Source organism: Oncorhynchus mykiss, chromosome 9 (genome assembly GCF_057628025.1).
Source record: "Oncorhynchus mykiss isolate SJ-2025 chromosome 9, ASM5762802v1, whole genome shotgun sequence".
Taxonomy (NCBI): domain Eukaryota; kingdom Metazoa; phylum Chordata; class Actinopteri; order Salmoniformes; family Salmonidae; genus Oncorhynchus; species Oncorhynchus mykiss.
The window spans coordinates 53,305,237-53,415,424 of record NC_143030.1 but is presented as its reverse complement, the minus strand read 5'-3'; the positions used below and the strand labels follow the sequence as shown (position 1 = coordinate 53,415,424).

The 110,188-nt window shown below is 42.3% G+C and overlaps 4 protein-coding genes across 6 annotated transcripts; 3 read left to right on the top strand and 1 right to left on the bottom strand.

Moving 5' to 3' along the window:
* Window positions 1-23,040: 23,040 nt before the first annotated feature.
* LOC110532253 (NSFL1 cofactor p47) lies at window positions 23,041-31,940 on the top strand. 2 transcript variants are annotated; one of them, XM_021615982.3, is made up of 9 exons: window positions 23,041-23,282; window positions 24,002-24,108; window positions 24,296-24,373; window positions 29,227-29,392; window positions 29,523-29,618; window positions 29,741-29,850; window positions 30,061-30,198; window positions 30,822-30,992; window positions 31,083-31,940. In XM_021615982.3, the coding sequence occupies exons 1-9, from the start codon at window positions 23,181-23,183 to the stop codon at window positions 31,243-31,245; spliced, it is 1,131 nt and encodes a 376-aa protein (XP_021471657.2). In that variant the 5' UTR covers window positions 23,041-23,180; the 3' UTR covers window positions 31,246-31,940. The 2 variants fall into 2 exon arrangements, with proteins under 2 accessions (XP_021471657.2, XP_021471656.2); XM_021615981.3 differs by having other exon boundaries at window positions 29,738-29,850.
* A 5,201-nt stretch (window positions 31,941-37,141) lies between these two features.
* LOC110532252 (peptidyl-prolyl cis-trans isomerase FKBP1A) lies at window positions 37,142-45,285 on the top strand. Its single transcript, XM_021615980.3, has 5 exons — window positions 37,142-37,338; window positions 37,461-37,508; window positions 39,065-39,177; window positions 42,577-42,743; window positions 42,894-45,285. Exons 1-4 carry the CDS (start codon window positions 37,302-37,304, stop codon window positions 42,703-42,705), a joined length of 327 nt encoding a protein of 108 aa, XP_021471655.1. The 5' UTR covers window positions 37,142-37,301; the 3' UTR covers window positions 42,706-42,743; window positions 42,894-45,285.
* Window positions 45,286-46,798: 1,513 nt separating this feature from the next.
* On the top strand, window positions 46,799-59,886 carry sdcbp2 (syndecan binding protein (syntenin) 2). The gene is made up of 9 exons (XM_021615979.3): window positions 46,799-47,135; window positions 51,629-51,680; window positions 52,194-52,287; window positions 53,906-54,006; window positions 55,779-55,943; window positions 57,306-57,481; window positions 58,598-58,769; window positions 58,865-58,956; window positions 59,074-59,886. The coding sequence occupies exons 2-9, from the start codon at window positions 51,630-51,632 to the stop codon at window positions 59,126-59,128; spliced, it is 906 nt and encodes a 301-aa protein (XP_021471654.2). The 5' UTR covers window positions 46,799-47,135; window position 51,629; the 3' UTR covers window positions 59,129-59,886.
* Window positions 59,887-60,480: 594 nt separating this feature from the next.
* On the bottom strand, window positions 60,481-100,763 carry snphb (syntaphilin b). 2 transcript variants are annotated; one of them, XM_090184469.1, is made up of 7 exons: window positions 100,576-100,719; window positions 86,852-87,014; window positions 75,824-75,946; window positions 72,655-72,774; window positions 70,400-70,510; window positions 67,697-67,849; window positions 60,481-67,316 (listed from the first exon to the last, which is right to left on the bottom strand). In XM_090184469.1, exons 3-7 carry the CDS (start codon window positions 75,871-75,873, stop codon window positions 65,567-65,569), a joined length of 2,184 nt encoding a protein of 727 aa, XP_090040595.1. In that variant the 5' UTR covers window positions 75,874-75,946; window positions 86,852-87,014; window positions 100,576-100,719; the 3' UTR covers window positions 60,481-65,566. The 2 variants fall into 2 exon arrangements, with proteins under 2 accessions (XP_090040595.1, XP_021471653.1); XM_021615978.3 differs by lacking the exon at window positions 86,852-87,014 and having other exon boundaries at window positions 100,576-100,763.
* Between the last annotated feature and the right edge of the window lie 9,425 nt (window positions 100,764-110,188).

Genomic DNA, 110,188 nt, shown 5'->3' with positions numbered 1-110,188 from the left:
AGGGAGGATACTTTGAAGAATCTCAAATATAAAATATATATTGATTTGTTTTAAAAAATTGTGTGTTACATATGTGTTATTTCATAGTATTGATTTCTTCACTATTCTTCTACAATCAAGAAAATAGTAAAAATAAAGAAAAACCCTTGAATGAGTAGTTGTGTCCAAACTTTTGACTGGTACTGTATATACTCTAGGCTCACAGTGTTCAATGTAAAGAGTCACCAAGGAAATGGGAAGAGGACAACATTTAATTGGTTTACATTTGAATTATACTGTCCTTATCATGGCTGACTATCAGGTATGTAATGCCTTGAATGTTGAGGAAAAGAAATCAAAATGCACCCGAGGCTTCTGGATCTGGAGGGTAATAACATGGCTTTGTTAATGTCCCTTTTAATGAAGGTGTCACACCATTAAGCGTCCCCCAGCCTGTCTGAGAGTTATGGGCTTTCTCTAACATGTGAACATAACAGCATGCAATAATAGCCTAAATCCAATGCTCAAGCTACTGATTGATATTTATATATATATATATATATATATATATATATAAAATATCAGAGAGAGAGAGAAATATGAAATATGTAAGGTTTATGTAAGGTAAGGAAGCAGTGGAGATCTGAGGAGGCGAGGAGAGAAACAGACTAGGGGATCTGAGGAGGGGAGGAGAGAAACAGACTATGGTTCATATGGGCATGGTAAAGGCCAGTCCCTAAGAACATTATTTTTAAACAAATCAAAACGGAATTAAAAAGAAAAAGAAAGCTACTACAAACTTCCAAGGACACTATTAAATATGTAACTCTTGTTTAGTAGCCTAATAATGAAGCCATGTATTGATGTGAAAACAGATTTGTATTTGCATTAATTAATTTATTATGTTGTAAAATGTGGAAAAAAAAGTGTTTATTTTTTTAATTCAAATGTAAAGGCGACTGACTACACAATGGGGGTAGATTATATGGGGTGAGAGCTAGAGCACGTGATAAAATCTGTCTTCTCATGCATGTGTGTGTTGGGGGAAGGGCATAACTTGTGAGTAGCGTTTGAAAACTGGAGACGGGGAAATGCTGTGAATGCATTGTTTCTGCATGCATATGGTTGGCTGATGTGATGGAACCAGGTCAGGTGAACTGGGATCCTGTGAATGAGTCTTCCCAGCTAACATCAAACATTCCCACAACTTTAGAGAACATTCCTTTTATTAAGAGTCTTAAAAAAAACTACCGTTTTCATAGGAATGATGTGCAAGGACAAGTTCCAAGAGACTTCACTTATTGTCAAATAGAACTTACCCAGAACATTACCCTGTTCTTAGAACTTAAGATATACATGTTCTAGACACGTTTCATGGGAACGTTCCAAGAATATTCATGTGCCCAGTTTTTTGCGGGTTAGGAGAATATTCTATCAACGTCCCCCCAAACATACATAGAACATGGTTGCCATGTTCTCAGAACCTAAGATATTAATGTTCTAGAACAATTTTATGGGAACGTTGCAAGAACATTCATGTGTCCAGTTGTCTGAGGTCAGGAGAATATTCCAACAACATCCTACCAGACACACACACACACACACAGAACACAGTTGCCATGTTCTCAGAATATAGATATTAATGTTCTAGACACGTTTCATGAGAATGTTGCGGGAACATTTCTGTGTATCAGTTGTCAGGACATTGCCTGATGGTCCGAAAGAAATGTTTTCCCACCTGTTGCCAAGCCAATCAAGGCCCTGATTGGTGAACCACTGATCCATTCATAGCTCTTTGTCTAGTGGCAAAGGTTAGGGACACACACACAGTGCTTTTAACTTAGACATTTGACATAGAGCTTACAATGTGCATGTTCACTTAAACAGTAATTATTATTCAACATAATCACCTGTGATTTGAACTCATAACCTCTTGGTTCAGGATACTCTGATCTTCCCGCTGCACCACCATGTCCGTGTCAGGTATCGATTCAACTGACTACTCTCATCATTGATTTTATTAACTTATAGTACCAGTCAAAAGTTTGGACACACCTACTAATTCAAGGTTTTTTTTCTATATTCTTTAAAACTATTTTCTATATTGTAGAAGAATAGTAAAGACATCAAAACTATGAAATAACACATATGGAATCATGTAGTAATCATAAAAGTGTTACAGTGCCTTGCGAAAGTATTCGGCCCCCTTGAACTTTGCGACCTTTTGCCACATTTCAGGCTTCAAACATAAAGATATAAAACTGTATTTTTTTGTGAAGAATCAACAACAAGTGGGACACAATCATGAAGTGGAACGACATTTATTGGATATTTCAAACTTTTTTAACAAATCAAAAACTGAAAAATTGGGCGTGCAAAATTATTCAGCCCCCTTAAGTTAATACTTTGTAGCGCCACCTTTTGCTGCGATTACAGCTGTAAGTCGCTTGGGGTATGTCTCTATCAGTTTTGCACATCGAGAGACTGAAATTTTTTCCCATTCCTCCTTGCAAAACAGCTCGAGCTAGGTGAGGTTGGATGGAGAGCATTTGTGAACAGCAGTTTTCAGTTCTTTCCACAGATTCTCGATTGGATTCAGGTCTGGACTTTGACTTGGCCATTCTAACACCTGGATATGTTTATTTTTGAACCATTCCATTGTAGATTTTGCTTTATGTTTTGGATCATTGTCTTGTTGGAAGACAAATCTCCGTCCCAGTCTCAGGTCTTTTGCAGACTCCATCAGGTTTTCTTCCAGAATGGTCCTGTATTTGGCTCCATCCATCTTCCCATCAATTTTAACCATCTTCCCTGTCCCTGCTGAAGAAAAGCAGGCCCAAACCATGATGCTGCCACCACCATGTTTGACAGTGGGGATGGTGTGTTCAGCTGTGTTGCTTTTACGCCAAACATAACGTTTTGCATTGTTGCCAAAAAGTTCAATTTTGGTTTCATCTGACCAGAGCACCTTCTTCCACATATTTGGTGTGTCTCCCAGGTGGCTTGTGGCAAACTTTAAACAACACTTTTTATGGATATCTTTAAGAAATGGCTTTCTTGCCACTCTTCCATAAAGGCCAGATTTGTGCAATATACGACTGATTGTTGTCCTATGGACAGAATCTCCCACCTCAGCTGTAGATCTCCGCATTTCATCCAGAGTGATCATGGGCCTCTTGGCTGCATCTCTGATCAGTCTTCTCCTTGTATGAGCTGAAAGTTTAGAGGGACGGCCAGGTCTTGGTAGATTTGCAGTGGTCTGATACTCCTTCCATTTCAATATTATCGCTTGCACAGTGCTCCTTGGGATGTTTAAAGCTTGGGAAATCTTTTTGTATCCAAATCCGGCTTTAAACTTCTTCACAACAGTATCTCAGACCTGCCTGGTGTGTTCCTTGTTCTTCATGATGCTCTCTGCGCTTTTAACGGACCTCTGAGACTATCACAGTGCAGGTGCATTTATACGGAGACTTGATTACACACAGGTGGATTGTATTTATCATCATTAGTCATTTAGGTCAACATTGGATCATTCAGAGATCCTCACTGAACTTCTGGAGAGAGTTTGCTGCACTGAAAGTAAAGGGGCTGAATAATTTTGCTCGCCCAATTTTTCAGTTTTTGATTTGTTAAAAAAGTTTGAAATATCCAATAAATGTCGTTCCACTTCATGATTGTGTCCCACTTGTTGTTGATTCTTCACAAAAAAATACAGTTTTATATCTTTATGTTTGAAGCCTGAAATGTGGCAAAAGGTCGCAAAGTTCAAGGGGGCCGAATACTTTCGCAAGGCACTGTATATATATATTACATTTTTTTGATTCTTCAAAGTAGTCACCCTTTGCCTTGATTACAGCTTTGCACTGTCTTGGCATTCTCTCAACCAGCTTCATGAGGTAGTCACCCCAGGGAACTACTTCGTAGGGTAAACCTTTAGTCATGATTGTGCTGTTGCTATGATTGACTTTAAATGCAGTATAACTTAAGCCAACTAACTTTGCTAGTAACAGCATTGGCAACAATGCCATTTGACGACATCCTAAAATGTCAAAGTTGTTTCCTACTAATTATTTCCCTACTTTAGCAATGTCATCGTATTTCCATGCCACTGTAAGTTAGTGTCATTTAGACGAAACAGTCACATTAGCCTCTGAGGTGCAACCCATGTCTAGGGCACAAATACATATTAGATGCAGCAATGGTGGTACTAGTTAACTCATGTCTGACTACAACAGTGTACTAACTAGCAGCAACAAACTCAAACCAACCCAGGGCCATAGAAAAACATGTCACAGTTGGTTGCATACTGTAATGGCGTCACTTGCCTGAATCTAATCCATTCTGGAGTCAGTCAGTCTACATCTGTAAAGCATCAAGTTAACTTCCAAACAAGATTATGTTATTTCTCAAGCTATGTTTATAATTGTGGGATGATGACAATTGTTGACCCTGTTTTACTGTTAAACAAAGTGCACAGTTGGGTGCCAGACTGATCCCCTGGTCATGAATGGATGTCAGGACCTACCAGAAGAAGCAAAGGTGGGTATCATGTCCAGCAATATGATTGCAATGGTTTAGCGACCTCCAAAAATAATTTGATTCACTGTTCACTTGCTATTTTCACATCTTCTCAGGCAAGACCTTAGAATAAAAGGTACCCTTGTGACACCTCCTCCGTTGTTGGCAGTCTCCCTCAACTCCTATGAAAAGGACATGCCATTATGAGGCCTCTGATAGTGACTCGAGTTACTGCCCTGATGATACAGATGGCTTTATCAACAAAGCTGCAAAGCTGTCATCAAGGCAAAGGGTGGCTACGTTGAAGAATCTAAAATCTAAAATATATTTTGAATTGTTATATTATATATTTTTTCATTTGTTTAACACTTGTTTGGTTACTACAATGTAGAATATCTTGGAATGAGTAGGTGTGTCCAAACTTTTGACTTTTACTTGAGTAAAATTCTAAAAGTATTTGGTTTTAAATATACTTAAGTATCAATAGTAAATATAATTGTTAAGATATACTTAAGTCTAAAAAGTTAAAGTGTAAATTATTTCAAATTCCTTATATTAAGCAAACCAGAATGTGCCATTTTCATGTTTTTTTATTTACAGATAGCCAGGGACACTCTCCAACACAGACTTAATTTTCAATTGAAGCATGTGTTTAGTGAGTCCACCTAATCAGAGGCCGTAGAGATGACCAGGGGTGTTCTCTTGATAATTGTGTGAATTGGACAATGTTCCTGTCCTACTAAGCATTCAAAATGTAATGAGTACTTTTGGCTGTCAGGGAAATGTATGCAGTAAAAAGTATATACTTTTCTTCAGGAATGTAGTGAAGTAAAAGTAAAAGTTGTCAAAAAGATTAATAGTAAAGTAAAGTACAGATACCCACCAAAAAACTACTTAAGTAGTACATTCAAGTATTTTCACTTTAGTACTTTACACCACTGTCTATTTTGTATACGTGTTAGCAAAGGGTGTGGCTGAAGAAGCTGAATCCACTCATTTGAAGGGGTGTCTTTTATATATATAGTGTATTATAGTTAAAAAAAACAAGGCCGTTCAGTAATTTCAAGAAAGGCCGGTAACAGCTGCTATGGGTACTAATGGGATAAAGTCACCAATGGTCTCATGGTGAAATCCCTTTACTTTCTCTCTGGCAATGGAGGTAGGAAGGACATATGTATCTTTGTAGTGACTAGGTGTATTGATACAACAATCAAAGTGTAATGAATAACTTCACCATGATCAAAGGGATATTCAATGTCTACTTTGTATTTTACCCATCTACCAATAGGTGCCTTTTTTTGCGAGGCAATGGAGATGGTCTATTTTTCTTGTGCTGCCGCTCCTGAAGATATTCTGAAATACTGTTGGGCCTCTGCTATTTCAAACTGCACCAGAGGCTGAGTTAGTTATGAAAACAGTTACATGAATTAGACATAAACATCCGTTCCCCCTCATTGATTCATACATCATAAGCAATCAGTGACAGCATAGGGCGAGTCATTGAATTACTAATACGCCTCAAACAACAATGATTCAGCTATTATTGATTAAAATGAGCCTATGTAAAAAAACAAAAATTCAAAAAAGAAATCCCCGTTTGTGAATCACTGGAGTTTTGTAGACTATGTACAACCCCACAGTCACGTGGTCAGAGCACTAACCAAACCATGAGTGTTCCTGATGGAAATGTAGGCATTTCACCAGAGCTGACTAAGTACTATGGTTTTTCTGGAGGTGTTCATGCTCCAGTTTTGGTTGCTGTTGTTGTTGTGTGCTGTGCTGGGTGGTGAGTATTACATAGGGTTGCCAGTAAGAGGATTGGTACAGCGGGGTTAGCACCCCTTATTAGCCAGAAGGACAAACAGGCGGCTGCACAGTCAACCAATACCATAATCTCTCCTTCTCTTCTCCCACCAGTAATCTCAGCTGTTCTTCCACATAAGAACCACGACAATTCGCATATCTCCCCAACAGATCCACGGACCACATAATTGCCATTCCACTGCACACTGCCCTGTCCCACCAGGAAAATAGAAATGCAGTGCCTTCAGAAAGTATAACAGCCTGAATTTGAAATAGATTCAACAGTGATTTTGTGTCACTGGCCTACACACTACCTCATAATGTCAAAGTGGAATTTTTTTTGATTTTGTTTTAACAAATTAACAAAAAATGAAAAGCTGAAATGTCTTGAGTCAATAAGTATCCAACACCTTTGTTATGGCAAGCCTAAATTAAGTAAACATTTCCCTAACAAGTCACATAATAAGTTGCATGGACTCGCTCTGTGTGCAATTATAGTGATTAACAAGATTTTAGAATGACTACCTCATCTCTGTACCCCACACATACAATTATCTGTAAAGTCCCTCAGTCGAGCAGTGAACTTCAAATACAAATTCAACCACAAAGATCAGGGAGGCTTTCCATCTCATCCTCTATAGAAATCTTTCAGTTGGTGTTGCATATTTCTTAATGTTGGTCCTTGATATGACAGAAGATACTGTAAAGAGACTTACATACTGTTCCCGTCTCAGGGTCGAACATCAGAATAGAATTAATACCCTCCCCATCTCATAATGTCACAGGGAAATTTAAGCTGTGGGTCAGATGGACTCCTTTTGGGCTCTAATCCATGAAGCAGGAAGCTGGCTGTGGGGTCAGGGGTCATGTGGTCAGGTGTTGACAGAGAGACAGAAAGAGGCTGAAATAATAGTCCAGCGATACCAGTCCCGTGTGTATATGCGCCTCCTGTGTGTGTTTGTATGTCTGCTGCTGGTGCAGTCCCAGTAAGCACTCCTCTCTGGTCACAACACAGATCATGTTGAGTCTACACAACAATAATGAAGAAACGATGGATAAAGTGCTCAATCATTATTGTGGAATACATTTAGTATGTTTCCTCTTGTAGATTAGTCAGACATTGAGCTGTACTATGTTGTCAGACTATATCCACATGACAAGTTATGAAATGTTTATTGCTTATTGGCGAAGTGAGGGCAATTTAATGTGCACATTTAATTAGTTTTTGTCGTCAGCTTTTACTGGAAAGACTATTCATATGCTGCAGTGTAACCTGAGGCAGAAAAAGAGGGAAGGTGTGGAATTTCACCAGGTAGGGTGTGTGTGTGTGTGTTAGCGGGACAGAATGAAAGGATTGTGCTACAGTAATCATTTTCATCTCCCAAGGCAAAGGAGGACTACCAAATGTCATTTTAATCACTGTGGGATTTTTTTTTCCTGGTCGGAACTTATTTGACTACATCACAGGCAACTCATCTCTTCTTCTCTCTCTTAGTCCAACGTCACTTTAGCCAGGTGATAGATTTGATCTATATCCTGCTTAGTCACCATTTACCATAACTGCCCCCCCCCCACACACTCCTTAGACTCATCCTGACATGGGTCACCTGACTCACCTGTTGGCCAGCGTCACTCTGACGTAAGAATAGCTGGAAGGAAAGACGAATCCCAATTGCATTAGATATGGGCTGACTTTGTTTTGTTCCTTGGCATGACTAGCCTTCTGTCTCCAACTATCTCCACCTGATGAAGGAGGTCTGGTTTCTGTCTCTGTTCCTCCTTATCAACCACAGTCCTCCTCCCACACAACCCTTTTTACTTTCTGCACTCCTCTTAGGCACAAAATACCATGCATGTTGAATCAGCAGCGAACCACTACATTTTTTCTGCTCCCTTATTTTTGCTTTTCACAATGTCTCTGTTTTCTGTCTGTGTACTTATAGGTGTACTCTCTCCTAATTTCTGTTTTGTTTGTCTCTCTATCTCCTCACTCTTTATTTCCTGCTGCCAGAGTGTGTTGATTGGGCTTGATTCAGCCTGTAGCTGGTCTGTGCGTGCCTGTGTGGTCCCAGCATTTGACAAATATTGGTTTATGGGAACAGAGATGGAATTGATAATGGGCAAAGTAATTACCTCTTGTTGAATGGTACATCTGTCTGATTTCACGCAGCAGCACAGAGAATAGTTCCCTGATCAATCCACATTTTTCCCATAAGGTCATGTCATGTTGTCTTTGTTGAATTTTCAGCTATTGAATTTTAAAACACGTCATGACCTATCAAAAATCTATAAAACATTCAAACTTGGGTCAGCCACAACAGAGTAGTATAAACAGACAATATTTGTAGAGTTGTGCAACTCTGTGATGTGCATTACTTTAAAAAATTGTAACACATGGCTCTTAAATATTGAATCCGTGTTAGAGTGAGCTCTTGGCAGTGTCCGCTGAATATTTCATAAATAGTTGTCAACCTTTTTTCTTGAGTATTATCATGCCTGGTGTATGTGGGACAGGATGCCACTTTGAGCCACTTCCTGTTTGATAAAGGAGAGAAAAATAGAGCTATAAGAGCCGTGAGGAAACCCCACCAGAGGAGAGGAAAAAGACAGATTAGGAGAGGTACAGAGAGAGAGAGAGAGATAGAAAAGAGAACAAAAAAAGAAAGTTAGGAAGATGCAGAGAAAAAGGATTAAAAGCTGAGACTGACTGGGTGAGAAAAGGGAAAGTAGACATCTGAGAGCTAGAGGGCAGAGGAGATAATGAAACTGGGGGAATTGTTAGAGCAATAGCAGAAAATCAGAAACGGAAGGAAACGGAGGCTAAGAAGGAGCAGAAGAAGACACTGCCTTACGGAATTGATGAAATTACATCAAAACATGTATTTCCTGTCGTTGAAATAGGTCAGGGGAGCCTAGAGACAGTACCTGCCAAAGATGTGCCCAATCAGTCACAGAGGGGAAGAGAGGGATGGGGGAGAAAGATGATAGAGATTATAAAGGTTGGCAGATTGAGAAAAAAAAAGCCCAAACAAGACAGAAAAACAGAGATAGCGTAGAGATAGCATTAGATCCAAGGCCTTGTTTTGTCTGGAAGAGAATCAAAAGCTGATGAGAGGGGGTGGGCCCATGGGAACAAGCCGGAACCACAGTCTCAAAAACACCTTTCATCTGCATGTGCTACCTACAAGAATTAGGTTGTTATCCCTTTGAGATGGGGAGTACCTTGTACAGAGGGTGGATCTCATTCTCAACCACAAACCTCATTTGAATGAAACCCTGCACTTGCTGATGTATTGATCAGGGATTGATTAAGTTGCTGGGTTGACTCAGTGATCTACATGACAGTGATGGGGAAAGCTACACTTTTGGTCACGTAGCTGCTGTTCCACTCCTTCCCCCCCCCCCCCTCTCTTTCTTTATCTTTCTCTGTTCATTCTCAACCACCCCTCCCTAAGAGATGAAACAGTTCCTCACCACTCATTGCCAGTTCTACAATCGTTGTAAGAACCTGTGACAATCAAAAGTTTTATTTTGGGCGGCAGGTAACCCAGGGGTTAGAGCATTGGGCCAGTAACTGAAGGTCGCTGGTTAAAATACCTGGGCTGACAAGGTGAAACATTTGTGAATGTGCCCTTGAGCAAAGCACTTACCTCTAATTTGCTCCAGGGGTGCCGTACTACTATGGCTGACCCTGTAAAACAACATATTTCATTGCACCTATCCGGTATATACACACATATATATATACATACATACACACACACACACACATACAGTGCATTGGGAAAGTATTCAGACCCATTGACTTTTTCCACATTTTGTTACATTACAGCCTTATTCTAAAATTGATTACATTGTGTTTTCCCCCCTCATCAATCTACACACAATAGCCCATAATGACAAAGCAAAAACTGGTTTATAGACAATTTTGCTAAAAATGTGATATTTCAAAACTTAAATATCACATTTACATAAGCATTCAGACCTTTTACTCAGTACTTTGCTGAAGCAACTTTGACAGTGATTACAGCAAAGAGTCTTCTTAGGTATGACACTACAAGCTTGGTACATCTGCATTTGGGGAGTTTCTCCCATTCTTCTCTGTAGATCCTCTCAAGCTCTGTCAGGTTGGATGGGGAGCGTCGCTGCACAGCTATTTTCAGGTCTCTCCAGAGATGTTTGATTGGGTTCAGGTTGGGGCTCTGGCTGTGCCACTCAAGGACATTCAGAGACTTGTCCCGAAGCCACTCCTGCGTTGTCTTTGCTGTGTGCTTATGGACGTTGTCCTGTTGGAAGGTGAACCTTCGTTCCAGTCTGAGGTCCTGAGCACTCTGGAACAGGTTTTCATCAAGGATCTCGCTGTACTTCGATCCGTTCATCTTTGCCTCGATCCTGACTAGTCTCCCAATCCCTGCCGCTGAAAAACATCCCCACAGTATGATGTTGCCACCACCATGTTTCACCGTAGGGATGGTGCCAGGTTTCCCCCAGACATGACAATTGGCATTCAGGCCAAAGAGTTCAATCTAGGTTTTATCAGACTAGAGAATCTTGTTAATCATGGTCTGAGACTTTAGGTGCCTTTTGGCAAACTCCAAGCGGGCTGTCATGTGCCTTTTACTGAGGAGTGGCTTCCGTCTGGCCACTCTACTGTCATGACGTTGGCCTGGGGATTGGTTTATGACAGTCATAAATACCTCTTCCCCCCTTTTTCCTCTCTCTACCCTACTGATGTTACATTTGCAAACCCCTTGGTTAACATAGAGATTCTGGGAACATCAGAAGGTGGGGGGGGGGGGAATGAACTATATTCTGGTAATCCGACCAATTGAACATATGTGGTGGTACTTAATGAATATGATGTAAGTTTGGTTGTCATCTGAGACATTCTCATCAATGATAAGATGACAAACTCTACAGTGTAAAGTCTACACATCAGTTATCTGTTTGAATATGAAATTATTCGTGATGGGATGAAATGTGATTTTAGCTTCTAAAATGTAAGATTTGGGTTTTCATAAGGTAGGGCTCTGCTCAATCAGTGGCCCTCCCCTGTGAAGGGACATGGGCTATAAAACCTTTTCAAACACGCCCTCATCTACCTTCCTATATAAAGCCTTGACGACAACATAACCATCTGCTCCGACGATGTGAGGACGATGGTCCGATGTCAGAATGGTTCAGATAATAACTACAGAACAAAGCCAACATCAGCGTGAGCTTTGGTTGCGAATGGTATGAACTTTTAACTCTTATTCACCACAGAAGTGAAGTCACTACTAGCCGTTGAGTTTGCAACAGCAGCTGCAAACGCAGGTTAGGAAGGAACAGACAAAGTAAATATTTATTGCATTTTCCTTTTGCAAATGGGCGGTAATTTAGAATGCACAAGATACTGTATTTACGATAGCACAGCTTCGCCCTTTGTTCCTCAGTCTTCCCGCTCTTTCACTCAAACCCAGCCCTTTTCTTTTGTGTAACAAGCTGTCATATCTGTTCCGCCCGCTAGGGACGTTTTCCTATGACGTAATTTGTTATCAAGTTATGAATAATGATGTGTATGTGTAATTCTGTGTGATTAGTTTGGTATTTAGTAAATAAATAATTAAACCCAATTTTGTATTGCTGATTCAACTTGTTAGCCAGGGTTCGTGAAGATAACCAAGAATTTATAACTTTCAGATGAGACTGAATTAAGGTGACGATTAATATTGACTGCTATTGATGTAAAATATTACTAGGTCTTTAAGAGTTTATTCGGAAGATAACAGCTCTATAAATATTATTTTGTGGTGCCCCGACTCTCCAGCTAATTACATTTACATGATTAGCTCAATCAGGTAATATTAATTACGGATAAATTATTTTATAGAATAGCATGTCATATCACTTAATCCGGCATAGCCAAAGACACGATACTACCATAAATGCGTGATTGGTGGAGTGCTGCAGAGATGGTTGTTCTTCTGGAAGGTTCCATCTCCACAGAGGAACTCAGGAACTCTGTCAGAGTGACCATCGGGTTCTTGCTCACCTCCCTGACCAAGGCCCTTTGGCTCAGTTTGGCCGGGCGGCCTCCTCCAGGAAGAGTTTGTGGTTCCAAACTTCTTCCATTTAATAATGATGGAGACCACTGTGTTTCTTGGGATCTTCAATGCTGCAGAAATGTTTTGGTACCTTTGCCCAAATCTGTGCCTCAACACAATCTTGTCCCAGAGCCCTAGGGACAATTCCTTTGACCTCATGGCTTGGTTTTTACTCTGACATGCACTGTCAACTGTGGGTCCTTATATAGACAGGTGTGTGCCCAAATAATGTCCAATCAATTGAATTTACCACAGGTGGACTCCAATCAAGTTGTAGAAACGTCTCAAGGATGATCAATGGAAACAGGATGCACCTGCACTCAATTTCGAGTTTCACACAAAGTTTGCTGCTTCAGTGTCTTTAGATATTTTTGTCAGATGTTACTATGGAATACTGAACTATATTTACAAGCATTTCATACTGTATACAGTGGGGCAAAAAAGTATTTAGTCAGCCACCAATTGTGCAAGTTCTCCCACTTAAAAAGATGAGAGAGGCCTGTAATTTTCATCATAGGTACACTTCAACTATGACAGACAAAATTAGAAGAAAAAAAAAATCCAGAAAATCACATTGTAGATTTTTAATGAATTTATTTGCAAATTATGGTGGAAAATAAGTATTTGGTCACCTACAAACAAGCAAGATTTCTGGCTCTCACAGACCTGTAACTTCTTCTTTCAGAGGCTCCTCTGTCCTCCACTCGTTACCTGTATTAATGGCACCGGTTTGAACTTGTTATCAGTATAAAAGACACCTGTCCACAACCTCAAACAGTCACACTCCAAACTCCACTATGGCCAAGACCAAAAAGCTGTCAAAGGACACCAGAAACAAAATTGTAGACCTGCACCAGGTTGGGAAGACTGAATCTGCAATAGGTAAGCAGCTTGGTTTGAAGAAATCAACTGTGGGAGCAATTATTAGGAAATGGAAGACATACAAGACCACTGATAATCTCCCTCGATCTGGGACTCCACGCAAGATCTCACCCCGTGGGGTCAAAATTATCACAAGAACGGTGAGCAAAAATCCCAGAACCACACGGGGGGGACCTAGTGAATGACCTGCAGAGAGCTGGGACCAAAGTAACAAAGCCTACCATCAGTAACACACTACGCCGCCAGGGACTCAAGTCCTGCAGTGCCAGACGTGTCCCCCTGCTTAAGCCAGTAAAGTCCAGGCTCGTCTGAAGTTTGCTAGAGAGCATTTGGATGATCCAGAAGAAGATTGGGAGAATGTCATATGGTCAGATGAAACCAAAATATAACTTTTTGGTAAAAACTCAACTCGTCGTGTTTGGAGGACAAAGAATGCTGAGTTGCATCCAAAGAACACCATACCTACTGTGAAGCATGTGGATGGAAACATCATGCTTTGGGGCTGTTTTTCTGCAAAGGGACCAGGACGACTGATCCATGTAAAGGAAAGAATGAATGGGGCCATGTATCGTGAGATTTTGAGTGAAAACCTCCTTCCATCAGCAAGGGCATTGAAGATGAAACGTGGCTGGTTCTTTCAGCATGACAATGATCCCAAACACACCGCCCGGGCAACGAAGGAGTGGCTTCGTAAGAAGCATTTCAAGGTCCTGGAGTGGCCTAGCCAGTCTCCAGATCTCAATCCCATAGAAAATCTTTGGAGGGAGTTGAAAGTCTGTGTTGCCCAGCAACAGCCCCAAAACATCACTGCTCTAGAGGAGATCTGCATGGAGGAATGGGCCAAAATACCAGCAACAGTGTGTGAAAACCTTGTGAAGACTTACAGAAAACGTTTGACCTCTGTCATTGCCAACAAAGAGTATATAACAAAGTATTGAGATAAACTTTTGTTATTGACCAAATACTTATTTTGCACCATAATTTGCAAATAAATTCATTACAAATCCTACAATGTGATTTTCTGGATTTTTTTTCTCATTTTGTCTGTCATAGTTGAAGTGTACCTATGATAAATTACAGGCCTCTCTCATCTTTTTAAGTGGGAGAACTTGCACAATTGGTGGCTGACTAAATACTTTTTTTGCCCCACTGTGTGGGTGTGTGTGTGTGTGTGTGTATATATATATATATATACACACACACACACACTACATTACCAAACGTTTATGGACACCTGCTCGTCGAACATCTCATTCCAGAATCATTGGCATTAATATGGAGTTGGTCCCGCCTTTGCTGCTACAATAGCCTCCACTCTTCTGAGAAGGATTTCCATTAGATGTTGGAAAATTACTGCGGGGACTTCTCTTCCATACAGTCACAAGAGCTTTAGTGAGTTTTGGGCGATTAAGCCTGGCTCTCAGTTGGCGTTCCAATTCATCCCAAAGGTGTTGAGGGGATGAGGTCAAGGTTCTGGGCAGACCAGTCATGTTATTCCACACCGATCTCAAAAAACAATTTCTGCATGGACATCGCTTCATGCACCGCGGTATTGCAATGCTGAAACAAGAAAGGGCCTTGCCCAAACTGTTGACACAAAATTGGAAGCACAGAATTGTCTAGGATGACCTGAAATATTCTGCTTTTACAAAATGTTATGCTGTTTTCAAGTGAAACACAATACCTTGCTCTTGTTAAAGCTTTTAGAATTGATTTGTTTTAGTCTTACGATTTCCCTTCAACTGGAACCTCGGCTCAAACCATGAAAAGCAGCCCCAGACCATTATTCCTCCTCCACCAAACTTTACAGTCAGCACTATGCATTCAGGCAAGTAGCAGTCTTGTATGGGGCTGCTCGGCCATGGAAACCCATTTCATGAAGCTCCTGACGAACAGTTCTTGTGCTGACGTTGCTTCCAGAGGCGGTTTGGAACTCTGTAGTGAATGTTACAAACGAGGAGTCAATTCTTACGCGTTATGCGCCTAAGCACTCGCCGGTGCCTTTCTGTGAAGTTGTGTGGCCTATCCCTTCACGGCTGAGCCGTTGTTGCTCCTAGATTTTTCCACTTCACAAAAACAGCACTTACAGTTGACCGGGGCAGCTCTAGCAGGGAACAAAATTGACAAACTGACTTGTTCTAAAGGTGGCATCCTATGATGGTGCCATGTCGAAAGCCACTGAGCTCTTCAGTAAGGCCATTCTACTGCCAATGTTTGTCTATGGAGATTGCATGGCTGTGTGGTCGATTTTATGCACCTGTCAGCAACGGGTGTGGCTGAAATAGCCGAATCCACTAAATTGATACTTCTCCTGTCCCCATAGGATAATCTTTTTGTGTTCCTGGTAGAACTCTTTTGAGTTCCATGTAGTACCCTCTGTGGAACGTGTTCTATATGGAACCTAAAAGGGTTCTACCTGGAACCAAAAAAGTTTTTTCAAATGGTTCTCCTATGGAGCACCGTTTCTAGGAGGGACATTAATATTTAATTAGCCTCCGTATTTCCAGCATCAACAAGCCAACAGGACCAAATCCGTTTCTCAGATATCGATCCAAGAAAATCATTATCCCAAAACAGAGCTATCAGAGAGTAGCAGGAGGACACAGACACAGGTGAGCCTTGGGCCACACCATCATCTGCTCTATATTCATTAGTTCAGCTCAATTATGTATTTTTTTTGCCAGGGAAACAAAACAAAAACGCAAGACAGACATCATTGCTATGTGGCCCAGGTGAACTATCATCACTGCTTTGCCATTCAGACCCCTTCCCCAAACGCATATCAGCACACAGACAGTTAGACAATAAAGACAGCCAAATGTCAGCTGAGATCTAGGGCATTGGCTTGTGCAAGGGAGAGCTCGAGGCTTTATAGCACCAATTGACTCCCTTTGTTTCCGAACATGGTTAAATAATTATATTATTCTGAGATGCCACGAGCGGCTATGAATCCAGATGAGCATATTAGGCGATTATTTTGAGGGGGGAGGGTGTGTAAATTATAATGCATTTTAAATACAGAACAATTGAACCAGAAATGCACATGAACCAATTAAGGGCAGCAGACTAGATATTGTACATGGAAACTGCTCTTTATACAGTTTAATTGGTCCAATAACACCGTTCATACAATTCTGAATGATTAAAAGGAAATTCAATTCGAGGATAATATGTTTTTTAGAACAGAATTAATTTTCTGTTTCTAACATATCATTGTGGTTTTTCGTCCATCTCTTTCACCGTAAATCACCATGTTTAATTAAACTTTACAGGGCAGTGATGGAAGGCCAGTGTGTCCTTCAGGAACAATGGTGTGTGCCTAGTGCTTGACCTTCCCTGCTGTTGGAGGGAGCAGAATGTGAAATGAACACTGTGACTTGTGTTAAATCTGGGCTGAGTGTCTCAGATTTATGGCTGTCTGACTGGAATTGAATGGATCCTCCTATCCCCTCAAACACTTGAAACCTCCCAGAGGGCCTGGATCGGCTGTTTCTCATTGTCTGTTAATCAAATCATGAGGAGACATAGAACTAGCTAAAGTCAAGGGGTACATTGTCCTTATGGCCCTATAACCTTAGAACAAGAGGTGATATGGTTGGAATCTCTATAAAGAGCCATTCTATGTGGTCTAGTTCTGCTAACCAGGATGTACAAGAGGACATGTTATATCCTGCTGCCATGGAGATGAGAATAGAACAGACCTCCTCTCAGGTGTGAGATTGTGTTGGTGATGTCGTGTTTGGTGTGAAGATAGACTGTTGTGCATCTCTGCTATCCGAGAGGTGGGGAGACGCATGGACGGAAGGAAGGAAGAACAGACGGGTAGGTTAGTTAATTAGACTTTGGTGGTTTCGAAAGGGTTCTTCAGCTGTCCCCAAAAATAGAACCCTTTGGGGTTTCATGTAGAACCCTGTGTTGAAGGGGTTTTACATGGACCGAAAACGGTTCTAGCTGGAACCAAATGGGTTCTTGTACCTTGAACCCCAAAAAGTTTTTCAAAGGGTTCTCCTATGGGGACAGCCAAATAACCCTTTTAGGTTCTAGATAGCGCCTTTTTTTTCTACGGGTGTAGAGTAGTTCGGTGGGAAGGTAGATAGGTAGATAGGGAGGTGGGTAGATATAGAGGGAGTTAGGGAGGAAGGTAGGTAGATAGATAGGAGAGGGAGTGAGGGAGGAAGGTAGGTAGATAGATAGGAGAGGGAGTGAGGGAGGAAGGTAGGAAGATAGATAGGAGAGGGAGTGAGGGAGGAAGGTAGGTAGGTAGATAAAAGATAGGTAGATAGGGAGGTAGATAGATATAGAGGGAGTGAGTGAGGAAGGGAGGTAGATAAAAGATAGGTAGATAGGGAGGTAGATATATAGGAGAGGGAGTGAGGGAGGAAGATAAGAAAGAGACTGCGTGTGGATGGAGGGGTGCCATTGCATGCAGTTTTGACTTACTGATTAAAATGTCAGAGTTACAAATGAGCAAGGTCAGTGTGTGTGTGTGTGTGTGTGTGTGTGTGTGTGTGTGGGGGGGGGGGGGGGCATGGGGGGGTCTAAACTAGAGTGGAAGGGACACTCAAAACAGGGAGATAAGTTCATCTCCTGTGTCTCCAGCACATCTCCAGCCCCTTAGTTGACTCCTTCCTGTTGATACCACACCATCTCTATGTCTGAGCCCGTGCAGCAGCACAATAAAATGTTAAAACCCAGGGAATAACTTGGGGGACAAGCCCTTCCGTATTTAGGTCATTAGGGCTGAAGATTTACATCACAGTAATTTCAGAGGATGCTACTGTTTTTGCTTTCCCTACCACAGATCTTTCCTCACTCAGTGCCAAACCAGGGAGATATATAATGACCTTATCTGCATACAGCCACACACATGGGGAATGCACAACAAGGATGGAGATTCAGAATGAGAGATGAAAATGATTAAACACAAATTCAAGCACAGTGGATAAATTGTTCTGGGCAGACAGTTCAATCTCTTTCAAATGTTTAAATCATACTCGAACGTCTGTAAAAATATTCAGTGGTGGAAAAAGTATCCAATTAGTCAAGCTTGATTAAAAGTAAAGATACCTTAATAGAAAATGTCTCAAGTAAAAGTGAACGTCACCCAGTAAAATTACTACTTGAGCAAAAGTCTAAAAGTATTTGGTTTTAAATACTGTATACTTAAGTATCAAAAGTAAATGTAATTGATAAAATGTACTTAAGTATCAAAAGTAAAAGTATAAATAATTTCAAATTCCTTATATTAAGCAGACCAAGACGGCATGATTTGATTGTTTTTATAATTTATGGATAGCCAGGGGAACACTCTAACACTCAGACATCATTTACAAACAAAGCATGTGTCTTTAGTGAGTCTGCCAGATCAGAGGCCGTAGTAGGGATGACCAGGGGATGTTCTCTTGTGCGTGAATTGGACCATTTTCCTGTCCTGCTAAGCATTCAAAATGTACTTTTGGGTGTCAGAGAAAATGTATGGAGTAAAAAGTACATTATTTTCATTAGGAATCTAGTGAAGTAAAATTAAAAGTTGTCCCCCCCCAAAAAAATAGTAAAGTAAAGTACAAATACCCCAAAAAACTACTTAATTAGTACTTCAAAGTATTTTTACTTAAGTACTTTACGCCACTGGCAATGTTTTTATGTTTCTGAAACAAATCCTATGTGCCCCGCAGGTCATAAGGTCACCCCTTTTCCATCAACTGACAAGTAGGGTGTGGAAGGAAGAGAGAGGGAGGAAGGGAGGAAAGAGGACCCACCCGTCTTAAACTATCAGGAGTCATAAAGGACGCAACGGTTATTTTACGACATGGTGCTATTGCCTGAGGTGGGAATTGAGAGCAGGGTAAATTCACCACTCCTGTGAGTGTTTTACCACTTTTGTGAGTGTTGTCTCTTTTTTCTCTGGTTTATGGTGCTTGGCAGATGCCCGTATCAACTCCCACAAGCCACTCATGCTGTTTTTAACGTTACTTAATTACATTATACTACCAAAATCAAAGGTTGTACAATCGCCTTACTGTTAATCAGGAATATAAACCCAACCACTGATAATGGTATTTGCTTCCATGTCTGCCTTTGCTACAGTCTCACTCATCATAAGCTCTCCTCTCTCAAGGCGATCTTCTAAATAAACCAATTTATTAAATGAAAAATTCTACAGTGCACATTGTTGTCTTATTCTTGAATCATAGGTCTATGAATCCTTATGTCTCAGGGGTCTGGCGCTCACTCTCTTGCTCTGTATCTATGCACTGTTGCCTCATTGTTCAGACCCTGGGCAATAAGAAAAACTGAGGCGGGAAAAACAAAAAAATGTCGTCACTGATACCACTCCTGAAATGTTAAATAGTTATTTCTGTATGCAAAACAACTTAATCAGTCTCTCTGTGTGTGTGTGTGTGTGTGTGTGTGTGTGTGTGTGTGTGTGTGTGTGTACACGTGCGTGTGTGTGTTTGTGCATAAAGGATGTTGAGGGACGGGGGCTGAGAGTTACTTGGTGACAGCAAGGATTTTTTACATTTAATTAGCCTTGAAGATCAAACGGCTACGAGCACATTAAAAATCCATCTTTTTATTTCCCTCCAGAAACAATTAAGAAGCTCCCCATCTAAAGCCTGCTTTTAAGAAGCTCCCTATCTAAAGCCTGCTTAGCTGTCTGGCTCCCTGTGGGTGCTCTGTGATGTTACACATTTGTCATTTAGCAGACACTCTTATTCAGTGACTTACAGGAGCAATTAGGGTTAAGTGCTGTGCTCAAGGACACATCAACAGATTTTCATTACACTACATTTGCATTACACAGGTCACGTATTACATGTCTGGAACATAGATGTTTGGGAACAAAGGTGAGCTATATCACAAATTAGATATTTTTTCTTTAGAATGTTGGTTTAGGATAATCGTTTTCAGAAACGGGGATCTGTGGTGACGTGATAGATTTTCTTTGTGTACATTTCATTTCACACAGAGGAGTTTCAGTCCAGAGCTAACTTATGGCTGCTGGAGTAGGTAAGCAACATGACAGGTGTAATCAGTGTGACCTTGTGAGGAGTCACAGAGCATCTCCCTTAGAAAGAGAGTATGGATGTACAATACCTTTTAAAAATATTTTTATGAAGACCAGCAATTGAAGCTGCAAGCGGTATTTCCAATGTGAGGTAGCAGGTGCTCCCGGTCTAAACCAATTTTTATATTTTGTTGCCATCTAGTGGCGCAATATGACAATGAATTAGTCTACTTATGTGCGGCACATCAGTTTGATTCTAGGTGAACTGGAGGCATAACTCCAGGAATCAAGGAACCAGAATGTATTATATTTATTTATTAGTGAAAACATTGATATATTGACTATGCTAATAGTTTTGATAAGCTAGTCTTAATTAAATTGTTAAAATGCTCTTTGAAATCTTAACATAAACAAAAATGCCCTGGCCAAGCTGTTTTCACACCTGAGCAAAAGAAAACAGGAAAATTAGTGTTTTTTATGGCCACACACTATGGTCAATTCATGAATCTACACTGATAATACAAAACATTAAGAACACCTGCTTTCCATGACATAGCTTTCAACTGGATTCACCTGGTCAGTCTATGATCCCTTATTAATGTCACTAGTTAAATCCACTTCAATCACTGTACAGTAGCAAGAATAATAAATTCTGCACAAATTAGTCATAAAATTTTATCTGATCTTCATCTTAGTCACAACAGTAGACAAACAGTGTGCGTAAACTAATTAACACATACAGTTGAAGTCGGAAGTTTACATACACCTTAGCAAAATACATTTAAAAACTCAGTTTTTCACAATTCCTGACATTTAATCAGAGTAAAAATTCCCTGTCTTAGGTCAGTTAGGATCACCACTTTATTTTAAGAATGTGAAATGTCAGAATAATAGTAGCGAGAATGATTTATTTCAGCTTTTACTTCTTTCATCACATTCCCAGTGGGTCAGACGTTTACATACACTCAATTAGTATTTGGTAGCAATGCCTTTAAATTTAACTTGGGTTAAATGATTCAGGTAGCCTTCCACAAGTGAATGTTGGCCCATTCCTCCTGACAGAACTGGTGTAACTGAGTCAGGTTTGTAGGCCTCCTTGCTCACACACGCTTTTTCAGTTCTGCCCACAAATTTTCTATAGGATTGAGGTCAGGGCTTTGTGATGGCCACTCCAATACCTTGACTTTGTTGTCCTTTAGCCATTTTGCCACAACTTTAGAAGTATGCTTGGGGTCATTGTCCATTTGGAAGACCTATTCGCGACCAAGCTTTAACTTCCTGACTGATGTCTTGAGATGTTGCTTCAACATATCCACATCATTTTCCTTCCTCGTGTTGCCATCTATTTCGTGAAGTGCACCAGTCCCTCCTGCAGCAAAGCACAACGACAACATGATGCTGTCACCCCCGTGCTTCATGGTTGGGATGGTGTTCTTCTTGCAAGTCTCCTAATTTTTCCTCCAAACATAACATTGGTCATTATGGCCAAACAGTTCTATTTTTGTTTCATCAGACCAGAGGACATTTCTACAAAAAGTACGATCTTTGTCCCCATGTGCAGTTGCAAACCGTAGTCTGGCTTTTTTTATGGCTGCTTTGTAGCAGTGGCTTCATCCTTGCTGAGTGGCCTTTCAGGTTATGTTGATATAGGACTCATTGTACTGTGGATATAGATAATTTTGTACCTGTTTCCTCTAGCATCTTCACAAGGTCCTGTTGCAACTCAATATTAGGAAGACGTTCCTAATGTTTGGCATACTCAGTGCATTTATTAGATGGTTAGTGTTTAAATGCCCTCTTTATAGAGAGCAATAGTGAAGGCTTATTTTTGTACGGACTAACTCTGCCATGGTTCTTTGGACAAAGCCTATGGGAAAGTAAATGGAGTTTTGTAGAGTTTTTGGATAAATGCTAAAAATAAGGTCTGTGGTAAAAACAGGCTTAGGAGATCCGATACAGTTTCATCTATGAGAATCTTCATCAGCTAACGTCACTTGTGAATTTTGATGCATTTCCGTAATAAAATGAAACACAAAGCACATAAAAGGCTTCATAATTCATAAAGGTCATGCTAACTGACTGATATTATCTTATAAAACAAAACATATAAGATCTCCTAAGCCTGTGTTAAACTCTGACCTTATTTTCGCCGTTTATCCCCATTCATTTCCCGCATAGGAATGACTAAACAAAACAAAGGTAACTAATTTCTGTTTTTTAGGACTATAAACTGGCGAGCTCTATTAGCGACGAAGAAACAATTCAAATAGAAATCTTATCAGATAGTCCAGGGGAATTCTTGAAGAATATAACTTATAAATGCCCAAAAAGTATTTAATAGTAGAACTGATATACCCATCAGAACCCAAAATATAAGCCTGCTTTGATTGTAAACAAACACCAATATAGACTTAAAAAACGTGGTTAAAACTAAAATGTTGATCCCATTCATGGTCTGTCAATGAATTTGAGAGTAGTTAGTGCTCCAGTCCAACCCCTCAGCTGTTTAGAAAAACAAGCGGCAGTGACTGCTTTGTTGATTATTCAAATCCCAGATTGCCCCTTTGTTATGGCAGAAAATACTGCTATATTTGTTATGGTAATAGTAGCCTCTACTAGGCTTTATTCACCTCATCTTTGTGAGGCCTGGAAGCAGTAACTATGGTAATAGCCTACAGATAATACAATTTTAGATATAAATGTCAAATCTATGTGAAATATTATTCCTCCAAATAAAATGTATTAACTTTGTCAGGAAAATACAACACGTCATAAACATTGTTCACATGTAGGCCTGTTTGCCTTACCCTCCTGTAGCCTACTGCATTTAGCTGAGATAGGAACCAAGTTGGTAGGTGATTCCTCAACTGGAGTCGGAACAGTCATTGAATGGGCATATCAAAATGGCGGACCAAGAATCCTCGGTGAGGGAGTTCGTTGCTGTTACTGATGTTGATGAAGAGAGGGCCCGTTTTTTCTTGGAGTCTGCCGGTTGGGATTTGCAGGTACATGCTGGTCACATCGACCTACCAGTTGTACTACATGTGATATTTGAAGTTCACTCACAACAACATATGAATGACAGTATCTAGTTAGCTAGCTAACACTTACTAGCAGGCTAGCTACTGTACTAGTTTCTGCAAGTCACTCTTTCTCACAACAATAGATCGAGTGACCATTGCGGTCATATTCCCTGGTATCTAGTTATCTACCAATCCGTTTCACACAGATACCAATGTTTTACTACCACTGCCTAGTAGCGAGTTTAATGTTAACTTGCTAACAAATCCGTTTCATTTATGAATGGCTCACTGCGTTCTAGCTAACTAATGTTATCTGGCTAACAAGCTAGCTAGCAGATTAGCTAGGGGGGCTAATTTAGCTAACTATTGTAACTAACGCGTTAGCTAACTATCAGATCATATATTATGGTCCAGCAGTAAGCCAACCTCACAACTACCTAACAACATATTCCAACTAGTCACTGAGATGATGGCTAATGTATCAGATGTTTCCCATCCTAACGTTAATTGCTAGCAAGTATAATATGTATAAGAACATCCCTCTCAGCTAACTACTAGTAGGTAGTTACTTCTTAATTCGGCAAGTTCACAATTAAGCTCTAACTAGCCAACTTTAGATAGCTAGTAATCAGCTTTAGACTCTGACTAGACCTTGAGATCTTGACGTTTGAATGACATGGAATCTTGGTCTCTTTCCTTAGCTTGCCCTGGCCAGTTTCTTTGAAGATGGTGCTGAGGATGACATAGTGACATTACCTCAGCCAGAGAGTGGTGGATCCTCTGTGCCTCGTTCCACAGGGCCTGGCAGGTACATAGCTAACTGACCTATGTAAATCTATTGTTACACTGTCATTCTATGTACCATTAAAACAGGATGCCCATATCCTTTCAGTGTTGCCTTTGTCATTTTTTAAATTATTATTCTATGAAACATTTCATGTTACATGATTAATGTTTCACCCTATTGTCATTCATTGTTTTTTGTGTGTGTAAAGGAGTGAAAATAGAGTGACCTCCTTCAGGGATATGATGCACGAGGAAGAAGATGACAGTGACGAGGAGGAAGGGGAAAGGTAAGTCTGTCTTTACTTCAATGACTTTAGCGTGTATGCATTTCACATTGCATGTAGGCCTAGGCTGTGTGTATTTTGGACAGTATAGGGTGCCTCCAGAATGTACCAAAACTATTTTGGTTTCTCTATTCAGTTCTCTCTAGGCTGGTATTGCTTTCTGCCACAACAGATTCTGCTGGGTGTCAACAGTAGCTGTATATTTACCATCACAAACCGATGCTGGCACTAAGACCGCACTCAATGAGCTGTATAGGGCCATAAGCAAACGAGAGAGTGCACATCCAGAGGCGCCGCTTCTAGTGGCTAGTGAATTTAATGCAGGGAAACTGAAATTCATCTTACCTCATTTTTACCAGCATGTCACTGTGCAGCTAGAGGTGAAACACTCTAGATCATCTTTACTCCACACACAAACGCATACAAAGGTCTCCCCACCCTCCCGTTGCCAAATCTGACCATAACTCTATCATCCTGATCTCGGCTTACAAGCCAAAACTCAAACAGGAAGTACCAGTGACGTGCTCAATATGGAGGTGATCCGATCGAAGTGATCCGATGAAGTGGATGCTAAGTCAAGGACTGTTTCAGGACACATCAGTCACCGCCTTCATTAACCTGTTTGGCGCAGGTGTGCCGCTAGCGACCCACCGCGACAACATCCGGTGAAATTGCAGAGCGCCAATTTCAAATGACAGAAATAGTAATAATAAACAAATGAAAATACAAGTGTTATACATCGGTTGAAAGATTAACTTCTTGTTAATCCAGCCGCTTTGTCAGATTTCAAAAGGCTTTACGGTGAAAGCAAACATGCGATTATCTGACAGTGCCCCACACACAAGCATACAAACATTTTCCAACCAAGCAGAGGAGTCACGCAAGTCAGAAATAGCAATAAAATAAATCACTTACCTTTGAAGAGCTTCATCTGGTTGCAATCACATTTATTGTGTTCCCAGGAAAACAATAAATGGCTGTTTTGTTTGATAAAGTCCTTTTTATATCCCGAAAACTCTTTTGTTGGTGCGTTTTGTTCAGTAATCCACTGGCTCAAAGGCGGTCAAAACGTGCAGACGAGTACATCCTAATAGTACCGGTAAAGTTCGTTGAAACATGTCAAACGATGTTTATAACTAATCCTCAGGGTGTCTTATCTAAATAATTGATAATATTTCAACCGGACAATAGCATATTCAATAGAAAGGGGAAAAAAACAAGGGCGTGCAAACCAGTACTGCATGCTTCCCCAGTCCCCTGACCAAAGGTATTTTTCTTTGTCGTTTTTCAGAAAACAAGCCTGAAACCATGTCTAAAGACTGACATCTAGTGGAAGCCACAGGAACTGCAATCTGGGCCCTAACCAATTACATAGTCAATAGGCATTCAATGGAAAACCACTCACATTAAAAAAAATCCCACTTCCTGGATGGATTTTCCTCGGGTTTTCGCCTGACGTTTTTTAGAAAGTGTTTTCTATCCAATGCTACCAAGTATATGCATATCCTAGCTTCTGGGCCTGAGTAACAGGCTGTTTACTTTGTGCACGTCATTCATCCAAATTTCCGAATACTGCCCCGTCACTAAAAAGTTAAGTGCATCAACAAAGTCATCCCCACAGTGACCGCATGTACATATCCCATCCAGAAGCCATGGATTACAGGCAACACCCACACTGAGCTGAAAGGCTAGAGCTGCCGCTTTCAAGGAGCAGGACACTACTCCGGACACGTATAAAATAAATCTCGCTACGACTTCCAAGCCATCAATACATGACTAAGCTTGAATCCTACTACACGGGCTCTGATGCTTGTCGGATGGGGCAGGGCTGGCAAACAATCACGGATTACAAAGGGAAACCCAGCCGATAGCTGCCCAGTGACGCGAGCATACTAGACGAGCTAAGTTTCTTCTATGCTCGCTTCGAGGAAAGCAACACTGAACCATTCATGAAAGCACCAGCTGTTCCGGATGACTGATCTCGCTCTCTATAGCTGATGTAAGTAAGGCCTTTAAACAGTTTAACATTCACAAGGCCGCGGGGGCAGACGGATTACCAGGACGTGTATTCGGACCATGCGCTGACCTGCAAGTGTCTAAACTGACATTATGAACCTCTCCCTGGCCCAGTATGTAATACTTACATGTTTCAAGCAGACCACCATAGTCCCTGTGCCAAAGTTCGCCAAGGTAACCTGTCTAAATGACTCGGCACGTAGCACTCACATCTGTAGCCATGAAATGCTTTAAAAGGCTGATAATGGCTCACATCAACAACGACATCCCAGAAACCCTGGACCCACTCCAATTCGCATACCGCCCCAACAGATCCACAGATGATGCATTCTCTTATGCACATGCACTCCACACTTCCCTCTCACACCTGGCCAAGAGGAACACCTACAGTGCATTCTGAAAGTATTCAGACCCCTTGACGTTTTACACATCGTTACGTTACAACCTTATTCTAAACTAAACTAAATATTTTTCCTCATCAATCTACACACTATCCCATAATGACAAAGCAAACACAGGTTTCAATATTTTAGCAAATCTTTTAAAACCTCTTGGAACTCGGTATTTCATTTTTGGATAAACGTTCCCGTTGTAAACGGGATATTTTGTCACGACAAGATGCTCGACTATGCATATAATTGACAGCTTTGGATAGAAAACACTGACGTTTCCAAAACTGCAAAGATATTGTCTGTGAGTGCAACAGAACTGATGTTACAGGCAAAACCCAGATAAAAATCAAATTAGGAAGTGCCCCATATCTTGAAAGCACTGCATGCCAATGACTCCTTATATGGCTGTGAATGGGCTACGAATGAGCTTACTTTTTCTACATATTCCCCAAGGTGTCTACAGCATTGTGGTGTCTTTTTACGCATTTATGTTGAAGAATAGCCGTAAGGGACCACATTGAGCAAGTGGTCACATGATGGCTCCGGCAGAAAATCTTGCGTAAAGTACTGAGGTAGCCATTATTCCAATCGCTTCTAATGAGAAACCAATTGTCCTGACGGATATATTATCGAATAGATATGTGAAAAACACCTTGAGGATTGATTCTAAACAACGTTTGCCATGTTTCTATCGATTATTATGGAGCTAATTTGGAAAAGAGTTTGCGTTGTAGTGACTGCATTTTCCGGTCGATTTCTCAGCCAAACGTGAAGAACAAACGGGAGCTATTTCGCCTACAAAGATAATATTTTTGGAAAAAATGAACATTTTCTATCTAACTGGGAGTCTCCTGAGTGAAAACATCCGAAGTTCTTCAAAGGTAAACGATTTAATTTGATTGCTTTTCTTATTTTCGTGAAAATGTTGCCTGCTGCTAGCAGGGCATAATGCTATGCTAGGCTATGATAAACTTACATAAATGCTTGTCTAGCGTTGGCTGTAAAGCATATTTTGAAAATCTGAGATGACAGTGTGATTAACAAAAGGCTAAGCTGTGTCTCAATATTTCATTTGTGATTTTCATGAATAAGAAGATTTTCTAGGGATATTTATGTCCGCTGCGTTATGCTAATTAGTTTGAGGCGATGATTACGCTCCAGGATCCGGGTTTGAGAGTCGCAAGAAGTTAAAACTAAAACATATCTTATTAACAAATATTCAGACCATCCTTGAGATGTTTCTACAACTTGATTGGAGTCCACCTGTGGTAAATTCATTTGATTGGACATGATTTGGAAAGGCACACACCTGTCTATATAAGGACCCACAGTTGACAGTGCATGTCAGAGCAAAAACCGAGCCACGAGGTCGAAGGAATTGTCCCTAGAGCTCCGAGACAGGATTGTGTCGAGGCACAGATCTGAGGAAGGGAACCAAAACATTTCTGCAGCATTGAAGATCCCCAAGAACACAGGGGTCTCCATCATTCTTAAATGGAAGAAGTTTGGAACCAACAAGACTCTTCCTAGAGCTGGCCACCCGGCCAAACTGCGCAATCGGGCGAGAAGGGCCGTGGTCAGGGAGGTGACCAAGAAACGAGGGGCTGTAGTGGAGTGTGTCGAGCATAAAGTTCCTCACTAAGGAATTATCATGGTCCACACACACACACCAACACAGTTGACAATGCCGCTTTCCCCTCAGGAGGCTGAAAAGATTAGGCATATGCCCTCAGATCCTCAAAGTTATACAGCTGTACCATTTGAGAGCATCTTGACTGGCTGCATCACCACTTGAAATGGCAACTGCTCGGCATCCAACCGCAAGGTGCTACAGAGTCTAGTGCGTATGGCCCAGTACGTCACTGGGGCTGAGCTACCTGCCAGGCAGCGTCAGAGGAAGGCTCTAAAAACTGTCAGACTCCAGACACCCAAGTCATAGACTGTTCTCTCTGCGACTGCATGGTAAGTGGTACCGATGCACCAAGTCTGGAACCAACAGGATCCTGAGCAGCTTCTACCCCCAAGCCATAAGACTGCTAGTTAGTCTGGGTTAACTAACTATTTATTATTGGTTAACTATCTGCATTGACCCTATTTGCACTAACTCTTGACTCATCACATACGCTGCTGCTATTGTTTGTTTATACTGTTGCCTTGTCACTTTATCCCTATGAATATGTACCTCAATTACCTTGTATCCCTGCACTTTAACTTGGTTCAGGTACCCCGTGTACCCAAGTTATCATTACTCATTCACTCCTCATCTTATTATTTTTTATTTATCTGGTTTGTTGGGAAGGCCCATAAGTAAGCCTTTCACTGTTAGCCTACATCTGTTGCTTTTGAAGCATGTGACAAATAAGATTAGATTTATTTGAATCACAGCATTGATGTTGATCCAAAATTCTGATTGTGTTGTATCCACATTCTTCCTTTGCTACCCTCTAGGTTCTTTGCTGGGGGTTCTGAACGCAGTGGGCAGCAGATTGTGGGCCCCCCCAAGAAGAAGAGCTCTAATGAGGTGGTGGAGGACCTCTTCAAGGGGGCTAAGGAGCATGGGGCCGTACCTGTGGAGAAGGCTGGGAGAGGCCCAGGAGAGCCTAGTCGAGCCAGGGTAAGAAAAGCTTCTCAGTAATTGTGTCCTGCACCTATGTGTTGTTATCCCTGTGTTTTGGAATTGACCTTAAATCATCAAGGTATACAATGTTTTACTTACTCTTTTTCTCTTCTAACCCTCCCTCTAGCCGTTCATTGGCGGTGGCTACCGGCTTGGTGCAGCGCCTGAGGAGGAGCCTGTTTATGTGGCTGGAGAGAGAAGAGCTGCTAACAGCCAGCAGGATGTTAGTGTTTGACAGTGAATTTATTTTAGATATTTTGTATTGCTAGTATAAATTTGATCTCGGAAGAGTACATTTACATTAGTATACTTGATGTAGCCTATTTTTTTTACTACGTGCTGAAGGTGCATGTAGTCCTGAAGCTGTGGAAGACAGGTTTCAGCCTGGGCGACGGTGAACTCAGAAACTACAGTGATCCTGGCAATGCCATTTTCCTGGAGTCGATCCGTAGGGGGTGAGTACACTGTCCATACGGTCTGCTTGTCATACGGTTTATATGCTTGGCTGCTCATGTCACATGTTCCTAAATCCATTTACTAAGTTAGAAATGAATTTATGGCATACACATTCTGATCAGCACTGGACAGCTGGGGGACACGTTTCCCTCTGAAGTATGTTTCCTCATTGCTAAAGCATTGTCATAAGAAGTCATTCATCCTTTCAGGGAAATTCCTTTGGAGTTGAGACAGCGCTCCCGGGGGGGTCAGGTCAACTTGGATATGGAGGACCATCGGGATGAGGACTTCTCCAAACCCAAGGTTACCTTCAAGGCTTTCGGCGGGGAAGGACAGAAACTGGGCAGGTGAGCTCGTTCTATTCTGAAAGAATGCATCACCTAGAACAGTGTTTCCTAACTCAGGTCCTCCAGTACCCCCAACAGTACATATAACTTGTTGTGGCCCCTGACAAGCACACCTGATTCTACTTGTCAATTTATCATCAAGCCCTTGGCAAGTTGAATCAGGTGTTTTTGTCCAGGGCTACAACAAAAGTGTGTGCTGTTGGGGGTACTGGAAGACCAAAGTTGGGAAATACTGTTCTAGAAGGGTAATGTAAATTGTATTAACTCGCCTGTCTGTCCACCTGCCATGGAAGAAATAACCTGCTTTTCATCACTGGTTTTTAGATTTGGGTACAGACCAAAGATTCTCAGATTAAATGCTTTTACATCTGCATTGCTTGCCGTTTGGGGTTTTAGGCTGGGTTTCTGTGCAGCACTTTGACATCAGCTGATGTAAGAAGGGCTTTATAAATAAGTGTGATTGATTGAATAGGGTGGCTGTTACACCTTATTACCACAAGGGGGTAGAAAAGGAAGTTATGGCACAATGTGATTAAGTATTTGATTACGTTTTTTTGTTGTGTTTTCTAGATATGTAACTGTAAAACACAGTAATCACAATAAATGTCTCTTTCCCGCCTCAGTGCCACCCCTGAACTGGTGTCTGCTCCGCGTATGGGGGACCTGGACCAGGTAACCAGTGAGGCCCAGGCCATCGCCTCTGTGAACCTGGACGCCTCCCAGCCCGTGACCAACATCCAGATCAGACTGGCCGACGGGGGGAGACTGGTGCAGAAGTTCAACCACACTCACAGGTCAGTTTGAACCATTAAGCTCTACAGCGCCTTACTCCCACCATTACAAACAACATTAAATATTCTATCCATTATTTCTCTTGTCCACAGGGTGTCGGACGTGCGTCAGTTTGTGGTGGGAGCTCGACCTTTAATGGCCGCGACAGAGTTTGTGCTCATAACAACCTTCCCCAACAAGGAGCTGACTGACGAGAGCCAGACGCTGCGGGATGCCAACCTGCTCAACGCAGTCATTGTGCAGCGGCTAAAGTGATGGAGCCTCCTGGTGGCCTGGCTGGTTCACAGCTCTTTGATCCCCCCGAGGGATGAGACACCATGGACTTATGGACTTCTAATTCCTTTTTTTTTTGTTCTATAGTGATACGTTTTCCCTCTTCAGCAGTTGAGGGGCAAATGTGGGGAACGGATAGGGCTTCAAAGAAAGGCAGAAGAAACAGTGGATTTGGTGGTAAAAGCTGTTTAGAAAGTATTAGGTGAACACGCACAGTAACAATAAAGCTTTCTTAAGTTTGAGATTGCTTTAGATGTTCATAATACTGTCATTTGTTTTGTTCATCACTTTCTATCTTCCACTTATCTCTCTGGCTCAACTCTTGCCTGTTAGTTTGGCTTTTTCCACAAGTTACCATCAGGTCAACCCAACCGCAAATGTACCCAATGTATGCCAGTAGCCTTATGCTCCCATCATATTCAGAATCTCAACAAAGCGTCAAAACAGTCCCAACACTAAGGAAGTGGGATTTAGATGCGTAACATGTAATAGCTAGATTGCTTTACTATCAAACTAATGATTGAACAGAAACTCACTTTATAACTTGTAGACAATGGGTTTTAGTGGCAGGTTGATCTCACTGATCGCTTCGCAGCCTTGGACAAAAACAGGACAGTTGGAATGATTGTTTGGACCTCTGGAAGGTAATTCAATAAATTTGTTTGATGTATATGGAATTCCTAGTCTTGCTATTTTCTATTATGAAGAGTTACAGAACATATGATTTCAAATTGATATTAAATCCATTCTTGAAAAAAATGTGTGCTTTGTTTTTCAGCAAGGCAGTCTGATGATATGCTAATGTGTTGGAGATGGTTCATTGACCCGTGACTGCGAAATTGGTAACTAAATTGCATTAGCTCCCCAAGCAAATGACTTTTGCTCAGCGGGCTAACGGTCTTGGTATGCTTGAGACCTAGGTTTGAACCATAGCCTAGTCGGTCAAACCAATCTGCTGGAATATGGAATGCTGTTTGTCTATCACTATATTGTAGTGCTTTAATAGAGTAGACCCATTAAAACGTTTTTATTTTTTGAAATCTCAGAATTCAGTGAGTTCCAAGAAAACTGGGAACTCTTGAGAATTTTTTTTAGCTTCGACTGGGAAAATACGTTTTGAACGGTCATCCAACTCGGAATTCCAAGTCAGGAACCCTGGCCTCTTTCTGGAGCTTCGACCTGAAGAACTTAAACGTCATGATTCGACCCAGTTGTCTTGAAAGCACCATAAACTTAGAATGCCACACTTTGATGGCAAAGTTTGCCCACGATGGACCCCCGCTCCACCTTCCTGTTCAAGTGAGCACAGCCCAACAAGGTGAGTCCAAAAATGTATTGTATGCTGCAATATGCCAGGTATATATGTATACTGTAGCTAAGACAGTAATACTAAGTGTATGTTGTAGAGGTCGACCGATTAATCGGCATGGCCGATTTCAAGTTTTCGTAATCGGCATTTTTGGACGCGATTATGGCCAATTACAATGCATTCCACGAGGAAACTGCGTGGCAGGCTGACCACCTGTAAAGCGAGTGCAGCAAGGAGCCAAGGTAAGTTGCTAGCTAGCATTAAACTTATCTTGTAAAAAACAATATTCACAATCACTAGTTAACTACATATGGTTGATGATATTAATAGGTTAACTAGCTTGTCCTGCATTGCATATTATCCATGCAGTGCCTTTTAATTTATCTTCGAATCACAGCCTTCTCCAAACGGGGGATGATTTAACAAAAGCGCATTTGCGGGAAAACACCTACCATTGCACGAATGTACCTAACCATAAACATCAATGCCTTTCTTTTAAAATCAATACACAGAAGTATATTGTTTTTAAACCTGCATATTTAGTTAAAATAAATTAATGTTAGCAGGCAATATTAACTAGGGAAATTGTGTGCGTTCACTGCATGCAGATTCAGGGTATATGCAACAGTTTGGGCCGCCTGGCTCGTTGCGAACTATTTTGCCAGAATTTTAGATAATTATGACAACATTGAAGGTTGTGCAATGTAACAGCAATATTTAGACTTAGGGTTGCCACCCGTTCGATAAAATACGGAACGGTTCCGTATTTCACTGAAAGAATAAACGTCTTGTTTTCGAAATGATAGTTTCTGGATTTGATCATATTAATGACCAATGGCTTGTACTTCTGTGTTTTATTATATTATGATTTGATAGAGCAGTCTGACTGAGCTGCAGTAGGCGGCAGCAGGCTCGTAAGCATTCTTTCAAACTTTACTGCGTTTGCCAGCAGCTCTTAGCAATGCTTGCTTCACAGCACTGTTTATGACTTCAAGCCTATCAACTCCTGAGATTAGGCTGGCAATACTAAAGTGCCTATTAGATCATCCAATAGTCAAAGGTATATGAAATACAAATGGTATTGAGAGAAATAGCCGACCTGTCATAATAACACAACCTAAAACTTCTTAACTGGGAATATTGAACCACCAGCTTTCATATGTTCTCATGTTCTGAGCAAGGAACTTAAACGTTAGCTTTTTATATGGCACATATTGCACTTTTACTTCTCCACCACTGCGTTTTTGCATTGTTTAAACCAAATTGAGCATGTTTCATTATTTATGTATTACATTAAGTTAAAATAAAACTGTTCATTGTTCATTCAGTGTTGTAATTGTCAGTATTACAAATATATACACTGCTCAAAAAAATAAAGGGAACACTAAAATAACACATCCTAGATCTGAATGAATTAAATATTCTTATGACATACTTTTTTCTTTACATAGTTGAATGTTCTGACAACAAAATCACACAAATGATCAATGGAAATCAAATTTATCAACCCATGGAGGTCTGGATTTGGAGTCACACTCAAAATTAAAGTGGAAAACCACACTACAGGCTGATCCAACTTTGATGTAATGTCCTTAAAACAAGTCAAAATGAGGCTCAGTATTGTGTGTGTGGCCTCCACGTGCCTGTATGACCTCCCTACAATGCCTGGGCATGCTCCTGATGACAGTCTGTGGTGCAACGTTGGTGGATGGAGCGAGATATGATGTCCCAGATGTGCTCAATTGGATTCAGGTCTGGGGAACGGGCGGGCCAGTCCATAGCATCAATGCCTTCCTCTTGCAGGAACTGCTGACACACTCCAGCCACATGAGGTCTAGCATTGTCTTTTATTAGGAGGAACCCAGGGCCAACCGCACCAGCATATGGTCTCACAAGGGCTCTGAGGATCTCATCTCGGTACCTAATGGCAGTCACGCTACCTCTGGCGAGCACATGGAGGGCTGTGCGGCCCCCCAAAGAAATGCCACCCCACACCATGACTGACCCACCGCAAACCGGTCATGCTGGAGGATGTTGCAGGCAGCAGAACGTTCTCCACGGCGTCTCCAGACTCTGTCACGTCTGTCGCATGTGCTCAGTGTGAACCTGCTTTCATCTGTGAAGAGCACAGGTCGCCAGTGGCGAATTTGCCAATCTTGGTGTTCTCTGGCAAATGCCAAATGTCCTGCATGGTGTTGGGCTGTAAGCACAACCCCCACCTGTGGACGTCGGGCCCTCATACCAGCCTCATTGATTCTGTTTCTGACCGTTTGAGCAGACACATGCACATTTGTGGCCTGCTGGAGGTCATTTTGCAGGGCTCTGGCAGTGCTCCTCCTGCTCCTCCTTGCACAAAAGCGGCGGTATCAGTCCTGCTGCTGGGTTGTTGCCCTCCTACGGCCTCCTCCACGTCTCCTGATGTACTGGCCTGTCTCCTGGTAGCGCCTCCATGCTCTGGACACTATGCTGACAGACACAGCAAACCTTCTTGCCACAGCTCGCATTGATGTGCCATCCTGGATGAGCTGCACTACCTGAGCCAGTTGTGTGGGTTGTAGACTCCGTCTCATGTTACCACTAGAGTGAAAGCCCCGCCAGCATTCAATAGTGACCAAAACATCAGCCAGGAAGCATAGGAACTGAGAAGTGGTCTGTGGTCACCACCTGCAGAACCACTCCTTTATTGGGGGTGTCTTGCTAATTGCCTATAATTTCCACCTGTTGTCTTCCATTTGCACAACAGCATGTGAAATGTATTGTCAATCAGTGTTGCTTCCTAAGTGGACAGTTTGATTTCACAGAAGTGTGATTGACTTGGAGTTACATTGTGTTTAAGTGTTCCCTTTTTTTTTTTGAGCAGAGTATATAAAAATCGGCCCGATTATCTGCTATTTTTGGTCCTCCAATAATTGGTATCGGCGTTAGTCATAATCGGTCGACCTCTAGTATATTGTGTAGTATAACTGTTAGTAGCTCATGTGCCTCACCCTAATAATTTGGTCCCTTTTCTCCTTATTTATCCTATTGTTCTGACTTGGTGGTGCACATGTAGCCTATAGCCTGTTCTAGAGAAATGTCATCAAATATTGTAAGAGCTTTCATTGTCTGCTTATATGCCGCCTTTTTATTCTACGGTTCTGACTTGGTTAACAGGGAGAATATTGTAAGAACGGCCCATTTTCTGAATTCTGTCGTACATTTCAAAAGTGCTGAACAAATAGTTATATTGACTACTGCTTTCCTAGCTCGCTTCTTATCCATTCGTCATCCCCTAATGCCATAGTTTGTACATCTCAATTGTCAGTAGAAGCACATTTGTTTAACAAGTCAGCCATAGATGTTTTTTTTTTTAACGCGAGGCTTAATGAACTATTTTGCTGCCAAACAAGACTCTGCTGATTGCCAGGTGTGACAGTGGTAAGGTGTTGGGACTCTGCTGTTGGGACAGCTTTATGTAGGCCCTAACAGTTTGTGTGTACAGTTTGTCACTTATAGTAAAATGTGTGTATTGTTTAGTGTTGTGAAGTGCAGTGACTTTGCTGGCATGCATCTAAAACATTTTTTTTTAGTTTGCCCCACCAAGATGTACATGCTACAGTCGCCACTGACAATATGAAATGGACATGCCCTGTTTTAACTTTCGGGACTGTTAGCATACTCAGAATTTTTTTTCTGGACACCAATATTTAATCATTTTACAAAGGACAATTTGAGTCAATCATTATAAAACGATTGGTGACGAGAATCCCCACTTTTTCCGCCGTAACGGCTACGTGCACATACATGGTAGACTCAGTGTTGCCAACTTGGCGACTTCGTTGCTATATTTAGCGAGTATTCAAACCCCTCTAGCGACATATTTTCAAAAAAGCGACTAGCGACAAATCTAGCTACTTTTTCTGGTGTTATTGGAGACTGACGTGAAAGTAGGTATCGTTCTTACTCTTCTCAACGAGCAGCGAGTGCTGCCGTGGGCCCCGTCCCAAAGCACAAACAGGCAGCCCAGTCCTCGCGCTGCAGTCAGAGCAGGAGATGCTCACGCCTCCAGACTACAAATGAATCGCGCATGCTGGAAACCGCCGCTGGCTGATCCCGCCCTGGTTTACATTAAAAAAAAATATTTTAAAAAATTAACCTGAATTAGGGCCAGACTAGTTAGCATAATTGTCTCACATTGCAATTGACAGTTTTTTCTATTATCTCTTTTTGGTCCATTTAGATTGTTTTTGTATACATTCTACATTAACAATGTTATGGTTAAAAATGTTCATGTTTTTACTGTGACTTGTTGTAGGCTCCTAAATGAACCATAAGGTTAAAAACCAAACCAAATTAAGAAAACTAAGTAACTCCGCCAGAGTGTCTCTTTTGGGTCACGTTTGCCGAACCCAAGCCCAGATAAAGGGTTGGAATTGTGACAAAAAAACAACAAGAATCGACAGAAGAAAGTTTATTTGTAGTTCTAAAAATATTTAAGGTGTTTTTTACTAACTTTTTTTGTCTCTCCCACGACTTTACTCCTCTCTCCTACAACATGCATCACAATTATACGCAAAATATGCAAATTAGGCGATGACGCCATTCAGCGACTTTTGGGACTGCCAATAGCTACTTTCCTTACTGAGGAGTTGGCATCACTGGGTCACGCCGCTGCACCGAGACAGTTATGAACAGCAACTGAAGTACCATATTGCGGGAGGCGAGTTTCTTGACAGGGTGTAACGAACAAATGGGAGTCGAAATTGAGACAATAACCCCTGGCGATGGTAAAATGTTTTTATGCATATCTTCGCTTCAGATTTATGGTGGATTTCCGTTCTTTCAAATGAATTAATCATCGTCTTCTCAACCGTTATCCTGTTTTTCTATGCGCCTTTTTTTTCCACAGGAAGGACTTTCCCTAAAAAAGGACAGACGTGTGTCGTGCATTATGTTGGTGAGTTTGGATATTTTCTGAGACATGAATGCACCACTGCAAATTCCAATCGTTTCTTTGATTCATTCATAATTTTGATAGGCCGCATGTTGTATCAGTAGTCTTGGCAGATGGATGCATTTTTGGCTCAGCCTCTATTGGCTGTGTAGGAATACTATATTTTGTTAATTCAAGGGAATTCCATTAGGATGCAATTGCAAGTAGAACTGTAGCTGGCCACCCATCCATTCATGTGTTGCATTACAGCTTTCTGTACATGGAGGCTGCTTTCTTGTATAGGAACATTGTAACATCGCGTACAAGAAGTCTCGACTACTTTGTTACGTTGTTGCCACCTGTCGCCATCGGTGGTTATAGTATGGTAAAAGCAATTTAATGTGTCTGTCTTGAATGCCTTCAGACGTCAGCCACCACAGAGTTAAGTCCGACACAGACAAGACGTTGAGCGATTTTAACCTTGTCAGATTTCCTGCTTTTGTTGAAGTTGGATAGAACTGATTATCGCTGTCTGGAGTGACTCGTTTCGTTTTAATTGTTTACTAATTAGTTTAATGGAACAATTTAACAAACCCAATAGGATAATAGCTACAGGGGTTGGATTATTTTTTTCAGTTAGATTGACATTGCTACTTGACATGTTCTCATACGATTGAGACTATTCAATTGGCAGCTGATATTGTAACACAAATGGGATTATGTAATTTTGACATTATACTCGGATTCATGCCAATGCAAAATGTGTAAGCAATCGTCAAGAGTACACCTGTTCTACTTTGCTATAGCAACAATAGTAAATTTGAGTTCCCATTTTATTGAATCATCGTTTATTTTTCATAAATTGTACCCTCATGTTATGTTAATGGTAGACTCATCTGATACTCATCTGCTGTGGCAACCTAAGTCAAAATACAACTGAAAATGTTGTTGAATTCCATTCCTAATAGATCATTAAATAGAGAGAGATGTGCAGGTCTTTTTTTCTGCCCACCTCAGACAGCTGCAGGGGCTATTTCTGAAATACTTGGAATCTCTTCTACTGACCTGATTAGATTGTCAGTCGCAGATTTGTTTTTATTTATTTAACTAGGCAAGTCACTTAAGAACAAACTCTTATTTACAATGACGGCCTACCCTGGCCAAACCTGGAGGACGCTGGGGCAATTGTGCACTGCCCTATGGGACTCCCAGATACAGCCTGGATTTGAACCAGGGACTGTAGTGATGCCTCTTGCACTGAGATGCAGTGCCTTAGACTGCTGCGCCACTCAGGAGCATGTGATTGCAGGGTGCGGTGACATTTGTAAGTGCTGAACTCCAACAGAGAAATTAATTTAAAAAAAAAAACATTTACAACTGTAACAATGATAGATCTCCATTGGGGGACAGTATTTGTCTGTCTGCTTAAGCTCAAGTTCATTTTGGTTTTAGTACAGGAATTGCACCCCCAGTGCAGTCCTGAAGTTATTGCTTTAAAACGTAATAGACAGACCTCTGTTACTGACTGTCAAAATAAATCCTTTCTGCTCTGTTCTCATTTCCTCCTCCTTCCTGTTCAGGCTCCCTGACAGATGGACGCAAGTTTGACTCATCCCGTGACAGTGACAAGCCCTTTAGGTTTAAAATAGGAAAACAGGAAGTGATCCGTGGCTGGGACGAGGGAGTCGTGCAGGTGGGTGTACTGTGCAGATGTCTCTGGTGTCTGTCTGCCTCTAATTCTAGGAAGTACATGAGAAGGGTTTTGTGTTGAAATGACTACATCTCCTTGTAACTGAGAGGTTTCCATTTAGACATACTGTAACACAGAAAATCCCATATGTATTTGCAATGCAGTCACTTGGTGCCTTCAGAAAGTATTCACACCCCTTAGCTTTTTCCACATTTTATGTTACAAGGTGGGATTAAAATTGATTTAATGGTCTTTGTCTGTACACACTACTCTGTCAAAGTGAAAAATGTAGCATTTTGTAAAAAAAAAATCATAAAAAATAAAACAATAATCTTTATTTTACATAAGTATTCAACCCCCTGATATACATATTAGATTCACCTTTGGCAGCGATTACAGTGGTCAGTCTTTCTGGGTAAGTCTAAGAGTTTTGCACACCTGGATTGTACAATATTTGCACATTTTAATTATTTTTTAAATGTCAAGATCTGTCAAATTGGTTGTTGGTTGTTGATCATTGCTCCCTAGCAGAGGGGGTGACCTTGATAATTTATTGTTAAAACGAGAGGCTGCCTGGATCTTCAACTTAAAGACCCTTGCTCCCTTCGGTCTCAATGTAGAATTTGATCTGAAGTCATTCTGCCAGGGCGGCAGCCTAGTGGTTGGAACGTTGGACTAGTAACCGGAAGGTTCCAAGTTCAAACCCCCGGGATGACAAGGTACAAATCTGTCGTTCTGCCACTGTTCCTAGGCCGTCATTGAAAATAAGAATTTGTTCTTAACTGACTTGCCTAGTAAAATAAAAATAAAAGATTATTGTGCCATTGTAATTGTTTGTAAGCTTTTGTAGTCAAATTAATTTATGATCGTATGCTATCCATTTGTTGTTTGCATGCTATTCTTTGTATGCCATTTTAATATTTGATAATTAACCAATGATATTAGGCCACTCTTGGCCATGATTACAGACTACTGTGTCTTTTGACACTACATTAACGAGTCATCCCGCAGTGTTTGTGATTATACCCTGATGAAGACAGCTTGGCTGTCGAAACGTTGGTAATTACATTTTTGCATCTGAGCTCCTAGAGTGTGCGGCTCTCTTTAATTTTCAAGATCATTGCTAGACAACCAGTTTCAGTTCTTGCCATAGGTTTTCAATCAAAACTGTAACTCCGCCACTCAGGAACATTCACTGTCTTGGTAAGCAACTCCAGTGTAGATTTGGCCTTGTGTTTTAGGTTATTGTCTTGCTGAAAAGTGAATTAATCTCCCAGTGTCTGGTGGAAAACGGACCGAACCAGGTTTTCCTCTAGGATTTTGCCTTAGCCCCATTCCATATATATATTTTTTATCCTGAAAAAACTCCCCAGTCCATAACGATTACAATCATACCCATAACATGATGCGGCCACTACTATCCTTGAAAATATGGAGAGTGATAGTAATGTATTGGATTTGCCGCAAACATAACACTTTGTATTCAGGACAAAAAGTGAATTGCTTTACCAAATCTTTTTTGTAGTTTTACTTGTAGTTTTACTTTAGTGCCTTGTTGCAAACAGGATGCATGTTTTGGAATATTTGTTTTGTACAGGCTTCATTATTTTTACTCTGTCATTGTAGGATAGTAGTTTGGAGTAACTACAATGTTGATCCATCCTCAGGAGAACTATCACAGCCATTAAACTCTAACTGTTTGTTTTAAAGTCCCAATTTGCCACATTGTGAAATCCCTGAGGTGTTCCTCTCCGGCCACTGAGTTAGGAAGGACGCCTGTATATTTGTAGTGACTGGGTGTACGTCCAAAGTGTAATTAATAACTTAACTATGCTCAAAGGGATATTTGTTAGCTTTTTTTTAACCATCTACCAATAGGTGCTCTTTGCGATGCATTGGAAAACCTCCCTGGTCTTTGTTTGAAATTCACTGCTTGACTGAGGGACCTTAGAGATATGTGTGGGGTACAGAGATGATAAACACTTTCACACAGCGACTCCATGCACATTTTGTGACTTGTTTATAAGCAAGTTTTTACTCCTGAACTTATTTAGGCTTGTCATAACAAAGGGGTTGAATACTTATTTCAGGTTTTCATTTTTAATACATTTGTAAACATTTCTATAAACAACTCCACTTTGACATTATGGGGTATTCTGTCTGTGTGTGTGTGTGTGTGTTGGGGCTCAGTAACAAAAAAAAATTGTCATCAATTTTAAATTCAGGCTGCAACGCAATGTGGAAAAGGGGTGTGAATAGATTATCCAGAAGAAACACATTTGAAATTGCTTGATGAATTTCTCTGTTCCAGGTACAGCCTTCCATTTCTGTAGGAAGATGGTTTTCATGCATAGCAGTGGCGTAAACATACTTGATAGTACTACTTAAGTCGTTTTTTTGGGGGGTATCTTTGTTACTATTTATATTTTTGACAACTTCACTTTCTTCATTACATTCCTAAAATAAAATCACTTTTTTCCCTCCATACTTGTTACATTTTGAATGCTTAGCAGGATAGGAAAATGGTCAAATTCACGCACTCATCAAGAGAACATCCCTCTGATCTGATGGACTCAAACACACATGCTTCGTTTTGTAAATTATATTGGAGTGTGCCCCTGGCTATTTGTAAATAAAATGGTGCTGCCTGGTTTGCTTAATATAAGGAATTTGAAATTCTTTATGTTTTTATACTCAAGTACAGTATATTTTAGCAATTACATTTACTTTTGATACTTAATTATATTTAACAACAAATACTTTTACTGGGACACTAACTTTTACTTGATTCACTTCTATGAAAGTACTTTTACTCAAGTATGACAATTGGGTAATCTTTCCACCACTGATACATAGTGTAATCTGAACAAATGACATGCTTGGTGGGGTCTATAAAACACTGAAGTAGTTTCATGCACCATGGGGCAGTGCACACAGTCTGCCCTCTGTTTTACAGCCATGTGATGTATAGCTGCAACAGATTTAAAAGGGAGATATGTGCAACAGGAGGGAGAGACTGAGACCTTGCGTACCTCAAAGCATTTCGTCTGGGCTTTTGACAGGAAGTTGATTAGGGAAACAGATTCAGACGTACCCATATTAGTCTTCGTTGTGAGGGATAGGTATTCTCCCAGCAATGGCACTCTTCCACAAGAGCCTTTGGCATTTTCACCAGAGTCACCACACTTACAGCATGACAAACACCTCCCACACAAAATCCTCTGTTTAGTATTCAAACAGTGAGCATCTGGGCTTGGGTGAATTGCTGCTTAAGTCCAACCAAAAAGTGATGCATAATTAATAAGATTTGAGCAAAAAGTTGTCAACAGTGTCAATGAATGTTTCTCACGCAAATGAACCAAAGCTTATCTCTGCCTATGTCCTCTCTCCCTTGTCCTGAAGATGAGTGTCGGTCAGAGGGCCAGGCTGACCTGCTCGCCTGACTTTGCTTACGGGGCGAAGGGCCACCCGGGGATCATCCCACCCAACGCCACCCTCCTCTTTGATGTTGAGCTACTAAGCATTGAATGAAGCATCCCCACTACCTATTTTCTTTATTTAAAAATATTGTAAGTACTTGAAGATTTTGTAATTGTTATGTTATTCTCAGTTGAGGTAATAGTACAAATGCATCTAGTATACAGGACTGAACCACGCAAACATCTGGTATGGTTTTAGCAATGGTTTCAATCTCATTCCTTTCTCCTCTGCCTTTGCAGGTCACTTCCTACCTTGGAAACATATAGAGAAGATAGGAGAGTCTACACTTGATTCTATAAGAGGCTTGAGTCTATAGTTCCAACACTTTGGTCAATGTTTTATCCATGTATACAAAATCTGTGTTTTTGTCAGTAGCTAGGTTTCCATCCAATTGGTGACAGATTTTCATGCGAATATTCTAAAATCTAGATTTACTCACCAGAGATGCGTGATGACGTAGTGCACATAATTACTGTTGCAGCTAATTTCCCATATACCAATCTTTTTTTTTTTAAGAAAAAAATGGGTTTCCATGCATTTGTAACTCTATGTTTTTTTCCACAAATGTTGCATTATAGTAAATGTGCCCACTCTGGTATTGGCACATGTGCTCTAGCCAACAGTTTACAGATACAATGTGGGTATAGCCTACAAAAGAGCTAGATTATATGTATATATTTTTCAAACAGCAGCCAAGCATCGATCATCATGTCACCAGAATTAGACCATCAATATTTATTGAAAGGAGCATCAAGAGAATCACCGTGCACTTTCACCACCCTGTGAAGTTCATTATAACTGATTTTATTTGTAGCCTAATAAACTGCATGCTTTCCCGAGTCGTAGTGGGAGGACCACGCAACATATCATCACGTGACTTTGAGATGATAGTTATCAATATTTGCGCATAAAAGCAATTCCATTGCCATTTCTCGCATAATACATTTTACTGACACATAAAGATCCCACCTTGTGTAGTGTATTTTGTTTTGTCGACATTTGGAAAGTTCACAGAAAAATGTACTGTTTCCACCAGGCCTGTGACATTTTCTAACCAACATAAAAAGGTTGGATGGAAACCTTGTTACTCAGTTATTTTTTTCTTTCAATTCACCCTCTTAAACACCTATGAGCCATAACCTTAAAAATCTTGATGTTCTTATTCTTGAATTTTTGAATTGTGCTTTACTTTTCTTTGTTTCTCAAATTACTGGTTGTGCATGGTTATGAGTAATACAAAATACCAATGAAATATTAGCAGTGACATTCATCTGTTTGTAAGAGTACCTATTACTAACATGGAGGGCTGGTGCTTGAGTAAATCTTAAAGGGGAAAATGCACTTAAACGATCTTTTGGTATTTATTTTTTTAGTCCATTGTTGATTCAGTCCCAAAAATGTTTTGGACGTCAAGTTTCAAGATATTGGACTTTCAAGAAACAAAGTGTCACTGGGCATATCATGATTATGAAAATGCTTAGATTTGTTTTTGAGTGGATTTTCTCTTTTTTTTGACTGAGGAACAAAATTAAAAGAATATGAAAAGCACATATTTGCATCCACACCTCTCCCAGCTGAAAGTATAACAAATATTAATTGATTTGGTTTAGTGTAATGTTGAGTGGGATAAGTGTAGTAAAATATTGAGTTGTGGGATACCTAAAATAAGAACTTTGTTTGATACGTAATTTATCCAGACCTTTCACAGTGATTCTTTGATTTTGATTGTTAATTTTATTAGGAGCTAGTGAGCATTCTGCACAGGGGAACTAGTACAGTAGACAATTATTGTATCCTATGTGTGCCTCTCTTTACCAGACACACAACCACAAACTAGCCTGGTCTGCATGTTAATAATATCCTGATCTATAGGTGTTAATGCCTTGCATTTGAATCACTTTTTCTTTCCAAGTCAAATCTTTAAACCCACTGAGAGCTTTAAACATATTAGTGCAAAGATGGGGGAACTGTATTGATCCAGTTCTCGGGCGTGCGCAGTTCGAAGAGAAACCTCTTAGTTTACTTAGCAGTGGATATGATCAAATGCAGCTAGTGCAAGTTAACATGTAACTAGATGGTTATCATCTACAACATTGCTTGGAGGCAAGAATACTGAGTCAGGGAGGCAAGGTAAAATATCACAAATAAAGCTAGATAAAGGCAGAAAAATAATATACTTCTTAATCTTAAACAGCTATAAGCATCAGTCTTGTGTGTTTTTCATGGTCATCACTCACCCGCTGTTAAGTTTTCCAAGGTCCCGACATCGGCATTAGCTGTTCTGCTAGTTTTTTTTTTTTATATGTCGGGAAAGTGACCTTTGATGGTCAACAGAAAATGGCTCTGTAGTATACTCTCATTAGTTGGAGTAGTGATTATGCTTTTCTTAGAAGTGAAATGCCTGAATCGATTGTCACCTTATTTTGTTTCACAAATTGCCATTATATTTTTCCGGTGCCAACTTAATTGGCATCTGAATTACTTATACTGTACCTGTAATGTAAAGTAATTATTTTGTCAGTGTCATTAGTAAGACTGACCACACTGCCTAAATGAAATGCTGTGTTGTTGTAGTCTGGTGACAGAGGCATCCATGTTTCGTATCACATTAAATAAAGCCTGTTGAAATAATGTTAATTTTATTATTCAGAAAGCACTTTTTCAGATGCTGGCCATCATTGTTCTTGATGTTACAGCTTTCTAGGTGTGTGGCACAAATGGTCCTCCTATGTATTGTCTATTTGTGTGCCGAGTTACATACGCAGGCAAACTGATCTCTAAGCTGCTTTGGGAAAAACTATATATATATTTCCCCCTTTAGGTCTCTGTGATGTCAATGGTAGGGCATAGAGGGATATTGGGTATCTGGTTGTCAGGAAAAAGTGGGAAATTGGTGGTAGACTATACTGTTGCGCTGATATATGGGTATGCATACATTTGATTTATCCTGAGTCAATTAATGGATTATCTGGCATCAAGGATAAAACAATTTTAAAGTATCAGTGTTGAATTAGTCTATTTTGGCTATAGAGAGAGACAATGCAAACAAGCAGTGGCATTGGCTTCAATGTCCAGAGTCGAGTTTGAGGGGAATAAAATATACAGGTAACTTCCAAAATAATTAAACACTTGAGTAAATGAGGGAAACAAAGTATATTGAAAGTTATTAATGAAGCAATTAACGTCCCATCATGCTTAGGGTCTTGTATAAAAATGCCTAAAATGGCTAAAAGTGCGTGCGTGCACAGATCTTAACCCAATTGAACATTTCTGGTATGTTCTGGAGCAGTGCCTAAAACAGTGTTTTCCATAAACAAAACACCAAATTATGTAATTTCTTGTGGAAGAATGGTGTTACAGACAGACTGGTGTCTCCTAGTGACCCAATGCTCTATTATGGCACTTTATGTTGGGGTTTCATTTATTTTGGCAGTTACCTGTATAAACTATCAGTCATAGCAAGCCTACGGCTACACAGGCAGCCCAATTCTGATCTTTTGCCCAATTACTGGCAACATTTCTGATCTGATTGGTCAAAAGACCAATTCTTGGCAAAATATGAGAATTAGACTGCCTGTGTAAACGCAGCCATAGAGGAGTGGCATCATTTTCCCACTGTGCATTACTCAGTTGTCATACTACTTGAGTAAAATTAAAAATGCCTTAATATAAAATTACTAAAGTGAAAGTCATCCAGTAAAATACTACTTAGGCTATCTGGTTTTAAATGTACTTAAGTACAGTGGTGGAAAAAGTACTCAATTGGCATGCTTGAGTAAAAGTCAATGCTATACATGAAATTCCTTAAATTAAGAAAACCAGACGGCACCATGTTCTAGTTTTTATTTTATTTTATGGACAGCCATATTGCTGTCCTGCCTAAACGTTCAGAATGTAACATGTACTTTTGGGTGTCAGGGAAAAGGCATGGGTGTAAAAAAGTATATATATTCTTTAGTAATATAGTGGAGTAAAAGTTAATGTTGTCAAAAATCTAAATAGTAAAGTAAAGTACAGATACTACCACTTACTACTTAAGTAGTACTTAAATGTATTTTTTGCTTAGCTAGTTACTTTACACCACTGATTTCTAGCCTATGCTCATATTTTTCACCCATTTATAGTTCCTGCACATATTCTGTCTATAACCTCCCCAGATTTCTCAATTTCAACATGCTGTACTTGCAAAGATATTCATCATACATTCATTATGTAGCTAACTATTGCGTCGAGTAAGTAATAATCTTGTGACAAAATCAACAGCAGCTGCTAGGCGGTCATTGGTTTACGTCACAAGTGATTGACTTGCGTTTGTCGACCAGGAAATGAGCGGTGAGGTGACTCAGAATATCACTCTATCGCTCAGGAATATCACTTCTCAGCAGCAGTGGTGTCGTCCAAAGTACGCAGCAGAAAAGGAGAAGTGTATTGGAACTATATTCTGAGATTTTTCTAATATATTGACAACCAAAACGTTTAAGGTGAGTTTACATATTTCTAACCACATCTTCCGTTAGCTAGCGTATCTAATTTAGCTAGCTAATGTAATTGCAATCGAATTTAAATCATGAATAAGGGATAATATAGCGAGCTACCTATCTAACTTTACCTGTTATCGAAGCAAGGTTGTGATTGGTATAGCCAAGTTAGTTTACCAGCGACGTGTTAGCCAAGATTAGATGAACAAAGAATGTTGTCTTGATACGTTGATTTAGTTAGCTAACTGTCAAACCTAGCTAGTTACTACTAGTTACTGTTTAGCCACAACTTTGTTTTTTTAGCTGATTAAGTCCTATAGTTTAGCTAGCATATAACAGTTAACTAACTAACCACGTTTGCTATCTAGCCAGCTAATATATGTGCCGTCTATATGGTGTCAAATTGTTAGTCATATTAAGTAATGCTAATAAAGTTAGCCTAGCCAGTGAAGTAGCTAACTAGCTAGCTAACAAACTAGATAACTAGCTAGTTAGCTAACGATAACTGGATGTTTACAACTGTTCAACTCAATGTTTCAATCCCCTACTCGTGATATTATCTGATTTCTTGACACATTCTGGAGAATGTAAAATGTCACACTAGAGATGTGTGTAGAGCTGTAACCTAGCTCCAGAGCCATATTAACGTTAAGAGAGTTGGGACAACTTTTAGAATGTTGAATATTGTTCTTATTCTAGACATTTGGTTCCATTGCATTGTTTAAATATCCCCCATGTAATGTTAATGGGGAGCTAACATGGCTGCCATAAAATGTTGAAATGTATCATCCAGAAACCGCATTGGCCCAACTCTAAATACATATCCATATATTACAGGGATCTAACTAGAGCTAGCTGTAACCAGGTTTAGGAAAATGTGGTTAATAATAGGTTCAAGTTTGGCACAATGTCTACCTTCTGTTTTAGAATAATATCAGTCACCCTCTAGACACTGAATTGACACTTATTGATATGTTTATGCTATGGTGCAGTAGGGCTTTGAAGGAGAAGATTTGGTATATACTGGTTGAAAAAGAGGGTGAGTGCTGCCATAGTGGTGGTGCCCTGGACATAACAGTTCAAACATAAGTTATAACAGACCTTGTGATCATTGTCATAGTTTTCCTCCTCCCCCACCATCCCTGCTCTCTCTAGCCATGACTCCCTTTCTCAACCATGTCAATAGACCAGAATACGTTGCCAAGGGGATACCATTCCTCATGTATCTTGCCAATTCGTTCAGGCTCAAGGAAGTGCTGAAATTTACCCCTCTGATTGTTGCTGCTGCTGGACATATCGGGGTAGTGGCTAGACCAAAAGCCAGTTTACAAAAATGGATGTTGGTATTTCCTGCAGAGCGACGGAAGTTGCATCACTCAGGATATTTTTTTTGTCAGAAACACATTGTTCTTCTGTCCCTATTTGAGTCTCAAAGTTAGTCTATTCTTGTTAAGGAATTCCACCCACATCAGTCCTAAAAAAAAAACTTGTAGATCCTAGTTGAGGAGGATAAATGTTATTTTCCAAGCTTACCTGGGAATAACCCGGGCCATGTTTCTGAATGGGTGAAGGAGATAAAAGGAACAGTTGAGATGAAAACCTGGAAAGTGCCTTGGTGCTCAATGACATAATGGAGTGTTTGTCTCCCTCGTCTGTGAATGGGATGCGTAGTGTAGTCTGGGCCTGAGCAGGAAGTTTCTCAGTAATGTAATTGTGGTCGGCATGTTTAGATTGGCTCTGGGATTGTGCTGAATGTTCACATTGTTGTGCTTATTTTTATCCGTATTACTGTGTAGTAGTCTTAACTAGTTAGTAGGGTTATGTCTTTTCACAATTGTTCTTTTTGTATGATGGTCTTTTAGTGGAACAAGGATTTGGTTGTATTCATTTGGCAGTGTTATGCATGTAGGAGTAAGTGTATTTTGCATCAATGTTGTGGGATATGGTTTATACATGTGTAGGAGTGTTTTTTTTTCTTCTAAGTAAGCTGTGTGTTGTATCGTTTTTTTTCTTCATTTAGTCGTGTGTGATCTGTGGTCATGGTAAGTGTATCATTGCCTACCTCTAAGTTCCCATTTCCTGTTCCTAGCATACAGCAGATCTTGTGATCTTTTCACAAAAGATGGTGTCACTGTCAGTAATAGAGAAGTGACAAAGGAACAGCACTTTTTGGACTTTTCCTTTCTCAACCATATTCTAATGAATAAGTTGTTCAATGTACGCATACACCAACACCATCAGAAAAGCACAATAGTAAATCAATCAATCAAATTGATTTATAAAGCCCTTTTTACATCAGGTGATGTCACAAAGTGTTGTACAGAAACCCAGACTAAAACCTCAAACAGCAAGCAATGCAGGTGTAGAAGGCACAGTGGCTAGGAAAAACTCCCAAGAAAGGCTGGAACCTAGGAAGAAACCTAGAGCGGAACCAGGCTATGAGGGGTGGCCAGTCCTCTTCTGGCTGTGCCGGGTGGAGATTATAACAGAACATGGCCAAGATGTTCAAATGTTCTTAGATGACCAGCAGGGTCAAATAATAATCCGTGGTTGTAGAGGGTGCAACAGGTCAGCACCTCAGGAGTAAATGTCAGTTGGCTTTTCATAGCTGATCATTTAAAGTTTCTCTACCGCTCCTCTTGTCTATAGAGAATTGAAAACAGCCGGTCTGGGAAAAGGTAGCACGTCCAGTGAACAGGTCAGGGTTCCATAGCCGCAGACGGAACCGTTGAAACTGGAGCTGCAGCGCGACCAGGTGGACTTGGGACAGCAAGGAGTCATCAGGCCAGGTAGTCCTGAGGCATGGTCCTAGGGCTCAGGTCCTCAGAGAGAGCGAGAGAATACTTTAATTCACACAGGACACCGGATAAGACAGGAGAAATCCTCCAGATATGACAGACTGACCCTAGCCACCCGACACAAACTATTGCAGCATAAATACTGGAGGCTGAGACAGGATGGGTCGGGAGACACTGGTTCAAATCCAGGCTGTATCACATCAGGCCATGATTGGGAGTCCCATAGGGCGTCGCACAGTTGGCCCAGCGTTAAGCCTTTGTCCTTAAAGGCAAGGTGTGTGTGTGTTGCGTTGCATGATGATTAGTCATTCATAAGTGACAGGGCTCGCACTCTTGGGCATGGTATCTGCTTTAAACTCAGGGTTTGTTGAGTTTCTGCTATGCTCTGTGCTACAGCTGATCTCTATTTACTCTGTATACTGAAAGTGTGTACTCAGTCATGATGTCATTCCCTCTTTCTCTGAGTTTCATGTCCCACCTTTTCCTTTCTTTCTAATGAGTGTAATATAAGTGAGCTCTTAGTTGCTCATTACCTCTGGCTGTACCACTTCTAGTAAAAGGGAATTTGCACTGTCATCCTGTTTCCCTCGCTATTCAATTAGGCCTAGATCCATTAGTTTAGCTCTGTCTTCCTCAGCCATGTGATGGTGGTTTTCCATGATCATTTCTGTGTTATTTGTTTTCCAGCTTTGAGAGCGCAAGTACTTTGTCTTTATTCACTCTCAGTATGTTGTATCCCAGACCACACATCAGGCCTTTCACATACCAAGCAGATACCACAACAAGCTTCCTCATATTTTTCAGTGTTTGCTAATAGGTTTCAGTTTACCTTTCTTGGTTTTAGTACAGTTGCTATCAACTTTTTTTTATGCCCGTCAATGTTTTTTTTTCTTGATTGTAGACGACCAGAGATCAAACGCGGCTCATTGAGATATTTTGGCAGTGTGCTCGTTCAGTGGGGACAAGGCAGATAGCAGGCTGAGGCTTGCATAACATGTTTTCTAACCAAGGAAGTGCCTGAGGGATGGCTGTGTGTGAACGATGACACATTCTGCCTGCTGTGTATGTTTTGACTGTTTTAGCCTTAGCTTGTAGGCTACTGTCAAGCTGGGCTAGTTCTAGAACTAACCATTTAGAAACTATGTGGATAATAAGGCTTTCTCTGACTTGTTTGTTTGGTCTTGTAGGCTGTGAGGTTTCTGACCACCCATCTACTCCTTAGCCTACATCACATCTTTCTGTTGCCATTAGCTACCTTTCTCTCTATTTTTCATCTCACAATAATGAAAGGATGTGCAATGATAAATGGGTGCTGGATGGGCAGAAACAGATCATGGTGGATTAGTGGTGAAACACTTAATTGAAAAACAGGAATCTCATTAAGAACTTTATGGTTCTGGAGTCCCAATGCCATTCCATGTCTGTCACACGGTCAGAGCTGTGTATGGTCACGGTCTATCGACAGACAGACCAACTGCTGTGCCCTCCCAACAATTCTGTCTGTGTGGTCGAGACTCCATCGGGCTGTTATCTCAAATAGGCTTTCCCCCTCTGGACCTGTCCTCACCCTAAATTTCATCTATTGATTCTCATCAAAGTGTTAGCAGTTGATGGGTGAGCTCCCATTTGTATTGATGCAGTTTTTACTCCTCACATGCCAACACTTAAACAGTTTATTTTGTTTTTTTCCCCACACAGAATGTCGCTGTATCCATCTCTCGAGGATCTTAAGGTGGACAAGGTCATGAAGGTAAGGCAAACCAAGTATCAGACAGAATATTCAACCATTTTGAAGTAGCCTACTCTGAGCTCCTCTCGGCTGATCAAGTTCTCTTCCTGATAACAATGAAGCTAGCGGGAGACTAAAACCAAAATAAACATTTTAATTAAATCGGCCTTGCTCTTTGTTAAAAAGAGAGGAAGACAAATTGGAGCAGTACTCTGAAGTTTACGCCAAGGTGTTCTAGGGTCCATTACACTCACTAGTGACGTTTTGTCTTCCAAATAAATGTTCTAATGGATCAGTCCAGCTGCATATTATTGTAAGGTGGGACAACGTTATTACCTTTCCTGTTTTTTCACTTCCAAGAAGAATGAAGTGGCTGTTCTTACAAAGATTTGTACTGATTTGCATTTGCTAGCTTAATGGTATTGTTTGTGTGTGTGGATGGATAGCCGGGGGAGAAGTCCTCTTATACTGTAAGAGTTGTATTGAGTTTCAGTATGACAACTTAATACACTGCTCTACTGTCTTTCTCCCTAGGCCCAAGCCCAATTTGCCCATACCACTGCTACCCCAGCCATCGCTGAGGGGACCTACCAGCCACAGGCTGCTGGCCTGGGGATGCCATCAACAAGTAGGTCCCTGGCTCTGTGAGGCCTGTATCACACGTTAAAGATCACATACCTTATTTTATAGATTCCCTGTTTGTTGCCTTCCTGCAGACCAGGACCCATATTCACAAAGCATCTCAGAGTAGGAGTGCTTATTTAGCATCTGTTTTGTCTTTTAAATCATAATAAGAGCGGGACCTGATCCTAGATCAGCACTCTGAGATGCTTTGTGAACACGGGCCCTGATCTCTCACTTTCTCCCTACTCTTTTGTCACTTGGTTTCCCTCTCCATCTTTGTCTCTGTTGGTGGTCTTCCCTGAATCAGTCTATTCTTAGAGCAGGCAGGCATTTGCCCTCTATCGTGTTTTGTGGTATTGAGGGGAAATAGATAAATGCATAGAGAGAGGATGGGAGTGAGATGGGGTCTTGGGCCTACCAGGGGAGTGAATGTAATTTCCCTCAGCTCCTACTCCGTGGCTCTCACTCCTCTCAGCCTCAGGGTCTTTGAGTGAGGGTGAAATGGGCAGGGAGACTGCAGTGAGTAGTCCCTCAATGCACGAGTCCGAATGGGGGAGGATGATGCTGGAGTACAAGAGAAAAGGAAAGTAGAAGATGGACAGGGGGCCCAGGGGGAGGAAAATGTGTTTTTTCTGCTCTTTTTCACTTGTTCTCCTCTTTCACTCTTGCTCTCTCTTGCCGGTTCTCTCTCAGGATGGGATGTCCTCTGGGCTTTTGTTTTCTTCCAGTGGAGCTAGTTTAGGGTTGCCATGGAGAAGGCTGGCCGAGCAGCAGGGCTGAGGAGGGGGAGGGGTGTTTTTTTCTCAGGCCTGAAGGGGACAGACTGGAAAGGAGGTGAAGGAAATGGCCCTGGCATCATCACTGGACTACAGCCCAAACACAGCTCCCACTCCTGCCCCCCCTCGTCCCCCTCCCTCTTCATAGGAAGAGGTTGTAATGATGCGTGTAGGCGGTGGTTGGGTGAATCGCTGTCTGCAAATCCTTCTCACACACAGCATCTGTGGTCTGTGTGGGTGGTGGTCTCTGTGTTCCTTTGCTTGAACCAAAAATAGTGCCCTATAGCCAGTATGACTTCTATGCTTGTCTACTGTTTGACTGTCTCCGTCTTATCATATCAGTCTAAACAGGATGCACCTGAGCTCAAATTCAAGGTTCATAGCAAACGGTCTGAATACAAATGTATTTTTGTGTTTTATTTTAAATACATTTGCTACAGCACAGCAGCCAGGTTATTAGTAGCATTCCTCCAGAGCAGCTCAAGACTAACCCTGCTTTAGTGGTCAGTGTGACTGAATACAACCCATCACAATGTAGGAGTGTTCAATGCCTCTTATTGCTCATTATGTAAATATTGTAACACATACCGACTGAAGAGACATACAGAAAATGTTCTTTGTCAGTATTGTGTTCTGATTGGTTGACTTCTGAATATCGCATGTTTTATTTTAAGAGGGTAGTCGATGCAAAATGTATATTGAGTCAAATTCCCCTGACCTTGAATTGTCTGAAGGCCCATAGGGACAAAATCCACATTAAACCATTGATTATTTTTTGCCACAGCCAGGAGTCATAATTAGCATCGTCCAAATGCATTATTGTATTCATGTGGTGTTCTCTTCTAGCCCTGTACCCTAACCTGGAGGATCTGGGAGAGTACATGGGCCTGAGCCTCAACAGTGATGAGGTGCAGAGGAACATGGCCCTGGTGCCCATGGCAGACAATGTAAGTATTGTGGGTAGTTTTAATCCACCAAGCACTACGAGAAAGAGAGCCCACCTCTTGTTGATGTATGTCAGATGACGCATTTGTGTGAAGGATGTCAGTGGTGATCTCGGTCAGAAGTGTTTTCTCCTCATTGGCTGAGTGAGGGATAAGAGGAGTTGTCTGTGGATGCCTGAATATTATAGAAGCAATAGATATAGACCTTACATCTGATGCTTAGATGTCAGACAGAGGACCCCAGTTCCATCAGGCCAGCTCACACAACACATCCTGTTCGTCTCTAGTGAAGACAGCACGGCCCTGACTGAAGCTTCCTCTGCCTCACAGAATAGGTTGCATTCAAAATGGTATTCGGAAGTGCAGCTAGTAAATTCAGAGGATGTAGTTAGTAAATGCAAACCACAAGGCTTCAACAAGAGATGTATGGTACTAACCCCCCCCCGGTACATATTTTGTCAAGAGTTGTACAAGAATGAGACGTGTAGCCTAGTTTTTTGAGGGGGAGGCAGGAGGGACATTGGTTTTGAAGGCGCTATGAGACTGAGTCATAGAATACTCTTTAGAAACCAGAGTGCTGTGTAGCACTGTGTTCCAAGAGCACCACTGACTCACTCGGCAGCAGCCTGGAGTATGAGTGGGTGAGGCGTCTGCTCCCCCTCAGTGTGTAGGCCAGTGTGTGTGGGTGAGCTCTCATAATGCCCAGTATTATGTCCACTCACATTTAGTTCTCTTATTCACTTTAGAACACCAAAAAGAAGATTCAAGAAAATGCCAAATAAACAATGCAGATTTAGTCTTCTAACATGAGTGAGGGAACAAGAAGTCATGTCAAAAGCAGGTCTTATCATCTTTATTAAGTTCTAGGTGGTTTAATCCTCCTGGTTTAGCAAGTGGAAGTTTTCCAGGTGATGCTGGGAATTGAATCTACACTGAACAAAAATATCAAGGCAACGTGTAAAGTGTTTGTCCCATGTTTCATGAGCTGAATAAAAGAGCCCCAAAATGTTCCATATGTACACCAAGCTTATTTTTCTCAAATGTTGGTAATTAGCATTTCTCCTTTGCCAAGATAATCCATCCACCACAGGTGTGGCATATCAACAAGCAGATTAAAATGCATGATCATTACACAGGTGCACCTTGTGCTGGGGACAATAAAAGACCACTAAAATGTACTTTTTTTCCCCACTCAACACAATGCTACAGATGTCTAAAGTTTTGAGGGAGAGTGCAATTGGCATGCTGACTGCAGGAATGTCCACCAGAGCTGTTGCCAGAGAATTTCATGTTAATTTATCTACCAACGTCGTTTTAGAGAATTTGGCACTATGTCCAACCGGCCTCAGACCACAACTGCAGACCACGTGTATGGCATTGCGTGGCCGAGCGGTTTGCTGATGTCAACGTTGTGAACAGAATTCCCCATGGTGGCGGTGACTGTTTTTCTGATCAACTCCCCTACCTTGTTTTTTTAAGCTATCTGTGATCAAGAGATGCATATGTGTATTCCCAGTCATGTAAAATCCATAGATTAGGGCCTAATTAATTGATTTCAATTGACAGATTTTGTTATATGAACTCTAATTTAGTAAAATCCTGTAAATTGTTGGGTTATGTTTTTTATATTTTTGTTCAGTATACCTCCTCCCATGGACATTCCATCTCCAACTGCTTATTAATGTAGCATTCAATTCCACCCCTGCCATCTCTCTTCCAATCTCTGAATTCTCTCTCAATTTTATCTTCCTGTCTCTTCCCCCCTCCCTCTACAGCAGGTGGCAGTGCCCTCAGGCATGGGCATCGGTGGCATGGTGAGTCCTGTGACTGGGTCAGACGTGGGGATCAGGAGGGCAGAGATCCGACCCGGCCTGCGTGAGATCATTCTCTGTAAGGACCAGGATAAGAAGGTCGGCCTGAGGCTGAGGGCCATCGACAATGTGAGTCATCATGATAGCCTTACCACCAGACTAAAGCTTGGGGTTATCTATCCTCAGGCCAGTCTATATCTGGGCCGCAGGCACTTGTTCTAAATCAGTCTAAGAAACTTAAATCCCCCCTAAAGCAATCGCTGAATATTTATTAAATAAGCAGTCTAGCCTATATAAATGTACAGTGCATTTGGAAAGTATTCAGACCCCTTGACTTTGTCCACATTTTGTTATGTTACAGCCTTATTCTAAAATGGATTAAATGGTTTTCTTCTCTCATCAATCTACACACACTACCCCATAATGACAAAGCAAAAAACAGGATTATTATTTTTTTGTTGAAAATATCACATTTACATAAGTATTCACACCCTTCACTCAGTACTTTGTTGGAGTAGCTTTGGTAGTGATTACAACCTCAAGTCTTCTTGGGTATGACGCTACAAGCTTGGCACACCTATATTTGGGGAGTTTCTCCCAAAGAGTTCAATCTTGGTTTCATCAGACCAGAAAATCTTGTTTGTCATGGTCTGCGAGTCCTTTAGGTGCCTTTTGGCCAACTCCAAGCGGGCTGTCATGTTCCTTTTACTGAGGAGTGGCTTTCGTCTGGCCACTCTACCATAAAGGCCTGATTGGTGGAGTGCTGCAGATGGTTGTCCTTCTGGAAGGTTCTCCCATCTCCACAGAGGAGCTCTGTCAGAGTGACCATCGGTTTCTTGGTCACCTCCCTGACCACGGCCCTTCTCACCCGATTGCTCAGGTTGACCGGGCGGCCAGCTCTAGGAAGAGTCTTGGTGGTTCCAAACTTCTTCCATTTAAGAATGATGAAGGCCACTGTGTTCTTGGGGACCTTCAATGCTGCAGAATTCTTTTGGTACCCTTCCTCAGATTTGTCTCGACACAATTCCGTCGACCTCATGGCTTGGTTTTGTCAACTGTGGGACCTTTATATAGACAGGTGTGGCTTTCCAAATCATGTCCAATCCAATTTAATTTACCACAGGTGGATTCCAAGTTGTAGAAACATCTCAAGAATGATCAATGGAAACAGGATGCACCTGAGCTCAAATTCGAGTTTCATAGCAAACGGTCTGAATACAAATGTATTTTTGTGTTTTATTTTAAATACATTTGCTAAAATGTCTAAACTGGTTTTCGCGTAGATTGAGGGAAATGTTTTATTTAATCAATTATAGATTAAGGCTGTAACGTAATAAAATGTGAATAAAGGGAAGGGGTCTGAATTCTTTACGAATGCACTGTATCTAATTTCCACTGCAGACCTAAGAGGAATCTGTTATTCCAGCAGGGGAGATTATGCAGTGTGTTGTTAACTTCAGTGGAACATGTTGTATTTCCTCTCCTCCTCAGGGAGTGTTTATCCAGTTGGTTCAAGCCAACTCCCCGGCCGCCCTGGGGGGTCTGCGCTTCGGGGACCAGGTCCTCCAGATCAACGGGCAGAACTGTGCTGGCTGGAGCCTGGACAAGGCCCACAAAGTCCTGAAGGCCGCGGCTGAGACCCGCATCGAGCTCATCGTCCGGGACAGGTAAGGAGATGAAGCAGCACGTGTTGCACTTAGATGTAGACTGAGTGAAAGTGTCAGTAACATGCATATCATTCTCTCCTGGCTCAAAGTTGAGGAGAGATTGACTGCATCACTATTGGTCTTTGTGCGAGGTGTTGATGTGTTGAAGGTACCGAACTGTCTGTTCAATCAGTTGGCACACAGTTTGGACACCCATCGGAACAGCACAAGACATGCAACCAGAGGTGTCTTCACAGTCCCCAGGTCTGTATTAACTACATGAAACTCTCTGCCACCCCAAATTAGCAATAAAACCAGTTTTAAAAGAACACCTTACTGTACAAAGGGGACTGTGAAGAGACTTATGTTGTATTATAATTTGCACTGTACTATGTATTAGACCCAGATGTATGTACTGATATGCAGGCTATGTGTGATGTTTTAAAGGTATGTATTTCAGTCCTTGACTAATGATGTTCTGCACAATGTCATGTGGTCCCCAGGAAGAGTAGCTGATGCTTTTGCAGCGGCTAATGGGAATCCTAATGAATACCAAATGAATGACGACCAATATTTTAATCAAATGTATTTTATAAAGCCCTTTTTACATCAGCAGTTGTCACACAGTGCTTCACAAATACCTGGTTTGAACACTGAAACAGCTGAAGCAGAAGCACAATGGCTGGGAACAACTCCCTAGAAAGCAGGAATCTAGGAAGACCTCCAGAGAGGAACCAGTGTAGTCCAGTTTGATCAGTTTCCTGGATTATGTCATGGGGTTTTGGTGTTTATCAGTATGTCTGGCCATTAGGGGGAATGCTAATAGATGAGGAGATGCTCTGTGCTTTGAAAATCTGACACACTGTAGCTCTGGCTCCTCCTGCTGGACATATCACCACACTTGATGTACATTTTTGCTGTTAGGCTAATTTGTATCATCTTTTGAGAAACTGCATTCTGATCAAAGGACATGGTAAAAAAAAAAAAAGAATTGTCCTTGATAGACAAGCAGCTTTAGGCCACTACCAACCCTAACCCATTTGAGAGATTTTAGGAGAAAGTGGACTGCGCTACTACTAAGTGCCCGTCTTGAGCATTTGAGTACCTAATTTGTCTTTGTTTGTGGTCTGACTTCAGGCCGTTCCAGCGTACTGTCACCATGCACAAAGACAGCTCGGGTCACGTTGGGTTCATCTTCAAGTCGGGCAACATCACTTCGCTGGTCAAGGATGGTTCGGCCGCTCGCAATGGCCTTCTGACCGACCACTACATCTGTGAGATCAACGGCCAGAATGTTATCGGCCTCAAGGTGAGTTTTGACTTGTAACTGTTGACGGAGACTTCTCCATAACGAAGAATGTGTCAAAATTGTCTTGTGTATGCTAATACTCTGTTTATGTGCAGGACGCTCAGATCAAGGACATCCTGACCACCTCCCCTACAGCTATGACCATCACCATCATGCCCAAGTTCATCTACGAACACATGATCAAGAGGTAACCGGTCAGGAGCTGAGTGTCTAAGGAATAGCATTACACCGTTTCCTCAGATCAGTAACGCTGGTAAAATACTTAGCCATTTAGATTAATAGAATGCATTTTTGTTTTTGTTAGAATGTCCAGCGGTCTCCTGCGATCAGCCATGGACCACTCTGTGCCAGAGGTGTGAGGACCAGAACGTGACCACGTTCTCCTGCAGGATGGTTCCCATTGGGCCCCTAAACGTCCAATGGGGTTCTTTCTCTTTCGAAAAACCCTATTGTATCACAATCACCTTCATCGTAACAATAGTTATTCAATGTAGTTCCTTTTATACTTCATCCCTCTGTCTATATTTACATTTCATCTTTTTATATGATAATTCTTGTAGTCAAGTATTACATTATGTATGTGGCATTGCATTGAGTACACATTTATTTTAAAGACATGAACATTACCACGAGTCCAGAGCTTCCTCAAATATAGCATGGAAATGGATCATTGGCTCGTGAACTTTCACCCTTTGTGTCAAAATGCTGTAAAAGCCAATGACCCCCATGGTTGTTGATCGTTCCCCTATGCAGCTGGGGTGTTACGCTGGGCGGATCCACTAAGTGCACTTTCCACTTCCTGTTAGAGGTAGTCTTTCCTCTAACCATTTCAGTGTTTTGTTATTGTTCAAGTGGAGTCAAAATAAACTAGGAAGTATGTCAACAAGTATGGAGAAGTTAACTCTGGGAATTGATTTGTTTGATGCACAAAGTAATCAACAAATAAAACATATCTAGGGTTCAATCATGTTTCTCTGAATGTTCCTTTGCTGTTCGTTTGGTTGCTTTCTTTTTGTAATCTTTGATAAATCATACAGCCATCATTCTGAATGCTAGAATCTAAACGTTTATATACAAAATAACTGTAAAACAAATAAATAATCATTCTGTTCATTCATTCTGCTGTCCACTCCCTTTACTCAGAGTATATGTCCTTTTTTTTTTTTTACCTAGGCAAGTCAGTTAAGAACAAATTCCTATTTACAATGACGGCCTAGGAACAGTGGGTTAACTGCCTGTTCAGGGGCAGAACAACAGATTTGTACCTTGTCAGCTCAGGGGTTTGAACTTGCAACCTTCCGGTTACTAGTCCAACACTAGGCTACCCTGCCGCCACATATCAACCTATTTACTCTAGTTTAGAACACCCATCTTCTGCCTTGTACAATTTTAGGTGATTTAATCCCTTTAAATTGGCCTTTGGACTACTAATAACCAGCCATAGTGCTTAGGTAATCTTGACAGTATGGCTCTAAAGTATGGATGGACTCGGGCCACATTCCTTCATATCGGGTTTCATACCTTCTCAACAGGTGACGTTATCCTTTAAAGGCTGCCAGAACACAATAGTGGGAATGCCCATGAGACTCAAACCTAAAAATCATTTTACAACAACTTGGTTAAATTCCTTTTCCACAGCGATTTTAAATTACCTCCATTTAGTGAAAACATTTGAAAGTACTTTGTGGATAACTGAACAGAAACACAAGTGTCAGTTTTACATCATGCGGTTTAATATGGGGCCTTTTGGTTTTGCTTTATACAGTATGGTGGGAGTGAAAATGCATCTGTACTCATGAACTGTGTCTGCACTGTACACACTATTGCCATTAAGATAATTGATCTATAGCTATTAATGATGGCTACTTGATCCCCATACAAGGCATTTAGGAGGGAAAATGTCCGTCAGGTAAAGATATGTCTCATAACCATCTTTGATACAGATCCCTTTACATCCAACAAATAATCTGACAATTAGACATGATACCGCACATTCAATACAATACCCTCAAAGAGAAAACGTCATGATTTCCACCAAGATTGTGTGGGTTTCTCTGGGATATACAGTACAATCTCACATTAATGCACATGTACTGTCACTGACACAACCTACCTCAGAGCAACAATACAGTGCTCTGAATTGGACTGAATGTATAAAAAACAGAATATATCTGAGGTACTAAGATATCTTCCAATCACATTGTAAAATAAAGATGAGTGACATGGATGTAGGATACAGTAACAACCCTGTTAATACACTGCTTTCCAAACAAAACACTAGACTACCTCTTTATCAATGTCACAACATTAAGTGCTATACACACTGCTCAAAAAAATAAAGGGAACACTTAAACAACACAATGTAACTCCAAGTCAATCACACTTCTGTGAAATCAAACTGTCCACATAGGAAGCAACACTGATTGACAATACATTTCACATGCTGTTGTGCAAATGGAATAGACAACAGGTGGAAACTATAGGCAATTAAGACAAGACACCCAATAAAGGAGTGGTTCTGCAGGTGGTGACCACAGACCACTTCTCAGTTCCTATGCTTCCTGGCTGACGTTTTGGTCACTTTTGAATGCTGGCGGTGCTTTCACTCTAGTGGTAGCATGAGACGGAGTCTACAACCCACACAAGTGGCTCAGGTAGTGCAGCTAATCCAGGATTGCACATCAATGCGAGCTGTGGCAAGAAGGTTTGCTGTGTCTGTCAGTGTAGTGTCCAGAGCATGGAGGCGCTACCAGGAGACAGGCCAGTACATCAGGAGATGTGGAGGAGGGCAACAACCCAGCAGCAGGACCGCTACCTCCGCCTTTGTGCAAGGAGGAGCACTGCCAGAGCCCTGCAAAATGACCTCCAGCAGGCCACAAATGTGCATGTCTGCTCAAACGGTCAGAAACAGACTCCATGAGGGTGGTATGAGGGCCCGACGTCCACAGGTGGGGGTTGTGCTTACAGCCCAACACCGTGCAGGACGTTTGGCATTTGCCAGAGAACACCAAGATTGGCAAATTCGCCACTGGCGCCCTGTGCTCTTCACAGATGAAAGCAGGTTCAGACTGAGCACATGTGACAGTCTGGAGACGCCGTGGAAAACGTTCTGCTGCCTGCAACATCCTCCAGCATGACCGGTTTGCAGTGGGTCAGTCATGGTGTGGGGTGGCATTTCTTTGGGGGGCCGCACAGCCCTCCATGTGCTCGCCAGAGGTAGCCTGACTGCCATTAGGTACCGAGATGAGATCCTCAGACCCCTTGTGAGACCATATGCTGGTGCGGTTGGCCCTGGGTTCCTCCTAATGCAAGACAATGCTAGACCTCATGTGGCTGGAGTGTGTCAGCAGTTCCTGCAAGAGGAAGGCATTGATGCTATGGACTGGCCCGCCCGTTCCCCAGACCTGAATCCAATTGAGCACATCTGGGACATCATGTCTCGCTCCATCCACCAACACCACTTGCACCACAGACTGTCCAGGAGTTGGCGGATGCTTTAGTCCAGGTCTGGGAGGAGATCCCTCAGTAGACCATCCGCCACCTCATCAGGAGCATGCCCAGGCGTTGTAGGGAGGTCATACAGGCACGTGGAAGCCACACACACTACTGAGCCTCATTTTGACTTGTTTTAAGGACATTACATCAAAGTTGGATCAGCCTGTAGTGTGGTTTTCCACTTTAATTTTGAGTGTGACTCCAAATCAGCACATTCAACTATGTAAAGAAAAAAGTATTTAATAAGAATATTTCATTCATTCAGATCTAGGATGTGTTATTTTAGTGTTCCCTTTATTTTTTTGAGCAATATATATATATATATATAGCAATGACCTACAGGTATGTCCTAACGTAAGCTCCAATGACTCCCAATGACCTACTGGTATGTCCTAACGTAAGCTCCAATGACCTACTGGTATGTCCTAACGTAAGCTCCAATGACCTACAGGTATGTCCTAACGTAAGCTCCAATGACCTACAGGTATGTCCTAACGTAAGCTCCAATGACCTACAGGTATGTCCTAACGTAAGCTCCAATGACCTACAGGTATGTCCTAACGTAAGCTCCAATGACCTACAGGTATGTCCTAACGTAAGCTCCAATGACCTACAGGTATGTCCTAACGTAAGCTCCAATGACCTACAGGTATGTCCTAACGTAAGCTCCAATGACCTACAGGTATGTCCTAACGTAAGCTCCAATGACCTACAGGTATGTCCTAACGTAAGCTCCAATGACCTACAGGTATGTCCTAACGTAAGCTCCAATGACCTACAGGTATGTCCAAATGCAAAGTCCAATGACTACCAATGTGATTTTGGTAGTTCTTTTGAGCTATAAATAAACCCATCACCCGGATCATCTTTGTTGATGCTTAAAGCATTTCACACAAAAACAGTACACTTTGGGGAAAGGGAATTATCCCAAAGGACAGACACACTAACATCATAGCAGTGCATTACCAAATCAAATCAAGCATCCGATGGAGAGAGCTGGGCTTGTTAAAGTACTATGGTGGCAAGACCAGAACATCAGAAATCTAATTATGCTTCAAAACCCAGGAAAATAACAAGCAATTAGCAGACGGTAACTATAACATAAGCATGACCCGTTAGCCTTTAGTAATTCACTTAACATCACAGACACACACATTACTGTTAAGCTTGTTTTGTTGTGCGTAGAGGTACATAATGAAGAGGCGTTGTTTTACTGTTCAAACACCAATGAAATTGCTTGAGAAATATAAAATAGTCCAGTACAGGTTTAACAAGCGATGGCTTTGTTTACACAGGTAGCCAAATTCTGATATATTGCCACTAATTTGTCATTTGACCAATCAGATCAGACGTTTTTCCAATTATTGGCCAAAACACCCCATGTACTGTTGGGGAGACTTCAGGTGAGTCATCTACAAATGCATATCAATATGATTATCAATCACACTATTTTCATCATTGTGTTTCTGCTAGAGACATTCTCAAACACATTCACCTTACAGAAAGGAGTATGGCTTTTAATTAAAAAAAATGCAGAGGCTTCCTGAACCACTTACACCAAGCAGGCTTTACAAATGGCAGGGGGACAATTCACAGGTCATGATGATGTGAAACATGACGGGGAAGAACTAGAGCAACGCACAATATCAAGACACAATACAAAATTCCAACAGGGTTGTGGAAAGTGTTCAAATCTAAAGCACATGACGACGTTGAAAAGTGTGTAAGACAACTCCCAAGCGTTTCATTAATTCACCACTCAATCTATTTTGTCAGTGCTGCTCGTGTGTTTCACTATTCATAGGTGCTGGAAGTCACGGTGAAGAGGTTACATCTGCAGAAACACACACAGAAGGGATTGTCAAGCAGCAGAAATGAAGAGGGATAGAAGAAACAGCACCACAAATGCACATCCCAACGCACATTCCAGAAAGCAGCGAAACATTTTTGAGAAGGATATTCCCTACGGCTAAAACACTACAGGAAAAGAACGTTATGGACGGAAGGCAACAGTTTTCAGTGTTCAAAGAAAAATGGCACCTTTACTTTGAAACATATTTCATTAGACAGTTGTACCTGTGAGAAAGTATAGTGAACACAACAAAAAAAACTCAGAAGCAAAACTGTGGCCGCATTCGACTTTGGAAACACACAAACTTGACTTCAAGTAGTTGCTTAGCCTCATAAAGTGAATAATAGTGCAAAACATTGTTAATAAATTAAAGAAATAAGATATATCCTGTTTCTTCTCTAAAGAACTCAATGTACTTCCACTCAAAGGACTGTTCTTGTTGGTTGCATCACAATCTTGTGGACATCAGTTAGCACTTGTTTGGCTCAGAAATCGCTAACAAAGACTTATATTTAAACATTACAGTACAGTCCTTGCTCAGCCTTTCAACTATTTCACATCAATGACTACATCCATTACAGCCCTAAACAATAAGACACTCAGATTCTTCCAACTCAGGCATGACACTGCAAACACCCCAAGAACAACAAAGTCCATAATCCCTTTCCTATTTTTGAAAGAAAAATAAACTTAGTTTCAATTATTATATCTCTATTTGCTTCCTTCTTGAGATGTTTCTGGTTCATGGGTCTGGAATGACTAACACTTGGACGACAGACATGGACTGAATGCTACAAGAGTGATTGTTAATCTAGGACACCAGTGACAGGAAGCAGAAATGTACAGCAGCAGCTTGCCTGGTACCTTTAGGGGGCAACTGCCATGTGTCAAGACTTCAGTCATTCACTCGTAAATGAGCATACCAACTACTGCACAGCCATGGCTGCGATTGCCTCCAGACATCTAGGTGCTTTGGCTACACAACGCAATACAACACAGAGAAGAACACACATGCTGCACACTCACAACACACGTCATGTGATCACACACATTTCTTACACACGAGTCAAAATGGAACTGGCCCAATAAAGGGAGCCACAGTGACGGACAGACCTTTCAGTCTCCCTGCACACAAGAGAGAGTGCTTACAATCACCATCAGTCACACTCCGGCCATTCAGTATCCATTGAATCGTACAGTTCTACCATTTAGTGTCAGTTCAACACATCCTGGTGTCCCTTCTCAGTCTAGCAGAAGAGGTGGAAGAGGCCACCTCCAGAGAGGGTTATATGGTTTGCTGGGGCTGTCCTGTCTTCAGAATAATTTATTCAAAATCATCGCTCCCCTCCTTTCTTTACCCAGTACTTCAGGTGGAGGACAAACCCAGGACCCAGGACCAGAGAGGGCAGTGCTGTGTGTGTGCAGTTCCCAGGCTGTCATGGGGCCTGTCTCAGATCTCTGTGCCCCCCATGGCTCCCCCACCTGTGCCCGCGGGGTAGTGCCTGACTCCCCCGCCCCTGCGCAGGGAGGAGAGGGCCACTGTGCAGCAGCCACGCAGCAGTGAGCCGAAGTGGTAAATTGGCAGTCCATCGCGCCGTGCCCCCTGGCACAGCCATGCCACCGTGGGAACCACGGGCACAGCCACTGCCAGCAGGTCCACCAGGAAGTGGCGGCTCCAGTAGCTCTTCACTGCGGGTCCAGACTCAGAAGAGGTAGACTCCTCTGCTCCCCCTACTGCTCCCTGAACCTCAGCCTCTTCATCATCATCAACCTCCACCACTGTCACCCCAGCTATCTCCTGTAGCGAGCTGCTCCTGGGCTGGGAGGTGTGGGGCCGCTCCTCCACCTCCACTGACCTCACCTCCTCAACCGCTCTCTGATTCTTCACCTCCAAAACCTCCTCCCTCTGATTATATAGATCTAACTCCCTGACCTCCCCCTGCTTCCCCTCCCTCACCAACCCCAGCACCTTTACCTCCTCCTGCTTACACAACTCTACCAACCCCACCTCCTCCTCCTCCTGCTGCTTGCCTACCTCTACCATCCCCACTGCGCCCTCCCCCACTACCTCTCTATGCCTCTCCAACTCTCCCACCATCTTCCCATCCTCCTTCACTGATAGGGAGGCCATATCCACTGCACAGGAGACAGAGGCAGAGCTGGGTAAAGGAGTAGCAGGAGCGGGCTCAGCTGTTGTAGCTGTGAGAGTTGTCATGGTGACTGACGTCATGGTAACCGAGTCCAGGTCGTCTCCCTCATCTGAGACCCAGGTGGAGGTGGGGCTGCAGGCCTGAGAGCGGAAGGTGCGCTCGGTGATGGTGTCCAGGTCAGAGGCGTAGCCCAACCCCACCGGGACGGGGCAGCTCTCTGTCTGGACGGCCTGCTCCCTGAGGTGGTGGAGGTACAGGTGGTGGTGGGACAGACAGGAGTGGTTGGTGCTGCCCGCCCCACCCATGGCACAGCGCAGGGGCACCACCCTGTCCTGCCCGGTGCACAGCTTCTCGTAGGTGGAGGACTGTGGCAGGTGGGAGTAGGTGCTGAGCAGTGAGGCTGTCTCTTCAGATAGGAAGGCTGCCTCCAGGAGTAAGTCTGCCCTGTGACTGCTGTCTGCCCTGTGACTGCTGGCTGCACTGTGACTGTGACTCTCCCCACAGCACACAAAGCCGCTGTCATGGTTCTCCTCCCCTGACAGGCCGTTCCCGTTCTTATCCCCCAGCGCATGGTCGCTCAGCTTGGTGTAGGTAGAGCTATGGGTCAGAGAACGGGCGGGGGAGCCGTCACAGGACCCACACAGACTCTTGGAGCCACCCCCCCCAGTCCCTGATGCAGCGGGACTACTCCCAGGCCATGACCCCGCAGTCCCAGGCCTCCCAGCACGAGACCCCCCTGCCACTCCTCTTGCTGCAGCAGCCTCCTGCTCATTGGCCACCCCGTTCTGAGCCAGCTCCATGCTGAGCAGCAGGTTCTCCAGCTTGAGGTTCTGGGCGTTGATGTCCTGAAAGTATTTCTGGACGCCGGTGTCGGTGGAGTCACTGGAGCTGAGGTTGGTGCGCACCACGTCCACCACATCCTTGAGCTGCTGGATCTCCCTGTGCGCCTCTTTCAGGGCCAGCTGGGCCTCCACGCGGTGACACTCCTCTTCAACCCAGTCCTCCTGCATCCGACACAGCTGGGTCTTCAATGCATCAATCTCAGAGTCCCTGAGACAGACAGAGAAGAGGAGGAGGAGTGAGTGAAGAAGGGAGGTTGAGCGAGAGGGAGGGAGTGAACAAGGTAGGTTTAAAGAGAAAGATTTAGTAAAAATGTTTGGCGATTTAGTAATTTGCCCCCAAAAAATTATGTTTATATATCAACATAATTACGAAATGAAAAGCATTATGAGGGTAATTTGATGGAAATGGGGTAGAAGTTGACATTCAAATCTATATTTCAAAGAGCATAATATTTCCAAAACAAAAAATGCTCAAATGAAAATGTACTTGTTTGAACGAGACCAGAGTAAATAGGAAAATGTAATGGTCCAAGTCCAGATCTTCCTTTTGGCTAGAGAATCATTCCAGTGTGTCCTTTTGTGTCTCACCTGTCCTGCAGCCTGTCGACTGACTCCTTGAGGCGGGCCCGCAGGTGTCTGATACACACCTCCTTCTGCTGCAGGGGTGTGAGGTACTGCTCTGGGGGAGGGGGGCGGATGCCATGGTTATCTGTACATGAGGCGTATGCCTTCATGTGACGCCTTGGAGAAAGAGAGAGAGGAAACAGGAGAGACAAAGATGTATTGGAATCCATTATCTTCTATAAGCTGAATTATAAGACATTATTAAAACCCCTTACACTCGTTGGAATTGGCCTGTATGGATAGCGATAGATTTAAATGTTTCTTACAGAAGAAATATGGAAAGCATATGCATACCCATGGTAGCAATTAAAAAGGGAACAGTTTAGAGATTACGGGGAAATGATTAGACTAAATTTGAGGACACAACAGCTCATGTAACACAAGACCGAATCCAAACATTACACTGTTGATTTTATTAACATTTTACATTTACTGTACTTTTCACCACATTTGTTGATAATGAAATCTGAAAATACTTTGGGGGTAGGTACAACATAAACCCTTGTCATTTTTTGTCTTGAGTGAGAGGTCTAACTGGCGTCTCCAAGTGGCCACACACCTCTCCAAAGTGTGCACAGTTCTCAAGTCATTTCAATGCACCTTTATGACTCAAAGAAGTCTTCAACTATAAGGTGCTCTTTTTTTACTCTCCAAGTGGTGCCGTTCTAGAGCAAGCAGACATATTTATTTTGTTTGGAACACAGCCCTGTGTCCCAGACATCACACAATTACTGTTGTTGTTGAAACAATCCAAAAATGTTCCATTTTAAAATCGCAATCTGGGTCCGGTGGGCATAATTCTATTTCCAACATGACTTTCCAATATTCATGTCAAACTTTATTTGTCACATACCCATGGTTAGCAGATGTTAATGAGAGTGTAGCGAAATGCTTGTGCTTGTAGTTCCAACCATGCAGTAATATCTAACAAGTCATCTAACAATTTCACAACAACTACCTTATGCACACACAAGTGTAAAGGAATGAATAAGAATATGTACATATAAATATATGGATGAGCGATGGCCGAACGGCATAGGCAAGATGCAGTAGATGGTATAGAGTACAGTATATACATATGAGATGAGTAATGTAGGGTATGTAAACATGATATAAAGTGACATTGTTTAAAGTGACTAGTGATACATTTATTACATCCACTTTTTAATTATTAAAGTGGCTAGAGATTTGAGTCAGTATGTTGGCAGCAGCCACTCAATGTTAGTGATGGCTGTTTAACAGTCTGATGGCCTAGAAGCTGTTTTTCAGTCTCCTGGTCCCAGCTTTGATGCACCTGTACTGACCTCGCCTTCTGGATGGTAGCGGGGTGAACAGGCAGTGACTCGGGTGGTTGTTGTCCTTGATGATCTTTATGGCCTTCCTGTGACATCGGGTAGTGTAGGTGTCCTGGAGGGCAGGTAGTTTTCCCCCCGGTGATGCGTTGTGCAGACCTCACTACCCTCTGGAGAGCCTTACGGTTGTGGGCGGAGGAGTTGCCGTACCAGGCGGTGATACAGCCCGACAGGATGCTCTCGATTGTGCATCTGTAAAAGTTTGTGAGGGTTTTTGGTGACAAGCCAAATTTCTTCAGCCTTCTGAGGTTGAAGAGGCGCTGCTGTGCCTTCTTCACCACGCTGTCTGTCTGGGTGGACCATTTCAGTTTGTCCGTGATGTGTACGCCGAGGAACTTAAAACTTTCCACCTTCTCCACTACTGTCCCGTCGAAATACGATCTTACAGTGTTAGGTTTTCACAAGGCAATTAAGAGAAGCGGATCGTAATTTTGGTGCAAATAGAATAGAGTCATGAGTGTATTCAGATGCGAGGTCCACGGCAGATTTTCTTCACAGTACAACAAACATAGGCTCATTCTGTTCAGGACAACCTAGGGTATAACGCCATGTTACCTTGTAACTGTACATCAAACATAGTGATCATAAATGTTGACGCTGTACACGACATGAGTTTTATGATATGTAAATGTGGAGTGCACATTTGGGCTCACGTGTGTTCAGCTTGCTTGCATGACATCAAAGCAGTATTTATTATAATCTTCAACATCTCATCTTTCAAAATACAGAGAGTCCTCGTAATTTACACCTTCTCTCACTCAAACAACAAGCATTTTTCAGAAGTTGCCCAATTAGCGGGAGGGATGGGGGCAACTCCTTGTCGTGCGCGGTGCTCAAGTTCAGAACGGCTGTCAGTCAAAACCCATACAGAGCTGTGAAGCGGAGACCCTGAGCTCTGATGTCATGTATAGCCACTGTGTTCCAATGTAGGCGCTGATCAGTGTCAAGGGCTACGGCTCATACATTCCTCTAACAAGTTATAAGACCTTTTAATTACATGTCCTTATGATACAAAACATAACGCTTTGTAGGCTACTTTGCAGTAGGCACTCATTCTCCCATGTAGGAGAATGATACTGACATGGGGCATAGCAGGCTAGCCATAGGGTTATATTCAATCTGTTTCGCTGAAGAAATGCAAAGGTAAGTTCCTACTTAGCGGAAAATTGGCAGCGTTTACCTTGAATGCCGTCTCAGCTAATGCGGGAACATTGCCTTTAAATTTCAATCACACTGGGACGCCGAATTTCCTCGATGCGGATTGAATAGAGCCCTTAGTCTTATAGATAGATGGGGTAGCCAATTTTTGTCTTACCCCTTGGTGGGGCTGCAATCACTGCCCTTGCAGGAGCCAGAGTTAGTGCTGCTGCTGCTGAGAGAGGCGTTGCCATAGGGATCTCTGTTGCTGACTGGGGCAGCTGTCCTTCTGTACCAGAGTGAGAGGGACCGTTAATACATCAGGCAATATAGACAGACAGAGTACTATTAACTGACATTATCAAACACCAGAACAAATCCTGCCTCAATAAAACTCAACCAACATTAAATCATGCCCAAAAACTCACCCGCAAACATGCCCACTAAAAAACAGACTCAAAACGTGCCAAGACAGACATACATTAAAAGGCCACGATGAAGGAGGACCTACAGTATGCTCTGCAACATAGATGATAGTACACAATGGCTCAAAGATGCCATGCACTTTGAGTAGATGAAAGCAGTCAAGAAAACCAAAAGCCAAGACAAAGTAGAACTTCAATCATGTCAATAAATAATTCTCATCAATACATGAGAATGCCAAAAGGTGAAAGGTTACTCCCAGCCAACAACAGATCAGCTTGCATGTGATGGTTTAAAAAGTACCTGGATTCAATCTACATGCCATGGACCTTGTACCATAACGCTCTAACATCCCACATCTAGTGATGCTCAACAACAGAACAAGTTATCAGAAGGTCCAATTAAGACTTTAAAACGCATATTGAATGACAATATACATTTGTTATTCAATATATTGGCATTAAGACTAAATACAGAACATTCGGAAAGTATTCAGATCCCTTAGATTTTTTTTCCAGATCTTGTTACAGCCCTATTCTAAAATTGATTACATTGTTTTTTTCCCCTCAATCTACACAGAATACAAAAAAACAGGTTTTTAGAAATGTTAGCAAAAAAAAGTATGAAATATCACATTTACATAAGTATTCAGACCCTTTACTCAGTACTTTATTGAAGCACCTCTGGCAGCGATTACAGCCTCTAGTCTTCTTGGGTATGATGCGACAAGCTTGGCACACCTGTATTTGGGGAGTTTCTCCCATTCTTCTCTGCAGATCCTCTCAAGTTCTGTCAGGTTGGATGGGGAGCGTCGCTGCACAGCTATTTTCAGGTCTCTCCAGAGATGTTCAAATCGGGTTCAAGTCTGGGATCTGGCCGGGCTATTCAGAGACTTGTCCCAAAGCCCCTCCTGCGTTGTCTTGGCTGTGTGCTTAGGGTTGTTGTCCTGTTGGAAGGTTTTCATCAAGGATTTATTTGTACTTTGCTCGGTTCATCTTTCCATCGATCCTAACTAGTCTCCCAGTCCCTGCTGCTGAAAAACATCCCCACAATATGATGCAGCCACCACCATACTTCACCGTAGGGATGGTGCCAGGTTTCCTCCAGATGTGACGCTTGGCATTCAGGCCGAAGAGTTCAATCTTGGTTTCATCAGACCAGAGAATCTTGTTTGTCATGGTCTGAGAGTCCTTTAGGTGCCTTTTACTGAGGAGTAGCTTTTATCTGGCCACTCTACCATAAAGGCCTGATTTGTGGAGTGCTGCAGAGATGGTCATCCTTCTGGAAGGTTCTCCCATCTCCACAGAGGAGCTCTGTCAGAGTAACCATTGGCCCTTCTCCCCCGATTGCTCAGTTTGGCTGGGCGGCCAGCTCTAGGAAGAGTCTTGGTGGTTCCAAACTTCTTCCATTTAAGAATGATGGAGGCCACTTTGTTCTTAGGGACCTTCAATGCTGCAGAATTATTTTGGTACCCTTCCCCAGATCTGTGCCTCGACACAAACATGTCTCGGAGCTCTACTGACAATTCCTTCGACCTCACGACTTGGTTTTTGCTCTGACATGCACTGTCAACTGTGAGACCTTATATAGAAAGGTGTGTGCCTTTCCATATCATGTCCAATTAATTGAATTTACCACAGGTGGACTCCAATCAAGTTGTAGAAACATCTCAAGAATGATCAATGGAAACAGGATGCACTTGAGCTCAATTTTGAGTCTCATAGCAAAGATTCCAAATACTTATGTAAATAAGGTATTTCTGAAAACCTGAAAACCTGTTTTCGATTTGTCATTATGGGATATTGTGTGTAGAACGATGAGGGAAAAAAATATTATCCATTCTATTATCCAATCCATTCTAGAAGATATCTAACGTAACAAAATGTAGAAAAAAGGGAAGGGGTCTGAACACTTTCTGAATGCACTGCACATGCCTACGGCACGAAGTCAGAGAGATACGACAACAAAACATTGAAGGAGAGAGAGGGATAAAAGGAGAGTTGTGCTAACCGACAGTGCCGCTCCGGAGACTTGGTAGTGAGATATCCTCGTTCCGTTGGGCGCATTGAAACCATATAGTCTGTCTCCATTGGAATGTAGTCTAGCTCTATGAACCTGCAGTAGTCAAACCTGACCAAAGACAACAAGTTATTACAGTGAGGAGGTAGTGATGTCTGTCAGACTAGAACCCAGTGACAAACATCAATAGTACTTAGGACTTATACTCTGTGTTGGCCAAATACATCAACAATGGTCATCATGGGATAAGAAAAGTGAGTACCTATCTAGTTTGATAGTGAGACTGTTTAAATTGAAATAAAGACCGTAGCCTGGATTGTTCAGAGCAGAAACACTGGCTAATGATGAATGAGAAATTAATTTAGAATGAAATGGATTAAAATATTACTTCTCCTTAAAAACTGGCTCATTAGAACTTAATCCTTGGCTCTGGGAGATCCTTCTACACTGATGTGTGTAAATACAGCAGATTTGTTCTTTAATGAGAGAGAGCATAGGCAGATTACAACTACTAACGAGACATGAACTTGCCCTGTCGAGGTCTGCTATAGGCTAACAGGGCATCTGAAGATGACTTCATCTAAACATTATTCCCCTAAACAAAGAAATGATTCAACCATGATTAAGATGCTGACATGTGGACCAGACACATTTCTGCCTTCTTACTCTGTCCCCCTTCTGTCCCCCTCAGGACGAAAGGTGAGCAGTGGCATCAGAGCCCACACTAAAAAGATGCACAATTACAGCCTGCAATCTGGGGAAATTCCTACCTCACATAACCCTTAAAAACAACATCAGAGCAAGAAACAAAAAAAAAGTCAGCAGAATTAACAACTGGGAGAAGAAAACTAAAGAAAGTAGAATGAAATTCAGTTGAAGTCATATTCATGTAGTTTCTACATTTTATTAGTGAAGGAATGGGGAAGGGGCACTGTGATGGGCAACTCCTGTCCTGTACTAGTCTGTGACTGTTGACAAATTGGTAAATTGACTAATGACAGGCAATGACAGGAGGACAGTAGTGTTGCCCAATCACTGGCTTCCAGACTGGGTGGGAGGAGATAAGCAGTGCCAAACAGATAGAACCAGCTGTTGGGAGCAGTTTTATTTTAGGAAGGGTTATGTCAGGTTATGACAAAGGCCATCAGCATACAAACAGAAAAGGGTCAAGCTGAAAAAATGCAGCGGAAGCAAGCCTGGAAAGAAAGGTCTAGAAAATGTAAAATATGTGGGCTAAATAAGGTTCGGCACAATTTCAGTCCATCATTACATCTCTTCTCCTTTGAGTTGGACCCTGGTGTGAACGTGCCTGATGTGGGCCAAGCTGGTGTTATGATGTGTATGCAGGCTGTGCTGATGCTGTGTGAGGAATACTCCTATACAGAGTGGTTGCAAGAAGTGAGACGAGAATGTGGTGGGACAGAGAGACCTGCTCTTATAAACTACCACACAATAACTACAGTCAGATTTGAAGATGGTTTGAGAGATTGTCCAGTGTGACTGACCAGCCAGCACTACTACTTTAACAGCAGTACTCTTCAGTAAATGCTCTGTTAAATCAGTCAATCACCTCATCAAGCTATTGGCTATAATATTGGCATACAGTACGTCACTGTACCAGCAATTCTGTTTGGTGCATCTGAAGGGTTTATCAGTGAATGTCAAAGATCAATGGATCTCTGTCTGTGCCGGTCTGTCCAGCTATGACTACGGCACATGAGCATGCTCTCTGGGACAGTATAACTGAAGGGTGTCTCACGCAGGGGGCGCGGGCACGGGTACAGGCACGGGCGAGGAGGAGGACGACAGCATTTGCTGCAAGCGCCGTTTGGGCTGCAGAGCCTTCAGAGGGTTGAATCTAGGGAGAGAGACGACAGAAAGGACCAGAGCTGGGTTCTATCTTTGCTCCAGTTTTCCAAGCCTAATAGAGTTCATGCTACTCTTGCGCTGTAGCTAGGACATTGGACATGAGTAATTCATTGAAGTGAAATACAGTATCAACATAAAGACAACTTTAAATAGACAGAGTGCAAGTTCACAATATACTTGCAGTGTGTTAAATCCAATCATTCACTCCTTTTATAGCAACTCTTACCATAATCCCAACACACCCCTGCATTCATTTTTAGCCGACAAAGCAGTTACATGGTCAAACCAACCATGTTGGAAAAAAAAGAAAGAAAAGCAAAGCTCTAAAGTGCTGACAACTGTGTCGAGAGAGAGAGGAGAGAGAGGAGAAAGAGAAAGAGAAAGAAAGAGAGAGAGAGGGTGAGAGAGAAAATTGGTCTGTAACCGCTTATGGAGCTCAGCAGCTGATGGGACTGACGCAAAACTGAGCCTCAGCTCTCCCAGGAGATGATAATCCCCTGTAGCAATAAAGACAAACACAAGTTCACACACAGCATTCAATACTCAGCGAGACATCACATCATTAAACGGGTTCTCTGGGAGGGACATACCCACATTCTTCACCCCTGACCATTTCTTGTGGCTGATGATAAGAAGACAAAATGGATGAAGTAGGGAGAACAAAATAGAGAGATGCGAGAGAGAGAGAGAGAGAGAGAGAGAGAGGTTGACTAAGAGGTTGACTGAAAAAGTTAAAAAGAGAAGGATTTAGAGGAAAATAGGGCTGTTCAATAGAAAAGGGAGATTAGTAAAACAGAGTACGAGGGATTTTAAACGGATGAGTCAAAAATAAATGAGGGTGTACTTATATAAGAGACGAGGTTAAGTGGAGAACATAAGAGTGTGAAGGTAATCTAAAAAGAAGATGAAAGGAGAGCGATAGAGGATGAATTAGAGAAATGAGGACAGACTGGTTGAATCAACATTGTTCCCACGTCATTTCAATTATGTTTTTGACTGTCACATACACCACATAGGTGCAGTGAAATGTGTTGCTTTACAGGGTCAGCCATAGAAGTACAGCGCCATGGGAACAAATTAGGGTAAAGTGCCTTGCTCAAGGACACATCAGTAGATTCCTCATCTTGGCGGCTCAAACCAGTGACCTTTCGGTTATTGGCCCAACACACTAACCACTAGGCTACCTGCCACCCACGTTGAGCCAACGTGGAATAGACGTTGAATTGATGTCTGCGCCCAGTGGGGAGAGAGTAGGAGTTTCAGATGTGTAGGTGCGTATGCGGTGCTGTACCTGCGTGAGCCTGACACAGACCTCCGGGTGGAAGGCGCAGGGGCAGACATGGAGCCAGACAGCCTCTCTCACCCTCTCTTTTCGTATATCTCTGTGTCTCTCTCTCACTCTGCAGCTTCAGCTCTGCAGTGACAGCCAGCCCGAGAGAGGAAAACAGACAAATGAACACAGTGAGTTCTATACAAACACACAAACAGGCACTGACTCTGTGTCACTGTGGACCAGGCATGACACACTGTTTTGAACCAACAAATCATGCAATTGTTTTCAAGTATGAATAAGTCAGTGAGGTCACACACACGTTTTGTTTTTCTATCCTCGTGGGGAGCTAAAATTAATTTAAATTCAAAATCCTATTTTCCCTAAACCTTAACCCCTAATTCTAACCCTTAAACTTAAAATAGCCTTTGTCCTCATGTGGGAGCATTTTCCTTGTTTTACTATCCTTTTGACTAGTAAATCACACACACACACACACACACACACACACACGCACACACACACACACACACACACGCACACACACCTGCTGACTACCTTGGTGATAACTATAGATGTTTCAGCTTCGTGCTCTGTGCTGACAAGCTGGCAGGAGCCAGGGATGGCCATATCTGGGATCAGCCCAGCCAGACAGAGCAGCAGGGAGAGTCAGACAATCACCACTTGCTAGTCTGGCCACAGGCCGGAGACGGTAGAGAGCAGTGTTTGTGCTTCAACAGCAAATGGTTTATGGATTTGATTCAGTGATAAATAACAATCTAAGTGAGAAAAGCCCTGCGACAGTTGTTGCGGTCCTTCGAAACGATCTAATTAACATGCTTTCAAAGCTCAAGTTTAAATATATTGCAATGTTGCGCAAATGCCGATTGCAAAATAAGATATGGGTCTCAAGGTCAACAATGTGCCAAGTATGTCTATTCCTCATAACCTCTTGGCCCTGCACAGTCAGTGGAGATAAGCAGTGATGATTGAGAGAGACAGACCTGATTGGGGAGGTAGCAGGTATGATAGGAGAGGTAGATGAGGGAGAGTACATGAAGTGAGTACATGAAGGGAAAGAGGGGATTAATCCCATTAATAATAGAACACAGGATTTAGTGAGTTCAGGAGCCAAGTGTGCACCATAAGCCTGTCCCCTAAACCTCCCTCAGGCTTCTCCATAAACCCACCCATCCTTCTGTCTGTGTGGGCACAGAGCTACCTCCTTGACCTCCTCCTCATCTGTCATCCCCTCTCCTAAAACACACTCCCATATTCCTTTACTTTTCCTCTGTCCCTCAGCTTTGCGTTTCTGATCATGAAAAATGACCCTACCCTTATGTGAGAAAAGCCAGTCCTTCAGACTCTCAAAGACAACGCTACGCTGTAGTTTATGTTGTCCCCATTTCCTCTGTCCTTGCCTGACAGGGTTGGGCAGCAGTGTACTGTTTGTCCCAACCCTGCAGTGTAGAGTGAGTAACCATGTTGAATCACCCCTCAGCAGCCAGCCAGCCAGCTGGCCAGACAGACGCCCACTCAGCCTGCAATGCTATATATTCATTTATTTATTATTATTTATTTTTTTACCTTTATTTAACTAGGCAAGTCAAATAGACAGACAGACAAAGAGTCAGCCAGCCAGCTACCCAGAGAGACAGGCAGCCTGAGACAGATACCAACTCAGTGTCCACTGCGACAGACACAGACAGACAGACACTTGTCTCATTGCTACAGAAAGACTGCTACAGAGAAAGTGAGACTGCTACAGAGAGACTTCTACAAAGAGACTGCTACAAAGAAACTGCTACAGAGAGACAGAGAGACTGCTACAGAGAGACAGAGAGACTGCTAGAGAGAGACAGAGACTGCTAGAGAGACAGAGATTGCTACAGAGAGACTGCTACAGAGAGACAGAGAGACTGCTACAGAGAGACTGAGAGACTGCTACAGAGAGACAAAGAGACAGAGACTGCTACAGAGAGACAGAGAGACAGAGACTGCTACAGAGAGACAGCTAGAGAGACTGCTACAGAGACAGAGAGACTGCTACAGAGAGACAGAGAGACTGCTACAGAGAGACTGCTACAGAGAGACTGATACAGAGAGACAGAGAGACTAAGGGACTGAGAGACTGCTACAGAGAGACAGAGAGACTGCGACAGAGAGACTGAGAGACTGAGATACAGAGGGACAGAGAGACAGAGAGACTGCTACAGAGATACAGAGAGACTGTTACAGAGAGACAGAGAGACTGTTACAGAGAGACTGAGAGACTGCTACAGAGAGACAAAGAGACAGAGACTGCTACAGAGAGACAGAGAGACAGAGACTGCTACAGAGAGACAGAGACAGCTAGAGAGACTGCTACAGAGAGACTGAGAGACTGCTACAGAGAGACTGAGAGACTGAGATACAGAGGGACAGAGAGACTGCTACAGAGATACAGAGAGACTGTTACAGAGAGACAGAGAGACTGTTACAGAGAGAGACCCAGCTGGTTATCACCTCACCTCATCACTGATAACCCTATAAACACCCACAGAGTGTGACATAGCCTGGTTGAAACAGCTGTTAACTCTTGTGAATACAGTTAATACACACGTAGGAGAGCAGCGCGCAACATAGAAAGAAGACAACAATTTCACCTACGCCGCTGCCTAACTAGGTAATTACCTCAAACAGTGCAGTTACGCAAACATTTCTATTACATTTGAGTCATTTAGGGGTGGCAGGTAGCCTAGTGGTTAGAGTGTTGGACTAATAACCGAATGGTTGCTAGATCAAATCCCCGAGCTGACATGGTAAAAATCTGTCGTTCTGCCCCTGAACAAGGCAGTTAACCCACTGTTCCCCGGTAGGCTGTCATTGTAAATAAGAATTTGTTCTTAACTAGTTAAATAAATGTAAAAAACATTTTTTTTTTTGCAGATGCTCTTATCCAACTTACAGGAGCAATTCAGGTTAAGTGCCATGCTCAAAGGCACAGTGACTGATTTTTCCCCAAGTTGACTCGGAGATTCAAACGAGTGACCTTTTGGTTACTGGCCTAATGCTCTGATGTGATACAGTGCCTTGCGAAAGTATTCGGCCCCCTTGAACTTTGCGACCTTTTGCCACATTTCAGGCTTCAAACATAAAGATATAAAACTGTATTTTTTTTGTGAAGAATCAACAACAAGTGGGACACAATCATGAAGTGGAACGACATTTATTGGATATTTCAAACTTTTTTAACAAATCAAAAACTGAAAAATTGGGCGTGCAAAATTATTCAGCCCCTTTACTTTCAGTGCAGCAAACTCTCTCCAGAAGTTCAGTGAGGATCTCTGAATGATCCAATGTTGACCTAAATGACTAATGATGATAAATACAATCCACCTGTGTGTAATCAAGTCTCTGTATAAATGCACCTGCACTGTGATAGTCTCAGAGGTCCGTTAAAAGCGCAGAGAGCATCATGAAGAACAAGGAACACACCAGGCAGGTCCGAGATACTGTTGTGAAGACGTTTAAAGCCGGATTTGGATACAAAAAGATTTCCCAAGCTTTAAACATCCCAAGGAGCACTGTGAAAGCGATAATATTGAAATGGAAGGAGTATCAGACCACTGCAAATCTACCAAGACCTGGCCGTCCCTCTAAACTTTCAGCTCATACAAGGAGAAGACTGATCAGAGATGCAGCCAAGAGGCCCATGATCACTCTGGATGAACTGCAGAGATCTACAGCTGAGGTGGGAGACTCTGTCCATAGGACAGCAATCGTATATTGCACAAATCTGGCCTTTATGGAAGAGTGGCAAGAAGAAAGCCATTTCTTAAAGATATCCATAAAAAGTGTTGTTTAAAGTTTGCCACAAGCCACCTGTGAGACACACCAAACATGTGGAAGAAGGTGCTCTGGTCAGATGAAACCAAAATTGAACTTTTGGCAACAATGCAAAACGTTATGTTTGGCGTAAAAGCAACACAGCTCATCACCCTGAACACACCATCCCCACTGTCAAACATGGTGGTGGCAGCATCATGGTTTGGGCCTGCTTTTCTTCAGCAGGGACATGGAAGATGGTTAAAATTGATGGGAAGATGGATGGAGCCAAATACAGGACCATTCTGGAAGAAAACCTGATGAAGTCTGCAAAAGACCTGAGACTGGGACGGAGATTTGTCTTCCAACAAGACAATGATCCAAAACATAAAGCAAAATCTACAATGGAATGGTTCAAAAATAAACATATCCAGGTGTTAGAATGGCCAAGTCAAAGTCCAGACCTGAATCCAATCGAGAATCTGTGGAAAGAACTGAAAACTGCTGTTCACAAATGCTCTCCATCCAACCTCACTGAGCTCGAGCTGTTTTGCAAGGAGGAATGGGAAAAAATTTCTCGATGTGCAAAACTGATAGAGACATACCCCAAGCGACTTACAGCTGTAATCGCAGCAAAAGGTGGCGCTACAAAGTATTAACTTAAGGGGGCTGAATAATTTTGCACGCCCAATTATTCCGTTTTTGATTTGTTAAAAAAGTTTGAAATATCCAATAAATGTCGTTCCACTTCATGATTGTGTCCCACTTGTTGTTGATTCTTCACAAAAAAAATACAGTTTTATATCTTTATGTTTGAAGCCTGAAATATGGCAAAAGGTCGCAAAGTTCAAGGGGGCCGAATACTTTCGCAAGGCACTGTATATTTGAATTATCTGTTGCACTAAGCATTGCTCTAACAAGGTCCTTCTATCACATGTTAATTACGTGGCATTCAATAGAGAACTACAAATCGCTATTTCATCCATTCATGTGTTGTGTAAATAAGAGTAGCCCTATAAAAGTAAAGCTGATATGAAAACAACAGACAAAGAACAATCAAAGACCGTAGAAACAAAGGAAGAAATGAATCAGTGCCACCCAGAAGGAAGACACACCTGTGTCCATGATGGCTTCCCTGTTAATGGCTGTCACTAAGCAACATCAAACCCTCTGGGGCAATCAAGGCCTTCTGATGTGGAAAACATGATTAAATATGGAAATAAACACACACACACACACACACACACACACACACACACACACACACACACACACACACACACACACACACACACACACACACACACACACACACACACACAAAATAATAGAGCAAAGATAACAATAGGAACTCTGTGGAATGTTGGAAAAGCCTTTCCTATCTTCTTCCTCTCTGATACAGCCTAGACCTATCCCTAGTCTGACGGGAGCAGGTAGACTGGGAGGGAGGCAGAGGCAATACTTCCTACTACAGATGTCGGATATTAATTGTCCTGCAATGCAGGAAATTAAAAACGTGTGTACTTGAGTTTTCAAAAAAGGCTTCTGAAGTTTGTAATTTCCACTTTGAAATTTCAGACTTGATTTTCCCTTACATTTTTCATACCAACCCCCCCAAAAAATGTCCATTAATTATAATCCACATAATAATTGACATTTCCTGTTGCTGCAGGATTATTTTCCTGCTGTAGCAAACTGGCTCAAACTAAAATCCTACACTATTTGACCAAAAGTATGTGGACACCTTCTTGTCGATCATCTCATTCCAAAATCATGGGCATTAATATGGACTTGGTCTCCGTTTTGCTGCTATAAAAGCCCACTCTTCTGGCTTTCCACTACATGTTGGAACATTCATTTATATCCAATAGTTCCTCCTGGCTGTATGTAATAAGACTTTAGATTTCCTGGGGTAACAGTGTAAAAAATAATACATTAAAAAAAAAAAAAATACTGCATAGTTTCCTAAGAATGCGAAGCGAGGCGGCCATCTCTGTCGGTGCCGGACAATGCCCCCATGCATGCTTTGTCATGCTGAAACAGGACAGGGCCTACCCCAATCTGTTGCTACAAAGTTGGTAGCACAGTATCGTCTACAATGTCATTGCATAATGTAGCGTTAAGATTTCCCGTCACTGGAACTGAGGGGCCTAGATCGAAAAAGAAAAACAGCCCCTGACCATTATTCCTCCTCTACCAAACTTTACAGTTGCCACTATGCATTTGGGCAGGTAATGTTCTCCTGGCATCCGCCAACCCAGATTCGTCCATTGGACTGCCAGATGGTGAAGCGTGATTCATCACTCCAGAGAATGCGTTTCCACTGCTCCAGAGTACAATGGCGGCCAGCTTTACACCACTCCAGCTGAAGCTGTGCGTTGCGCATGGTAATCTTAGGCTTGTGTGCGGCTGCTTGGCCATGGAAACCCATTTCATTAAGCTCCTGACGAACAGTTGTTGTGCTGACGTTGCTTTCAGAGGCAGTTTGTGACTCGGTAGTGAGGGTTGCAACAAACAGACTATTTTTACGTGCTTCAGCACTCTGCGGTTACGTTCTGTGAGCTTGTGTGGCCTACCTCTTCGTGACTGAGCCATTGTTGCTCCTACACGTTTCCACTTCACAACAACAGCACTCACAGTTGACCAGGGTAGCTCTAGCAGGGCAAACCTTTGACAAACTGACTTGTTGGAAAGATGGCGTCCTATGGTGGTGCCACACAATGGTCTGCTGAACGCAAACTTGAGCGTTGTAAACATTCTGTACAACTTCCGGTGTGCGTTTACTGTGAACACTGAGGCTGTACCCGCTTTAAGTTCGTTTTAGCAGTTGGCTACTGTGGCTATTTGATCATAATGTAGGCCTACCAGATTGGCCTACCATAAAAAACAATGGAGAAAATGCATCCCATAACATTTTAACATGGAAATAGCTGTTCTATTGTCCAGCCTACAGTAGCAGCCAATGTGTGGTGTTCAATTGAGGCCTACATTCCATGAGACTTTTGTAAAAAAAAACATGCAGGGCTTGACATTAACCTGTTCATCCACTTGTCCTTCAGACAAGGAGGTGACTGGAAATGTTGTTGTGTTGTTTGATTCAAGAAACCACTCTACAAAATAAAATGCATCATTATTCCTATACCATTACTACAGAGAAGCAGAAAAATTATGCTACCCTCTGCCTATTGGTCACTTAGACAGGCTTGAATAAGCTCAAAATACAACACTGCCACTTTAAAGACAAAAAAAGCTCTTTACCTGACTCACTTTTCAAAGATATCTAGAAATACACACGTTTTGGGCCCTTGTAAGAAGCAATCACTCCTCTATTGCTGACTACAAATGGTCTATAACTGGGCAAATAACTCACTAGCAAAGGATATGAACAAATGTGCACGTCGCTACGTGTAGCTCTAGCTTTGATCTCAAAACAAGCGCATCTCCTCACGACCGCTCATGCTGTAAACACAGTCCAGTTCAAAGTGAATGACACAGATCCATATATGGCAATGGTCTAGTTGCATATACAGTAGGCCTACTTCAGCTCTGATTGGTTATGGCGCACTGGTCTGTGTAGAGTACGGGTCTGAGTCGTGCCTGTCAATGCAATAGAATCCTAATCCGATGCGTTCTGCCTTTAACAAAATCTCTTGTATAGTTAGTTTTGCATACTAAGTCTGGCATTGTTTGCTTTGTTTCAGTATTTTACATTGAAAGTGACTAATATTGTGTTGATTCGATCATAATTTCCACAGTAAAGGGAAATGTTGATTGAGTTCTAAAGAGATCTCTAAATTGAGTGAAATTCAATCTCGTGCTTCTCTGCGCGAGCTGATATTTCTTCTGCATGGCAGTCCAGCACATGTGCAGTTTAGAGGGAACATTGGTGCCACGTTTAAAGTCACTGAGCTCTTCAGCAAGGCTAATCTACTGCCAATGTTTGTCTGTGGAGATTGCATGTGTAACGATCGTGTCCTCCTCGGATGAGGAATAGGAAGGATTAGACCAAAACGCAGCGTGGTAAGTGTCCATGTTAATTTTAACAAATAAACTGAACACTAAAATAACCAAAAAACAACAAAGAGAGAGAGTGAACGAAACAAAACAGTTCTGTAAGGTGAAGACACACAAAACAGAAAACAACTACCCACAACCTATAGTGGGAAAACAGGCTGACTAAGTATGGTTCTCAATCAGAGACAACGATTGACAGCTGCCTCTGATTGGGAACCATACCAGGCCAAACACACAGAACAAAACATAGAATGCCCACCCCAACTCACACCCTGACCAATCTAAAATAGAGACATAAAAAAAGGAACTAAGGTCAGGACATGACAGCATGACTGTGCGCTCAATTTTATTCACCTGTCAGCAACGGGTGTGGCTGAAACAGCCGAAACCACTAATTTGAAGGGGTGTCCACATACTATATATATTTTTAAAAGTGTATATCTGTGTGTACATCACAAGGCTTTCATACATGATTTATTAAGCCCTGTTATATAACACCATCCTCAGCCAAAAGTACGGGCAGCATCAGACAGGTACAGCAGCTCGCAAGCAGCTTCAAAGCTGATGAGAGAGACAATGACGTACCGCAATTTCATGAGGTCCCCCTGCAAGATACCATTAGGTCCCCCCAATTATTCTACATATTTTTCCATGGGGCAAAGATAAAATATTGCCGTTTTAAAGATAATTCCTGTAATTCTAAACATTTTGCCATGGCTTATGATGTGTTCATATGCTATCCGGGGGGACAAAGACATGTGGACAGAGACATGTGGACAGAGGGGGACAGAGACATGTGGACAGAGGGGGAAGAGAGGGAGAAAGGGAGGGCAGATATGGAGTGTGAGCGAGAGAGGAAGCTACACAGAGAAGTAGGGAAAACCTTAATCTACCATCAAGCCTCATATGCTTATCTATCCTTCTCATGTCTAGCATCTGTAGTGACCGCCTGTATAAATTTGCACCTTTGTGGGAGTCACAGTAAAAGCTCTTTACATCCTTGATGGAATCTAACACCTTGGACACACACACACCCCATGGTTATGTATATCACGCACACACCGGTACAGTCGCACATGCACACACTGTCACACCTCAGCATGGTCTCTCGCTCATCCACACGCTCACACACCGGAAACAGAATGTCCCTGCTCTCTCAAGGAAAGGTGACCTTGACTAATCTCATATACACCCAGGAATTCCATGTACAGGACACTGTAGCACGTGTTAAAGGAAGAAAGATACGAGAGTGTGTCTTTCCTGCGTCACTCACTAGTATGTATGTTGCTGTACGTCAAGTGAGAGTCTGAGAAGTGTGTTAAAAGTGTATACTGCTGAGCTACAAACATGCGTATATTAATGTGTTTGAACAAGAAACAGTGAAAATCTCTGGGATTCTGACTCACAGTCAGAAATATTTCAAAACATGCATCCTGTTTGAGTACCACTGTTAATATTTTCAAGCATGGTGGTGGCTGCATCATATTATGGGTATGCTTGTAATTGTTAAGGACTGGGGAGTTTTTCCAGGATAAATAATAAATGTAATGGAGGAAAGCATAGACAAAATCCTAGAGGAAAACCTGGTTCAGTCTGCTTTCCGCCAGACACTGGGAGATGAATTCACCTTTCAGCAGGACAATAACATAAAACACAAGACCAAATCTACACTGCAGTTGCTTAACAAGACAACATTGAATGTTCCTGAGTGACCGAGTTACAGTTCAGACTTAAATCTACTTGGAAATCTATGGCAATGACCTGAAAATGTTCGTCTAGCAATGATCAACAACCAATTTGACAGAGCTTGAAGAATTCTGAAATAAATGTAAATGTAGCACAATCCAGGTGTGCAAAGCTCTTAGAGACTTACCCAGAAAGACTCACAGCTGTAATCACTGTCAAAGGTGAATACTTATGTAAATTGGATATTTCTGGATTTCACTTTCAATACATTTGCTAACATTTCTAAAAACATATGTTCACTTATGTGGTATTGTGTGTAGATGGGTCAGAAAAAATTATATTATATATTATTATAATTATATTATAATTATATATAAAAATTATATTGAATCCATGTTGAATGTAGTCTAACACAACAAAATGTGAAATAAGTCAAGGGGTATGAATACTTTGACAGCAATGTATCTTGTAACAGTATGTACAGTATCCAAGGCCCTAGATGTCCTCCCATTCCCCATGAACAACACAGTGGAATAATTATCCACCGAGTTAGTTAAATAATAGATATATGAGTCGGTTTGCAGCAGCTTATGACTCACACTCTCTTATCAGGCCACCCCGCTCAGTTAGAAGCTAGGGAAATGGCCCCATGCACTCACAGCCTCAGCCCAGAACTCATAATGCGACAAATACTAACATTATTATCACACTGACAAAATTGATAAATGTGTGAGAGGATAGTATACTCCTAACCAAATTATCAAAACAACTTTAAGAAGGACCCCCATCTCTTCTACAATCCTACAGGCAAGGTTCAGCACCGACAATATGACTGCACAGGACACAACAGCTCCAATGCAGAACTTGTAACTGGTTCCAGGTATGCCCAATGAAAAACATACTTTTTTTCTCCATAAATTCTGCTCCAAAAAGGTCAACAAATACTAAAAATTATGATTTCTTGACTAAATATTAAAATTAACATTATTTAAGAACATTTCGTTTTTGGTTTACATGATAACCACCAAAAGGCAACGATCTCCTCTATAGAAATACAAACACGTGTTCAGTTTACCTTCTTAGGTACAACTTAAACATGTGTCTAAGGCAGTGGATAAGAATGCAGAAGTGTTTGTGTTGAAGCGCCACAAGCACACTAATAAACAAGGAGGGCTGAATGAATGAAACTTAGTCTCAAAGTAAATCTGAAACTACAACGTCGACAACTTCACAAACTATGCAGCTGAAATGTAGTAAGATGCAGTTTGTAATATCACCACTAGATATCAGCGTCTGTATTTCACTGTGTTATTTTTGCACCAAGGATGGGTCAGTGTTTACTTTCGCGCCCGTCCAGTATTCGCACAAAAGTAGCACAGATTGCTAGCTCGCTAGCTAGCCTAACTATCTTGCTGGCTAGCTAGTCAGATAACGTTAACTAAGTAAGCATATGATCAGGACAGGGCTGCTTGCTTGCTGAAGTGTACTTTTGATGATTTACTTGTTCAAATATGCTGTCGCCGGCTGTGTCTAGCTACTCACCGTCAAACCACCATGTCCACTCTCTCACGCCGTGTAATATCGCCACTGAATGATGTTCAATGAGCAGCTCGTAGATCGCCCTACTCAGGCAATCGTTGAAGGATCTATGAGGATCTATGAGGCTTCTTTCACAGGATGGGTCCACAGGCGAAGGCTGTGCCATCTAGAGGAGGACAAAGGTAACAAATAGCTATTGTACTAGGCCTAGGGGCCTGAAAGGGTCACAGAGGCATCTATAATTACCTCACTACTGGCAATATCATCAGTACCATTATCATAGTCATTAACCATTCATAACCAGGCCAAAGTCCTAATTTCGGCACCACAACTGCGACAACAATGCTTTATCTGTGAAATAAAATATTTCAGTGAGAGGCTAATACCAGACGATAATATCGGTCAACCGATTTATCGGTCAGCCTCTAGACAGGACAACATTTCATTACCAAGAATCTCAAAATCCTGCCTAGTCACTGCACTGCAGAGCAGCTTACAGCAGCAGAGCTCTGTCCATTTAATCAATCAGTCCAACTATCCACATAATCCTGCGAAAGAGGCCAAACAGTGTAGCGAGAGAAGGAGAGGGAAGGAGGGATCCAGAAGCAGAGCACTGCAACTGACACAACACTGAGCAGTGAGGATCTGTGAGGCTTCTTTCACAGGATGGGTCCACAGGCGAAGGCTGTGCCATCTAGAGGAGGACAAAGGTAACAAATAGATATTGTCCTAGGCCTAGGGGCCTGAAAGGGTCACAGAGGCATCTATAAATACCTCACTAATGATAATATCAGCAGTACCATTATCATAGCCATTAACCATTCATAAGCAGGCCAAAGGCCTAGTTTTGGGACAACCACAACTGCGACAACATCACCGTCATCAAAATCATTATCGTCATTATGTCCTTTCATGTCAGAAAACTGCAGCATCATCTGCACCGTCCCAGGCAGTGGAGGTGTCCTTAAAAGAGGGCCTTTACCCGGGAGTATGAGGGGAGGAGAGGTTGAGGAGAGGTTGCTGGACTAACATCTGGATATGTCAGGAGCCAGCACCCGTCTCACTCCCCTCCTGAGATGCATCAAGAGCACCTCCACTTTAGCTACCCGACGAGCTAAAGACCTTCTTCGCCGTCTTTGTGGAAAACAGAGCCGCCGACATGGGCGCCCGAGGCTCATGACTGTGCACTCTCGTTCTCCGTAGCCAACCTAAGATAGAGTATTAACCCTCGCAAGGCTGCCGGCCCGGATGGCATCCCAAGCTGTGTCCTCAGAGCATGTGCAGACCAGCTGGCTGGAGTGTTTAGGGACATATTCAATCTCTCCATATCCCAGTCTGTTGTCCCCACTTGCTTCAAGATGTCCACCACTCTTCCTGGACCCAAGAAAGCGAAGGGAACTGAACTAAATGACTATCGCCCCATAGCACCTACTTCTGTCATCATGAAACGCTTTAAGAGGCTAGTTAAAGACCATATCACCTCTACCTTACCTGACAGCCTATTCACATATCGCCCCAACAGATTCTAGGATGACGCAATCGCAATTGCACTGCACACTGCCCTATCCCACCTACGTAAGAATGCTGTTCATCGACTACAGCTCAGCCTTCAACACCATAGTGCCCTTCAAGCTCATCACTAAGTTCAGGGCCCTGGGTCTGAACCCCTCACCTGTGCAACGAGATCCTGGACTTCCTAACGGGCTGACCTCAAGTGGTGAATGTAGGCAACAACACCTCCGCCACACTGATCCTCAACAAGGGTGCGTGCTCAGCCCTGTCCAGTACTCCCTGTTCACCCATGACTGCGGGACAACCCACTTCTCCAAATTCCAACTCAATCATCAAGGTTGCTGACGTCACAACAGAGATAGGCCTGATTACCAACAACTACGAGACAGCCTACAAGTTAAGTTGTTCATTTCACGTCGACAAATAAAGTGAAATACCCTTTTTGCAAGCTGAAAAACCCAACAATGCAGTAAGCAATATCAATGTAGTACTAAAATAAAACATAAGCTAGAACAAAAACACACAAGAAATACAAATAAGAAGAACATGAGAAGTAAGTAAGCTATATACAGAATCAGTTCCAATATCATATTTACAATGTGCAGGGATACTGGAGTGATGGAGGTAGATATGTATAGGGGTAAGGTGACTGGGTACCAGGGTATATGATACATAGAGTAGCAGTAGTGTATATGATGATTGTATGCGAGTGTGCGTGTGTAGAGTCAGTATAAATGTGTGTGCATGTTAAGTGTGTATGAACAAATGAAGTGAGTGAGTGAGTGAGTGTGTGTGTGTGTGTGTGTGTGTGTGTGTGTGTGTGTGTGTGTGTGTGTGTGTGTGTGTGTGTGTTGGAGTGTCAGTGTGTGTAAGTGTGTGGAGTCCTGTGAGTGTGTGTGTGTGTGTGTTGGAGTGTCAGTGTGTGGAGTCCTGTGAGTGTGCATTGAGACAGTGCAAAAACAAAAATACAATACAATACAATACAGGGAGGAGGTGAGAGCCGTGGTGGACTGGTGCCAGGAAAATAGCCTCTCCCTTAACATCAACCAAAAGAAGAAGCTGATCGTGGACTACAGGAGACAGCAGAGAGAGCATGCCCCCATCCACGTTGACGGGACTGCGGTGGAGAGGGTCAAAAGCTTCAAGCCGTTTGGCGTGCACATCACTGACAACCTGAAACAGTCCCACAGCCCCTCTTAGACCTCCGGAGGCTCAAGAAATTTGTCTCGGCTCCTAAGAACCTCACAAACGTCTACAGATGCAATATCGAGCGCATCCTGTTGGTACGGCAATTGCACCGTCCGCAACCGCAGGGCTCTCCAGAGGGTGGTGTGGTCAGTCTAACACATCAACAGGGGCACACTGCCCGCACTCCAAGACTTCTACAGCACCCGGTGTCACAGGAAGGCCAAGAAGATCATCAAGGACCTCATCCACCCAAGCCACAGTCTATTCACCCCGCTACCATCTTGAAGGCGGAGACAGTACAGGTGCATCAAAGCTGAGAAACAGCTTCTATCTCCAGGCCATCAGACTGTTAAACAGTCAACACTAACCGGCCTCTGCCCAGTACCCTGCTCTAAACCTTAGTCACTGTTACTAGCCAGCTACCACTCGGTACTCTACCCTGCAACTTAGAGACTGCTTCCCTAAGTACATAGAGTCATTGAACACTGGTCATTGAACACTGGTCAAGTGTTTGCATACTGTTTCACCCATTTTATATGTAGACAGTGCATTTGGAATATACAGACTCCTTCACTTTTTGTTATGTTACAGCCTTATTCTAAAATGTTATATTTTGTATCCCCTCATCAGATACCCCAGGTGTTTAGAAATGTCAACAACAAAAAACGTATTTACATAACTATTCAGACCCTTCAAATTGAGACTTGAAATGGAGCCCAGGTGTATCCTGTTTCCATTGATTATCCTTGAGATGTTTCTTCAACTGTGTGGAGAGATGTTTCTCCTTCCCACAGGACAACGACCCTAAGCACACAGCCTAAGACAATGCAAAAGTGGCTTCGGGACAAGTCTCAGAATGTCCTTGAGTGGCCCCGGCCAGAGCCCGGACTTGAACCCGATTGAACATCTTTGGAGAAACCTGAAAATGTGCATCGACGCTCCCCATCCAACCTGACAGAGCTTGAGAGGATCTGCAGAGAAGAATGGGAGAAACTCCCCAAATACAGGTGTGCCAAGCTTGTAGCATCATACCCAATAAGAATCGAGGCTGTAATCGCTACCAAAGGTGCTTCAACAAAGTACTGAGTAAAGGGTCTGAATACTTATGTAAATGTGATATTTCAGTTTTGGATAACATTTCTAAAACCCTGTTATTGCTATGTCATTATGGGGTATTGTGTGTACATTGATGAGGGGAAAAACGTACCAAAATGTGTAAAACTTCTAGGGGTCTGAATACTTTTCGAATGCACTGTCTTCTAGTAATGGCTCATCCAATATAACTTTTAAAAAAAAAAACATTTTCTGGATTATTACTGCACTGTTGGAGCTGTAAACACAAGCATTTGGCTGCAACTGCAATAACATCTGCAAATCGGTGTACTCAACCAATAAACAGTCATTTTGATTTGACAAAGATCATAATAACAAATGCAGCCACATGCAATATTTAACTGTGTTGCCATCTTTGTAAAGATGTTCAGGAATTAGCATGTTCTTAGTTTACATTGTTCTATTTCAAAATGTATAAATATACTTCAAATATACCTCCCCCTTGAATTATGGTTTTAGTAAGCAGGCTATGTAACAATGTATACCTACACTGTAATTACATTATATGCCTATTTAACATCCATATGTGTTTATTTCATTTCTTTACGTAGGTTGTGTTTTGAAATCACCCAAAAGACTTTGGTTTGGAGAAGGAAATTCCAACAATTGGACAGAGGAGAAGATCCTAAGCAGATGAGTCACAGCCAACATTTGTATTGCAAACCATGATTTGCTCTAATCTATAGGGTCCAGGCTTAGTCCTTCAATTTGAATGCTCTCAAGAAAGGTCATGAAAACCAGTAACAGCAGCATTCTGCCCCTAACTGACCAGAGATACTTTTCCATGAGAAGTCTGATCTTATCAGGACTTCTAGAAACCCTGCTGATCCAAAAAGACAGGTTCACAGGAAAAGTAACAAATCTGGAATACTGTGAAATACTGTGAAATAAGTGATAATAGTAGCGATCAGCTGTTCAGCACCATGGACAGCTATAGGATCAGAATTCCGGAGTTCAAGCACATGGACTGTGGACAGCGACTGACTCACAGGAGTAATGACAAAGTAGGCTTATCCAGGAGGGAAGAAGTCTGGTAGGGAAGGCTCCCCTAACTAGAAACTCTGTTTGCTAGCCCATTTCAGACATATTAACTTTTATCAAACTTTAGAATTGTAAATATTAGAGAAAAATTGACTTCTTCATTATTTATTTGGAATCTGGATCCACAAATGCAGAACTTCCAGATACTATGAGTGTGGTTCAGTGGTTAGAGTAGTACAGTATATGACAGAGGGTCACCGGCGCAGATGACATCATTTTGCCCTTCAGCATGTTTGCATTATAGTTGGATATCATTGCATGCAAATCCCCACTGAAACAAAGACCAAAGAATCCATCATATAATGATTATGAAGTCAACCATCTGTCAGTAATTTGGACTGCTATAATTTAGCATGAAATGTCATCCCCTTTCCTGGAGTTGAATCAAATCACATTTTATTTGTCACATGCAGGTGTAGACCTTATCGTGAAATGCTTACTTACAAGCCCAAAAAGGTAGTTCAAGAAATAGAGTTAAGAAAATATTTACTAAATAAACTAAAGTAAAAAATGAAATAAAAACAAATAAAAACAAAATAACAATAACAAAGCTATATACAGGGGGTACCGGTACCGAGTGAATGTGCAGGTTAGGTTAGTCGAGGTAATTTGTACATGTAGGTAGGGGTAAAGTGTCTATGCATAGAAAAAAACAGCGAGTAGCAGCAGTGTAAAAACAAAGGGGGTAGGGAGGGGTCAATGTAAATAGTCCAGGTGGCCATTTGATTAATTGTTCAACAAGTCTTATGGCTTGTGGGTAGAAGCTGTTAAAGAGCCTTTTGGACCTAGACATGGCGCTCCGGTACCGCTTGCCAGGCATTAGCCGAGAGAATAGTCTATTACTTGTTTGGTCTTCCTCTGACACCGCCTAGTAAATAGGCCCTGGATGGTAGGAAGCTTGACCCCAGTGATGTACGGGGCCGTACGCACTACCCTCTGTAGCGCCTTACGGTCAGATGCCGAGCAGTTTCCATACCAGGTGGTGATGCAACTGGTCAGGATGCTCTCGATGGTGCACCTGTAGAAATTTTTGAGGATCTGGGGACCCATGCCAAATCTTTTCAGTCTCAGGAGGGGGAAAAAGTGTTGTTGTGCCCTCTTCACAACTGTCTTGGTGAGTCACTGCAGTATTTGTGCTAAATGCTGTTATTATAGTCAGCAGTTTCCAGGCGAATGCTAGGAGCACATTGTGAAAATAAGACCTGTGGGAAAAAAACTGCATGTGGACTAGCAAAGGGGCTTATGGGTCTAGAAGGAGCAGGGTTGTAGTGCTGCCGGATGGTTGTGCAGCGGCGCTCCCTCACTTTTTAAATTTGAGTACTTTTTAAATTTCTAAATTTCCCTCACTTTTTAAATTTACCAGCAGAGCTGGTAAAACTATTTCCGGAAAATTAATTCTGATGAATTCTAAATAAATGATATTTAGTTACCACAAAAATTCCATTACGAGCGATAGAATGACAACCCAAATAAATATGTATAGCAGCCTAGAGGTAGGTAAATGGTGGTTTCTTCCCTGTCTTCTCTCTGGTGGTGGTGGAAATGATGAAGAACTATAGGCTGCGTGTGTGAACTGCGGAGGCCCGTCGGCCAAATCCGAACGTTGATTAAAAAAAATCTACTGCTCAGCAGAGTGTGAGGGAGTTCAGCGACATTATCATCACACCAACGAGATCGAGGAAACAAATTCACTGTGCGTCTGCCTTGATGTTCATAAAACTCCACGGACGTTCTCTTGCACAGTGGAACCAGAGCAATACGTGACCCCTTGGTTACGACACCATTCTACCGCGGACACCTAAACCAGAGTGGCCACCGCAAAGTCCAAGGAGCCTGACCCTCACTGGACATTGTTGTAGCCCAGTTTGGAATATTTAACCTACATTGGATATTGGTTGAGACATAGGGCCTATTCTAGTTTGGTATGTCAGGGTGGGCAATTGGAAATACGAATTGGGACAAGTTGGAGGTAATAATGTGTTTATTGAGATGCATGAATAAACCACACCAAAATCTTGATTATTTGGCTGTTTTAAAACAAATTTCCTGCAATTCTACTTAGCTTAGCAATGATTTATGTTCACTACTTGGTCAATTGATTTGATAGCATGTTTAATCTATGTAAATCAATTATATGAATTGATAGTTCACCTCTGTTTTATTGTATTCTGTAATAGGGAAGGCCTATATTGAAACCATGTGTTCAAGCTAATCAAATCAAAGTTTATTTATGATACAGTGTAGTGTAAACTACACAATACAATGAAATGCCTATTCACAACTAAAGCTCTCCTCGCAAACAGTGCAATGATATTAAGCTATATGTATTTACATTAGGCTATAGCCTACAAATAGCTGTACCATGTAGTCGTAGGACTATTAAGCTATACAGCAAATGATAGTTTTTGTTTTTCCTAAACTGGCCGAATGGCAGAGCTATCCTTCAGTTATCCGTCAGCAACCGAAGTTGGTTCAAATTCTTTAAAAGGACTTAAAAAAATGTCAACTTCATATTCATCATCTCCAGCATCACCCCAACATATGTGAAAATGGTGCGTTTCTTTGTCTAATGGAAAAAACGATAAAGGAAGTGTTTCCAATGACATCGTTGTGCATCATGTGATTTGAACCAATCATGAGTAGGCATTGCCTACTAACTGGTTGATGATGTCATTGGAAACATCATCTTCCTCTATCTTTTTTACTACTAGACATAGAAACGTGCCATTTTCACATATGTTGATGTTGGGATGGTGCTGGAGATGAGGAATATGAAGTTAGCAGGTTTTTTAAAATGTCCCTTTAACATCACTGTGCGATCCTGGTGCTGTCCTTTTAGAACCATGAAGGGTGTTCCAATCGCTTAAAATAACACTCATCTAGATCTGTTGCCTACGCTCAATAGTCCTACTCATCACTTTATTACAAATAGAAGATTATCACTTCTCACAATGGTGCTCGTTTAGTAAAATTAGATCAAAGCTGAATCAATGTCTCGCAATATCACATAATGATTCATTTGCATTTTACATAACAGAACCGAATATAATAGCACAGCATAGCAGGCCTATTACGTTACACCAAAAACACCTCATTTCTAATGAGATTTTAAGAGGGTTAGCTGAAGCTGAGTAGTCTTTTTCTCATGCGCCAAAACTCAATATAGCACACCACGAGGCAGGATATATGCTTTGATTCAAAATTCAAGATAGGCTAATAGCTTGTTACCACCATCTGCTCTTATTTGCTCACAAAACACTAATTCCAATAAGATTGACAGTGATGACGGCCTATTTTGAAATTAGGTATGCCTAACTTGATGTTTGAGGTTATTAAAAATAAAAAATAAATATATTGAGACAATATGTGTGAGCATAGGCAGATGTTTTTATGCATATTCTATATTGATATGCTATTCAATAGGCCACATCTGTCGGTACAAACTTAGATTGAGGATATGACAACGTCATTAACATTATTTATTTAGCTCTATCTCATCTATAGGGCTCTAAGGCACTGCAGCTCAGTGCTAGAGGCATCACTACAGACCCTGGTTCGATTCTAGGCTGTATAACAACCGTCCGTGATTGCGAGTCCCATACGGCGGCGCATATTTGGCCCAGCGTCGCCCGGGTTAGGGTTTGGTCGATGCAGCCTGTCATTGTAAATAAGAATGTGTTCTTAACTCAACTTTTTAAAAACATATAAAAAGAGCACTTTACCACTGAGGAGATGAAAGGAGGAATTGGAGAGAACGATCTGCACAATGGGGACTGAGAGGAAACAGCATGCTATGACAGTGATCACCATGGAGATGGTCAATCTGCCAATTTTCCAGAACGTGAGCTGCTGTGTAACAGGCTAGATCAGGGGTGGGATTTGAATATTAGAATGTGTGTAGCTAGCGAATATAATACTGGCTTGGTCATTCGTTCACTGGGATGGTCAGCAAAATGGTCATTGCTGACCAAAATGCTGATCATACAGCTGAGGTACCTGGTCCAGTAGGCCTAACAACCTCTAGCCCCTACCCCTTTTGTATTTGCACGTCTGAATGGAAAGCATTCATTTTTCAATAAGGCAGAGGCTTGCTTTATCCAACTGAAGGCTATAAATCAAATCAAATCAAATCAATTCAAATCAAATTTTATTTGTCACATACACATGGTTAGCAGATGTTAATGCGAGTGTAGCGAAATGCTTGTGCTTCTAGTTCCGACAATGCAGTAATAACAAGTAATCTAACTAACAATTCCAAAACTACTGTCTTGTACACAGTGTAAGGGGATAAAGAATATGTACATAAGGATATATGAATGAGTGATGGTACAGAGCAGTATAGGCAAGATACAGTAGATGGTATCGGGTACAGTATGTACAAATGAGATGAGTATGTAAACAAAGTGGCATAGTATAGTATAAAGTGGCTAGTGATACATGTATTACATAAGGATACCGTCGATGATATAGAGTACAGTATATACGTATGCATATGAGATGAATAATGTAGGGTAAGTAACATTTATATAAGGTAGCATTGTTTAAAGTGGCTAGTGATATATTTACATCATTTCCCATCAATTCCCATTATTAAAGTGGCTGGAGTTGAGTCAGTGTCAGTGTGTTGGCAGCAGCCACTCAGTGTTAGTGGTGGCTGTTTAACAGTCTGATGGCCTTGAGATAGAAGCTGTTTTTCAGTCTCTCGGTCCCAGCTTTGATGCACCTGTACTGACCTCGCCTTCTGGATGATAGCGGGGTGAACAGGCAGTGGCTCGGGTGGTTGATGTCCTTGATGATCTTTATGGCCTTCCTGTGACATCGGGTGGTGTAGGTGTCCTGGAGGGCAGGTAGTTTGCCCCCGGTGATGCGTTGTGCAGACCTCACTACCCTCTGGAGAGCCTTACGGTTGAGGGCGGTGCAGTTGCCATACCAGGCGGTGATACAGCCCGCCAGGATGCTCTCGATTGTGCATCTGTAGAAGTTTGTGAGTGCTTTTGGTGACAAGCCGAATTTCTTCAGCCTCCTGAGGTTGAAGAGGCGCTGCTGCGCCTTCTTCACGATGCTGTCTGTGTGAGTGGACCAATTCAGTTTGTCTGTGATGTGTATGCCGAGGAACTTAAAACTTGCTACCCTCTCCACTACTGTTCCATCGATGTGGATAGGGGGGTGTTCCCTCTGCTGTTTCCTGAAGTCCACAATCATCTCCTTAGTTTTGTTGACGTTGAGTGTGAGGTTGTTTTCCTGACACCACACTCCGAGGGCCCTCACCTCCTCCCTGTAGGCCGTCTCATCGTTGTTGGTAATCAAGCCTACCACTGTTGTGTCGTCCGCAAACTTGATGATTGAGTTGGAGGCGTGCGTGGCCACGCAGTCGTGGGTGAACAGGGAGTACAGGAGAGGGCTCAGAACGCAACCTTGTGGGGCTCCAGTGTTGAGGATCAGCGGGGAGGAGATGTTGTTGCCTACCCTCACCACCTGGGGGCGGCCCGTCAGGAAGTCCAGTACCCAGTTGCACAGGGCGGGGTCGAGACCCAGGGTCTCGAGCTTGATGACGAGCTTGGAGGGTACTATGGTGTTGAATGCCGAGCTGTAGTCGATGAACAGCATTCTCACATAGGTATTCCTCTTGTCCAGATGGGTTAGGGCAGTGTGCAGTGTGGTTGAGATTGCATCGTCTGTGGACCTATTTGGGCGGTAAGCAAATTGGAGTGGGTCTAGGGTGTCAGGTAGGGTGGAGGTGATATGGTCCTTGACTAGTCTCTCAAAGCACTTCATGATGACGGATGTGAGTGCTACGGGGCGGTAGTCATTTAGCTCAGTTACCTTAGCTTTCTTGGGAACAGGAACAATGGTGGCCCTCTTGAAGCATGTGGGAACAGCAGACTGGTATAGGGATTGATTGAATATGTCCGTAAACACACCGGCCAGCTGGTCTGCGCATGCTCTGAGGGCGCGGCTGGGGATGCCATCTGGGCCTGCAGCCTTGCGAGGGTTAACACGTTTAAATGTCTTACTCACCTCGGCTGCAGTGAAGGAGAGACCGCATGTTTTCGTTGCAGGCCGTGTCAGTGGCACTGTATTGTCCTCAAAGCGGGCAAAAAAGTTATTTAGTCTGCCTGGGAGCAAGACATCCTGGTCCGTGACTGGGCTGGGTTTCTTCCTGTAGTCCGTGATTGACTGTAGACCCTGCCACATGCCTCTTGTGTCTGAGCCGTTGAATTGAGATTCTACTTTGTCTCTGTACTGGCGCTTAGCTTGTTTGATAGCCTTGCGGAGGGAATAGCTGCACTGTTTGTATTCGGTCATGTTACCAGACACCTTGCCCTGATTAAAAGCAGTGGTTCGCGCTTTCAGTTTCACACGAATGCTGCCATCAATCCACGGTTTCTGGTTAGGGAATGTTTTAATCGTTGCTATGGGAACGACATCTTCAACGCACGTTCTAATGAACTCGCACACCGAATCAGCGTATTCGTCAATGTTGTTATCTGACGCAATACGAAACATCTCCCAGTCCACGTGATGGAAGCAGTCTTGGAGTGTGGAGTCAGCTTGGTCGGACCAGCGTTGGACAGACCTCAGCGTGGGAGCCTCTTGTTTTAGTTTCTGTCTGTAGGCAGGGATCAACAAAATGGAGTCGTGGTCAGCTTTTCCGAAAGGGGGGCGGGGCAGGGCCTTATATGCGTCGCGGAAGTTAGAGTAACAATGGTCCAAGGTCTTTCCTCCCCTGGTTGCGCAATCGATATGCTGATAAAATTTGGGGAGTCTTGTTTTCAGATTAGCCTTGTTAAAATCCCCAGCTACAATGAATGCAGCCTCCGGATAAATTGTTTCCAGTTTGCAGAGAGTTAAATAAAGTTTGTTCAGAGCCATCGATGTGTCTGCTTGGGGGGGGATATATACGGCTGTGATTATAATCGAAGAGAATTCTCTTGGTAGATAATGCGGTCTACATTTGATTGTGAGGAATTCTAAATCAGGTGAACAGAAGGATTTGAGTTCCTGTATGTTTCTTTCATCGCACCATGTCACGTTAGTCATAAGGCATACGCCCCCGCCCCTCTTTTTACCAGAAATATGTTTTTTCCTGTCTGCGCGATGCGTGGAGAAACCTGTTGGCTGCACCGCTTCGGAAAGCGTCTCTCCAGTAAGCCACGTTTCCGTGAAGCAAAGGACGTTACAGTCTCTGATGTCCCTCTGGAATGCTACCCTTGCTCGGATTTCATCAACCTTGTTGTCAAGAGACTGGACATTGGCAAGAAGAATGCTAGGGAGTGGTGCGCGCTGTGCCCGTCTCCGGAGTCTGACCAGAAGACCGCCTCGTTTCCCTCTCTTTCGGAGTCGTTTTTTTGGGTCGCTGCATAGGATCCACTCCGTTGTCCTGTTTGTAAGGCAGAACACAGGATCCGCGTCGCGAAAAACATATTCTTGGTCGTACTGATGGTGAGTTGATGCTGATCTTATATTCAGTAGTTCTTCTCGACTGTATGTAATGAAACCTAAGATGACCTGGGGTACTAATGTAAGAAATAACACGTAAAAAAACTAAAAACTGCATAGTTTCCTAGGAACGCGAAGCGAGGCGGCCATCACTGTCGGCGCCGGAACCCGTCAGGGGTGTCAAACATACGGCCTGCGGGCCAGAGCCGACCCATGAGGGGGTTCAATCCGGGCAGTGGGTGGATTGTGTAAAGAAATGATAATACCAAAAATATGTTTTTACCAAAAAATTCCTTTGGGGTGGAAACAAACTCAGTATACTTTAAAATGTATCAACCAATTTTCAGTGCGGCCCCCTGAATCTAGTTGAAGACCGAAAATTAGACATGCCTGATTTAGGTGGAGCAATGGCCAGTTTGCTGACATCAGTCTGGTGACAGTCCTCTACAATCTGCAAACACTAAAGAGGAGGCGGCTAGAGAAAAAGGCTGATCTAGGTGTTGTTGTGGGACCAGGCAATGTGGGGTGCATGTGCTCTCAATTGGGCAGAACCGGGCCTTTGAAACCCATAGGCAAAGACCGTAAATACACACTTAGGCCTATATCTATAATGCAAAGCTGAACCACTGCAGATTCCTGGAAAAACAACATATATTTCTAGAGGACATTTGGAGAGAGTGTGAGTAGGGTATGCTACCTACAATCTAAAATCCCCAGTAACCAACAAACACAAAGTCAAGAGCTCTTTTACAAGACAGATGGTTATATTTCTGACATATGCCGTCAGATTGACTGTTTTACTGAAAATAGCAAACTGCTGCAAGGTCGAATTGCATGCCAGAAGACCAGTCACGATATAGGGTACCAACATGGCAGGTGTTTGTTTGGTTTGAGACTATTGTGCATTTTCCCAACGCTTAATGAACCCGCCCTCCATATGCGTCATCTCTATCAAAAGCTTACCAAATACATTGCGGCAATAGCCTAATAATGTATCAAGCCAATTCGCAAAAAATCGACGTGTAATTTGTAATGGTTGTGATCACCTGGCCAAAGAATAGCCTACCGCTACCGCGAACGTATACCGAAAGATGACATTATACACAAACATCTGCGGTGCACCCTTGGAACAGCAGGCTCCTGCTGGACAGCGACACACACACACACACACACACACACACAAACATCAACAACAACCATCATCATCATCATGACATCTGATATGTGCTATATGTGCGTGCGTAACTCTTTATAAACAAAATCATATTTTAGGTTTCGCTATATCTTGCAGCTCCCCCTGCATGTCTCAATTTCTAGAATAATCCATTCTTACTTATTCACAGTGGCTCATGTTGAGCATCCTTTGCAAAATTACAGTTAAGCCAAATGACATTAGGCTACAACGTCTTGAATCTAAAAAGATTGAGGTTTACCTGTTTCCCCCTTCCGTATTTATTTTACAGTTCCATCGTTACACCGGAGATACCGCCTCCTTTCTTGATTACACCGCGATTCCAGTCTCTGGTTAGGACTCCGCCAGAGCGGTGTGCCTTTGCTCGCGTGCACGGGGCTGGTCTGAGATGCATGAGATCCGTTTGAGAGCAGCGGCGTGAGGAAAGACAAGCACATTGATGAAAGCTGATGCGTGGTGCTACTTTGGTTCTTAAAGGGAAACACCAATCTTCAAAAAGACAAATAGTGAATCATTCGTGGATTCATGTGTTTGCACTTGATGCAGTTCTTATTAGTTATGGTCTGGATTCGAATGAACAATCTGTTCACGAGCCTGCATGTCTTTTCACCCCCCCCCCCCACCCCCCCACACACACAAACTGAGACCACCTTGTTTTCTAGTAGTGAATTCAAGTAGTGAATTCAATAAAGTATAATATTTTGCTACAGAAGTCTGAAAATGTTACATTGCCTTACTGTCTCCCCTGGGAGCACTTCTGTTACAGTGTGTGTGTGTGCGTGATATTTAGCAGTCTCGGCCATGTACACAGGCTTCCAGTGTGTGGCCTCCAGATTACAGGCCTGACAAAAACTATGGCAAAGCAGTCGTCTAGGTACTGCTGTTTCAGTTGTCATGGGCAGCCTAGCTGTTTGGAGATGGAGATGCTTTCTGTACCCTTTGAGTGCCATTCACACAGGGAACTTTGAAATGTGCTTGGATCCTTTTTTTGTACATTTGATTGGTGGATTCAAATAAAGTATTTAATTTGTGATCCAAGTATCCTCTAATAAATGTGCACTAAATGCTCTCAAACCTCTTTCTTTGACCCCCAGAATGTCACATTTAGATTACACAGTATACTGTGTTGTATCTATAAATGTTAAATATATTTATCAAGCTTTCATGTGGGCTCCATTTATGTTCTGTAAAATCATAATATCAGGATTGAGGGTAAAATCATTTAATCCAAATGAGCAGCATGACAGTGCTTGTTCACAATAGCTTTGGTTGATGAATAATAGACAGTAATCTACGCTTTAAATTCCTTTCACCTTGTATTCTTATATTTCAGTAGTAATTTCCAGAATGCACCCCATATCAACTAAGTATTAGTTTTTTCCAACCGCTTACATGAGTTTTCAAAACCGTCTCCTTTTTTTCAAAACTCTACACACAATTCCCCAAACTGCACACACAAAATGCAAAATGCCTCACATCTCCTTCAAAATGTAACACTGCATTCAAAATGCCATAAACATGTCAGAATGAAGCATTTGCATCAAATGGCGAACACTGCTTTCATAATAGCACATTTTTGGACATACCATGTAAACAGTTGTTCTAAATCTAAAGCTCTTTGGTCTTACATAGGCTTATATCTACATTTCAATACAATGTTCTACAGTGAAAGTAATCTGCTGAGAGGGGTAACAAGTACACTGTAAACACCAATGCAATGTAGAAACAGAAAATATTTATTAGGCCAAACATTACTGTTGTATACAGTAGCATACAACAAAACCATAAACATATGTAAACCAAAAGTATATTCTTTAGAATACAGTAAAGAACACAATTGTGTGTGCGGGGTCCCGGGGGGGGGGGGGGGGCAGTCCAGGAATTGGTGGTGGGGGTGGGGTGGGGGGGGGGGGGGGGGGGGGTGCAGTCGCCTGTACTAAGCTAAGCTTCATCTCTTCTCCGGCCTGGGTCTGGCCACCATATTTCGTCCACATCACAAGATACGTTTTCTCTTGCCAAACATCGAGGGAAGTATCTCCTAGCATGGCGTGTCTAACCTTGGACAGAGGCAACCTCTATGTCCCCACATGCGTCATCCATTGCCTGGAGAAGCGGCATGCAGGCATAGGGTTGGCGATCATACACTTTCCAGCATCAGAATGAGAAGAATTCCTCTATGGGATTTAGAAAAGGTGAATATGGGGGTAGTTACAAAACTACAAATTGTGGATGGGTGGCAAACCAGTTTTGGACCAGAACAGCCCGGTGAAAACTAACATTGTCCCATAAAACCACAAATCTAGCAGGCTCCTGATCTGGATCAGGGACAAGCATTTGTAAATTGCATCCAGAAAAGTGTGTTATATTGTGTTGTACGGACCCAGTGTGGCATTGGGATGGAGGACCCCGTTTTGAGTGATGGCAGCACACATAGTTATACTACCCCCACGCTGTCCAGTGACATTGGTAATTACCCTCTGTCCGATTACATTTCTTCCGTGGCGCCTGGCTTTGGTGAGGTTGAAGCCAACCTCATCCACATAAATAAATTCATGGCGAATTACATGGGCATCCAGCTCCAATACTCTCAGTAACAGACAAAAGGATAAACAGATAAGTAAATATGGTATGTCTGAAGTACTGGAAGTAGTGCTGCAAACATACCTCTACAAAGTCATGTTGCATATTCTTGACTCTGTCAGAGTTTCTCTCAAATGGCACCTTGTAAAGTTGTTTCGTCACTCAGTGCTGTTGGAGGATGCGTTGTATGGTCGACAGGCTTACAGCATTGATGTTGTTAAATATGGTGTCATTATTCAAGATATGCCATCTTATCGTTCGAATCCTAATTGCATTGTTGGCCAAAACCATAATTAAAACTGCAGTCTCTTGTACATCTGTAAACAAGTGTCCTCGTCCTCCATGATGTCTTTGCCTTTCCACTCTGTACAGAATTCAAACACAGTATGTGTTCAGCATAGGAACTGTAAACAATGTACAAAAAAATGTAAATTCAATGCAGTGCAGTAAATGGATGGCTTAGAGTTACAGTATTTATGCAATACTATGCAGTCTTTTAGTCTTTTTGTTGTTGTATTTTACAGTACATTACTGTAATGCTAAAATAGTCATTAGATAGTAGCATACCTGTTCTCATTTCTGAAGGTTTGAATTATGGACGCCACTGTAAATCGACTCAAGTTGGGCTGGACTCTCAGTCCAGCCTCTCTCATGGTCAAACCGTGGTTGATCACATGATCAACTAGTGTTGCCCTAATCTCATCAGAGATGGCTCTCCTTCCTTCTCTTCCTTGCCCTTGCCCTCGTCGTCCTCTTCTTCTTCGTCCTCTTCTTCCTCCTACTCCTCTTGCTCTCTGTCCATTGTTGGCACCCATTGTTCAAAACAGGTAATCTGACCTTTGACCTATTTATAGGCCTATACTACAGTCAAGCAGTGATTGGTTGGTGATCAGTTAAGCTATTAGTGTTTGCACATGTGAGATGTGTGTGTGTGACCTGGTGAATATGTGTAGCATTTTGATTGGTCGTGTTTCGAAAAGGAAAGCAAGTCACTTCCTGTTAGATTTTTGTGTTTTAGGTAGAGAATTGTGTGTAGTGTTTTGAAAAAAGTGTTTTATGCAATTGACAACTGAGTCAAAGGCTGATAAATAGCTTATGGTTTTGGATATTTGGTGTGTAGTTTTGCACTTTGAGTGACAGGTTTCAAAAATTGTGTGACATGAAAAGATTGTGTGTAAGCAGTTGGAAAAAACTGTAAAGGCCTTCCCCTGGTACTTCTCTTTTTTCTTGACAATGCTCTCATCTAGTGGAGGTAGCAATAAACTTTCAGCAACATTGAAATTCCAAAAGCAGTGGTTCCCGAACTGTGGGGAGCGCCTACGGAGGGCGAGGGTCAAATATTAGACATGGCAAAAGGTTTAGAATTGCAAGAAAATTAGCTTTGAAACTGAAAAATGTTCTCTGTACCCATGACAAAATGTGTAGAATTGCAGGAAATAAGCTTTAAACCCACAAAATGTTCTCTCCACCAATAAGACAGGTGTGAACAGTTTGTGTCATGAACAGTGCTTGTGCCCATAGAAATACTGTAGATGTGGCGCGGGATGTTCCTCAATGCTGGAAGGGGGGCCTGAGTGAAAAAGTTTGGGAACCCCTGGGCTAAAGAGTAGTGCTGGTATTGGTATTGCCAGTATAGTGTTTTTGGGTGGGTGGGGTGGGGGTTGCTTTATGTCAACGGCCAGGCTTTGAACCCCAGTCTCCTGCATGCCACAAGACTGTGAAAGCCTGTCGTTACAGATAGTTCTATTTTTCTTTGGCGCTGGGAGTATTGCAGGGAACAAAGAGTCTGGAGCAGGGAGTAGTGGTTATTCCGATGTATTGGTTAATTGCAAACAGCTGTAAAATGTTGTGGTCCTGAACAAACCCCCGGTTTATAACCTGAAGTTCTAAGTACCAACTGCTCAACTACCAGTAGATGTCACTATATGATCATTCTCATACTCACTTCTCCATTCACAGCCAAGGCACCTGCCCTGAACATACCTGTTGACAGACACAGGGGTGTATTCATTCCACCGATTCTGTTGCAAAACATTACTTAAACGGAGTGACTTGCTGGAATTTTTCCAACAGAACTTCTGGAACTGTTTGGACTAATGATTACACCCCAGGTGTTAGTTTCCTTTGGACTGGAGTTAAAGGGGACCTGTCCTGGATTACAATGTTTTATTTCAGCTAAAATCTTTAATGTCATGCACTTGGACTATGTGCAATAGGCCTACATAGGCTGTCTGCACTAATGGGCAAACAAGTATGAGCATTTTGACAATATTTCTCCCAACCCATGTTGTCCTCTATCATTAATGCTATCTATGAAAAAAAAAGAAAGTGCAATTCTACCACTTTTCAACCTCATATTCATTATCTACATCACCATACCAGTGTCTAAATTTGTGAAAATTGCATGTTTCTATGATCTGTGGTTAAAAAAGATAAGAATAAATGTTTTCAAAATGTTTTATCATCACAGGGTAGGATTAAAAGTGATTTTCTAAACCCCCAACGAGTTTCTGGCCAGAGGGAGAGTATTTTTTTGCTCCCCACATCACCGCGAATCTCATAGTGTTTGAAAATCATAGTTTCTTAATGACCTCTTCAGTCTACCCCCTACATTTTCGAACATTCTGTTAAAAATCGCGCAACATTTCAGCGTCCTGCTACTCATGCCAGGAATATAGTATATGCATATGATTAGTATGTGTGGATAGACAACACTCTGAAGTTTCTAAAACTTGTTGAATAATGTCTGTGACTATAACAGAACGTGAACAGCAAGCGAAATCCCAAGAAAAACCTGGTCACAAAAACCACAGAAAAGTATTAATCCGCCAGTCTCTGAATTGTTTATTGCAAGCAAAATATATAGCAGGGAGCTTGCAGTTCCTACAACTTCCACACGATGCCGCCAAAAACGTCATTTTCATTGACAAAAATCCTTTGTGTAATGACAAATAGATCCTTCATTTCGTCCAGCATACAGCAATCAATTTTGGAAGAGAGACAAAGGACATCAATTGAAAAAAGTAAATTAGGCCCTAATCTATAAATTAGGCCCCACCCACTTGGGAGCCATGCCCACCCACTGGTTTGGCCAGGCCCAGCCAAACAGAATCCGTTTTTCCCCACAATAGGGCTTATTTACAGACACTTTACATGTTGAGTTTATATTTTTGTTCAGTGTACATTTTAGTCATTTTAGTAGACGCTCTTCTCCAGAGAAACCACCTGTTACAGTCATAATAATTATATTTTCCTCAATAAAGTAGTTATCAGCAAAGTCAGTGCCAGTAGAAAAAGACTAGTGCGAATGTTATTACAGCCTGGATTCATATCCCATTGCCTGGCCACTGGCAGCATTTTGAATGAATTCAATTTCATGGCTGATGTGTGTTGCATAAATGTGTGGGTCTTGGCACCAGTGTTGTGCCCATTCCCCTGTGCATTCCTTGGATGTGGACAGGCAGGGGTAGAGAGGCTCATCTCAACCCTAATGGAAATGGGAGAACCAATAATGCAGAGGGACACATGTTAGGAGTGGCTATTACACTTCACCCTGGATACTCTACGATACCTTGTCTCTACACAGCTAATGGGCAGAACCACAGGCATCTGGAGTCCTCGCTCTGTTTATTTCTCTTGCTTTCACGACATCAACATTTCCAAAACTCAGTCCTGGACCCTTTGGGTCCCTGGGACCGAGTTTGGGAAATGCGGCGCTTGATAGGCACTACAGGGACTTGAGATGAAGCCTCTATTCTCCTCAGTGTCATAGTAATCAAAACCAGGACGATTAGCCCCGGGTTTATCTCAAATGTAATGATATTCCCACTTAATTTCCCCGACATAAACAGAGGGTGTTTGGGTGGAATGAGTATACCAGGAGTTATGTATGGCTCTCTGGCAGCCCTGTTGATCTGAGTTCCAGTCATGATGACATGATTACTGCCTTAGGCATCGCAGTGCCACCTCCTATTATAATATTTTATGAGCTGGAAGTTATAACTTTGCTTTTAAAAACTCAGACACTCGATGGCTGAGCATAGCAATTAGATTGAGCCTATCAGCTAAAACGAGCAGAAGATTAATATTAACAATTTGGAAAGAAAGGAAACGATCAGAGATGGCATCTAGAGATGATATGGATCATTTTGTGGTATGTACAGTGCACTTTCAAAGACAAATTGACTGACAAAATTACAGTTATGTTGGTAGATGTGCATCACAAATGAGTCAATCTATTTGTCCCATGGAAAAAGATCTTGGAGAAATTCAAGGGAAAACATTCACTTAAAAAAAAACGAGTTGTTTTTCAAAGCACATAATTATTAGGTCTTATTTCTAGTCCAAGTTTCTGTCCTTAAACTATTTTAATTTGCCAGATACATCAAATGAGATTGTTGTTTTGTAGAGAATTTTTCCAATTATGTTGCAGTAATTTTCCGGGGATTTCCCGTACCACCATAGGGGTCAACTGCAGGAGTTTGGTGTGGACTAATTATAATGGTTTAGGAGGAAAGACCTTGTAGTGACAATGCTGCTAGGCCTGTGGTGAGATGACGTGTTTGATAGGTCATCCGGTGTGTGTGTGTGCTAGTAATTTCCCCCTACTCTGTGGGAGATGTTCAGAACGATGGGAAACATTCTCTTTGCTTTGGAAGGCATATCCCAGTCTCTGTTCCTCTCTGCCTGTCTCCTTGACTCTCTTCTCCCACTACAACATTCTGATCCATTTTTACTCTCTTTGTTTCTCCCCCTTTCTATCTCTCTTGCTCATGTTTTTCTGTTATCTCTCAATTCTCTACCCTCTTCCACTTTTTCTATCGCTGTCTTCTCCTTACAAAGATTCTAAAAGGACATGAAATAACTCACAACTTTCATCTCTTTGAACTTCAAACTCTTTAAAAATCTTTCAGTACTGCTTTGTTATACAACTTTAATTGATATAAAATAAATGTGATTATCTTTTTAAAAGTGGCTACGTGACTTGCACTTAAAGACTCCTGATTAACATTCAGATGGTTAAATGGATACCAGTCTAGCATATATCCTATCCACCTGGATGAGTACTCCATCAGCAGTCCTGTTTGTCTCTGCCCTCTGTGAGCAGAAATAGCTCAGGGGTGGCCTTTTTCTCAGCACATACTGGGTAGATAGGTAAAACATCGCGTCATAAGGTGTTGAGAGTGTTAAGCTTACCGCATGCTTCCCAGTCAAAGCAGTTTGAGCAGATAAACAGAGATGCTTGTTCTAGGTCCCAAGAAACAAAGAGATCTTCTGTTGAATCTGACAATTGATCTTAATGGTTGTACAGTCGTCTCAAATAAAATTGTGAAGGACCTCGGCGTTACTCTGGACCCTGATCTCTCTTTTGATGAACATATCAAGACTGTTTCAAGGACCGCTTTTTTCCATCTACGTAACATTGTAAAAATCAGAATCTTTCTGTCCAAAAATGATGCAGAAAAATGTATCCATGCTTTTGTCACTTCTAGGTTAGACTACTGCAATGCTCTACTTTCCGGCTACCCGGATAAAGCACTAAATAAACTTCAGTTAGTGCTAAATACGGCTGCTAGAATCCTGACTAGAACCAAAAAATTTGATCATATTACTCCAGTGCTAGCCTCCCTACACTGGCTTCCTGTCAAAGCAAGGGCTGATTTCAAGGTTTTACTGCTAACCTACAAAGCATTACATGGGCTTGCTCCTACCTATCGCTCTGATTTGGTCCTGCCGTACATACCTACACGTACGCTACGGTCACAAGACGCAGGCCTCCTAATTGTCCCTAGAATTTCTAAGCAAACAGCTGGAGGCAGGGCTTTCTCCTATAGAGCTCAATTTTTATGGAACGGTCTGCCTACCCATGTCAGAGACGCAAACTCGGTCTCAACCTTTAAGTCCTTACTGAAGACTCATCTCTTCAGTGGGTCATATGATTGAGTGTAGTCTGGCCCAGGAGTGGGAAGGTGAACGGAAAGGCTCTGGAGCAACGAACAGCCCTTCCTGTCTCTGCCTGGCTGGTTCCCCTCTTTCCACTGGGATTCTCTGCCTCTAACCCTATTACAGGGGCTGAGTCACTGGCTTACTGGGGCTCTCTCATACCGTCCCTGGAGGGGGTGCGTCACCTGAGTGGGTTGATTCACTGATGTGGTCATCCTGTCTGGGTTGGTGCCCCCCTTCCTTGGGTTGTGTCGTGGCGGAGATCTTTGTGGGCTATACTCAGCCTTGTCTCAGGATGGTAAGTTGGTGGTTGAAGATATCCCTCTAGTGGTGTGGGGGCTGTGCTTTGGCAAAGTGGGTGGGGTTATATCCTTCCTGTTTGGCCCTGTCCGGGGGTGTCCTCGGATGGGGCCACAGTGTCTCCTGACCCCTCCTGTCTCAGCCTCCAGTATTTATGCTGCAGTAGTTTGTGTCGGGGGGCTAGGGTCAGTTGTTACAGTGCTTTGCGAAAGTATTCGGCCCCCTTGAACTTTGCGACCTTTTGCCACATTTCAGGCTTCAAACATAAAGATATAAAACTGTATTTTTTTTCCATCAGGTTTTCTTCCAGAATGGTCCTGTATTTGGCTCCATCCATCTTCCCATCAATTCTAACCATCTTCCCTGTCCCTGCTGAAGAAAAGTAGGCCCAAACCATGATGCTGCCACCACCATGTTTGACAGTGGGGATGGTGTGTTCAGCTGTGTTGCTTTTACGCCAAACATAACGTTTTGCATTGTTGCCAAAAAGTTCAATTTTGGTTTCATCTGACCAGAGCACCTTCTTCCACATGTTTGGTGTGTCTCACAGGTGGCTTGTGGCAAACTTTAAACAACACTTTTTATGGATATCTTTAAGAAATGACTTTCTTCTTGCCACTCTTCCATGAAGGCCAGATTTGTGCAATATACAACTGATTGTTGTCCTATGGACAGAGTCTCCCACCTCAGCTGTAGATCTCTGCAGCTCATCCAGAGTGATCATGGGCCTCTTGGCTGCATCTCTGATCAGTCTTCTCCTTGTATGATCTGAAAGTTTAGAGGGACGGCCAGGTCTTGGTAGATTTGCAGTGGTCTGATACTCCTTCCATTTCAATATTATCACTTGCACAGTGCTCCTTGGGATGTTTAAAGCTTGGGAAATCTTTTTGTATCCAAATCCGGCTTTAAACTTCTTCACAACAGTATCTCGGACCTGCCTGGTGTGTTCCTTGTTCTTCATGATGCTCTCTGCGTTTTTAACGGACCTCTGAGACTATCACAGTGCAGGTGCATTTATACGGAGACTTGAT

What these genes read in the sequence shown, in the direction of transcription:
- LOC110532253 (XM_021615981.3), top strand. Translation starts at nt 23,181, where the DNA reads ATGGCGGACCAAGAATCCTCGGTGAGGGAGTTCGTTGCTGTTACTGAT. An exon ending in CGTTCCACAGGGCCTGGCAG is followed by an intron (nt 24,109 to 24,295) that starts GTACATAGCTAA and finishes GTGTGTGTAAAG; the next exon opens with GAGTGAAAATAGAGTGACCT. An exon ending in GAAGGACAGAAACTGGGCAG is followed by an intron (nt 30,199 to 30,821) that starts GTGAGCTCGTTC and finishes TTCCCGCCTCAG; the next exon opens with TGCCACCCCTGAACTGGTGT.
- LOC110532252 (XM_021615980.3), top strand. Translation starts at nt 37,302, where the DNA reads ATGGGAGTCGAAATTGAGACAATAACCCCTGGCGATG. An exon ending in GACAATAACCCCTGGCGATG is followed by an intron (nt 37,339 to 37,460) that starts GTAAAATGTTTT and finishes TTTTTTCCACAG; the next exon opens with GAAGGACTTTCCCTAAAAAA. An exon ending in GTGTGTCGTGCATTATGTTG is followed by an intron (nt 37,509 to 39,064) that starts GTGAGTTTGGAT and finishes CTTCCTGTTCAG; the next exon opens with GCTCCCTGACAGATGGACGC.
- sdcbp2 (XM_021615979.3), top strand. Translation starts at nt 51,630, where the DNA reads ATGTCGCTGTATCCATCTCTCGAGGATCTTAAGGTGGACAAGGTCATG. An exon ending in AGGTGGACAAGGTCATGAAG is followed by an intron (nt 51,681 to 52,193) that starts GTAAGGCAAACC and finishes CTTTCTCCCTAG; the next exon opens with GCCCAAGCCCAATTTGCCCA. An exon ending in TGGTGCCCATGGCAGACAAT is followed by an intron (nt 54,007 to 55,778) that starts GTAAGTATTGTG and finishes CTCCCTCTACAG; the next exon opens with CAGGTGGCAGTGCCCTCAGG.
- snphb (XM_021615978.3), bottom strand. Translation starts at nt 75,873, where the DNA reads ATGTCTGCCCCTGCGCCTTCCACCCGGAGGTCTGTGTCAGGCTCACGC. An exon ending in TCTGTGTCAGGCTCACGCAG is followed by an intron (nt 72,775 to 75,823) that starts GTACAGCACCGC and finishes GTCTTTGGTCAG; the next exon opens with GTTTGACTACTGCAGGTTCA. An exon ending in GTCGACAGGCTGCAGGACAG is followed by an intron (nt 67,317 to 67,696) that starts GTGAGACACAAA and finishes TGTCTGTCTCAG; the next exon opens with GGACTCTGAGATTGATGCAT.